The sequence below is a fragment of the Rutilus rutilus genome (genome assembly GCF_951802725.1).
Source record: "Rutilus rutilus genome assembly, chromosome: 20".
NCBI classification, from domain to species: domain Eukaryota; kingdom Metazoa; phylum Chordata; class Actinopteri; order Cypriniformes; family Leuciscidae; genus Rutilus; species Rutilus rutilus.
In genome coordinates, this window is record NC_140225.1 from 9,200,934 (window position 1) to 9,324,299 (window position 123,366).

Here is a 123,366-nt window from a genome sequence, read left to right on the forward strand (position 1 = left end):
CTCTCTCTGAGACTGCAATGATTTGAATAAAAATACAGTAAAAGGTGATAGTGAAATGTTATTACAATTTAACTGTTTTATATTTTATAATATTTTTTGAAATAAGTACTTTATTCCTTGTGGTGGCAAAGCTGAATTTTCAGCAGCCAGTCTTCAGAGTCACTTGATCCTTCAGAAATCATTCTAATATGCTGATTTGATGATCAAGAAACTTTCTTATTGTTGTTGTGCTGCTTAATAATCATTTTTGTGGAAACCGTGATACAGCATTTATTTACAATAGAGCATCTTTTGTAAAATTATAAATGTAATGATTGTCGCTTTTGATAATTTCATCGCATCCTTTATTAATAATTAATTTCTTTCAAAAACGGTAATGCATGTACTTAGAGAGTTGAGCAAAGTAATAAATTATTTCCATCACATCGTCATGATATTTTTCAGTATTCCTGAACATGTGGTACAGATGCCTACTCTAGACTGGGATCTGTCTGTCATAGAAACAAGAGCTGGATGTCAAAACGAAGTTAAATCTATCATTCAATTGACAATCTGATACAATTATAGGATGGATGGTTGGTTTTTCTTTAGTGGCTCCTGTTTAATCTGATGATTGCGATGGAACTGCTGAGGCATCAGCGGGACGCAGGAGCTTTGGAACTGGACGCAGATGCCGGACCCTAACGATGAGCAGGAAGTACCCCCGTCCCGTCCCGTCTCACTGCAGCCAGCAGCTCTTAAACTCCCCCAGGAGTCTCCGCTTCAGATCTCCAGCTCCCCTCCACCCCTCTCTCCCTCTCTATGAAGCTGTCAGTCGCTCTAAGATGGTTTAGAGGATCCCCTGCGATAATTCCACATTCACAAAAGCAGCCTGCAGACAATAGGCCTCTTTATACCAGTGTGTGTGTGGGTAGATTTTATTTAGCTCGCAGTCAAGCGTTTGATGAAGGGTCTGGATATGCGGGTGCAGCCCACGAGGAGGGGCATAACGGTGCTCTTCACGCGTTTAACACTGAAGGCTAGAACATATGCAACACAATAGAGATACTTATGAAAGCGGTGTGAAGAATGGAAGGATGGACAGAAGAGAGGGGTGAGGGAAAGGGGAAGAGGGTCGTTTGTACGGCCGGTCTGAAGTACATGGCACACGGTGACCTGTCATTCAAGACTCTGACAGAAGGGACACGCCCCTTCAGGAAGGTGATGGAGACGTCGACAAGAGCTGTCACTCCAAATGACACACATTCTCACTCGCATAAACACAAGCGAGCACACACGTATTGTGGTTCCCCTGCCGCAGACCCCCTGCAAGTGAACCCAAGTAAAAGAAGCTGTTGGCCTTAATATTCATTTAACGTCAGGATGTGTTTTCTGCTCGGTGAAAGGTGACAGGCATGGAGGCCATGGCTGTGTTAGTCTATCTCTCTCTCACGCACACGTTCTCATCACGCTGACACCTCAAAAGCTTAAAGTCACAGCTTGAGAGAGACATTGTGACCTCTAAACACATGAGAATACAAAATCATAATTCTTTAGTGCACGCTCAATATCTTGGTTTGGTTACCTCCTGCAAACTCACCTTCACACTCAAAGGGATAGTTTTCCCAAAAATGAAAATTCTGTCATCATTTATTAACATTCATGTCATTCCATACCTTTATGAGTTTCTTTCTTCTGTGAAACACAACAGGAGATGTTTAGCAGAATGTGCAAGTCTCTCTTTTCTGTTCATTTAAAGTGAAAGGACAAAAGAACTCCAATAAAGCATCAGAAAAAAGGGTTAATATGACTTACGGCTTTAGAAAACTGAATATAGCACACGTGATAGACTGAAAATGTAGTCATTATTCAATGAAAATTTTGCTTTGAGAATCTTACTTGAGAGCCATGGTCACAATTCACTATCACTGCATGTGAAAAAAATGGATCATGACACAGTTTATTATCTGTCATTTTGATATATTTCTATCATTTTGATTTTATTTAAATAATATTTTCAAAATGCATTTATTGAAACTGCTTATAATCAGTATAAATCTGTTAATTGTATAAAAACAATTCAATATAATCAGTTAAAAACTATGAACAAGTATTAATAAAATAGTTAAAATAGTTGAGATTGAAACAAATTTTATTTACTTAATAATAAATATAAATATCAATGTGACTAAATAACCCTGTATATATTATAAATAAACATGGTATTTAAAACAAATTCAGTTTATTAGTACCATTACAGAACTATCATACTGGTTTTATTTACATATGGCTGACAAATATATGCATCCTATTTTTTACTTGATGTTAAAAGTGGATGTACATTTTACACAGTTAAAATACATTAATCTTAAATTTAGGCCCAAATATGTTTTGAGTATGTAGGCCTATATAAAAAAAGAACAGAATGTACATGAGGGTGAGTAAATGATTAATTTTGGGGTAAACAAACCCTTTAATGAAAATCTGTGTGGCTTTGTGCACCTGAAGACAACCATGTCCTACAGGGCTCTTTTCAAATAAATGAGTGGCTAGACTGCACTGGGTTTAAAAAAAAAAAAATCAGACTCATGACTAATGAGAATAAATGGACATGCAGTCTGGTCTCTCTACTCCAGCATGCCCATCTGTCCCAATCAGAGAGTGATTGGACCGGGGACTAGCTAGGAGCACTGACGGCAGCTGGTAAACTACACCAGGTACACAGGGACTTTGGTGGGGCCCACAGTTTTAAAGGGCAGCTATTGATTTTTGAGCTCATCTGGTCTGCGATGGACATCTGCACATTAGAGTGGCACTCTGGGGCACCATGAACTGGTGTGAGCTGCTGCTCTCTCCTGGTCTGCACTGCCCAAAAAACAGTTACTCTGGGTGTCCACAGAACCTTAAACAGCGTTCAAATTTAATTTAAAAATAAAAATGCCATAAATAGCATAGAAAAAACGCCTTACATTTTGCTTACGGAGGCCTTGAATTTATTGATGTAAATACACCATTTTATGGCATATACCATAAAGTTCAATATTTGGGGTAAGTAAAGTCACGTGCCATCTTCACGGTCATTATCAGTTCAGCTGTATCACCTGTGTTTCGTTAATCATTGTGATCTGTGTTTGCATTTAAGTTCCGTCTGTTCAGTCAGTCTTTGTCTGATCCCTGTTGTATTTAGTGTGTGTTGCTGCTTGTTTTGCTGTCCTGTATATTACTCCCATTAAACCTTTGTGTTGGAAAAGATACCTTCATCTTCTTCTGTTTTCCTGCAACCACCCGTGACAGAAGATTGGACCAAAAGCTTAGAGAGTGGAAGAGGAGAACATGGGCGTTCTCCACTTCCTTGTAAATCCTGCAAATCGACTGGTGACCTGTTTCCAGGATGGCCACTAGATCGAAGAATGTCAAAGTTCCTGGAGATTTCTCAGAAGGAAAACTGGGCAGTCTTAAAGACTGCGTTCTGGTATGGACTGGACGATCATCTGCACCAGCAAGCTCCAACAGCTGTGATCCCAGGCACTTTCGCCCAATACCTGGATCATGTGGTGTGGTTGAGTGGCTTAACCTTCACCGTGAGTGAGGCTGATGATGACATCACCTCTCAACCACAAACACCAGCCAGCGTCGTCGCCACATTGACTGGACCCGTTCCTGTGCCTTCATCAGTTCCAGTCCGCTCTTCAGAGCCTGCTCCACTCTGTTCTTCAGAGTCCGCTCCACTATGCTCTCTGGAGTCCGCTCCAGGACTTCCCACTGAGCTCAGTTCGGAGCCCACTCGCCGCAGAGCCTAGTTCAGAGTCTGAGCATCTTCACGTCGTGCCTGCCGTGCCTGTCTTCAGACAAGATGGCCCCCGTCGTTCCAGAGCCTCGTCCTAAGATGGCCGCCGCCGTTCCAGAGCCTCTTCCCATCATGGCTATCGCCATTCTAGAGTCTCGTGCCGTCATTCCAGAGTCTCGTCCCGCCGAGACCACCCTTCCTGAGTCTCATCCTGTCATGGCCACTGCCATTCCAGAGCCTTGTCCCAAGATGGCCGCCCGAGCCCTCAGCGGAGATGGCCACTGCTACTCCTGAGTCTGTTCCTGAATTCCCACCCAACCTCCCTCTCCCACCTCCTCTCATCCAGCCGGCATCATCTCCTCTGCCTCCTTCAGCCCCGTCATGGTGGGCTCGCTGAGGGGCTTTCAATCCTCAGCGCCATCATGGACTGTGGATGCCCTGGATCCGACTCCACGTCCAGGATTCCTCATTGGCCCATCAGTCCACTGGCTCACCCTTGGCTTCTACCTCCTTCATCTCCGCCATGACCAATCAGTTCACCAGTTCCGCCAGGCTCCCTCGTCCCCCCCTCACCTCTGGACTGCACTCCTCTGGCTATGCCCCATCCCTTTGTCCCCCCGGCTCCATTGGACTCCTCACTCCCTTCTGCTCCTCCTTGGTCCTCAGTCCCTCTGTCTCCACCGCGCCCTTCTGTGTCCCCGTCTACGCCTCTGAAGCCCTTCTTCTGATGTTCTGCCTGCCTTCTCCAGCCCTTTGCCCACTCCTGTTGCCAGCCCTCCGCCTGCTCCTCTTCCTCCCAAACCCCCACCTTCATCTCTCTCATTACGGTGCAAGGACATGCCTTGCGGGGAGGGGCGTTCTGTCAAGAAAGTTTGAAATGGCATATATTTGAAATAGAAATCTTCTGTAACATTATAAATGCCTGTCACGTTTGATTATTTGAATGCATTGTTCAAAAGTTTATAAAGTTTATAAAACTTTTGAACAGTAGTACACACCCTAGTGAAAAATAAATGTACCAAGATGTATTTGAAATACACGTGTTTTATGCTAAGTATACAACAAACAGTTTATAAATACCCTGCAATTCTACTTTTGGTATACTAAATTGGTATACTTAAAGTCTGCTAAATTGGAACAACTAATTTTGTACTTAATGCACTTTAGTTATCCGGAAATGGTGCTGAGGTAGAACTAAAGATACACTTAAGTATATTTGAATGTGCTAAAGTGGAACTGTATACTTTAGGTAGGCCTACACTTTAAATATCTTGAATTTAAAAACTGATATAATATAGAGATCATACTATCATTACTAATAGTGATATTAGAACACATTTTAGGCTAAATATTAAGAAATGTATGTTTTCCAATATAGTACCAAATAAAGTTTAATTATAATATCAGTAAGTCTAAAGCGATATGTCAGTAAATGTTAATGGATTTGTAGTATACCTAGTATATTTGAAATACATTTGGGTATGTTTTTTTTTGTTTGTTTTTTACTAGGGCAGATTCTGCACTGCCTTTTACTGTAAAAACAGCTATAGACTATTTTCCCTAATGGTTTAACAAAACACCCTCTGTAAACCATGCTGAATATCATCAAAAGGCTTAAACTGAATCAGGATTTTTTTTTTTTTTACTAGTCTTAATCACTATTCATACTGAATGTCAAGTCACCTTTATTTATGTAGCACTTTATACAATGCAGAATTGTTTCAAATCAGCTTTACAGGGATAAACAGGAAAATACTCAATGATTCAAAAAGAGCTCCATTGAAATAAAGAAAAGACCTTTGGAGAAATCAGGAGACTGTATACATTGGGAGAATGTATTGGTGTAGTTTACATTTTTTATTACTTAAATGATTATATTTCGCATAAAAATGTCAAAAAATGCCTTAAATTGTATTCCCATAAAATGTACAGATGCCTGGAGTATGGGGCTGTGGTGCTGGAGGTTATGAGCCAATTAAATTCTGGTTAGATTTACCACTGTACACTGCAAAGTAAGCCACATCTGAAGCAGCATGTAAAAAAGAAAAAAGAGAAGATAGAGCTAAATTAGCTCAGATTAACACTGTTTCCATCAGTGGAACTATCCTGAATTGTATTAAACACATATCATTCTCAGATAAAAAAAATCTAAATATTATTAATTAGAAAAATGAAAGGAGGGAGGCTTGATAATCACCGCTGGCTTTTCTATGATTTATCCCTCCAACAAGGTTCTGTCTCACACAAAGAAATTGCTGCATACAAAAAAAAGCATGCAATACATCACTGTATCAAAGCTCTAAAAATATCCCGTCCCTATGCTCACGACTAAACTATAGGTACAAAGCAGCCTCCCTCTCACATAACATGCAAGACAGCACGTGTTTGAGTGTGCCTTTGAGCCGTTGACATCAGAAATGGAGATGTCTCAGCTGGGCTCTGAACTTATATTGCTTATTACAATGTGATCTCTGAAGATGGCAAAATCTTCTCACACTGATAACGTCAGTTCAGTCTATCACAGTTCCCTAAATAACGACTGTGAGAGTGAGCCGTGAGATTGTCTGCAGATCTATGCATCGTTGCCATATTATAGTTTTTAACTGTATCATTACCATTTTCACTATGTATCAGAATGTCACATCTGGTCATTAAAGTACCAAATAAGACAGATGACAATAACAGGTCAAAATCCTTTAAGTCTGCATGAAACAGTATATCGTAACATATATCAAAGTGAAACAGCTTCTCAAACAAGAAAAAATTTAGGGCGGGACTAGATTTTGTCCATCGGGAATTGATTGGATCGTTAAAACATTATTGTTTGCTATTGCTGTGATCTCATGTGAGTGACAGGTTGTCCCGCTCTCACGCCAAGAAGATATTTTAAAGGATGTTTAAACTGTTTTTGTCAATACAATGAAAGTCAATGGGGTCCAAAACAACACTGGACTCAAATGACTTTCATTGCATGGACAAAAATATGTATTTTTGTGTTCCACAGAAGAAAGGAAGTCATACAGGCCTGAGGATCAGTAAACAATGACAGCATTTTAATTGTGGGGTGAATTATCCTTTTAAACACAGAAAAATGGAGGTATGTAGAAAGGAAGGGAGCTGTTGGCCAGAAAATTTATTAGCATGGCTTTACATTCATGGCAATCAGAGACCTAGTTTTGCATGTACATGTGGCTGTGTGCGTAACACTGGATTGTCAGAGCTGTAATGAGTCCCATGGGAATGACCAGCTGTCTTCCAGCCAGGAAATCCACTTTACACCAGTTACTTTCCTCTTCCTTAACTCCTCTCTTCCCTCCTTTTAGTTTTCTCTCTCTTTTTCGCATCCCTCTGAGCTGTGCCAATGGTTCAGCCTTCTTAAAGAGCTGCTTCACTAACACCTGCTCAACAGTGCCCTAACACACACACACAAACACACTCAATCACATACACGCTGTTTATCGGCACTACACACTGAAGGACAGCACACTCACCATGAACTGACCCAGTCACTCCAGAACCGAATACAGTCTATTCACTTTTAAAATAGGCTTTGGTTTATTGGACTTTATTACTTCTGTATTTTATCAAGTATGTAGTACAATATGACCAAATGTATGTGGACACCCAAACACTGTAGCCATAAGTAACACAATTTTTACTAATGTGAATAAAAATTTCACCATGTCTATTTTCTAAATGCATGTTTTTTATTTCTTTTTTTTTTATGGAATATTGCAGTATTTGCTACATATGATTTATCTTTACACATTTTACACACACATACACACACACACACACACACACATATATATATATATATATATATATATATATATATTAATTTGCCCTCATAATCTTTAATCAATAACTTCCTCTCTCATGCAGCGACATCTCTTTTCTTCTCTGATGATGAGTTTACTGGTGCAAGGACGGGACAACCTGTCACTCACATGACAGCAGCAATAACATTAGACAACAAACCAATCAGTTCCCGATGGACAAAATCAAGTCCCGCCCAACATTTTTTCTTGTTTGAGAAAACATTTTGATTGGACATAGGCCTACTTGACAATAGGCAAGAAAAGTCTATCTCAATTTTTGTTTCATGTCAACTTCAAGCCTGTATCACATGGAAACTAGCCTGAAATAATTACTCACGACTCATTTAGTTAGCTAAAGCTGACAGTTGTTTTGTAAGGGCAGTATTTCCTCACCTTCACTTCCACAAACCCAAACCCACTGAACGCTCAAGCTGCACATTAGACCAAACAATCACAATGAAGCAGAGAAGGGATCAGGGCGAGGGAACCGAAAAGGTCAATATTTACTATTCCAGCCGAATAGCGATACAGGCCTGATGTTTTTGTACTTTAGTCAGGCCGTACAGGGCACCGTGGCAGTTTACAGTAGGCTAGAAGTGACGCTGCATGCCAGCAGTTAGAGAATTATACACGGCTGTCAACGGTTCCTCATCAACTCACACATGATACGGGATGTGTTTGCGAGCAGTATGTTTAACCCGCATGAGTTTGCATCACACACACCTGATGGATTGCATGTGTAAAGCAGATCCGGCAGAGGCCCCTGGGCTGGCATATACACAGCAGATCCCACAGACATTTCGCAGTGAGTAAGCGATCCTATTGCAGCATTTCAAACTCGCGCCAGGGCAAACCTCAGAATATCGAAACTACTGCATGTGGTCTTTTTCCTACGCAGACCATCGCTATTTGTTTTTCTTCAGTTCTTCTGGATTCTCATGACTATTGTGGAGATCATCTTGACTGGCCTATAACTGACCACAATCTTTGGCATGGTAACCACGTTTCCCGGCCTCGTGCCAGGGTTCTGGTGACTGCTGGCGCCATGGCGACGCAGGCTAACTGAGGGGAACGGGGAGTAAAGAGGTGATGTGTTTGTAGAGGAGTTTGAGGAACAATATTATTACAGGCAGACTGGGAACTCATGAAGAGAGAGGAGTTTGCTTGAGTGCAGTGTGTAGTTCACTGTGCCATCCAATAATATCCTGGCTACAGTTGAAAAACATTCATCAGACGCAACGAGGACACGAGACGAAGAGATTTAGGAGAGAGAGAACAAGAAATGATTCTATTGCAACACACTTCTGGTGACATTTACCCCATCATGGACTGGCTCACACACTGTGTGATGAGACCGTCCCCTGCCATACCAGTTTGATTTCTGCAGGTTTCACCTCACAGATTTAACTTCCGTGCTTTGCAGCAAAATGACAAATATGAACGAGACAAATATATAAAAGAACAAAAAATTTCCCAGTGGAGCAAATTATGTTCATAAAGCGCTATAAAAGGCAGTAGAGCTTGTCATACACTGCTCCCTAGTGGTCAAACACTTATAAGCATTCATTTTTAGATATAAGTTTAGCATGTGCAGGATGATGATGCATCAGCTAATGTGTTATTAAGGGAAATAAGGAACATTTGCTGATTTAGTTGTCATCATACCACACTAACGGGGCAAGAAACCCCCGGGGAAGTTTTTACAAAATGTATAAATGATGTTTGAAATCATCCTTTGATATCATTCTATTTATATCAACTACTGTATATCAACAATATATATATTTAAAATAGCATTTTGGCAATTTGGTTGAATAACTGGGCAATAATGATGACAGACAACGCAGAATCCCAGTAAAAGAGATTAATTTGAAAGCTAAATTTATTGACTTTACACTTTATTTTATGGTGTCTTTGTCACAGTATAATTATATATTTAAGTACTGAATTATATTAATTGACAACATGTACTTACTATATGGGTTAAAGTTAGGAATATGGTTTGGTTTAGTTTATAGGTTGCATGTAATTATGCATAATTTACTGTTATTACTGCAGTAATGTAACATACAGAAGGACACTGTACACTGTAAAAAATTTCTAACCCTCCCAAATCAAAATTTTCAAGTGACCGATAACATCTAAATTTTTCAATTGGCCCAAGTGAAATTCTTGTTGCAATAGTCTGTTAACATTGGCTCAATGAGAAATAATACGTCAGACTAATTGAAAAATTTAGATGTTATCGGTCACTTGAAATTTTTGACTTGGGGATGTAATTTTTTTTTTACAGTGTAAAATAAAGTGTTACCAAAAATAATTAATAGTAATAACATGCCATTCAGGGCATTTTAGTTCTGTCTGTTCACTTGAAAATAAAAACAATATTTTTTTTTTACTCCCCATATCTAAAAAAAACCCTCTTTATCCAACAGACACCAATTCTAGATCACCTAACCTCAAAACTTTTAGTTTCGACTGACTAAATCTCACAAATGTTGATATTTAGATTAACTCCAAAGAGCAAAGCCATTCATTATGATAGATCTAAAAAAAATAGACCCCATCTTACCTTACACATTGGTCTATAATACCAAAACGATATGTTTTAGTTTATCTACTCACAAAATATGGCTATTTCTAAAAGGCCATCAATGATTTTCATTTTTATTTTCCCCACAGAGTGTATAGTTAAGGTATTTATCAGCAGGTGCAAACAGGGCCATGTTAACCAGTCAAACCTGCTACACACCCACCACCCTCAAACCCAAACTGACACGAAAGCTTCTTAAGCATCTCCTCTAGCATGTCAAATTCTGTTTAAACAGAAGCGCAACACAACACGGCTCCACTCGTCATACCCAGCTGAAGTCTCATTGCCCCATAGTATAGTGTGAGCCAAGCGAGCTGGAGAGAATGAAGTGGAGTGTTCTTTCCTGACGTCAGCAACATCTCAGTGTCGTAAGTCTAGTGTAAATGTTTGCTCCCTGAGCATTCCCCAGCCTCCATGCACTCTTTCCACTGCGTTCTCGAAAAGACAGAACTTTTTCCCACCAAAACACGTCTCTCCAAAGACAAAATTTCAATGTGTATTTATTCAATGTGTAATTCCATCTCAAGTCGACACAAGTGCACACTAAACTTACACACACTGGTATTTTGCATGTCTTTTTGCACAATTCTAAAGCAGTTGACAAACATGTACAATCTATTGAATGGAAGCCATTTCTACCTCAGAGTTATAAAAAAGGTAACTGTGAATAAGTCACATTTCGAGATATAGCCACAATTACACTTTATTTTTTTTACTCTGACGTGGAAACAGGCTTCCAATAATGGAAGCATGCACATTTATGTATGTGCACAATAAAAATTCATTATCTATCAATTTATTAGCAAAAAACTTCTCATCTGTACCCCATCCCAAGAACTTTTCAACAAAATGTCATTGCACCAAAGTACATTCAACATTCATCAATCAGGAAAGTGCTATACTGCCATTCAATACAGTGCAAAATGAGTAATACAGAGTTGCTACAGTGATACAGCATGATGAGAGACCTCTGACTGATGTAAACTCTTCATACATACTCTCAAACATTCTGTGGTCTAAATATATAAGCAAAAGAAAAGCAATCAAGCAACATTTTTCTGGAGAAATTTTAGGCGACAAGTCCAATTTAAAGAAATCCCTGCATCACTATGGCATCTAACAGACCGTAACCAGGGTAGCACCATATTTCATTTTTGACAAGCTGCAAAAATGAGGAAATGAGGCTGCGCGGGATAGAAGTACAGTACAATTAATTATACTGTTGTTTAACAACATGCCAATTTGTTCAGCTGACGAAACATCTTTCCAGAAAAAAAAAAAAAGTTTTGAAAGTTATGTAATCTATGACCTTTATACAGTGCTATTGTAAAGACTGTAAGTCTATCCCTCAAAGCCTAATTTTTATACTGGTTAAATTCAATATAGTGTCTAACCTGGCAAAAGTTTATGGAATTGACAAAATTAATGACTAAACCCAAACAGGTTTTCCTAAATGCTGCCCCCTTTTCCAAGGGTCTCAAATGGTAACCCCGCCTCCTAACGGTTCTGATTGGTCTGATTTTTTTGTTTATAATACCCTATTTAAAAATGTGATTTCTGTCAGGTAGTAGACATTGTTTATTTTAGTCACTTACAGCAGCTTTAAATTAAGTGCATTACTGTCATAAATTTTTGCGAAATGTGATCAACAAAAAGCTACAAGTGCTACAATATAAGAATCTGCTTAACACAGTGATTATTATACAGAGAATAAATCATTACATAAGCTAATAGTGTGTTGTAGATGAGGGTCTTTAGAGAATTTAAGCATGTTCTCCATGTCTGCTCACATGTTTTATGTGTACAAAAATAGGGAGATAGAGTCCCTTGCCTATTGAACTTGACATAAAGCATGCACCATTTCATGTTTTTAGACTGTTCTCAGCACTTATGTCTATTAAGTGACTTAAGCAACATACAATATATACATTATATGTATTATTTCACCACGCAACACCTAAAATATAAACTTGGCAGGCCAGAGAAGAGCTGTTGAACTTAAGGTGTCATTACAACCAAGAAGCCCTCTTAGCAATGTCCTCTTACCAGCCCACATGATTTACTGTGACTCTCCCTCCAGTTATTCAGCCCACTTCAAGTCCTCACAGGTTATTATTGTAGACGGCATAATTTCACGTCATTTTTTAGTCTGGATGTCAGACTGTTTGAGTTAAAGACACTTATAATATGCTGACTGTTAGTCTCTTTTCTGCAGTGCTTGTTATATCAACCAACACTAATTGTTACACTTGTGATCGTCTCTTGTCAGTTGTCCTATGATCTACTACTCATATTAATGCACAAAATATTCTGAACTGGTGCAAGAACAAGTGTAACATCTGCATTCATTTGGGGTTGACTTTATGAATAATATGTCATACATTGCAAACAGGAACATGTTGACATGGCTGTGATTACCTTCATCCTTCATTGGCTAAGACTATAGCACCACCATGTGGTCTAGCAAATATTGCTATTCTTCAAACATAAAATGAATATGAATGGGAAAGGTCTTCACATACTTTAATAACCTCAATACTTTATCATACCCCAATATATGCATCTATAAATTTGGAATTAAAACCTTACACCAGGTTCATCTTATAAATAACAGTCCAGTTATGAAGTAAGCTCTAAAAGTACTGTTGCATTATAAGAGAAGGTCAATTAAAAATAATTATAATCATAAAAAAATCATAATTTCTATTGTAGACCAAAATGACGCTTTGATTTCAAGGCTAAATAAATCTGGATAAAGTCATGCTTTAAATTGTAATCAGGATCTAATTAAAATTTGTAAAGGGCTCCAAACTATTTTCTGCAGCCTCATATGGAAAAAGGCATCTCAATTTCTTTATCAGAAAGACAGGGAATGTGCAGAATTAATAGAATTCAATTCAATTCAATTTTAAATGTTATCTTTAAACATATCCTTTCTTATAAAAAATATATCCTGGAAAATAGCTATTAAAGCACAGGGCAGTCTAACTGGACTTCTATGCCATTTCATCTCAGATATTATTCTAGCTCAATTTATGTGTGACTCTCCTACAGTCCTGTATCGTCTGATTTTCTCATTAGCGGGAGCTTAAATTCAGACTAGATGTTTCTGACAGCTTTATATATATATACACACACATGTATACAAATACTTGAATTTACAAGTCAAATTAAATATTTTATTACTGCAGAGATGCTGCCAGTGATAACGGGTGAATAATGCAGCAGGGAAGTGAAAAGGCATCAGGCATCAAAGCATATCAAAGCAAAGCATTAAATAATAAAAAAATAAGACAAAAAATATATGAAACATGAAATGCATGAGTCAAAAATAAAAGGGGAAAATAGCATTCAATTTAGAGATCAGTTGGATTTTATTTGACTTTGGAACCACTTGTATGTAAATAGTATATTTACATCGGCAGTATGAACAATAAAATAAAATTTCTTATTTTGCGTCATACTGATTTTCAAAAACCTTTTTGCATATATCACTCATTTCCATCCATTGTTCAGTCTACAAATTAACTAGCGTAACAGTATTTAGGTTTTGAACCTTCTAACAAATACAGAATAGTCAAAAAAATAAAATAAAAAAATACTAAGACACAAAGTACAGGCCTTATAAGGGGAAAATAAATAATATATTCAAACCATTTAAATAAGCTTAAGCAGTAAATTAGTTTCCAGGGATCATATCTTTAATTCATTCAGTCTGTGGTCACTTATGTGCACATGCACCATCTTTTATAAATTAATCTGATAACTTAAATTTAAAAATCGCAAAACAAAACAATCTGTAAGGTATCTTTATACCTTTCTACAAAATTCATCATATCTACCACTTAAAAAATTCAAGTGTGCAAGTTCCTCCAAAATATCTATCAATGTGCAAACAGACATTACATGCATCTTCCTGAGTCTAGATCGACACGCCAAATAGGAAAATTAAAGCTCTGAATATAGTGCAATTACACATTAGCATAAAATACTCGCTCAATAAAAACAAAAAAACACTTTTTCTATCGTACGGTATGATAATACTAATTCATGAATATAGTTAAAGGCCTAAATGCCGTTACTATAATTAAGGGTCCCCCAGGTAAGTTAGGGATAGTTCACCCAAAAATTGTCATCATTTATTCCCTCTCATGTTGTTTTCAACATTTATGAGTTTTTTTGTAATATCTCATGTGTTCTACAGAATAAAAAACTCATAAAGGTTAGGAACGACCAAATTTTCATTTTTGGGTGAACTATCCCTTTAAGGGACACAATGTGAAATAGGCACCTAGACACTCCATCTGAGACACATCACAGGAACTATGCTTTGAGGTTAGACATGCTGGTCCCTCGCCATGACATGTTTAGGGTTAAGATGATGTATTCCCGACCTTATGTGCCCTGTGAAACTATGCTTCCAGACTCACGCCACCAGTAAGCGTGCGAGGCTCATGCTGATCGACACATTCCAGTTAGTGTAGGTGCTCTGCAATGAGAACATACTGCTGCCGCTCTCTCCATGTAAGGAATAAGCCATCATCCAGGCCACATACTGACTGGATGGCTGAGCTGTACCCTGATTCTGTCTGCACTGACCTCCATCTTTTGCCTTTCAGGTTCCAAGGTACTCTTTCACACATACATTCACAAACACTCTTCATCTATCATTAATCCAAGCCAGCTAACAGAGACGCCCAATGCACAGATATTTACTGTTAGCATACAATGCAAATACTAGCAATTTTGAACTGTTAAATGTTGTTATAGCTATATCTCAATGTATTCCCTTGATTTGATTTTGAGGGATTTTTGAATGCTAAGGCCACAATGTAAATGTGATGCTGAAATCAACCCAAGATAAAAGCTGAATAAACAACGCACATCAAAAACTATGATTCTAACTCTGCTACCGTCTTCAAGTCAATACAAAAACTTCTGCCCTGAATAAATCTCAAGTGCTGAAGATTTACATCCCAATACTATTTTAGACCTTTGGTGTGTGACATAAAGGTGCAGTGCTTGGTGGCTTGAATGTGTATGTACAAGTATTAAATGAAGCATAAAATCTGCAACAAACCTTCTTTGGTTATTGAATAAACATAAGAGAGATATCAATGTCTTCTGAGCAACATTCAACAAGCTCGTGAAAACAGATGAAAAATAGAACTGAAAAGAAATAAAAATGCAATTATATCAAACTGAATGAGCAGTGGAATGATAGTGACAGGTGATGTAATGTGCAAAAGAGAGGAAATGACCTCAGATCTCAGGAAATGACATCACTGCCAAGGTGTAAATTTACAGTACTATTAAAGTACTTTTTTTTGTTTGCATCTTATAGCTGAAGTGTGCAATTTCTGTGCCACAAAAGTAATGACTGATAATTCCTCCCCAAACTCACGCTATTGGTTGTGCTGATGGCATTATGTCCAGCCCAACAAGTCAGCTCAAACAAACAGTTTTTTTTTGTTCCAGTAGTGGCGCAGAAATGACTCACTCCACCTTTAAGAGGGGGCCTTTGGAGAACAAATGAACAAATTTCAAATTCATCTCTGAATTTACGGCGCACCGCACATGACATTTGATGGAAAAGTAAGATATCGTAGCCACCACCTATTAAATAGTTCCACTTTGTACTACTTTGTTGCCCCAATTTAACTAAAGCGAGGGAACGAATCAATAAACCATGGGAACAAATTAGTACAACATGGAAATCATTTACCCATAACAAGGGAAGAAAAGTTGGGAACTTTTTCATAATTCATATATATGAATACAGAGCGGAGGTCCGCACTGTTTTTAGCCTCACTCTGAATCTGAACATATTATTAGACCTGAAAAAGCTTCAATAGCTTCAGGATCTCTTCCATTTCCCTACACGGTAAGTCTAGTTTTGGAGTTTAGCTGCCTGCTCCTTCTCGACCTTCTCCTTGGCTTTCTCCTTCTCCACCAACTTCTCCTCCTTCTGCAGCATCACCATGATCTCTGCAACCTGGCTGGTGGAGATATCGACGTCCTCCTTATCGATCAGCTCTACCACCTAACATACACACACGCCAGATAAATGTCAGTCAAACTAAAATGCTGATTCAACCAAACAGGAAAAGAAGGAAAATCAATGAGTGACCAAAGAAGCCCCCATCTTGTTACCTTGAGGACATCGTCAATGTCTATCTTGCCATCCTTGTTTTCATCGAGTGCGTCTGCGATGCTGAGCAGCTTGTGTTCGGGAATACTCTGGATCTGCTTCATGACTGTAATTAGCTCGTTGATGCTTATTATATTCTCCCTGTAGGACAAGAACACACTGCATACAGGAAACGGTTGCTTGATAACACAGCGGGTAAGATGGTGGAGGATGAGTAAGTTCAATGATCAACCAATCGCATGCCAAGACAGCCGTGCAGGGTTCCCAGGAGAGACGATTGCGAGTGCTTTTGGAGTTGATACTAATCGTAATTAGAAATTGATTCTCGAATCTGTAAGAATTTTTCACTAAATCATTCAAGCCTTTTTTGTAGCTTCACAGAGGACTAAAATAAAGGCCTTAAAATAATTGATCCGTGTTTTACCTGCAGTACTGAGAACAATGAACAAGAGGAAGATTTCAGAGAACAATCGTAATCTCACAGCTGATTAAATCCATAATAACCAGCATTAACTAAATAAACAGGACTAGTAAAAGAAATGACAAGCAAACCGATGATGGATTAAAATATTCAATCAAATGAAATCACACTTTAGACCCCCTAAAATATTTAGTATTTGTTAAATAGGGATGCTCCGAAATTTCGGCTGCCGAAAATGATCGGCCGATAATGTTTTTTCCGGTACTATGTAGTAGCATACTTGTTTCTGTTTGGAATAGCCCTACTGTACTGTAAAGGTGATGATACACAGGGCAACTTTTTGAGCAATGTTGCTGGGCAATGTTGCCATCAACGGGCAACCAGATGAGACACAGGGCCCACGACCAATCTAAATTATCCAGATAGAAATATATTGCCCATCTTCAATGGGAAAGTGCCCAAGCAACAATCGCTCGGCAAGATTGCCCAGCAACATTGCTCAAAAAGTTGCCCTGTGTATCATCACCTTAACAGTGTAGTATAGCTGTGCTGGGCAACCCTGGTAAAATGACACTACCCTCGTTCACTGATGCGCTCCCTGCTACGCTTTGCTCACATGCTCTGATAATATATAATGGATAATATCATGGATAATTGGTCAAAAAATAAATCTGTTAAATCTGATTCTGTTGCATAGAACGGAATAAATAATAATATATTTTACTGTCAAATTTTAGTGTTACTTTAAAAAAAGTGTGGATTTTATTTGATTGGCTTGTATCTTTTAGTATCATTACAATTATTGAACTTTCAAATAATTTTCGGTTTCCGTCCAAGTGCATCCAGAATTTTCGGGTGTGGACCAGAATTTTCATTTCGGTGCATCCCTAGTGTTAATTTTTTTTTAATTCATTCTTTTGATGTGGAAACGAAACAGAAGGCGAGAGGTCACTCCTGTGCTTACCTTGGCAAGTCACTATGTTTCTCAAAGAACAATCTAAAAAACAACAAAAAATGATTTTTATTTGGACTGGGAACCCTTTTTTTGGTTCGTGTTTACAACCTTTAAGGTCATTCTTCCACCACCATTTTACTGTGTTGATTACAACTGCTCATCATGCATTACTGATGATGTAACGTGGATACTCCCATGCACTCACACACAAAAACCAAAATCGCCATTACCAAAGTCTCTTACCCAATTGGTGGTGTGGTGCTGCTGTCCATCTGTCCGTCTAACACCACCTTGTCCTTCTCCAGCTCAGTGATGATCTTATCCACTCTTCCAATCATTCGGTTGACTCGCTTTAACAGACGTTGACTTGCCTTAGACTCCTCCACCACTTTCTCCTGTCCTGTCTTGGATAGCTCTCGCTTTATCTCCTCAAGGTCCTGTAGAGAAACACAGTGGATCACACGTTTAAATGTTTACGACAGAAATGAAAATGAACCGTTTGTTAATGATAGTCTCTCTTGGATGGCACACCTCGCTGTACTCCTGCACATCATCCTTTAGTTCCTCCAGCTCCTCTTTCTCTTTGGTGAGGAGATTCTTCTGCTGCTTCAGTTTGGTGCAGGCGTCATTCAGCATGTCAATCTCCTCCTTAGTGATCTCCTCCCCCTGAAAAATGACACACGCAGTGTCCATCAATACTCACTCCTATGAACGCACACATTTACATACATGCACAGCAGTGTTGGGGAAACTTTGAATCAGTGATAGATTTTTGGTGAGAGTTAGGTACAAATGCCAGAAATTGTATAAAGTCTATAACAAATACTTTTAGGGATGAAATGTATATAAAATGGATGGAAATTCTTTGTAACTTTTTTTATTAATTAGCTAAAGCTATTTTTCCAAATAAAATAACTAAATAGTATCATTATCTATTCCAAAGCCTTGCTAAAATCACTGTGGGTTCGGCTCCCTATAGTCACCAATATTCAAGCTACACGGTAGTTTTACTACCCTTGTTTTATTAAATGATTATTTTATTAACTATTTGCCACTAAACCTATGAGGATTTTGATTAGATGGCATAGCACTAAATATATAATTTATACACAATAAATAATATAGATATATACAATTAACTGTATAAAAACGTTCTATATAACTGATTTGAATACATGATGATAAACAGCAGCATTTCATTTATGGTATGAACTGTGCACAAACTGATGCATATCTAAATGATGAATACTCTCACTATCGCATATATTCTTGCTGAGAACATTTGATTATTGCCTCAGCTTGCTTTGTCGTAAGACAACGCAATAACAAAATTGTCAATCTACACTGCTGCTTGATGGAATTTGGAGTTGGTAAGTTTTTAAGTCTTTAAAACAGTTGTCTAACATTATAAATGTATTTTCCTGTCACTGTATATGAATCCTTGCTGAATAAAAGTACATAAAAAAATCAAATCAAATAATAATAATAATTCTTACTGACCCCACACTTTTTAATGGTAGTGCAACTTGTTATTGGAAAAGCAACACTGGTTTGAAACCATTTGAACTACAGGTCACACTTTTGAAAAGTGTAGTAAAGTTACTCCCCAACACTGATGCAGAGACATAAGAGGATCAGTCAGAGGAAAGGAAGGTCTTCCATTCAGCAAAAGTGATTACAGAAAGGTCACTAAAACCAACTGAAACACATCGTAAGGCTTATGCAGTGGGCCTCTGAGCCACGTAAGACAAACAACCATTAGGATTTCTGCATCTTACATATGCACTGTCCTACAGGCTCACACATACTCATAAAGGAACAGAGAATTGGAGTGAAGTGGAAAGGAGGACGCAGGCATAACCACACAAGACTTCTGCTCTTTCAAATCACTGTATTCACGCAACAGTATGTGCATTTGATTTTTGTGCCTGTTATGCTGTAAATAACAAGCGTTACAAGAGTCTAAGCCTAACCCTAAACCAACAGTTCAGATTATGAAACTGTACATGAGGGAAAAGCACACAGTAAAGTGACTAGGAGAGCAGAGCGTCAGTGTGGTAGTCTCCAGATGGGGAGCAGTTCAGCATCTAACCTGAATGCGCAGATACCTCTGCCACTGCTCGAACTGGAGAAATAAACACGCAAAATAATACACAACACATAATAACAGAGAAAGAGCCATTCCTGTAACATGACAGCAAACAAACAACAAACACAGTCATAAGTAACACCAGAGAAGGTATGAAGGACAAATGCAGAGCTTAATATCACCGTCAGAATTATTGTCATGTAAACTGCAAGTAACGGCATTAAGTCCTGCCTTAACTTATTGCTCTGGAAAGTTGAAGTGCGTTAGCTGAAATCATTTAATATAAAAGACGTGGTTGGTCCTGCTAAACCATTTTTGGTATTGTAGTACAAAAAAAGTATATTAGCAGTTTTGGATGTTTCTGTTTTTCCCCATTCAAGCAGAATGGGGCTATATTTGGTATCTTGGTATCAAATAAGTTTATTTCCAAGATAGAAAATAGCTGACTGAAGGCATGTCCAAAAGGGCCATTGAGTGGACTGACTTGCATTAAAAGGGTTATAAAAATACTTTATAATAGCTTACATCACTCATATTAGCAAATATTATTTTATAATGGTTAACAGTGCATTAGTAAAGAACACTTTCCTTCAAATGTTTGGGGTCAGTAAGATTGTTTTAATGTTTTGGAAAGAAGTCAAAAATTGATCAAAAATACAGTCAAAAAAGTAATACTGTGAAATGTTCCAATTTAAAATGACTGTTTAAATATTTTTGTGGAAACTGATACATTTTTTCAGGATTCTTTGATGCATAAAGTTCAAAAGAACAGCATTTGTAACATTTTAAATGACTTTACCTGTCCCTTTTGAAAAATAAAATGCACCCTTTGCTGAATTTGAATATTAATTTCTTTCTTTTTTTAAATACTGACCCCCAAATTTTGAACAGTAGTGCACATTTACAAAGTTCATCATCACTGTTTTGTGTCAAGTTTTGTGTCTTAATAATGTTTCATAAAAGCTTTAACAACACATCTCCAAAGTTTAAGTAGATTTAAGAGAAGAAACTATCTTTGTGTCATTTTGTTACCTTAATACCCTCCAGCACTGGTGCAGTATCTCGTAGTGTTTCTGAATGGATGGCCACGTCCACGCTGGAAAGAGAATGTTCTGCATCCACCCGTCGTTTTGCTTCCAACTCCACCATCTCACCCTCCTGGAAACACATATGAACCTTTCATAAACATTTCAACTATACAACAGGTATCACTGCCAGACTGAGAGTGACTGTAATGACCTGTGCGGCCAGTTCCTTCACTTTCTCTGCAGCATCTGCCAGTCTCTCCAGCTCCCGCTCTCTGTTTTCCTCTCGGATGGCTGCCTCTTCCTGTAGCGTGGCCTCCAGCTTGGTCTTGTTATCCACTTTAGAAAAGTCCAGCTCTGCCACCTTCATCTGCGCTTCTTTAGCCTGTGAAAGCACACGTGACCAAACACACTCATTTTACCAGAAAAATCTGTATGTATATGACTATATTTTTCATGAACCTAACCTATATTTAAATGCAATTTTTGTATGTTCTGTATTGTCCAGCTGTACTGTGTGCATACCATAATCTCTGGCAGGTTCTGTAGTGTGGTTTTAAGTTGGTCTGCAGGGGACAATGTGTCTGGCAGGAACATGGCTCGGGACAGCAGCAGAAGAGATGTGGGGATGTGTTGATTGAGATGAAGCTCCAACCACTGTCATGATCGGAAATGTGAAATACATGATGAGAAGACGTATGACTGGGGAGTAATAATAACAGAGGGATGTGGAGCATGTGTTACCTGTTTAAGCTGCTCTCGAAGTCTCTCCTCCGTCACACCCAGAGCTCTCATCCCTCTCACACGACACGCTGACTGCAGCTCGTTCACATTCAGACTGTCCACTCCCTCATCTGCTATCAGCTGTCAATCACACATGTGCAAAGAAATCAGCTAGGAATAAACTGATATAGACATTCTAGCCAATATGATTGCTGATAATTGTTTTAATTTGCTTTGAACTCTTATACACCAAATACATAATGACACAAAAACCTAAGTACTTTAATGGTTTTAATTCCTTTTTGAAATTTCACAAATGTGGCCACTATGAGTAGTTGAATTTTTTTTTATGTATACACACTACTGTTTGAATTTTTTTTTAAAGAAATTAATACTTTTAAGCAGCAAGGATGCATTCAATTGATCAAAAGACACAGTTAAAACATTTATAATGTAACAAAAGATTTCTGTTTGAAAAAAATGCTTTACTTTTAAACTTTCTATTGATCAAACAATCATGAAAAATATTGTATCTCAGTTTCCACAAAAGCAGCACAACTGATTTCAAGGTTTATAATAATAGGAAGTGTTTCTTGAGCACCAATTCAGCATATTAGAATGATTTCTGAAGGATCATGTGACTCTGAAGACTGGAGTAATAATGCTAAAAATTCAGCTTTGCATCACATAAAATAAATCACATTTTAAAATAATATTAAAATACAAAACAGTTAAAATTGTAATAATATTTCACAATGTTACTGTTTTTACTGTATTTTTGATCAAAAAAAATGCAGCCTTGCTGACACAGGAGACGTCTTTTAAAAAAAAATTGGTAACACTTTAGTTTAGGATGCAATTCTCACTATTAACTAGTTGCTTGTTATCATGCATATTACTAGAATATTTGCTGTTTATTAGTACTTATAAAGCTCATATTAATGCCTTATTCTGCATAACCATATTCTACATCACTATTCCTATCCAATACCTAAACTTAACAACTACCTTACTATTAATGAACAGTAATTAGGAGTTTATTGAGGAAAAAGTCATAGTTACTAGTTAGTTAATAGTGAGAATTGGACATTAAACTAAAGTGAGACCAAAAAGTAAGGCTGAGTAAGGACAAGTTCTAACCTTGTCGTCTGCACGGATGGCTCTGAGTTTCATGATAAGCTGGAAGCGCAAGAAATTGTTGGTTCCAATGGACTGTAGCTCCAGCAGCTTGCACAAGGCCACCAGCTGCGGCCGTGTCAGATTATCTAAGGTCAGTTCATCCTCAAACAGCTTAGAGAAACGTATGATCTGCTCATTGCTGGGTCTCTCTCCAGAGTCTCGTATCTGGGTGGGAATAGGAAGGGGAAGAGAGAGCAAAATAAGTTCTCATTCATAGCACTTATGAGTATAGTCTCGTCTAAGAGCACTTTATGAGAATCACCACATGGTGGCAATACAGAGCTGAGTTTTGAATCACATGGAGAAGCAGCAGAGTTGTTTTTTAGGATGAGAGCTGAGCATGCGTGACCATCATCTACCTTCTGAAAGAAAGTGGAGAACTCCTCAGTTACATTGCCTTTAGCTGCTTTGTTTCTTAGTGCAATCTCCTCAATTGTATCCTGCAAGAACTTGGCCATCTCTAACTTCACTCTCAGCTCCTTTTTCAGTCTTTCCTCCTGCAAAACACACACACACACACACACACACACACACACACACACAGAGCATGAGAGCGAGATATTATATGATGATGTCACATAGGTTTGGCGTAAGAGGCATCACTAAGACAGAAATACAATTAAAGTTTTTACGGATTAAAACTCAAAAGGTCAGCATACCTTTATAGACTGTGTCTCAAAGGTGGAAGGCAACATGTTTGGGAAAAGCTTCACTGCAATAGGAAGCAGAAACTCCATAAATGGAACGATGATAAAGACCAAAAAGGGCACAAGCCGGAAGACATCTGCACACGTCCTCAGGAACTGCAATTAACATGAGACAGCAGTGATGTTAGCAAATGGCTGCTTAAGTGATGAAACGTAATTATTGATCAGAGATGATATGCCTAGCGTCTAGACCTAATAGTGAAGTAAAAACCCTAATGGTGCTTTTAAAAAATTATATAATATCAATCATTGTGTTAGAATACTAGATAAATACTAGAAAAAAAAAAAGTTTTTTAACATGACCGTGGTTATGTTTAGGTATGATTCACTCCTGCATTTAACAAAAAAGGTAAAAAATTGACAGATCTAAAACTTCATATAAAACAAAATAAAGAATCATGGACAAATCATGATGATACCACCAGAGACCAACAAAAGTCAGGCCATCATCCACTCTGTATGTCAAGAACTGACTTCATCCATCAAGCCATATCTAATAGTTGATGAAACATGATGAATTTAGAAAATGAGAGGTTAGATAACAAAGGAGCTTCAGCTTTATAAGAGGGGTCCCTGCTCTACTTATTCCACCTGTGTGTCAGCGGCCCTATAGGAAAGAATTTAAACCAGGCAGGCCTGAAAAGAGCCTTTGTGTTTGGCCCATTGACATGTATATCACCACAGACAGAGACAGAGAGCATGTGAGGGGGAAGAGAAGAGGAAAACAGGGAGGCCTGGAGTGTGAAATATTCAGGGAAAGAGTGAGTGAGGATGGAGAAAGAGAGTGAGGGCATTCCAAAGGAAGAGGCAGGGAGAGAGCAGGACAGAGGGCTTGGGAAGGGGGTTTGATGACTGACATCAAAAGCTGAAGGAACCCACGCTGTGCGAGGCCAGTTGTGAATAGGCAGGATTAAGGATGAAGCAGGTCAGAAGAATGGCGAGAGTGAGGTGAGACAGATGCTAGCTGAGGCCGAGGCATTAGCATACCTCACAATTCTAATGTTGACAGAGCACAAAATATAAAGAAAACTTCAGTAAGCTCTTGATAACAACTAACCATGACTACCTAAACACGAGTATTACACTAGCTGTGGATGTTTTAAGATCAAATGCTGTGGGAAAACTATCTACCAATGCTTTAGGAATGTGATAATATGATTTTAGCTTATTTTAAGTTTTTTTTAAGAAAACGTTAAAGGTGCTTGCCCGTGCAAAAGCTTGATGGTTTAACATTTATAGCCATAAATAATAGCATTTTAATTTTACATTTGCACTGTAAAATAATAATAATGGTTTCATAAATACACATTTTAAATTTTACATATTAAGTATAAAACAGTTTAACATTTTGATTAATAACTTAATTTAGTCGCATTAGCAGTTGTACTAGTAGTAAAAAATAATACATTAATTTTACAGTGCAATTATTATTATTATAGCCCTACAAACAAGAACAGCAAATCTGAAGCTTTAACACAACAACAAAAACACTTAATTTATACGTTACTAAGTATAAGCAATAATAGTGATACATTCGTTAAAATGGCCCCTTTTAGCTTGCAGCAAATGATTTCAAAATATTTTCCAGGGAACACTACGTTTTTGTAAGTGGTATTTCTATCTCTGTAGCTTCATATAACCATCACCAGAGCGAAACCAAACATAACTCCTTGATAATATTGCCATGGCTATGGAAAAATGATAGGGGTAATGTAATGGATTAATAATGTTGGGCATTAATATCCTAGCAACCCAAAGATAGACCGTTTGTTCGGAGAGTGAGAGACATTTCCAGTACATAGTGACTTAGAATGCAATAAAGGCTTCATACGGTTATAGATAGTCACTAGAGTGTCAATTTACAGCAGGCCGAGTCATGAGACCGTCTGAGAATTTTGAGGCTGGGAAGGTATTAGCACTGTGCTAACAGAGACGACGTGTAATAAAACATGTGATAGCTACAATCAGCTGTGTGCTTGAAAACTCAAATACAATACAGAAGAGCAGTAACATGGTCATTCAGAAATCATGATATACTGATTTAGTGCTCGAGAAACATTTCTTATTATTATCAATGTTGAAAACAGGTGTTAGGCTTAATATTTTTGTGGAAACTGTGATAATTTTTGATGAATAGAAGTTTAAAATAACAGCATTTATTTGAAATAGTAATCTTTTGTAACATTATTAACGCCTTTAGGGTCCATTCTGAATAATTGAATCGGTCCTTGCTGAAATAAAACAAATAAATGAAAATGGAACTGGCCCCAAACATTTGAATCGAATTGACCCGGCAGTACAGACTATGTTTTTTTCTTAAAATGTGAGCTTCTCTGCTTGTCGTGTAAAAACATTATCCATGTTGCCATGACTAATAGGGTGATCTGAGTAGTTTCTCACTGGCCCAAGTCAAAGTCCTTAATAGGTTTATTTTTTCACCTATTTTATTGTTCGCCAGGTTGAAATTTTAAGTTTGATAGCTCAATAAAGGTAATAGCACCTAATGAACATAAAACTAATGCACATGGGCCTCAAATAACCTCACTTTTACTTATGTCCTAGGGACAACATATCTCCGGGGGGCATCGCTTTACTGGAGTCAACCTGGGCTAGTGGCCAACTAGGTGCCAAAGTGAGCTGTATTGATCTATCAATCATTAAACTACACAGAAAGGGAGAGATAAAGAATAGGAAGGCATGATAGAAAACCACACCTATCTTATGTAACTATGTAAGTTAAAATAACAAAAGTAGAGCTCTTCTAAATCGGCACTTACAAGTAACAACTAGAGGGACCGGGACGTCTGCAGGGTTATAAAATGCTGGTTGAATTTTTTGAATGGATGGATGGTTGAAAATTTGGATGGATGGATGGTTGAATTTTTGGATAAAATAATTTTTTGGATGGATGAATGGTTGAATTTTCTGGATAGATGGATGGTTAACATTTTTGGATGGATGGTTGCATTTTTTTTAATGAATGGATAGGATTAAATATATCTATAACTAAATCTAAATATTATTTAATTTTGTTTAAAAGTGATGTTAAATTGGACCCAAAAGGATCATCTTATAGGCATAGTTCACCCAAAAATAAAAAAATCTGTCATCATTTACTCACCCATATGTTTTGATCAAATTTGCTAAAAACATTTACATTTACATACTAACATTTTCTGAAGAGACTCAATCGCTTTATATGATGAACAGATTGAAATTAGGTTTTTATTCACATACAAACATTGATCACAGAACATAAACAGAAGCTCAGCCAAACTTGCTTGAGCACGAGAACAAACCTTATTGTTTCTTGCTGAAGCTCAAACTTGCTGCATAGCATGAGAATGAACCTCAATGGTTCTGTTCTTGTACGTCAAGTGAACATGCTTGAGCTTCCGTTTACCACAACTGTTGATGTTTATATGTGAATAAAAGCCTAAATTAAATCCGTTCAGAGTATTAAACGATTATGTCTCTTCAGAAAATTTGGGCAAAACCATTCAAATCATATGAATTAGTTTTACAATCTCTTCATGAACTTTTTGAAATGTCAAAGTGGTAGTTGCGTAGCTGTCAATGGAAGGACAGAAACCAAAGTCTTACAGGTTTGGAAAGACATGAGGGTGAGTAAATGATGACAGAATATTTTTTATTTTTGGGTGAACTAACCCTTTAAAGGGTCCAGGAATCCCAGAAGTCATGTGAGCTGGTTAGAATGTATTCAGTTTCCACTTGCCTTCTGACTTACAGAGTAATCTCTAATGACTTTTCCCTGAAGACTCAGCAGGGCACTAATTTAAATCATTCAGCTATAGAAGAGATCCAGGCAGGCTTTATAGGACTGGGATTAAACTACGGAAGAATTCTAATCTTCAACTCCAAATCCTACTATATACGACTTAATTACATTACACTGGGTTAAAACCATAGGGCAATGACAGACAAACAAACCATTTAAATTACACCATGAAACTGGCAGGTCAAAGACAGTTATACAATTTGAGTTTCCTTGTATTTTCTATAAAAAAATTATAGATCCAAATTTGAAATGTGTTCAACAGAGTTCAACTTTGTCTAATGTTCCAATCTGATTGGCTAGCTGCTACGCAACTTCCAGGAGTCAGGGTACAGTTATTATCTAATACGTACTGGCACGGAGGGAGACTGATTGGGAAGGTGCATCCTATCAGCCTATCATCCTATCAGAAGAAGATCCTATCAACTCAGTCATCCAATGGCTATCTTTCAGACACTCTAGGACAGGGTTTTTCCACACTTTTTGAGGCCAAGGACACCCAAATATAAGGATTCCTTTGTGAAAGACCCCACTCCTAAAATATGAAATGTAACTATAAATACCAGAAATAGCAGATAGAAAAATAGTTAACGTGACATAAATACCAAATAAATGTTACAAAATTTTCTCTTTCTGTTTTTTCTGAATTCTTTTTTAACTTTTTTTTTTTTAATTGAAATTTTATTTCTGTGAATTGATGCTACTAAATTGCACACTAGAATCAGTGCCAACCCCTTAAAAAGCCTTATTTAATTTTGTATATACCTGTCTCCTCTCTCGGCGTGACAGAATGTGTCCGTTCAGCACCCTCCAGAGCATCCGCACAGAGATGGTCGTGTCTATCCACAACAAGCGGAACCCGTGATAATAGTGCTTCACTTCATCAATCACGCGTTGACGTATTGTCCGTCGCACAGGTCCTGCATCCACTGTCGGACTGTACACCGGTCCTCCCTCTTCAAGCTTTTTATTGCGATCTTTCAGTGTACGCAAAGAACGCTCTACCTTTGAATCATCATGGAGACGGCCTGTAGTGTGTACCCACCGGACTGGGGTATTCTGTGGCCAGGCTAGCGTCCTGGGATATGTGGAGTGGGTGTGCACAGGCAGGGCAGGGTCAGGTACGAAGATGGCGCAGTAAAGGCGAGGTGACCTGGACAAGCGCTGCTGAAGTGCTGATGAATTGTCAAGGTACAGGACAGATGAGGCATGAGGCCACATGCTGCCTCCAAGAACACCATGACTGCTGAAAACAGACATCATTCATCAGTCTACAATCTTTCAATAAAGACCCAATTTGAAAGAATCAAAATGAAAACAGTACAATATATTTAATATTGATTATATAAAAGAGTTCAATAAACAACATTTTAGGCACAACATTTTCTGTTTTGTTTATTGAATGATTCAATGACTGAATGAATCAGCCATTTGAACTAATCGTGACTCAATTACTTGACTTGCCGCCACCTCCAAACGGATTTAGTTTCTTATTTAAAGTAGGCTATCATTTAATTTTTTTTTTTAAATCATTACATAACGAAATACATTTTTTTTATTACATGTATATTTTAAATATTTCATTTTTTAAATCTTTTTTCTTAATTATGACATTATAACTTCATATGATGTTATTGACCCAATGTTCATTTCCATTTACCTGTTTGTGGCTAACCGCAGTGCAGTGCAGTTAAAGCATATGCCTTCTGACAACTTTCCTGAAAGAGAGTAAGAGACAAGAAAAAACATCAGATATCATAAATATATCACACAGTACACATATGAGACTACTATAAGGATGGACCCACAAAGTTATGTTACATAGCTCCAAGAACATCATGCCCAAACATCTAAAGGTACAAACCAGTGTCCTAAGCTTGCTCTTGTAATGCATTTGGGTGTTTATACATGGTAAGATGATATGATAACATAAGAGGGTCATAAAGAGTGCTAGAGGATACATGCCAGCACAGGATCATGGAAAAGGACAGAGTAAATACTTGGTCTCATGCCACTTCTGCAAGCAGAGCCAGGGAAAAAAAATTCACCTCTGCCAATCAAAAGGTCGGACACACAAAAGAAGGTGTGTAAGGTCCCAGGTGTGATTGTATCAGAAAAAGAGCAATGGAGGAACTTATGCAAAATACTTTACATCAACAAACCTTAATTTTTAAACCAAACTTTTTAATTCCAGGAACCAATAAACTTGAGATTTCAATTTATTTTCTTAATATTTAAGAAAATGTTATAAAGACAACAAAATTGCATTTAAGTGTTTCCAAAATGTAATAACTGGCATTGTACTAAAGCAAATTATCGTTGGAAAACATTAACTTAAGTTAAGAGTGTAGCCTATCTGTAGCCTAGCCTATCAGCCTATCTATGAAACTATATTTCCAAAACTATATGCATATTTGTTGTTTACCCTCACTGTTAAAAACCACATCTTTAGACAGATAAAAAAAAAACTGCAATTGATCAATTAATCAGTTTTTTTAAAAGCAGAATTAAATGTATTGTTAAATATCTAATAGATCTTAAATCTAATCTTAACAAACATTAGCTAGGACGGCCCTAAAATACATTTTGTAAAAAAAAGAAGAAGAAAATCTTTCACATTTTTGCCGACCCCCTGAAACCCCCTTGCTTTATTAATTCCTAAATAGCTAATATTTTTACTCTTCAATCTTTATTGATCTAATGTTGTTATGTTATGGAATGTGCAGCGACAAAATATATTACTTGGTCTTGCTGTTAAGCTATAAGAGCACCAGCCTATGCTTGAATATTACTCATTTAAAATTATTTTATCCAGCTATTGAAAACACCATCTCAATACAGGTTACATCAGGATACAGACCTCACGCAAAAACACTGCATTCACTAGAATCACTACAGTGAAGAGTTTACATAGCTCACTTTTTTTTTTTTCTTGGATGGATGCTTGTTATATAAACCACACAATCAGCTGTTCAAGAGTCGCATTTCACGGGTTATGACCTTCACAAGCAAGCTCGACATATGTGACAAAGTAGGATACCCGAGGATGACCGAGCAGATTTAAGTCTAACTCAAGATAAAGTTAGTAACAGCTCTTCAGCAGGAGAAAAGAGGGTAAAGTCTGAATATCCAATATGAGGAAACCACCGAACTTGAGGTGAAGGGAATTGCATTGTGGAAGTGGATTGCAAGAAAATAGTACCAAATCCATATGCAAAAGTGCTATATTTTTGTTTATAGTTAAATCTATAATAATCAAATATCTCATTATTCAACCCACTGTTCCTTTTTAACAAACCCATTTTCTGTTGAAAGCATGTGTTCACCTGAGAAACAAAGTAGAATATGACTCTCCTGTATCAAAACTTGGATGTGCCAAGATGAGCCATCAGATCAAGATCACATTTCAACCTAAACAACTTTTACTATACCAAGAAATCAGAATTAAATATGTCTATTCAAAGACCTAAACCAGATAAACCTCCTGATATTGTGTCATTATCATACTTCATCCTATCCCAGTTTTAAAAGCAGAGATATTGGGTTGAGTTTTTCGAACCGTGTCAGCCAGGTGTGTTGCGCTAGGTTTGATGTGAGTGATGCAAAACGGCATTAGTTCTTGCATGTCTCCAAGAGTCATGTGTAAAGTTCAAATATGTGGAAGTTCAAATGACATTTGATAGATTTAACATTCTTGGATGAACCTCTTTAAAAAGGAAAAGTGAAGGAGTGGACTATAGCTTCAGGATGTCCTTCTACTTACAGTAAATATAGCTTCAGGAAACTCCCTTATCTGGAGTAAGCCAGTAAAGCTATTCTCACCCAATCTGTCTGTATCCCACACATGCACATAAGCATACTGTTTCCCTTTCCCTGAAGTACAGCAATTTATCAAATCTGACTTCCTCTTGAACCATTTCCCTCATGCAATCTCTACTACATATACTTAACAGTCTCATGATTCTCGGACTTATCCAATCAGAGACAAAGGAGGAGGCCAGACTTCATAATTAATCCATTCTCATCCCACTTACCTTTAGTACTATGGCATAGGACCTTTGTTCCAATGCCCCGGTGAAGCCTAATCTCTGTCTTGCTTGCCACAATGTTTGTTGCACATGTAAGACCCTTGGCCAAGTTCCCCCGGTGCAACCTAATCCTATTGAAGCCAGGATGTTCACATTGAAGAATAAATGCTTTCGGTCTACTTTCTCTCTCTATATTTAGCTCTATAAGATTTCTGGCCTCACATCTCAAGGTCAGTCAACTTCTGACTGAAGGCCTGAGATCTCTATCCGCTTGTTAGTCTTCTTGTATTTGCATGTAGACAACTAAGTTCTCTGAATAGTATGCTCTTAAAGATGAAGGTTTCAAATCAGAGATTTCACAGTGAGGCCATAAAAGAACCGTTCTTAAAATAATTTTAATAATCTAAAGAACACTTTTTCCACTATAAAGAACCTTTATTTATAAGAGTGTAGAATAGAATAGAACAGAATAGAATAAAGTCAAAGAATCAAGGGACTGTACATTTAAAATCAAACACGGCCTGCATATAATGATGACGTTGAAGGAACCTGAACTTGGAGAGCTGTAAAGGATCATGGGTGTTGACTAAGTTCCTTTAAGGGTGGAGAAAAAAAAAAAACAACTTCGTGGTCACAAATCGTCCTTTCTGTTATAGGTATTAGAAACTACACAAGCACAACAGATCCAGGGTGTGTCTAGGATTGAGTTGAAGAAAGAGTCGTCATATAAGGGTAGGTCTACAAAATGATTTTATTCCGAAAACTGCTTCAAATATTCAGATATGTCTTTTAAGTAACAGATTGGCTGATCTTATGGATAGGAGTAGTTGGTTTAAATGTACAGGGTGTCGTTTTTTTATGTCAAAATGCTTTCCACTATCCTAGCTTAATGTGTAAAGTCAGCTAATAAGCAATTCATATAGACTGACTTTCCTAAAGAATGTAAACAATGTTCAAGCAATCCAACCAAGGTGTTCCATAATGCTATCCGTTAACATTCCCATTCGTTTCAACAGCAGAAAACACATCCTGCATGCTGACATATTGGCACATGGGCAATTAATTCTGGGCACAACATCTGGGGCCGTATTCACAAAGAATTTTAAGGCTAAAAGTAGCTCCTAACTGGCGAATTTAGGAGCAACTCCTAAAAATAATGGGCGTGTCTCTCGTAACTTTAGGACTCCTAATTTTTTTGACTAAGAGTAATTCACAAAGCATTTTAGCCCTAAAAGTAGCACCTAAGCCTGGGACAGCTTAAAAGAAGTCGAGAGGACTCCTAACTCACTAAGACCGATTCACAAACCGCTTTTTGTGGCATTTCACGTTGCGATGTTTTGAAATGCGTACGCGGCGGCTACAGGAGCTTCCAATCGCGAGGGAACAATTTTGCATTGTAGGCATAACTAGGGATGCAATAACGCCACCAACAACAACCAAAACTAGGCTACTCATTCATTGCATGTAAACTCATTGTAACGTTTGATTGTGAATCAAATTAAAATGTTCTTCTCTTTGCAAACATAGGCAGAGGCATATAGTGACAGATTAATTCAATAATGTTGCAAAGATATTGCATCAATCCATATGTTTCATTAGGCTACTAGGCTATTTGTTTTTCCTTACTCTTTATTCATTTAGGCTATTTATTCAGTTATTCATCATCTTCCGTCCTTCGCACTACTTGTGTAGCGCACGCATTCTCAGACCTGTCACCTGTCAATCATCATCGTAGGGGAGGGGTTTGGAATCATTCCCGCGTTACAATCATCAGCCAATCAAGGTGGTCACTTCAGTCCAGCTCGTGCATGAGTAATGACGTCATCCATAGCAACAAAGACTCACTCTTAGTTTAGGAGTTGTCATTTTTCTTTACTAAGAGTAGGTCTGAAAGGCGTTGTGAATAACTTTTAAGAGAAAACTCCTAGCTAAAATCTTTTAGTGCGATTTAGGAGTACTCCTAGTGGTAAGATAAAATGCTTTGTGAATACGGCCCCTGAGCTGTAAATGCCATGATGTGACTAATCACTCTGGGGCCACAGAAAAACTACATCTTCACATGCTCAACAAGAACACGCTATACAGCGCTAAACCCTTTACTAGTGAAAAATATTTATAAAACATAATGAATATAATTATGGGGGGGCTCAGGGGGCTGTCTATCCCGTATGAAATCATCTCACTGATAGAGTCTGACTCCGTCAGAATTCAGGGCTGTAGTTTTGTGAGAAGGTCTTATCAGAAGCAGCAGTGCCTTTGAGAGTGTGATAAAACAGCTAGAGTGGAGGGTACCGAGTCCTACAGATATACTTCATTTATGTCTGGAAACAAGTGCATAATCATAATCTCTATGCAAATGAACAAACTTACAGTGATGGTTGTTTCAGTCCATTGATTCCCTGACCCTATATGTAATAGGACAGTCAACTCATTCAACAGAAGCGCACGAACTCTATAGACTGCTGTTCGCATCAGGTGTCCTTCTCTCTTGTGTTTGTTGTGTGTGACAAGTCACAGTCTGTGCTGGTACATTTAACCAGCTTGGTAGAAGCCGCCTGTGGATTGAGCTAGTGTCCTGATAAGAAAACCCCGTCTCTGGCAAGAGACAATGTAGGTTAAGACTTCATTGCAAATGTATCTCTGAGTTAACTCTTCTTTGACTGTTAACATTGATACAAGTTGCAACTTGAACAAAATATTCAAACTTTTCTGCCAATTTAAAAATATATATTTTGTTCCTAAACAGTGTTGTCATGCTTATTGGCAGGTTGAGGTTTTTTTTTTTTTCAAACCAAAGGCTCAATGTTATGAAAGTTATTCAGCATTCGTTTACCTAACAATGCACATCCAGATGAGACCTCTACTTTATAGGCTGTCATGCAAAGCTGTAGTTAATCATTTGTCAGACCACACTGCTGCAGGCTAGCTAATACAAAAAGTCCACACATGGGAGTTACTGAGGTTTCTCAGGAAGCACTTCAAGTATATTTCGAAATCAATTACAGATTGTGGTAGCAACGCTGTGGTTGGGAAAATAAGCAAAAGAGCATTGGCTTTATTTCATTTAGACAAGGCATAACGCTGACTAAAAGTATTATTATTGGATATATTATCAGGGAAATTACAAATGATGGATTATGAAACCTGAACAACTAAACAACACTTTGCAATTTGGTTCAACCACATAAAAAAACCCAGATTGTATTCTTCTGATTCACTATTAGAGTGTTTACTCTCTGTGGAAAGAAAAACAGCATTATTTCCCTGAAACTAGTGATGGTTTCTTTGTGTGTGTGTGTGTGTGTGTGTGTGTGTGTGTGTGTGTGTGTGTGTGTGTGTCTGTTTTTAACCAAATTGTTAACATTGATTTCTTATGGACTGACTTATATTCTTCGTTCACTGACACCTCTCCATTTTGAAGTGTGTCTTTAAAACATAAGAACCTGTCACCAAGTAGATATAATGCAGGCCAGAGAGCTCCAAAAAGGGAGGAGAACTCTAAAAAGTGCAGAGGAACTACAAAAGGAGGTTGGACAGTAAGTAATAGGGGTAGGGCAACACAATCTAATGGCAGTTCATATTTATTTTAAGTATTGCCAAATTGGTGGTGAATTTGCATGATCTCATTTGTATGCTTTCATATGATCTGCTAACGGCTACGTTTAGGAGTGGACCTTTTGTTTCTAAACATTTTTAGTTTTAATTCTCAAATTAAAACTTGAGTTTCCGATGAAAAGTTTTCATTCGAAATCACATCGTACAAATTCATTTTTTTTTTATATATTTTTTTTATTGTGTGACTCTATAGCCCCTTTCACACATAGTCTTTACTGGTAAATTAGTAAATTATAATTTAGAAATCATGAGTAAACAGGACCTTTTCAAAAATGCAGGTAAACCTGTTCAATGTTACAAGAGAAGTTGTAACATTACCAGTTAATTACCCGTGTAATGCTGTGTTTGAACAAAGAATAGAATCACAGGTATGAGCATGTACTGGGTCAGAACGCGCTAACATAAGAAGTCTGCTTTGGGCCAATCATAAAGCTCTGTCTGAGCTGTTTACAGTAAGCTTCACTGCTATTAATTGTTTAATTTGTCTTGCATCCGAGACCCTGCCTTCTTTTCAATTCATCAGCACAGTTCTGCAGTTACTATTGCGTACTACAGTAACTGCAGTACTATAACTATTATGTCTCTCGTGTGTTACGAGAAAAACACATTCTGTATGATCATCCTCTTCCGCCTGTCACTAAAAAGTAAAAAGAACAATGTTGTCAAATTGAACAAATAATGAAACCAAAGCACTTCTCCTCATCCGAGTGGATGAAGAAAACAACACAGCATTTAAAGGTAATTTCAAAGATTTGACATCTAAGAGTCTACCGGTATTTTGGATCCATTTAGAATGGTATCTTACCCGTATAAGATGTTGCTTGTGAACAGCACATTTGTGTATTTATTGGTAAAAGTCAATATGGTAGTTCTATAGTAATTTACCATGTTTAATGTGTGAAAGGGGCTTATGACTCACTAATATAATATTATCACATTGTTATGCCTGGTCCACTGAATGAATCTTTCATGTGAACAGAAAGATTGAATCAAAATATTCCCACCAATTTTAGTAACCAGTGCAATCAATGTATAGGACAAAGGCAGTATTGTCAAGCTAACGGACAGATGTCATTATATGAAAGATGCTTTACTATGACAGGTCTATAATAAGGAAGCAGTCATTGCAGTCTGCGCCAAACGGAAAAGCAGTCTGTCCTCAAATAACCTCCAGGAGCACACAAGGCTACAAGCTCCTGTTCTCCTGAGCAAAATATATGGCTCTAAAATTATATACAGCCGCATTATACACATAAATGACGACGATATAAAGCACGTTTATGAGCATTAAATTATATTTCTTCTTTCTGTTGATCGCACTGACGTTCTCAGACAGGAGCGCCCGTCTGGCTACACCTGCAGACAACATACCGATGTTCATAACTATAATTCAGTGTCTGATTTAAAAAAGGCGCTCCATAATAAAAGTGTGGAAACGACTCGCGTGTAGACCATAACAATGAGCAGACAAACCAACCACCGGTCAACAACGGTTGCAGCACTGTTATTTTCCAGAAATTACTTACAGTAACAGAGCATGAACACACAAAGCGCAAGCACGTGTGACACCGACACATACGCACTATGTTACAGTGAGCCTCCATTATCTGTGCCTGTACAACCAATGTACTGGACGCATCCCATGAAAACGTTTAAGTTGGAGGGTTCTCGGTGATTATGACTGCCTCAATCTGTGAGGCTAGTTTAGCTGGTTAGCTAATCACTTAAGCCTCTCACTTCACCAGTCGTTCAATAATCGTATGTGCCAGGTTTGAAAGCTAAGTGGCTAGGTCATGAACTTTCTGACTTCAGTGTTAGGATGGAAATCTTTTCATACATGATATTTGCAGTGAACATGAAATGGCTGGAAATATACGGAATGAATGAATAACAGTAAATAAATCAGGAGAATGTTAGACACGAGGCCTATATAAATAAAACAAAACCGGTTAACGTTACTGTCTGTACGCCTGTTATCAGTTCTGCGTGACGCACATTTGACAGTTCATGAGGCTATCTGCGTTTTTCTAAATAAAAAGGCAGATAGAATTACAATTATCCGTTCAAATCGTGTTCAAAACAATACAATTAACCACATACTGATCGCTCTCCTGTATTAAAAAAAAATTGTATTACCTTTTCTGAATTCGTTCTTTAATGACCTAGATGTTTTCATCAACGGAGTCCGAGACCTGGTGAGCAAAATCGATGCCATTCTGTTCCCGTCTGTATGGATGAAAAGGCGCTGAGTGGACGTGAAGAGATAATACGATGACGGTTTATGAACTATCCACAGAAGTCATAGTCCCAAGCTCTTGGCTCATGTCCTTGTGCCCTCCTCGGTGATTCAAGCGATGAGTTTGCAAGCGCTCGGCATTTGCTTCCGTGTTCCTGTGGCTCGTGCTCGGCCAGCAGGGGGCGCGGTGCAGTTGTTGTCTATGAAGGTGGGGTGACAGGACTGACCGAGAAGAAACGATGAAAGCGAGCGGGGACATCACGGCAAATCATACGCCTGGAAGAAATAGACTCATAAAACTCAAAATGAAATGACCAACAATGCACGTTGTTTAGAGTTCAGATATCTGTAAAAAGCTACGTTTGGGGAAATGATGTAGCTTTATATTAATCCTAACTGCACTGCCAATGAGCCTGTGTAGCCTACAAGCAATGCGACTTGTTTACTATACAGATTTTTTTATTTTTTCAGAATTTTTCTTGCTAAATATGAATTAACAGAAATGGGTATACTGCTTTTTGAAGCGGCAATCATTTTAATGGTTTGTGAACCCTGGCCAATGAGGTCTATATGATACGGGCCTTGGCGCCACTGTTGCCAGATCTCACTAGAAAAATCAAATAAAAACTGGTCTGATAGAATAGGCTCCAAATACACGACTAACCTAATTAAAATGAGTATATTGAGTATATATATGTTTTTTAATTACAAAGGGAATCATTGTGTGCTTCATTATTTTATTGCAGCATAAATGTACATAAAACATTGCATTTGCTTTAATGGAAGTGTCTTGTCCATAATTCTATCTTTTAAAAAATCATTTCAGTGTTTCAAATACAACACAAGACTACAATTTTACGTGGTGTTACTTCACGTGCTACAGGGGCCAAGCACTACCAACTCCCAAACCCGCGAATGTCTCGATTTGACAAATCAACACGCAGAAAGAGTAGCTTATAATAAGCGCACATGGCAACAAAGTCTGGCGCGCTTATTTCCAGGTTGCCAGGCCCTCTTTCTAATGTGCAAAAAGACTATTCGCTCACCTCTTATTAACTGAATAAATTCAAATATATTTAATGCGGAAATTACGCAGTCCACCAATATTTTATCTAATACCAACTATCACAAATAACAAATGCAAAAATATGATCGTTATTTTTAATACAATGACGTAAAACTCAGCACTCGCCATCTTTTCTAAGTGCAACTGGCAACCAGATAAACTCCCTCCCTCTTGCATCTGACGTCACATGGTGAGAATTGCCGACCGTCCTCAATTCCTCGAGCAGTGATCTGTGTACCTTTGCCATTTTTCGAAATAAAAACAAAAACAGATGATCTCGGACTCTCATGGCTTTATCTTAAACTACGAACCTGCGATGACGTTTGGAGTACGCCAGGGATAAGTGAAGATGTTCAACGGAAAGTCAGCCGCGAAGAGAGTGATATTTGAAAAGGCCGGTTGAATTGTGCCGTCGCGTGTCAGCCAATCGGATGTGAGTATTTTGGCGCTGATTGGGATGAGAGAGTTTCCCGCAAGCTCCTCAATACATGTCGGGAGTAATGGAGATGCTGCAAACAGGTTTATTTTCCCACATAAATAAGTCATGGCACATCATAGTTTGGGGGAATGGTTGTCTATTACACGCTGCAGTGTGATATTAGAGATTTCCTCTTATAGATAAACGAGTCGTTTTGTAGTATGTCACTGACTGAGGCAGCTGCAGCTGTACCTCACTTGCTAGCTGGCTAAGCTGTAGTTCGCGAGGTTTGTCAGCTTCAGTTTGAAGAGTAAATTATTCCAGTTAGTTAATAAAACGCGCCATGTGGGTATAATGTGTAGCACAGCCCCAGACACCTCCTCAGAGATTACACATTTAATAGCGTTGCAATGTTTGGGTCAGCTCAAGTTTTTTGTGTTCTGTCGAGCCATTTCTTTGCTAACATCTTCTTAGCTCTATCCAGTTACTTTCACGAGCATTCGGCTTGATATCTTTTACTCCACTGTGTATATATAACGTACATTTCTTGGTTTCTGTCTGGAATCTGAAGCATTTCAACAGAGAGCGCAATTCCCACGAAGGTGTTTTAGTTTTATTTTGGTGTAAAAGTCTATTATCTCTATTCTCTTCGGTTATTTTCTTTCAGTTTGCTGTGGTCTATTAGGACGGTTAAACGAGTCCATCAGTGACTCATCCATAATCTCCCTTCATTGATGTTAACGAGGCATCCTGACTGTTCAGCCTGAATAACAATAGCTTGATAACTGCCTCTTGTTTAGGACCGAACGGACATTTGCATTTGAGCAGTCACTGTTTTACATAAAGATTTGGTTTTTGTTCGGTTCTAAAAATCTGATTTGTCTATTGACGTTGTGCATGTTACAAATCAAAAGCGATACGTTTGATATTTAATTGACGGAACGCTCTTAGTGCTCATTTTGTATCGAATTGTATTGTTTGTATTTTTGCATTTGGTTTCAGGATTCATTTGAGGAGGTTGCGTCAAGGTTTGTGCATTGAGCTGAATTAAAGCGGCTGGCCACCCACTCGCGCACTGGCAAACCTTTCCACGGAAGCCATTTTAATGTGGGACCAAACCATTCCAGTCCTCAAACTCCATCCTCGGCATAACCCACTAAAATTTTTCACTTAACCGGTGTCCCACACGAACTGAAACTTCTTTATTTGTGGATATTTAGAATCTGCAATATGCGTCATTCGCCACATGTGCAGTGGACACAAAACTTGTTATATTTATTATATAAACGCGAATTATTTTTTTTTTAAATCCTAGTCTTTGTCTGTTTATTTTGCGACTAATTTATATATATATACTTAATAATATTATTATTATTATTATCATTATTTGTTTTATTTTAAATCAATTTTAATTCATTAACAAAAATGGGCCTGGGGTTCAAAGGTGTGTCCTATGATGTAGTTGTGTTTGCATTAGAATTTAACACAATTTTTCTTATAATACTGATGTGCTTTATAAATTTTAAAGCATGAGTTGTAAAACTTTTCTAACCAAGGGTCACTCTAATATAAACATTAATAGCTAGAGTTGACCTAGTTTGTTCATTAACTACCTTTGCAATGCTCTGTTTGCATGCATGTACATCAGTCAATGTAGTACCTTATCTAAATTTCTCATTTGGTGTTCTTATTTTGTGTTTTGCAGGCCCCTGGTTTGTAATGACAGATAGTAAGGGGAGATCACTGCCTGCAATGCCAGAGCCCGGGAGTCCTACCACCATGAAACAGCCGTCTGATTCACCTGGTGGATGTAAGAGTCGGGGTGATGGGAGCACTGACCCTACTATGCTCATGGATAAAGCTGCTACCCAGCTGGCGGCTACACCTCAAGAAAATGTTCTGCAGATAATTGGCAGTCATGGTCACAACCACACCCACGAGCGGCTAAAGGACCTGACTTCCCGCTTGTTAAATGGCGATCAAGACAAAATTACAAAGCTCTGTGCTGCCACAGCTCCACAGCCTCTTCTCAAAGGGGTGGAGCCTCTTCCTCAACACGCCAGCCCTCCGAGGAAGTCCAGCGTTTCTCCTGAACTCACTTTCAAAATAACCAAATGTGTGGTAAATCTAGGTGGGAAGACAAGCCGATACGGATCGGATTATGAAGGGGAGAGAGAAGAGGAGACGGATGCACCTTTGAGACTATCGGAAGGTGTTCTGTCCTCTCCAACTGGCAGGAGAGAAAGACGAAAGAAAAAGAGGGGGCTTGTGAGGAAGAGAACTCCACCAAATCGGAGACGTCCGATTTTAAACCCTACTGCGAATTCTGTTCGATCCCCTCTTCTGCAAACCACCATAAATTCGAATGACCTCACCATCGAACCATGCATTCTTCCCACTAATGAGCAGACTAATGGTGAAATACCTGCTAGTGTAAATCCCATACCTATCCAGGTATAGCTTAATGCCACACATTTACCTGCATGTTTCCCTCCTTCAATTGTCTTTAATAGTAAATTAGTTTTTCTAATTTGTTGTTTGTCTTCAGGAAAATGTATTAACCCCTTGTAGACTAGATTCTAAGTTAGTTCATTCCTCTTTTGCAGCAGCCTGTTTATGCTTGTGAAGTGAGTGATGTTGCACAGGACGTGAATGATGATGTGAAAGTGAACGGTACCGAGACCCAACAGCATGTGCAGTACTCAGTGGGAGATGTGATCTGGTCCAAAGTGTCTGGATACCCGTGGTGGCCATGCATGATCACTACAGACCCACAGTTCAACAAACACTTTAAGTTGAAAGGTAAGGTGTGCTAGATCAGTTGACTTGTTGTTTTTCCGTGCTTTCTAGCACCGTTTCCTCAACCAACAACAGATTTGCCTCATAACACTTACTCAATTACTGGCAGTTTGTGGCAGTGGGTGCCAGGATGATGCTTTTGTAACATTGGTTCCACCTTTTCATAATGATCTGTATTTAGACATGTAAAAGCCTGAATCAGATAGCTCAATCAATAACATTACTAGAACAGTAATGCTAACTGATAGATATTGACTAAAACATACCAGTCAGATGTAGAAAAATAATAGTGACTAGAGACATTTTAATTTCGTTCAACTGATTGCAAAGGCTACATGAGAGTGAGTACAAGAGTTTAGGTGACATGGCACACTGCATATTTTAACACCTATGGAGGAGAATCAGAGCCCCTTTCACACAGAGATTCCGGAAAATACACTGATGTTGTGTCCCGGGATCGTTTGATTTTGGTTCATTCACACTGCCATTGATTTTCCGGAATCTGTGAGTGTTCTAACACACTCATCCCATAAAGACACGTGACGTCAGGATGTGATAACTCCTGTCAGATATCAGTTCTGCTGATAACTCCTCTTCGTCATTTCTACACAAAGACGAGTCCATCCATACTCCCCAGCAGCGCCACTGGGTTTGCCGAGTGGCTCGTTCCCCATATGCTGTAGCATAGGTTGTAGAAAGGCCCGTGCAATGGCACGTGTGTCATCACTACGACACCTCTTACGGCATTGGTCCTGGCTTTTGTTCACACAGGGCGCGTTCCGGGACTATATATATATATATATATATATATATATATATATATATATATGAAGAATTCAGATGCAAAAGCCTCCAAGTGCCATCTGAAATTTTCTTCTAGAATGATCATTTTTATAAATCTTGTATATTTAAGTTAAGTAATTTCACTTAAATTACAATTAATAGGTAATTTGCATTGCCATTTAAGTGAAATTATTGAACTTAAATATATGAGCTTGATAAAAATTATCATTCTAGAAGAAAATTTCAGATGGCACTCACTTAGAGGCTTTTGCATCTGAACTCTTCATATATATATATATATATATATACACATATATACACACACACACAGCAGATTTCACGCAAACATGCACACACACATATTTTTTATATATATATATATATATATATATATATATATATATATATAAAAAATATGTGTGTGTGTATGTTTGAAATCTGCTGTCTTGACTGAAGGAGCACCAGAGAGCACCTGTGCAAAATGTTTTTTTTGTTTTTTTTTTGCCAAAACACCACATGGAAGATGAGCGGGATCTCTAGGGTTGGTGGAAAGCGACAGAGGTGTTTTTCCTGTTACTGTCAACACTGTGCAAACTTGTTTTTGAAGTTGAAGTTCCAGAGGAATTTATGTGCCTGTTACACCTGTTCACCCAGAAGAGTTTCATAATTGGTTATTCAGTGCTTTATCTCTTTTGCTCCAGTGTGCTGACTGCTGAGGGGGCTGCTGTGTTTACATGTATTTGTTTACTGATCGTTGCATGCAATCCTAAAATTCAGCACATTGCAAAAAGGTATTTTCTGTGAGAAACGGACTTTGAGTTCGGGCTTAAAATGTAACCGTTCCGGTCGGGTTGTGTTGAGTTAAATGATCTCGGGTATGGGCCGGGTTCAGGCTTCAATTTAAAACGTGTTCAGACATCTGCAGATGCAGATTATAAATGCTGAGAAAAGAGTTGTGACCCTATCAAAAACAACACTCGCATTTGGTCCAAAAAGATGGTTTGAAAGCTCTGATAGGGGAGCGCACAGATCCTGTGGAAATTGTTTGTGAAAGTGTGACCCTGAGCTAACATAAGCAGAGAGAATGACTTGCTTCCAACTGTCAACAGGGCAGTATGAGAAATGTAGCACCTGTAGAAGTGAATTTCTTCATTTTTCATAGATATTTTTGCATTTTGGCAGTGAATAGCCGCACAGGATTGTCGTACCATGTGCAGTACTTCGGAGATGCCCCAGAGAGAGGATATGTCTTTGAGACGAGCATAGTCACCTTCTCAGGAAGACACCAGTACCAGTCACTTAGCCGCAGCAACAAACTACCCATTGATGTCAGTGGAAGGAAGGTACAGTAAATATTGTGTATATATCTTTCACTAAATTTGTTGGAATTTCATGAAACTACTTGGTCTCACACTTCTTTGATGTGCTCTCTACAGCGGGCAGTTCCTCGTAAGTACCGGGAACAGTGGGAGACAGGTGTGTCACAGGCAACCGAAGCATTGGGTCAACTAAAAGAGGAGCGACTGGACAAATTCAGCTTTGTTTATGAAAAGGATGGAAAATGGAAAGCCCAGTTCAATCCTCGCATGCAACAAGAGCTTCAAGCACAACACAGTCTGGAACCACAGCAAGACCAAGCTCAGAGGGAGTCTCAAGAGCTTGTCAGCCTCACTCCCCCCGACTCCACTCATTCCAGCCCCAACTCCACAATACCTACCACCATCCCAGGCCTCTTTTCCCACCCCACAGACAGCAGCACTTCATCAGGGAAAACCACCCTACCCAGAAAAGCACCTAAAACGTCAGTGAAGAAGAATCACTGCAGACAGCGTGGCACAACACTGAAGTATAAGACGACAAAAGCTTCCTCTGCAAAACGGATCCCTCTGATTGAATCTACTGTTCAGGTAGCAGACAGCGACGTGGTTGGCATTGTTTAGCTCTGTGTAGGATAAGAATGTTATTGTGAGGCTAGATATGTAATGTTTCTAATCTTGGCGTTGTAGGATTCCTGCATTTCATCAGAGACACCTGAGCAGCAGAGGAAAAGAAATACAAATGCTGGGAAACGGACTTACCGGAAAAAAGTGTGTTTGGTCTCATTATATCATGATCAGTGGTTCTGTGGTATTTTTGTGGTAATCACCTTTTCTTTATTTAATTTATCTTTCCATATTTGAAGGACCTGCTCTGTATTGATCTAGACCTTCAGCTAAAAGCTCCTCAGAAGAAACAGAGACAGATCAGACAGAAGTTTCCTGCAGCACCAAATTCAGTGAAGAAGAGGAAAATAAAAGCAGGTGTCAGTATCTGTGACACTTTAAGTGCAGTTTCCACTAATCCTGGACTTTCAGGTGAGACATTTATCTTAAAATGTAAAATCTGTAAAGGGCAAACAATTACCTAACCAGTGAAATTAGTTTTTTTTTCTAAATTATAAAAATATGTATTTAACCAACTATAAATATTAGCAAATACTTATGGTATAATTTTAAAACGTAGACATTTGAAATGTATGTTATAAATAGAGGTGTGTGATTATCACGATTTTAGATTGTGAATAATTAACATGTCTCCACGATCTGCCTTTGAAGAGATATCTTAGTATTGTGCTACAGCGCGCGTTCTATCAGTCCCAACGTAATGTGCAACCACGTCACATTTAGCAACACAGCGGTAGGGTTACGCTCAAGTGACATTGATGTTCTTCCCCATCACGAAAGTAATTTTTTTGCATGCGTTTTAAAGCCTTACCAGTTAAACTTCTTATTCGCACGCTGTTCTGACAAGATTTCTAAGTGCGTACCCTCAAAGTGCACGCTTATTAAAAGCCTGTCACAGCGTGCGAGTACTGAACTGTTCTCTTTCGTGTCTAATACGCACAATTTTACATAAACAGTCATTTATATCTTGAATGTAAATCGTTTGGATGCATGTCAGGATATTAGATCCGTGGTCTTAAAGTGACAGCATTTGTTATTTTTTTATATAAATATAAAATAAATCTAATCCACCCTTAGTTCGGCCTAAATGGTTTGTCTTTTTTGTTTATCTCGTAAGGCTAAACTATTAAAAAAAGGGAAATTAGTTTGGCTGTACTGCTCAGTAACTTTCAAAATGGTCTTTAAAACCAACATGAAAAAGAATTATGAAAAAATTGTGATATGATATTTTTGCCACATCACCCTCCCCTAATTATAAACAATCTCTTTATGCCTTCATGTCTCAAGGCTGCATGTATTTTTGTTCCTGTAGTAATTTTCTGTTTTTCTGTTATCAGATATAAAGGTATCAGTACTAAGCCCAAATCTTTTGGAGAAGGATGTCTCTTCTAAAGGTGTGTGGGTGGTTTCATTATTAGTTGCAACACTAGTTGTTTATAGAAAAGGTATACTGAATGGAAAAACCTAAAAAAATTGTTATAAAAGGCTTCAAACGATAAGCATGCATTCTGACTGCTTCATACAGGAAAGAAAAAAGGCTACAAACGTTTACAAGAGTCAAAGGAGGATGTGGCACTGCAGCCTAAAATGAAAATCAAGCTTGAAAAGGAGTTGAAAAAGCAGAAAGGCCAAAAGGTGATATGAGAGAAAATGCCATGCATTAGTTCGAGCTTAGATATTTTAGCATTATTTTTTTAATAATTAATGCAAAATTAAAATAAAAGAATAATTAAAAGAATTCAAATATTAACTCGACAATAAAATATTTTTTCTCTTCATTTCTGTCAGAATGCACCATCAGCTGAGGCCTCTGTCACTAAACCGAGGGGGAGAAGGCGGAAATCCGACAGGGATGAAAAAAGGAAACAAATTAAAAAAGCCCCAAGTAAATCTGCAAACTATTATGAACTACAGAAACGGCTCAGTCTAAATACTGTTCGTCTTTGTGTCCTTTTTATATTTGTTTCTAAAATTCAGTTTTTCTTTGTTCCTCAGGTGAGGAGGAGTCTCCTGCTAAAGTCAATCGTGTCAGGAAGCGGAAACAGGATTTAGGGAGACAATCGTTACCTGTCGCATCCAAAAAGCGCCGTGGATCATCTTACCCTGAGCCAGAGGTGTGTATATTTTTTTGTTTGTTTTCTAATATGTGAAATATCATACTTAGAACCTGACAATTTGTAATTCCATTTGAAAATGTGATTTGCATCATGTGTCTCTTGGTTTGAATAATCAACTTTATTTGGAACCGTAAATGAATGGTTTCTGTCACTTTTGCCTGCCAGATGTCCTTTAAGTAAATATAATTTTAATGCATATTTTAGAGTTTGCTGTGTGAGCAGAGACCCGATTCTCCCAGTGACAGTACAGACGAATCACATCCCTCAAAAAAGACGGAACGCACTGCCGGTGCCAAAAAAGAGAGCGTGTGTCTGGTGAGTGACCGGTCCGTGTAAAGAGGTGTTGAACTCTAGCATTAATGCAGGGCTGGGCAGTAAAAAGATAACGATAAAGGCATTATATAGGTAAATTTGACCTGCTGGCACTTATAGCTATAAATGCCCCATTTTTAATCTGGTTTTATCTAAACAATTTTTAACAACGGGATTGTAAATAACACAATTTTAGTGAAAGTCAATGACTGGGAGACTTGGATATTTTATTGCAAATCTGTTATGTATTAATTAATGCAGACATGTATTAAAGGGGTAATGGAATATAATTACAGTTTTTTTGTTATTAAGCTTTAGAATTTGCGTATTTGTATTTACTAAATGCATTCAGGTTACTGTTTTTCATAACAAATACCATTTAAACCATATAGTAACATTTCACCATGGTAGTGAGGGGCTATGTGTGGTTTTACCTTTGGCTATCATGATCTAAATGTATGATACTGTGAATGACCTTAAACCATAAGGTGCGTTTATTAAGGTGCTTAAACTTCCTTTGAACCTGAAAGAAATTTGGCATTTATCATGATAATTATCGGTATTGACCGATATGAAAAATTATATTGTGATAATTGTTTTGGCCATATCGCCCAGCCCTACATGAATGTGTTTGTGTTGTTGTTTTCCAGGTGTGTGAGCAGACCGGGGAAGATCTAGTGATGTGTGAGGGACAGTGCTGTGGCTCATATCACCTGCATTGTATTGGACTTGAGCAATCAGCAGAAAAGGTGCTCTGCACTGCCTGCATCTCAGGTGAGATACACTGATGTCATGTCACTGACGTTGTGTTTAGAAAAATCAGCTTTTTCACTATTGTGAGCTATAATTTTCTTTCACTTTTTCAGGTGTGCATGTGTGTTTCACCTGTAAGAAGTCTGAAGGAGAGGTGCGGCGTTGCTGTGTTCTTCACTGTGGCCGCTTCTACCATGAGGCCTGTGTACGGTTGAGCGCTCTGACTGTGTTTGAGAACCGAGGCTTCCGCTGCCCTCTGCACACATGCCTCAGCTGCCACTACAGTGGCCGTGGCACCGGCAAGGCTACCAAAGGTACAAAAAAAGACATGAATGTTCACACACTGTCGGCAAAGACGATGCAATATAAAGTGGGTCTAAATAAAAATACATTTGTTGTTTAACTACTATGTACTAACATTTAAATTTAATAATTTGATACAATGCACTTATTGTGTACAAGCATGTTATGTTGCACTTATAATTAAATACCTGCAGTAATTATTTCTGTAAGTCCGTGTATAATTAAACCGTTGACTCTTCCCCTACCCATTAACTCACCCTTAAACCTAACCATAACATGAAACCTGTCCTTACCTTTACCCGTATCACACCTCAATAGCAGCAAAAGAGTTTTGGAATGCAACATGAACACAATAAGTAGATTATAACAAACTATTGTTGTGTTTTTTTCATAAGTACAGTTTGAAAATGTCAAATATTTTGTGGGACCTTTTCTTTCATCTAATTTAATTCAAACTACAAACAAACAACTACACGCTTCAAATAGGTTAAATGATATGAAAACGCTAAATGAATCTCCAACAAAAAAGGACTTTAGTTGGTGTTGGTTTTGGTTTTATCACCGAAAGCATTTCCTGTTGTCCCCTTGCAGGAAAGATGATGCGTTGTTTGCGCTGTCCGGTGGCCTATCATGTTGGAGACCTGTGTGTTGCTGCGGGCAGTGAGATGCTGTCATCTTCAGCCATTGTGTGCACAAACCACTTCAGGGCTAAGAAAGGCTACAGTCACCACTCTCACGTCAACGTCAGCTGGTGCTTTATCTGCTCAAAGGGTGCGAATTCCACTGTCATTATAAAGCTCTGTTTTATTCCTTTTTTAGTGTATGGCATCTGAAGTTAAACATGACGGCAATATATAAATGGATGCATTTGTGTGTTGAAGGTGGCCGTCTGCTGTGCTGTGAGTCATGTCCAGCTGCATTTCACCCTGACTGTCTGAACATCGCTATGCCTGATGGCAGCTGGTTCTGTAATGATTGTCGCTCAGGGAAGAAACCCAAATACAGAGATGTTATCTGGGTCAAACTGGGGAACTACAGGTCAGTCTCTAACAGCACCACACACCTTTAGCTTAAACTTACAGATTTTTATTTGTTTTATTTAGGGGTTTGGCAGTTTCTAGGGCTAGAGAGCGCTATTGAAAATGATAAAAATAACTAAGCTACATTTTAGCGAGGAAATTGTCCTGTCCTAACCTTTGACTTCATTTAAAATTCTAGATGGTGGCCTGCAGAGATCCGTCACCCTAAGAACATCCCAACGAACATCCAGCACCTGCGTCATGAGATTGGAGAGTTCCCTGTGTTCTTCTTTGGCTCTAAAGACTATTTCTGGACACACCAGGGCAGAGTCTTTCCTTACATGGAGGGGGACAGGGGAAGCAAATACCAACATACTGGCATTGGGAAGGTCTTTAAGAATGGTAAAATATTCTTTGTTTTAATATCTTATTTGTAATCACAGTATTGTCAGTGCTGTTGTGAAATGGTTCCTCTGTATCCATTTGTGCAGCCCTGCTGGAGGCTGAAACTCGCTTTAAGGAGATCGAGATGGAGAGGGAGGCAAAAGAGGCTCAAGAGAACAACAAGAAACCTCCTCCATACAAATACATCAAGGTATTGCCATTCAATTATGACCTTTATAAGACTCCCATGGTCTTGGAAAACCTGGACATGTCAATGGACAATTTCTGTTGTCATTTTAATGTTGTGAATGTAGTGAGTCTGTTTAAAGAGATTTTAAAAGCTTCATTTTTTTATTATTAGGTGAATAAGCCTTGTGGACGAGTGCAGGTCTACACCGCAGACATTTCTGAGATCCCCAAGTGTAACTGTAAGCCGTCAGACGAGCGTCCCTGCAGCTTTGAGTCTGAGTGTCTGAACCGCATGCTGTTGTACGAGTGCCATCCTCAAGTGTGTCCCGCTGGAGAGCGCTGCCAAAACCAGGACTTCACCAAACGCCACTATCCCGAGACCAAGATCATCCGCACCGCAGGCAAAGGCTGGGGTCTGCTGTCACTGCGAGACATTAAGAAAGTAAGTCCACTAGCTTTTGAAAAGATTTAGCAAAAGAGATTTGCTGTATGTGATTGCTGATTGGCTGTTTCTGTGTCATTCAGGGGGAATTTGTGAATGAATATGTGGGTGAACTGATAGACGAGGAGGAGTGCAGAGCCAGAATCAAATACGCTCAAGAGAACGACATCACACATTTCTATATGCTCACTATTGACAAGGTAAATAAAGGCGACATGTGCTTGCTCTGCTTGTTACGGTACGGGGCTCATGTCTGATTTTGGCATGTTTGGACCCTATACAGCAGAGCCAGAGAAACAGGGTTGCATTTGGGAGTGTCACTGAACAGCTTTGTGTGGTACTACAGGTCACAGTACTGGGGTGGGCATTATGACCAAAATCTTATATCACGATATGAGTAATTTTATTTCACAAAGATTTTTTTTTTTATGGCATTATAATGATAGCAGGTAAATTTGAATGCTGTCACTTTAAGACCGACTGCATGGATCCAATATATTAGTGTGTTTTCTCTCTCAACTGTTAAAGTTACCTTAAGGCATAAATGACTGTTTGCTTGCAAATACATGATCACTTGTTTATTTATAGGTGTCTAGATCACGTGTATTTAACTGTTCAAGCCCAATCAGGCGGCAAAGTTCAGTTATCATGCGTTCTGAGCAGTGGTTTCATGTAACGTGTACCTTCATTGTGCTATACACCGTTTGTGTGCAGGATCGGATTATAGATGCGGGACCCAAAGGGAACTACTCTCGCTTCATGAACCACAGCTGCCAGCCCAACTGCGAGACTCAGAAATGGACGGTTAATGGAGACACTCGCGTGGGCCTGTTTGCCGTGTGTGACATCCCCTCTGGTGAGCTCACATTCTGAAAATAAGAGATATGATGGATTTTTGTGGAAGGCTGGGTGATAAATTGAAATTTGAACATTTCTCCCCTGGCTAAACACCGGCTAAAGAGCTGCTTGCGTGAACGTGAATTGATTTTTGTTTGATTGATTTATAAAATGGAACCTTGTTATAAGTAGTTTAAAAATATTTGTGGTTCATTATGAAACTGGCGGGACAGATTAGACTATGGCAGGCCCTCTGCATATTATTATAAAAATTATATATTCAATTGACAACATTTTCTAGCTATCGCCCGCCTATCTTTTGTTGCCAAATCTTGTTGTTTTTTTCCCCCTCAGAATTAATTGGCCATGTGTGTTAATGTTTTCAGGCACTGAGTTGACATTTAACTATAACCTGGACTGTCTTGGGAATGAAAAGACTGTGTGTCGCTGTGGAGCTCCTAACTGCAGTGGTTTTCTAGGTGACAGACCCAAGGTGAGTGACCGTTACTGCCTCGGTCATTATCGATGTCTTGCTGGTGTAGTGGTTAAAGCTCAGGCCTGGTATTTAGAAGGTTTGAGCCTTGTAAAGTATGAGCTATCACCAGGGTGCGATTTGTGAAAAAAACAGAGGGGGGGATGTTTTGAAAAAAAATTATTCATAAAAATAAATCATGAGAACATGAACTTCATCACTGCATTTTCAGAAATTGTAAAATCTTTTTTCTTATTAACTCATGAAGTAGCCTAACGCAATATTTTTACTTAATAGCTTATCTTTCCCCACACATATGAGCTGTGATCATGCACAACGAAAAAACATGTAAGAATGAACCACGGATTGATTGCAAAGTTAAACCATCACAGTAGAAACAGTTTTACTGCTGCTGTTAAAGTAATAACGTTAACTTTACATCGCGATGCTGAGCTACAGTGAAATGATAGAAAAGACAGATGCATTATCTGTGTTAGTCAGTTCGCCTCATTCGCGTGAACTGGTTGCGCCCGCGCCGCGCTAAATGCCTCATTCGCGCCGCAGGACCTCTAGACACGCCTAAACGCGTCTTTACATTGATTTAACATTGAAATCACTCGCGCCAGATGCTCAAGAGTGAGTAATCAAAAAACCTTTGCTTTAGCTTTATTTATTTTTTTATTTCGCTTTAGCCTCAATTGAGTGAAACACCGTATGTGTAACTTCGGCCATTCTCAGTGGTGTGACTGGGACACTAACTCTGCTTGTCATCATAGAAACAGATAGTCAGATTGTGATGTTTATTCCCGCTTCATTCAATATTATTCAGCATATAACTGAGATGAATATGCCTTCCTTTCGTCACACAGCTCCACTGCCCAACCGTCTCGCAAGTGTTGATAGGCTATTACTCGTGAGGTGTAACCAATCAGATAGTGCCATCGGCGGGACATTGAGCAACAGAGAGGCTGCGACAGCTATATCAAAGCCAGCCAAAGTAGCGCTTTTTAAAATAAAATTGACTTTAATCAAACCACGGATCCATAAGTTTTGTGATCCGTCTCGCCACTAGTGTAGTAGCACTGATCACTTTGAGGGGGGGGGGATAAAAATAATTAAGCAGAGGCAGGGATACATTGACCAGAAAGGGGGAAATCCCACGCATCCCCCCCGGCAAATCGCACCCTGGCTATCACCTTTGTGACCTTCAAAATATTTTGTCCCTATAATATTTGTACTACAAGTTTGGATAACAACATCTGCTGCATAACTACTTTATTACTTTCCACTCCTTGAACTGGTTGACAATGTATCTGCAAATAAAAGTCTAAATGCCTTGACACGTGCTTTTCACCCATCAACTTCAGAACGGTCATCCATCTGAGCCCAAAAACAAGCATCAGAAGAAAAAGCCCAAGCGGAAAAGGGCCCGGAACGAAGGCAAGAAGTCTGAGGACGAGTGTTTCCGCTGTGGTGACGGAGGAGAGCTGGTTCTGTGTGACAAGAAGGGCTGCACTAAAGCCTATCACCTTTCCTGCCTAGACCGCACCAAGAGACCATTTGGTAACCTTTACTCTATAATGCTGACAGTCAATTAAAAAACAAGTAATTAATCATGATTAATCGCACCTAACGTTAAGGTTTTTTACATTGAATGTCCAAATGAATGTGGAAACAACAAAGACAACAGGCTTTAATTGTCTTCTGTCCCTTTTTGAATTTTTCCATTGACAACGTTTACATTTGTGATCTGTGTTTTCTTCCAGGTCGCTGGGACTGTCCCTGGCATCACTGTGACGTGTGTGGAAAGAACTCCGATGCTTTCTGCCAGCTGTGCCCTAACTCTTTTTGCAAGGCTCACCAGGAGGGGGCGCTGCGGTCTCACCCGCTCTTGGGCCAGCTCTGCTGCCAGGAACATGAAGACTCCGACATCCGCCCTCAGGCAGAGCCCCCGCTGGAGCACAGCGCTGAAGTACCCTCATCCACCAAACCACGCAAGTACAGGCGCAGAACAGAGGCCAAAACCAGCAGCAAAGCACCTCTCAAGAAGAGGTCCAGAAAGACTGCTGACGTGTAGTGGGATATCGAACTATGGGACCTGCCTTTCCTCCCAGTAATCCCGACGACCTCCTCCTCAGCTCCTGCCCCAAATGATTCAGTGATCTTGACGTCGTGTGACTGTTCTGCCAAGCTGAAAGCACTGTATGTGTCTGATCAGGGAAGCGTGTTAACACTGTAGAGCTCCTCAGAGCTGCCGAATCAGGTCTCCCTCCACTCACACTGCCTCCTCATGTTCCACTTGTGTGTTTGTGTGTGTGTGTATGTGTATGCATGCACTGCCAAATAGACGACAGAGCCGACAGACCGAACACCTCAAATAAACAGCATTACGGACGCCAAACTTGAAACCTTTTTTACGCCGTTATGAATCTTGGCATAGTTTTTTTTTTTTTTAAACAGTAGATATGTATATGGAAATGTATATGAAAGACCAAAATTATAATTCTGGATTTATTGTTAGTAACAGATGCCAGAAGTTTTTGTTTTTAACAAGTGGTATCTTTAAATAAGACACTATGGGTAGCCCTTGAATTACATTTTTAGAGTCAGTTCATATAACTATAGAGCAGCACAATTTTTTGTTTATTATATATAGCTTGGTTAATTTTTGTAGCTCATTTTTGAGTTTGAGTAACCAGGACGTTAGGATGTTAAATCTACCTATTCAGAGTTTTAAAACGGCAAATCATGACGGGCTTCTTGTGATACGAGAAATAAAGCTATTTCAAGCAGTTGTGGTGTGATTTTTATTGTTTTAATTTACATTTATTTATTTGTTTAAAATTTGTCAATTTCAAACTTCAATTCACATTTTTGTTTGTGGTTTGTTAAAGTTGCAGCATGCTGTTGTTTTTTTGTTTGTTTTTTAAGAACAAAAACTGAGCAACAACACAAATTGCATTACCCTTCACAATGGCAAATTAGGCTATTTTATCATTTGAATTGTCAGGTCAATTTAATGTCCGTAATAAAGAAAAATATGGTTCTTTTTGGTTATGGAGTGGCAGTTTTGGCGTTAGTGATAGTCGATCTGATAAAATGATTGTCTGTTATCACTAATTACAACAACATTCATCAGTGAGTAACTTGCAGTCTCCAACCATTTGAGACAAATTTTCCCCACTGCAGCTACACTTTAACAAAAATCTGGATTTGTGAAACTATTACATTTAAAAGTGCATACAAAAGGAGAGGACGACCCCACATTAGTTCTGAGAAGTCTATCATCATCCATTTAAGTGCTGAACTGAAACTTGAACATGAAGTGCTCAACAAGCACTTTGTCTAACAAACGAGTCAAATATATATTTTTTAAATCAGCTGCAATTGTATTACATCAATCACTGGAAATAAAAGATCAGGTAGCTAGTTATTTTAGTATTACGTTTATATTAATATTTTGAATTCGATTTTTTTTCTTCTGTTTTTCAGTTTTAGTTGCAGTGCCTAAACTTGATTTCAGTTAGTTGCCAAGACAAAATCTATAACATTTTTAATTAAAAAATATTTTAATAGCTCAAGTTAACACTGCAATTAGAGCACATTGCACTATCCAGGTATTGCACGCATACAGTGCACAATGTACATAGATACTGCAAAAACAGCAACTTATATGCTATTCTGAACAGTCTATTTCCTCAGTATGTATACAGTGAAGATTGAACATTTTCTTTATGCATGGAGCATCAAAATAAACCATTACATCTGTGTAGTACAATGTTGTTCCCTAAGGCAACCTTCCATTACCACAGCATCTTAGTTTACAAATCAGTGAAGCATAATGTGGAAGTAAAAAAAGGTCACTTACAAGTATCATTCATTTTAGTAGTAATGATTTTATTCAGTTAAGAAATCAGCACATTGAACATATTTACCTCTGTACATACAATGGTCTATTGCACTTATGAAAAAAAAAAAAAAAGGAAAAACACTATCACCACAGGCCTAACATGGGTAACAGCTTATGCATTTAAGATATTTACATTTTGTTTGTCTATTTAAGTTAGAGCCTTGCTTAATAGGCCAGTTCACATTACACAGCACAATCTGAGGTTCTGATGTATTCACAGGAATATCTGAGGCATCTCCACTATATCATCCCTCAAAATGTGTTAATGAGGCATAAAATTTGGTCACTCTCAAAGGAATAATTAGGCATAGGGATGTTCACGCTTCCTCTGCTGGCTGAAAGAACACTTTACCACCCGGTCAGCGGATACCTGTATTGTTTGCTCTTAAAATGTTAAATAAAACTACTTAAAAAGTCTGATTGGCAATATTCAGCAGTATATTCACCTCAAGAGAAAGAACACAGGATGCTTCTCGCTCCTCTGAACTCATGTAAACTGATTTCAAGAGCACACTCGTATACTGTAGCTTAAGATCACTGACTGTTAGTGTCAGCAACGTGTAAGTGCGTTTAATCCGTGTTAAAAGTCCAAATGGCATTCAGCAGCAGCTATCCAATCTTTACTTGTTCTGAAAATTCAAATGTACAAAAAAAACACTTTCAGTCACCCAAGAGCTATAGCCATATGAACCAGGGCGAACATTAGCGTTCACACAGTATAGCGATGGCTGTGATGCGTTTGTGAGTGCTGTACAGTAGTTTGCAATAAATCCAGTGGTTTCAGACAAGGTAAAAAAAAGAAGAAATAAATTCACACAGATGGCTCCAGATAGCGGTAATGTATTAATACATTGAAGTGTCTGAGTTAATGCTCATCTTTGTCTCTTTGACCTTTCTTCTCCTTCTCATCCTGCAATGCCGTGCCAAGTTTCTTAATGAGAACGGACAGAACTTTATCCAGAGGGTCCATCACTCCTCTCTGCAGCCACTTGGGAATTGTAGTCCTGGCATGGTGGAATCCCAGCTTCTGCAAAATGTAGTCCACCCCCACCGGATCGATCTTACGGCCCGTCCACGAGATCAACCTGAAACATTACACACGTCAAACGACTTCATTGCAGACAATAATGCATGAAAAGTGTCACCTGTGCTAACGATGGTGAAATATGTACTTGTATGGAGTAAGCAAGTATACCACATTTAACCACCTACGTACACATTAAAACACATGTAACCACCAGCCAATGTTCCTAGCAATAACCCAGAGCTCCCTAACAACTTCCTTGCATCCACTCAGGAAAACCCTCTCACAATGATTCAGCAACAACCTAGTTAAGTGCTAGCACCTACTCAGAGCACCCTAACAACAGCCTAACAACTCCCTAGAAACAGCATAGCAACCATCTAGCAACTACTTATGGTTGGTTGGTACAAGTTCTAACACCCTAGCAGCTCCCTACCATCTATTCAGAAAATGTTAACTACCACCTAGCAACACCCGAACAACCACCCAGCAACCAGCCAGAACACCTGCGCAACTCCCTACCATCCAGTCAGAAAACCTTAACTACCACCTAGCAACACCCGAGCAACCACCCAGATACCCACAGCAACTGTCTATTGACATGAGTCTATTTGATTTGAGACATCAGAAAGGTCTGTGTGGAACCTGAGTTGAGGTCATGTGACCACAGTGTTACCGTAGTGTGGGCTCCAGATGCCACGTGTTGCAGAGGAACTCTCTCCAGTCCACTGTGGCGTAGTTCACCACCTCTTCATTTTCCTTCTTCTCTGATGACGCTTCATCCTGCTGCGCGGTGGGGCTCTTCTGACCAGGTCGAGATGCGAAGATGCGCGGGGCGAAGAGAGCTGCAACACAAGCACGTGCTCAGTGACAAAGGACATTTATGAAGAACGGAATCCGAGTCTGGATTTCGTGATCTCACCTTTCTCCTTTTCTTTCAAGTATGCTGACACCAGGTCATGCAGGAACATGATGAGCTCTGCATCCATGGTGACACAGATGTGATCGGTGAACTCGGTGACCACACTGCACTCCACTTTAGGCTTACTGCCTGCATCTGCAACACAGCTCAGAGTCAGCGAGGTTTCATACTATACAAGCTTCACAAGCGTCTAGCAACCTTAGGAATAAACAATAGCAATGTAGCTGCCAGTGGCAACCAGAATATAAAAATCTGGCAGGTTATTAGTGTGTACCACTGAGAGAAGGTTCCTCTGGGTCTTGTACATGAATGGATTTGAACTCGAGTTGCATTTTGGGAAGGGCGAAGATGGTCTCGGTTTCGTGGTTGTAGCTGGAGGAGCCCCTGAAGCCGCTCAGAAGGCTGGAGCTCTTTGCTGCTGCGCCGCTTTCTGAGTTGTTTGCATCCACGTTACGCAACAAGTTCAGCTCTGACACAAGAAAAGAGAGAATTATTTCAAGGAAAATAAAAATATTCCATTTCAAGAACAGCAAATATGATAATCATAAACATGTGTCTGCTGCTCAGCAAACAATATGGCTTTACACTAGCTCTGTTCTACAAGCTTAGTTAGCTGCCTATACAGACAGCGTTTTTTCTCTTTTCACACCATTGATGGAATTTTCCGTGATTTATGACAACGCTTCCCCAACATTTATGTAATTGATGTGTTTTCACTGTTACATGGTAGGGGGCGCTATTACCCAACTTCTGAAAGAATACTGAATCTCCTGATCAAACCATGCAAAAAAAACCAGTAGCACCTCACTGGATCTAGGGGGCGGAGTTGGATCCAGATCTAAGGGGTGGAGATTGGTAGGTTTAGGGGTGGGTTTAGGGATCGGGGGTGGAGATGGGTAGGTTTAGGTATATGTAAGGTGGGAGGAGTTGGATCTGATCCAACTCCTCCCCCTGGATTTCGTGTTCTGCAGTGAGGACCATCTAAAAAAAACACACCTTGTAGGGAGGTGAGAGAGACTGTAATCAGTGTAGAGAGAGTTGGTTGCCAGATTGCAAAGATTAAGTTAAACTTCGGGTAGAAAATGTATTCTTTTAACAGAAAAGCTCAGATTAGGGGATTCAAACTATCAACAACTGCAAACATGAAAGCTTGTAGTAGACACCATAGGTGAACATAAAGTACGTACTGTTGATCTCCACTTCCTGCAAACTGGGGTGTATTAACTTATTTAATTAATTATTTGTTTTTTAATAAATGTTTTTTTTTTTTTTTTGGAAGCAGGAATAGTGTCTATTTCGTCGATATGATCCTGTGTGGCAGTAGTAGCTACACACTGCATCACAGTCTTGTTTTTTATTTTTTATTTTGAAGTGTCAACCAGAATATTTACGATATTACAATATAGGCAAAAGACAGCAAGGCAGCTCACTAGGTTTGGAACAGAGCCATTGAGTGTGCAACATTTACCTTCGTTCCTCATGGCAGTGACATAGTTAAACCACTCTTTGACTGTAGCCACCCCATGCGGTGGGTTTTCATGACGACGGCGGGTAACCTTAGTGATGGTTGCCATTGGGCTCTCCAGAGCACCACAAGGCTTGGTTACCATGGTATTATGCCCAAGGTGAAAGTCAAGAGTTTGAACTATATATGTAGAATCATCACTGGAGCCTAGACAAAAAACACAACCTGTTAGTTGCAATTTATGAAAAGGCAAATGATGGATGAATGGATGGACGATGGAAAACTAGCACTGTGTCTGTACCATCCTCCCAGATCTTTTGTGCCTCAGTCCAGAAAGCGATGTTGGGCTCTTCCAGGTGGAACAGCACCCAGGACTTGGAACGGAAGTTGGGCCCATGGAAACAAGCCAGAGTCATGTGGTTGCCATGGAGACTCATCGAGCCGCCCAGCTGCACAGCATCCTCTGGGAGAGGCATCTGGAAGAGGGAAATGTGACATCCAGCCACCATCTTCAACACACTGGGCCAATGTCTGTGATGAGCTGCATCCATATCTGAGAGAAAAAGACATTTATGTTGGTCTTTAAAGTCATTTCATTAACAACAAAATTGTATTTCAAAAGTAAAATGGTCACAAGCGCACTAACAGATTTCAGCTGTTCCTTTGTCCATGTTGATGACCGGGGTTTTGGGAGGATTGTAGGGCACCGGGCCCCAGGTGGACAGGGCTCGCTTGCTGGTGTCAAACTGCTGTGTGAAGAACTCCTGCAACTTCATGCCGATCTTTATCAGGTCAGGTGTGGTGGAGCGGGAGATGATCACCTGGAATATGTCCCACTGCAGGTCTCCATGTACAAAGATCTCACTGGAGGAGATGCACATCAGAGAATGTTTGGTATGGTTGAGGTATTAGTTGATAAGCTAGTATGATTGGCAGTTCTTATACCTTTTCTCAGATAGACTGGCCTGAGTCGTGCAGAGGTTCACCTTCCACTCATCCTGTAGTTGCAGGTCAGCGTTACTGAAGATGCCCATTAATATGCTGGAGCCCATATAGTCCAGCCGGGCCTCTGTGGAGCCCATGGTGATCTGAATCTTATGACTGGGCTGCTGATTTGGATGTTCTGAAATATGGGCTAGAAGAACAATCGGTTATCAGTTACTGAAGAGGATGACCAGACAGCAGAGTTCAGTGCCATACAGAAATGAATTTAAAAAGCCTTTTCGTTTGCAAATCCCCTCATGAAGTAGAATTAAAATGAAATTAAATTCATACATGCTCAAAGTGTAAAGTTGTGATAAGACAAAGTAGCAACAGATTTTTTTTCTTTTGTATGAACTACATCCGAGTGCAAAGGATCATTAAAAAAAAACAGGGTTCAGGGGCGGTTCTAAAAATCAGAAAGGGAAATTTGTATTTAATTAATAAATAATGTATTGATACTAATACATATATATTATATTAAATTATACTAAAAATATTATAATATTATATTATTTAACTTGACATTAAATTAACTCATTTTAGAGACCATGGTAGAAAGGAACACCGTTTACCAGAACCTACTAATTTTGATATATTGCGTTTTGATAGCTGTTGTATGTGGTTATTATAACACTATTAGAAATATGTCTGATAATTAGAGAAAATAAGTATTCAGGAAAAACTGACATAACCAGTTTTTAAAGCGAGTACATAATCTCGAAATAAATAAATTATTAAAAGTATACTTACAGACCATCTCCAGTGTGTTAACGTCAATGTTGCCACCCACCACTCCTCCTTTGGAATCCAGTTTGGAGCGACCCAGTCCGATAGACATGCTGATCTCACGATCTCTGTTACTGCCCACTGACAGACGGCCCTGACTCTTCAACCCACTTGTTGTCCAACTGTTTAAACACACACACATACATAAATAGACATCAAACAGAGAGATATTAAGCATGTTAACAGCTGTACTAATCAAATAGTTTCTGCGGGTCTCTCGTACGTATTGTTGCCCATGACATTGCTCATGTTCATCTGGACATTAAGCTGTTTAAGGTTGATGGCGAACACCACCAGAGTCTCCCATGGCGAACCCTGCTGTGCTGCTGCTGCTTTTCCGTTCCGAAACGACGGGATGGCGGTCTTTGTGACAGAGTCTGTAGAGACCCACACACAGACAATGGGTTAAATGGATAAGGATGGTAGAGCCACAAAGCTGCACATCATCAACAGACCTCTAGCAGCATGTGTGTGTACCTCTGCGCGGTGCTGAAGAGTCAGACACGCTGCGGGAACGTCCGGTGGCGGGTGATTTGAGGTGCGCGTGGTTTGCTGTGGCGTCAGTAAAGACGGAGGGGTGTTGAGTGGATTGGCCGTCCCACGTCCTCCAGTACGCTTTCCGGCTGGACTCAGGAGACAGGTGCTGTGCGATGCTCTCCACAGAATCTGGAGTGGCAGGACCTGAGGCTACAGCACATTTTACAGCAGTTATCATCAATGCTTTCCAGCATTCACCTGAAGATGCAAGATGACTGGGACAGGCGAGGAGATATACATTACTGTTCAAAAGTTTGGACTCTAAGATATTCAGGTGAAGTTTAATCACATCTGAAGTAATTCTTAAAGAGATAGTTCGTCCAAAAAATTCTGTCATCATTTACTGACCCGTATGTTGTTGCAAACCCATTAGACTTTAAAAATATCTTTGTGTTTTGAAGATTAACCAAAGGTTTTTGAGAAGTTTTTGTCCCTCCATTAAAAGTCCAAGTAACCAAAACTTGGAAGATCCAAAAAGGTCATAAATGCGTCAAAACGAAATTCATATGAATGGAGTGGTTTAATCAAAGTCTTGTGAAGAGATATGATTGCTTTATATGCTGAACAGATATAATTTAGGCTTATCACACTCACATTAAAACACACCACATATAGTAAGCACGAAAGCTTGTGTGTGCGAGAAGCCCGAGAACAAACATCATTGTTCTTTCTGGGTGAAGTATCCCTTTAAATAGCTCAATACCTCTAACTTAGGTTCATCCAATCCTTTTGCCTTTTCCACTCTTTTTCTCTTATTTTCGAGTTTCAGATTTAGTTTTGTCTATTAAATTCTGCCTAAAAGGCATCTCAAGGCAGATTGTGCACTGCTGTTTGACAGGTACGGTTCAATGAAGCTGCCAGCTGAGCACCAGTGAGGGGTCACTTTCTTAAACTGCTTGTTGTTGTCCAGCAGGCATCTGTCATTGTTAAATCCTGTTTGCTTGCTTCTTTCTAGACAGCAGTGCATGAAATAGCCTTCATCTCTCAAAAGAACAACAGACTGATAAAATGCATTTCAGAAATGGAAGTGTACTTAATACTCCAGCAACTGAAAAACATTTTATTGTGATTGCCACACTTCAGTAGCACAACGTTTTCAATTGATATGAATATATAAAAAAAACATATAAAAAGGATTTAACACACTATTCAACGTCTCTATTCAACTATTCACTATTCAACTATTATATACTTTATTCAATAATTTACGATGTCGCTGTTTTTGGTACTGAAATGTTGGTGACAGAAGCATCAATTTCTTCCAAAAACTTAATGGTGATTCCAAACTTTTGAACAGTTGTGCAATGTTGAGAGTACAGTATGTATAACCTGGTAAGTTAATGGTCTGGTCTCCTAGAAATAATCTCCTGGCAATGCTTCTGCGGTACCAAGCTCGTGGGAATGCAAGAATCTCACTCAAACGCCTCATGTCGTACTTGAAGGATGCAGAACCGATATCACACACCGCTAGAAGAAAGACACAAACACACAGTGTCACAAATTAATTACTGAAGGAATCCCTTTTATTGCATTTTATTGTTCAACACACTACATGTCAAAAGTTTGGGGTTGGTAAGACTCTTTCATGTTTGTTTTTTTTGTGAAAGAAATATGCACAAAAATACAGTAAAAACAGTAATATTGTCAGTGGTTATAAATCGTAATATTTATTTTCTATTTTAAAACGTAATTTATTCCAGTAATACAAAGCTGAACTTTCAGCATCATTACCCCTGTCTTCAGTGTCACATAATCTTTTAGAAATTATTCTAATATGCTGATTTGGGAATAAATAATAATGTATAATGTATAATAATGCAAGAAACACTTCCTATTATTAATCGATTTTGAACAGTTGTGCTGCTTAATATTTCTGTTTTCGGGATTCAAAAGAACAGCATTTATTTGAAACGGAAATCTTTTTAACATTATAAATGTATTTAATGTCACTTCTGATCAATTTAATGCCTTCTTGCTGAATAAAAATATTCATTTCTTTAAAAAAGACAAATTACTGACCCCAAACTTTTGAACAGTCATTAAACAGTAGCGTCATACAGCCGGAAAAGGCTTTAGTATGGTGATACAATCAGACATCCTGAAGGATATCCCAGTAAGTCATTTTGAATTACTCACCTGAGATGTTGATAAGAGTGGTGTCCATCTTCCCACCCTTGCTAGCAACGGAAGTATCAATAAATGCTGGGCATCCTGTACGTCTCATCCTGGAAAGACTGACTTTCACAAACTCCAAGTTGATGGAGAGAGAATCTTTCCTGCCCGTCACTGAAGAGGCCTCTTCGTCCACTGCTCCTGAAAGAACCAAAGTCATCTCCAGAATCTTATCATTATCTTTAGTATATACTTTTATTTTACTTATAAACCATCGCAATATTTCTGAGTTAAGTCTTTGCAATGGGCTCTCACCCAGTGGTCCTGGTCCAGGCGGAAGTCCAGTAACTGCAGACTTCTGTTTGCCGGCTCCATAAGGATGAAACACATACAGTGAGAAATCTGACATACAGGCAGTGAAACTCAGACCCGATGAGTTAATCGGTTGGCCTGTTAGATCTGATTGGCTGCTGTGGTGGCGACTCCGCCCCAGAGGACTGCCTAACCCTGTAGATGGACCTGAGGGATGGAAGAAGTTACAATGATTACCATTAGTCAACACACCCTTTAAAGGGGCTACATGTAAGAATTTTCATATTGCTTTTTTTATTGCCGATGTGTGAACAGCTTGTACAACGTTCCTAGGTTGTCTATGAAAGCCTATAGACTTATTAAAATATGAAGGACTCGGGATGTTTTTGCCGGGAAAATCAAAAGGATGTGTTTACGTGAGCTCCAGGGAGCCTCTCAGTGTTGGGTGTAATGCATTACTAAGCAATTAATTTAAATAATACATTTAACGTCTAATGTTTATTTATTTGAAGGAATTAAGAGAGCAGTTTCATATCTCTCCTTGTACTGTTCAACTGGTCGAGGTTGATTTGGGATTTAGAAAGTTATTCGATTACTGTACTAATAACTCTCCCTAAAAGTATTGCATTACGTGTTACGCTGTTGAAGATGTAATTCGTAGTAATTACTTTTTTAGAGTAACTTACCTAACACAGGTTTTATGACAAATGAAACGAATGCTTATACAAACCATGATAATGCCGAACGAACTAATCTGTACTACAGTCATGCAAAGAAAATTAATAACTTCTAGGTAGGGTTAGGTTTAGGGGTAGGGCTACATTTTTAGACAGGAATGTTGTTCCAGGATCAACAAAATATGTTGATCCAGGAACATGTCTTACTTGGCAAGATAAGGGTGACCGTACATTCATACCTTTGCTTCCAGGCACTCTGTTGGCATTGTGTACCGATGGAGGTGTGGAGGAAGGTGTGTGTTGGCCCTCTGACGGATGGGTGGCGCTGGTGGGTTCAAGTTCACCCCTATTGGATGAGAAAACCAGGTCCAGAGAGGGAAGTTTCAGCATGCACTCCACTCGAGACATGGGGAGACAACTGAACCGGATCTGAGATGGCTGAGGAACAAACACAATGAAATTAACAGACCGCTTTGAGATGGTCACCAATGAGTACAAATGGAGGAACGCTGATATACCTGCACCCGGACGTAAACTACCACATCCACAGGGAAGGAGGAGTATGAATTTCCAGCAGAAGACACAAGAGACACCTGAGACTCCTCCAAAGGATCCACAGAATCAAAGTGACCAACATCCTCCTCAGGAACATTGAGGGCTACACGAACACACACACACACACACACACACACACACATATATTAATATCAGCATAAAGTATACACACAAAAACCTCACAGAATTGTGATTTTATCATATGTTATTCAAGTGACAAATGATAAATCTGAAACCACACTTACTGTAGTTCCTGTCGACTGGTGTGATGGGAATTGTCTCCAGCGCTTTCTCCAGGAAGTCCAGCAGACATGGGCTGATGACCATTTCCTCTGGCAATGTCTGTAGGGCTACCCATGCATACAGCTTAGCCATCTTCACCCCTACACTCGGCTTCCCTTTAGCTGCGCACACACACACACACACACACAAAGTTGAGAAAAATCCTTCTTTGCTGACAATTTATCATGCAATGAAAGCAAAATATGCAACCATTTGGCACCTAATTCACCTCCAGCATGCAATATGCATGAAGCACAACAGAGCAGCCAAAAAACCCAAGAATTGTTTAACACAAGCATAAAATGCAATTACGGTAATAGAAAATGATTTAAAATCAAAGGCAATCAATAGTTAGCAATCAATGGATAGTAGTGTCTAGATATCATCACCTGCTTTCATTATATGGAAAAGAGAAGCTTGAACATCAACCTAAACTCCATTTTGTGTTGAGCTCGGAGCAACATGAGGCTGAGTAAATGGCAAGATATTTGTAATTTTTCTGTGAACGTGTGATAGTGAGTGATGCTTGTTTCCTTAATATTTATGTACATTTATTCATTTAGAAGATGCTCTTATCCAAAGTGACTACTGAGGTTATACTGCTATGCACTATACATATCATATACTATGATTTATTGAGTAAAATTGTTGCCAATAATATTATATTAACAACTAATAATGTAAGCTTGTCTCAAACCAAGCAATGTCACATCAGCATTAAAAACAACACAGAACCACAGCCGAAAAAAGATCCTGCCGAGTGGCAACTGTGAACACTGTTCCTAGATAGTCATGCGCTACAGCTGAGCTCAGAGCTGTGGGCTCCAGTGCAGAGATGAGGCTAAGCGCATGCAGGAAGCCATCGGCAGAGGACGACAGATGAACAGAGTGTGTACCTGAAGGGAGAGGAGGGGGTGGGGGAGGGGGAGGGAGGAGTGTGTGAGTCTTTCCAGGGCCTGAGGCTGGTGGTGCGGGTGAGTCTCTCATACCATACAGTTTGGACTCTTTGGAAAGGGTTCTGGGAAGGGAAGATCCACGCGAGGCAATGGGCGACTCCGTCTTCAGCATTTTAGAGTTGTAATGTAGCTGTAAACAGACAGAGAGGGGAAAATGAGTGCTACAGTTAACCAATCATAAAAAGTGTACATTACTGCATCCATTTAGGTTTACTGCTGTTTTACATTTGTAAGATGTTTTATTACAGCGGTTGAGCATTGTAACCCATCAGACACTTTGGTTTCATAAATCCAAGTGCAAATCAGATGCATTGAAATAGATCTATAGGGCTATGAGTGTATTTGAGCGGGTTTTATGTGGTGGCACACCCAAAACTTAAGTCTCAGGTTGAAAAATTGTAGCTGAAATCCTTCTGTGTGCAATCGGCTTTACTTAAACCATATCATTAGATCCACTGCAGACCTTAACATCCACTCCAGGGATGTAGAAGACAGTGGTCTCAATGTCACTGGTCTTGCTCTGCAGAGAGGTAGGTACTCGCTTAGCATTCAGCAGATGAGAACTGGAGCCTAAACTGTGCTGCAGCTTTCGCTTCTTAGGAGGAGAGTCCTGATCCAGACTCCTCGAGCTCCGCTCACAACTCCTAAACAACAGAGAGACATTTCAGACACACAGAAACGCTTTACAGCTCTGATCGAGATTAAATCCAGAAGAATAGAGCTCTGAATGGATGATGTTTTCTTGTAGGCCAAAACCTGGAAACGTGTTAGCATTTAAGCACTTACAGTTCCTAAAGTCAATGGGTTTTTTGGTTAAATGCGTGATATAAGGTCTGTGGTTAACACAAGCTCAAGATATTATCAAGTTTTATTCTACAACATTAAAATTCACAAGGGGGTATTACTGGTGTATTTTAAGCTTTTACTCATCTTGAAAAAGGCAAATGCTGACAAGTGGCTAAATGAGGTTGTTAGGAACATAAAATCATCATGATTATCGTGATTATCGCATTTTCGTGGTTTGAAAAGTCATCATGCCGAACAGGTAAACTCATCTACACACCAGTCCGCTTTCACATCCTCGTTGCTTTTACAACCACGCTATAGCTAACTATTCTAACTCAAAATCAATCTGAAAACGGCTTTTAAATAAACTCTGAGAAGTTTGTCCAAGCTTCAAAATTCATAAATGTAGTGTTTACTTGTAAAGATTATCATGATGAACAAAACATTTCAATCTTTTGTTGGTCAAAAGGTTATCTGCAATAATACAAAAGCCATTGAAAAAAGTCGTATTGGGTTTTTGTTGAGGGAACCAGGATGACACTAACTTCCATGTTGTCCTACAAGAATGTCATTACTGCACCGCTGCACTTCAAAATGTGTGATGTATGGGCATTTTGGGTTGTTTCTTTACCTCCTCACTGCGAGATCTTCATGCTCAGGTGGCTGGGTGCTGGGGTGCAGCACACACTTTCCGCTGTCAATCTCGACACGCACGTCCAGCTCAAAGTCAATGTTCCGTTCAGTGGGCGGAGCTAATCCTCCACGCTGAGGGGGTGTGTTGGGCCAGCGCTCGCTGAATAATGCAGAAAGTGCAGATGATTTCCTCTGAGAGCCCCTGAGAAACACAAATATATAGACCATCAGTTTAGGGAGCGCGTAATTGTGTTTGTCGAGTGTTTGCATGCGCTGTGTTTAACGCACCCTGGTCTGCGATAATAGCTGTGCGGCCTTTCCCTATCAAACTCGTCATCTTTGTCCGAGTCCTCTGATGAAGTCGAGGAGAGGTCGTCCCGCCGACTGTCATCAGGCTGGAAGGTAATGGTTCGTGAAAAGACTGCTGGTGTGCCAGGGGCACTGAACACTGAGCATGATGGGTAATGGGCAGGATCATCAGTGGTGACAGACAACAGGTCCACCTCTGTCTCCTCCGGGAACTTCAACAATCAGTGAAAGCCAACAGTCAGGAGATCTGTCTATGCATCTATCCATCTAATCATTCGTTTCTCTTCTAAAGGATTTACGTCTCTTCAACTAAGCAAGTGTTGACATATCCAGGTCACATTTCACCCAAAAATAAATGGAGAAATAATAAGAAAAGTTTTATGCTTTAAATTTGTTTAATTTAAATGATTAAATTAGGCTAAAGTTCTTTCCATGAGTATGGAAAGAAAATACTATTGAAGTAAAAGAGTCTCATCAACTGTTTGTTTACTGACATTCTTTAAAATGTCTGAAGATATTTGAATATTCATACAGGTTTGGGAAAACCTGAGGGTGAGTAAATGATGACAGAATTTTCAATTTTCTTTAGGTAAGTAAAGTGTTACCTTTTGTACACAAAATAGTATAGAATTTAAATTATCAGCCAATTTTCGGTCATCAAAATAATTACTGGATATTGGTATCGGACAGAATTTTAAGATCTGGCCATCTCGACATTTTACTTTTGAATTTGTAATTATCATTATACTCAATGGCAATTCTAATTGCTGCAATACAGAAATATGACTTATTACATACTATAACACAATAACACTTAACTGACTGTTGTGGAAATACCATACAGATGCAAAAATCGGTCCTAAAACTAGGCTTCATGTTACAATTTCTATTACTTTTTATGTGACTTTGTGGTGAAATATAACCCTGACATGTCTAAAAGCTCAATGGGCACTAAGCTATTCTATCGGGTCAATATATTAGATTAATGCTAATTTAAGTTTGCAACTTGATCTACCATACAAAATAGAAATCCCTTTATCCAACTGCCTAACATTTACAAATCATCTCAATTAATCTATCTATCTATCTATCTATCTATCTATCTATCTATCTATCTATCTATCTATCTATCTATCTATCTATCTATCTATCTATCTATCTATCTATCTATCTATCTATCTATCTATCTATCCATCCATCCATCTATCCATCCATTCATTATTCTGTCCCTGTATCTGTTAATGTGCTCAAAACCTAAACTGGTCTGATTCTGACTCATATTCAAACTGAATCTGTTGGCTGATAGCTCATAACCAGTGAGCACTTTGGAGAAAGCTTTTCCTTTTCCCAATTCATGCTTTCCACTAAGACCCAGCGGAGGAGAGAGGGATGAGACATAAGAAGATGAAAAGATGGACAGATGACAAGACATCATGAGCAATGCAATGAACTAAGATCAAGTTCTAGACATGCTGAGGAAACAAGAGCTGATTAGTTAATACAAACACAGCACAAGAGCAGCTTCAACATGTGGAGCGAGGGAGTGTGTGAATCAATGTGTGAGTAGAGAGATCAAGAGAAAATAAGAACACTTTCCAAACTAAGATCCAAAAAGGCTAACACCATTTGATTGAGAAAGATGATTTTTGATCGAGTTTTGAAAAGCAGTTTTGATTTAGCACAAGAAGATTTTCATGCAGAGATTCAGAGGTGATTTTAAGAATTTGATTTGATTTGATTTGATCGGTTTTCTCTGGTACCTTAAATACAGAGCCATCTGGACTGGGGATTAGGTTTGGGGTTTCCATCTTAAACACAAAAACCCATCCATAAATAAAACCGGTATACTGAGCTATTCAGTGCATGATCATACGTGTTCAGCATATTATGTGTATACTATACATGTGGCTTTTATAAAGTCAAGAGTGAAGTACTTGCAGGTGAAACTATAAAACCACTGAGTGTGAAGTGTGTCTTTCCAAGTTCACAACCGTAATTTATTTGTATTTTTTTATGTTTATGCTCACCAAATTGGTGATCAAAAAAATGTATCATCAAAAATTCTGTAATATTTTAAAAAGTGAAAACTGTTTTGTATGCAGATTTGGTCCTCAAGAAACATTTCTTATTATTATCAAAAGATGAAAACAGTTGAGCTTAATATTTTTGTGGAAACCATAATAAATGTTTTCAGGACTTGATGAATAAAAAGTAAAAAAAAAAAAAAAACAGCATTTATTTGAAATAGAACTGTTTTCTAACATTAGAAATGTTTTTTTTACTTCAATTTAATGCATCCTTGCTGAATAAAAGTATAATTTTTGAATGGTAGTGTATATCAAAAGCAAAGCTTTATTCAACTTTACAGCTCCGTTGACATGTAAACAATGAACAGGAAGATGGAACATTAAGGTGCGTTCACGCCATGTCGTAATTACCACAACGATTCTGAACTCTAAAAAGCCTTCATGTGCTTGTAGAATTAGCAATTTTCTGAGAGCTACGACTTGTACCATGGGGCCGCTGTACCACCTGACCACTGCAGATTAAAGGTGTGTTTGGTTTAAAGCGCCGCTGTTCAGATCGATCGCTATACGACATCAAAGAACCGCGAGAGCAATTCAAAAACAAACAAGCACTTTTTTTAATGGTGATTACGACATGGTGTGAATGCAGCATTAGAATGACGACAAAAAGATGAATAAAGCATTTCAAATAAACAAAGTCAGACATTTCAGAGTCAGACACACACAGATGTATGCATGCACACTACCGTGTCGATGTTGAAGGTAACCCTTGGTGCTGGAGATGATGCATCCACTTTGATATCGGGCAGGTCATCCCTTTAGAGAGACAAAATGAAAGAAAGTAAGGATTTGTAACTGAAAGATATTAACCCATCTGCAAATAACTGTGAGTGTTTGCATGTGTGAGTGTGAGTGAGTGTGTACCTGGGTCTATCCGACCTCTTCATTGCTGGTCTGCCTGTTGTTGAGATGCTCTTTGACCTGCTGTTGCTGTAGCTGGGCTTGTACCCTAAACCCCATTTATCTTTCAAAGATGCAGCCTAAACAAAGCATAACCATTTCATCTCTACCAGATTTACAGTGTATAATCAATAAGCAGTAATAAAGCTGAATCAAAGCGATTCTTACCCGCATGCTGGAGCGCCGCAGCTTCTTGCGCACATCTCGGCGGATATCATTGACAGCGACAGATTCCAACTGTTGGTAGCGCTGGATTTCCTGGTTAATAGTGCTTTCACTTGCACCCAGTTTCCTTAGAGAAAAGAAAAAAACAATAGAATAATAGGGATTTATTTTAGGCAGAAGCCAATTAATTGAGGTATTTTGGTTCTTAATGTTAGGCTGACATTACTTGAGATCGTCAATGACTTTGGCCTGCTCATTGAGTTCTCTAATGTCCACCAGGCGCTTGGAGAACTTTCGTCCACGAGCGTCGATTATCTGATTGCTCATAACTGCCTGCCTCCGCAGGTCAACAGACTCCTGTAAGAGGGAAACTACTGTCAATACAACACATTTAGATGCAAGACATACTTAGGGGTGGGCGGTATGACAAAATCACGGTATGAGCGATTCAGAAATGTTATACACCACTTCATATATTTTTTGACAAATATTTAAAGCATACATTAACACTTCTGTTCAAATGTTTGTTGTCTGTACGATTTTTAAATGTTTTTGAAAAAAGTCTCTTATTCGCACTAAGGCTGCATTTATTTGATCAAAACAATGCAGTAAATACAGTAATATTGTGATATATTACTACAGTTAGACAATATTAGATTTCTATTTTGAATAAATGCTGGTTTTAACTTTTTATTAATCAAAGAATCCTGGAAAAAGTATCACAGGTTCCAAAAAAAAAACATTAAAAAATAAATAAATTAAGCAGCAGTTTCCAGCATTGATAATAAATCAGCATATTAGAATGATTTCTGAAGGATCATGTGACACTGAAGATTGGAGTAATGGCTGATGAAAAATCATCTTTGCATCACAGAAATAAATTATATTTTAAAGTATATTAAAATAGAATTTTAAATTGTACTAATATTTTTACAATATTACAGTTTTTCTGTATTTTTGATCAAATAAATGCAGGCTTGATGAGCATAAGAAACTTCTTTAAAAAAATAAAAAATAAAAAATAGTAATGTTTCCAAAATTTTGATCGGTTCTGAATGGTATATCATGACCTTCTGGCATATTTCAACAGTCGCACAGTTTTTTACCATCATTCTGCCCAGCCCTAGGCACAGTCATGCATAAGAATCTATTCCAAAATCACACAGAATATTAAACACCGTCAAAACAAGTGTGGATCATTGCAGACAAACAAAATCAAAACACCACCCCAAAAAAAAACTGATTACTGAAGCAAAGACAATTCATGAGAAATGCATCCTTTGGAAATGCGAAATGAGAAGATGTGACTGGCCACTCATTTCTCATGGAAAGGAATCAGGTGAGACTAAAAAGCAGCAGGAAACCGTATACTCCAGACTCGCTCAACATATTTCAGTTGCTCAAAACCAAGAGTTCTAGGCACAATTCAGCAAGGTTTTGAGCAATTTGACTAATCTTAAAAGAAACTTTCACCCTGAGAGTAGGAACAATATGGAGAGAAAGGATGTGACAGAGAAACAGAGAGGATTGAAAAGCAAACTGGAGCTCTAATGTACATACACAGCCCCAGGACAGGGGTCTGGGATTTCTAGTTCGTTCTGCATTGGCTGAGGATGGCAGGCGAACACTTCTCGACTTTAGCCGAGTGATTGTGGATGATGGAGAAATATTACGACACTCAGAAGGTGAGAGGGGAGGGGGGCTGGGGCTAATGCCCAGAATGCTGTTCACCAGCCGCTTCCTGAACGAAAGTCTGGGGCTGAGATCACCTTCAGGACACTGCAAACATGGGCCGGTTTAAAACAAACACAGACACACACTACTACATAGACATTGAGAACAAATACTAAGAAGAACCTTCACATAGCTTGTTTTGAACACAAAAATGACATTAATATCCAAACAATAAAATAAAAGAAACAGACAATGTCAATTAAAAATAGAAAAATAGCCCCAAACACTTTACAATGACAATAAAGGTGAGCCAACAAATGTTAGTGACATAAAAAATGTGAGCTCTGACCATGTGTATGGGGGGAGACATGCCATCACTCTCGTCCTCGTCTGACAGGTCAGCCATGTTGACCGAGTTGAGGTCTGTGATGTCATCGGTGTCCTCTTCACCGGTCAGAGATGTGAGTGTGTTACCCAGAGCATTCAGACGCTTGCCGATGTTGGGATCCATGTGCACATCGATACCACACATCTTCCACAAGACATTAAGGGTCCACGTCCCTGCGCTGCTGCTCTCTGGAGAATTGAATGGTTTTGTTATTGGATACAGACAAAAAGTCAAATATGAAGTCAGCATTAAATCAACACTGACAACGTTTACTTTGATAAAATGGCCACATGAAGACCATGCATTAAGAATGTACACTCCCTTTCAAGAGATTGGGGTCAGTCAGTTTTTTAAAGTATGTACGTAATTTTCCATCAGGTCTAAAATATAAACGCTTATAATAGGCGTTTAAAAACCCGCTTTGGAAGAAATTAGGATGTAGTGACTCAATTAAATTGATCAATAAAAGTGACAGAATTTGCTTTGTAACATTATTAATGCTTATTAAACATTAGATTTTTTGCAATTTCTATTCAACAAAGAATTCTGAAAATGTTTTTCACAAAAATATAAGGCAGCATTGTTTAACTGTTTTCAACATTGAAAAAAATATTAAGAAAAGTTTCTTGAGCACCAAATCAACATATTACAAGGATCATGTGACACTGAAGACTGGGGTAATTCTGCTGAAAATTCAGCTTTCCATCTCAAGAATATATATATATTTTAAATATATTAAACCGTTATTTTAAATTGTAATAATATTTCATAATATTACTGTTTTACTGTATTTTTAGCAAATAAAAATAGCATTGGAGAGCATATGAGAGTTCTTTCAAAAACATTAAACAATTTTACCAACCCCAAACTTTTGAACAGCAGTGTATGCAAAAGTGTCCTTTTATCATTTTTATTGTTGATTTTTTTTGTTTGTTGAATAGACCAAGTAAAATTAATTCAGAAGATCATTTCACACATACCTGCAGAGGCCTGGCCTGTTGTTCTGGAACAAACTTCATAAGTACCATCAGGGACAACACCTGAAAAGCCACATTGAGTCTTTGAAGAATCAGGGGAGCGTAATAGGGCCAAAAATAGATACAACACATTTACATTGAGTGTTACTCACAGGCATTCATGACCAGTTCTCCTCTGATCTCAGGTTTCCAGTCATCCCAAGTTGTCTCAAAACCCTCAGCAAATCGAATGCAAAAGTTTTTAAAATGTCCTTTGCTGACCAGAGACTCGGAGGAACAGGCTGTTATTAGCGTACTCTCGATGGTTAACACCAGTGCTGAGCCAGTGTCGAAATCAATACTGTGATTGGCCTAATGTACAACAGGAAACAGTAACAAACATTTAACATCAATCATTCAAACAATTCATGTGCAAGAGTGAAATACAAGACAGGCAGTACTTTATACAGTTTAAGGCCAATCGCAATTGGTTCACACCAATCTGGGCTGCGTATCTCAAAAGCATCGTAAGCTAAGTTGGTCGTAGAGACCACTGGTGGCAATGGTTCTACGATCTACTTAGGCCTACAATGCTTTTGAGAAACACAGCCCTGAGTTTAAACATAAAAAGAATGATAAATAGATGCATCAGTGAGGATCCACCTGTGTAGAGTTGGTGATAGGTAGGCAGATGCCCAGGTCATTGACAGTGAGCTGTAGAAAGAGAGTGCTGAAGGCCTGGGCGCTGGTCTGCTGTATTGCTGGCAGTTTGTCTACCACTTCTTTTGTGGCCATATGAATGTCCGAGTTGAGAGCCAAGCGTTGTTCCTTCCAGTTATCATAGGCAGCCTTATAGTTCAGCCAGAACAGCACAGCTAAAAAAAAAAAAAAAAGACATACAAATACGCAATTACAAACCCCAAAAAATTCCCCAATGGACACATGAAAAAAAAAAACAAGGTAAGTGTGGACTGACCTCTGTCAAATGCCACTGGTTGAGCAAAAACAATAGGACGGTTGAGGGTGATCAGGACGGCCTCTTTGTTAGAGCTGCCACTGATCTCCTCCTGCAGAGCATTGCGCAAACCGATTCGAGTGCGGAAGTACGCCACCTGGTGGAAATCTGACCCCGCCTCCTCATACACCTGCAAGAGAACGTGTTATAACACTCTCATGCATCCACAAGAAAACTTTATATGACAATAATGAATAACAGAGCATGAAGAAACGCTAATTTCTGTAACAGTGGCTACCTGATGTTTGACGATTTGCCCCAAAGCCAAGTTGAGATCCACTTGACATTTCCCAAAAAGCTTCAGGTAGTTACTTCCTGTGGGAGTAGTCTTGCACTGAACCCGATTGGACAGTTCAAGTTCAATCCAGCCCGTTTCAAAGCGCACCGCCCTCATTGAAGGAGTGGTGGCCGTCATTTGAATCCCCTACAAAAGAGAAACATTCAAAACGTCTGCAGAATTCACCATATAAATACATCATTTAAAGAAGTCCAAACCTTAAACGTCAGATTTAGAGAGTAAAGCAGGATTTTAGGTTTGTCGCCATCTGTTGACACATCGTGTTCATTCCACAGTGGTATTGGTTGTTCCCCTCCTACAGAAACACACGCATTTCATACAGCTGGTCAAGTAAAAGAATCAACAACAACAAAAATTGCATAACAAAAACTAAAATAAATTCAAATTAAATAGATGGAAAAAGTTCTCCATTTATGCTACTTGTTCTTCAACACACATACCTGACACTTTCTGGATGACCTCATTGACCTCCTTCATGAAGACCTTTTGTAAGAAGACTAGGTGGTTGAGCAAATCTGTGGTCAAGTTGTGTTCGAAAGATCCAATCTAAAAATGAAGAAAAAAAATTCAAAAATGCTCTATTTCAACCATATGCATCCATCTGTAATGCTGGAACAAACTGATAATCAAGCACAGCATTTAGAACAATTTCTCATTGAAAGGTCAACGACACACCTCAGCTACACAGCGCAAGTAATTTCCCTGCAGATAGTTGCTGTATTCTGGGGCCCAGGCTGTGTCGCTGTGGCCCTCGTGCTCCTGTATAATGTACTGTCCTGACATGGTGACGGGAGGCAGATTTAGGCTGGCAGTGGGGGGCATGGCCGACACGTCCACAGGGGAAACCTTTGACTGGAAACACAGCTTATGATTGGGCAGTTCGAAAGTAAAACGCGTCTGAGCACCTGTGAGAGGGAGACAGCAAAACGTTAATCATTTTTAATTGTTGCATCGGTGTTTTCCAGTGCATTATGGAATAAATTAGCAATTCGCTTGTGGAATTGTGGGTACCAGTCATGCCATGGCTTTTCATGCGACCCATCTTGTATTCTGCTTTAAGAGAGGGCAATAGGGCGGCGCCAATAGTGATCCCATCAAGCATAGCGCTGAATTTCAACACGATTGGCTTCTTCTCCAGTCCCTCGGGCAGCTGAGGAAACTCACTGGCCTCCACTGGAGTTTGATTGACACTCACTTCAGAGGGCTGCGGAGTTGGCGTCTCTTCTCGGTTGGGAGGAGGGCTGATGAAAACAGGAAACCGATTTAAATTTAATATCGGCGACAAACAAAAGCCACATTTAATATCGGCGACAACAGGAGTTGTGAAAAGAAAGTGCCAGAGGTGTGCCTCACATGTTGGAGGGCTGACGGATGAGGTCTGAAATCTGTTTTGAGAGCTGATGGGAGCTGCGGACCATCATGCTGTGCAGCGTTGCAGGATGTTGCGGGATGTTGATGAAGATAGCACCCACTTTAAATACTGCAGCATTATTGGTCTTCAGCCCACGCTGCGCACTATATAAAGCCTGGGACTTTGCGATGTTACACTTCACCACAGTCCTAATATACAAATACACACAAACAAAAGGAAACTTACTCCAAATGCTCACTTTGAAATCACAGCCTGCATGTTACACCGAGCAGTCACATAAAACAATGTCTGTGAAATGTATAGACAGACTTTGGCAAAATGTACAAGTGAAATGTTCATGTGGCTGGAAACGAGGCCTTGTGGATATGGGAACTGCAACGAGAGAAAGATCTAGATGGATTAATAGAAAAGAGGAACGGGAGAGTTTCAGCTCCTGATAGCTTGACCATGGACTGTCCACCTTATTCATACTGCACAGAAAAATCACAAAATTGGCAAACACTTGTCAAAATGACAAGCTCCAATCAGATTGCCTGACACATATGCAATTACATCCACCGGGCTGCTGCAATGAGCGCATTTGAGGAGGAACTAATCACTGGATTTGACAGCTTTTCCCAGGTTTGAAGCATCAAGTATTAAAAGATATTAAAAGACTTTTGTATGAGGCACGTAGCAGCACATGAACTCAATATCCACGAGCAAAACTTTATAATCGGTTTTCTGTTCTGAGTTCTGAGTTTGTGAAATACTCTGTATTATTACATTTGGAAGAACAGGGTAAAAAATTTCCAGTCAAGTGAAGTTCTATTATGGGATTATGAGCGCATTAAGTGGGCAGATCTTGGTCAGAATAACCTGTGAAGTGGTCCAGACTTCATGCCGATAGTAAAAAGCCTTTCTCAGTGACACTAGGTAGTAGAAAACCATTCATATAACCCACTGACAGCATTAATAAATATGATTTGAAAAATAGTGTTATGAGGATGTTAAGATTTCACTGACCACTGTCTGAAGAAGCCTTTATAGTTAGAAAGGGTATGAAATGTTATGATAGTAAGAGTGAACACCATGTGTCATATGATTGACATATGGAAGGACTGTGATATCCAAATATTATGGAGATGTTATGAATGGTAATGGAGAAAAGGACAAGGTTACTGAGGAAACTTAGACATACAGGAACTCCTGCTTGGTTGTGCTGGTAGGTGAGGTTGGAAAATCCTCTAGTCTGCCAGCGAGAGAGGCAGAAAAAAAAAAAAAAAAGACAGATAGAGAGAACAGAGGAGAGTAGAGAGGAGGAAGATAGAAGAGGGGAAGTTATCCACAGAAAACATTTCAAAACTGTCACATATGCTGTGATAAATCTGTACTCTTAGAAATACATTTGAAAGAGAGACCATCAGAACAAAAACAGATCCAAGAATGACTTCAAACTATTTTAAAATATGACAATAGGAGAGAATATGCTAGGAGTAAATTGCATTTAAAATCCAGATTCAGACGTTGCAGTACAAAAGCTGCATGGCTGAAACTGGAAATGTTTTTTCCATTTCCTGAAGCTAAGGTGTTGTGGGTCGTTCCCAGGGTGCAGTTTTGAAATTCTTTAGTTTTTGATTGTTTTTAGTTTGCTGTCATGTGGTTGCTAAAAACATGGTCAACTCTCTATGACAATCTAGTCTCTAAATACACTATTATTCAAGGTTTGGAACTAATAAAATACATTAATAGTTTACAGTATATAGCAAGCATCCATTTCTATTTCAAATTAATGCTTGATGCATGACAATAAATGAATCAAAACAAACAAAAAATTCAGCTTTGCCATCATAGGGATAAATCACATTTTCAAATGCTAAATGCAGCCTTGGTGAGCATTAGAGATTTTTCATTCATAAAATATATCCATATCTTACCGACCTCAAACTTTTTAACCGTAGTAACTTTGTTCCCTCATTCAGCGAAAGTATATGAGGTCCTGAATTATGTACAATTTAGTATTTAGTCCGTAAGTTGATTTGTCAGACCGATCAAATAAACAGAACAAATATTAAGGCTCCACAGAGATACGTTTACATTCTTTAGGAAAGTCAACCTGCCAACAGCTTAAAGTGTATTGCATGTGAAACTGGAATTAGAAATAAAGTTTAACTAATTTTTCTTTTTACAATTATTTCGATGGTCCAATTTTCACCTTCTACTAAATATGAGTAACTCTGCAACTACATATCAACTAACTCTCATTAGGGTATTAGTAGACTGTTATCAAAATAAAGTGTTAGCAGATATTAAGCAGACAGTCAAACAATATTTTAATGACTGGTAATTGAAATGTAGTTGTAAAGTTACTTGTAGTTAGAAAAATGTCTAAAGTGGACCATCAAAATAAAGTGTAACCGAAAAATTACACTTCAAGGTGGACAATGATAATTGATAGAGCATTCAATAGGTCTTAAAGCCTGGTGTTAAGGGAACTACTGACTGTATATCTGGTGAGATTCCTTCCAGAAGCACAATGTTCACACATCCGATATGGGCCGAGGCACAGGTCTCAGTCATCTTCTGATGGAGAATGTCTACAGCAAGAGAACAGGAATTACAGGATATTTCATCTGCAAGGTTTTAGTTGGTGAATAAGATATTTTAATATTTTAAAGTGTGTGAATGCTGTTTGCATTACCCTTCATTTTCTCCTTTAAAGTAAAACTGCCATGTATTTTCTTAAGCTCTGCCTCCATGGTTAGTCCTCCAATGTCTGCTTCCAGATGTGTGCGGTTCACCATGCCAACGCCAAACACGATCAGCGTCACATGCTGGGGCTCGGAGCTTACCAAACTCCGCCGACGACCCATCCGACTGGGCGGCGTCTCGCCCTCCGATTCAAACACCAATCGACATGGAGGATCCGCAGGGCTCCTCCCACCCTCTGAATAGCAAAAATAAACAGTTGAAAAGGCAAATTTGGGCAAAAGCAAAGATTATTATGCTGGCAGATATGTTTGTACCAGTCAGATGCAACGTAAGATGCTAACATGACATTATTTTTACGGCAATGTATGAGACAGTGTTTCCTCTCTCTAAATATCATTACCACAAAATCTTTTTACCATAATGTATAATCAAATAATGACATATTTAAACTGTAAAGTATTTATACATCATGGTGCAATAATCTGCTGTAGTGTCTTTTAATATACATTTATTGTATTCACCAAGGATGATACTCATTACTGTATCACAGAACAGAAAATTTTATAAGAATCATATTTGAGAATATAGTAAAATTAAAATCATAATTTAATGAATTAATATTTACTCATATTAAATAATACATCACAGATTTTCTTGAAAATAATAGCCAAAAATATATTATTTCATGTTTTTTCTTTAAGAAAATAAAAGCAATTGAAATCAACAGAGCAGGAAGTCCTACCTGAGAGGGCATTGTCTTGGTTCTTCTCCAGGATGCCTGTGGGGTCTGATATGAGCGAGTAGAAATTAAGAAGTTTGTACATGTTCTGCCAGCATTCGGCCGACGGCTCGCTCTGTTCTGACACTGTGATGGAGTCCGAATCATCCATCTGAATGGTCATGTGATCCGCCACATCACGTGAACCTTTCCGCGATACTTTTGACGTTCTTCGCTCTGAACGTCCCAGCGTCCCCCTTCCACGAGGCTCACGATTCCTGGTCAGTGTGTCCAGGCCTGGCCCGACCACGGTGCGTTTGTTCTTCTGAGTGCCCAGTCGAGCAGCTCCGTTCAGGCTCCCACGAGAACTACGGCTGAAATCAGATGAGCGGAATTCTCGATAAGGCCGTGCCTTGGTGGGCGTGGGGGAAGAGGAGCCTGCGGTGTAGCGGTTGAGTTTGATGTCAGTCTGTGTGGCTTTTATGTCATCAATCATTGTGCTGAACTGGTGAATGAGGCGGACCAGGGCCATATCCACATGCTGGCGAATCGCCTGACAAGCGAGGGTAAAATGGCAGTGCACGCTAGCCTGGGGTCTCCGGCTCAGCTCGTGGAAAGACAGCGCACTGGCAGAGGGAGGGGTTGACATGCACTTCTCTAGCACGACTGCATTCAAACTGAAAGTCTCAATCATCAGGGCAGGCTTGAAATCAAGAGGGGGGAGATTTACCATGCCCTGCCTGAAACACAAAAACATACCATACTAAAATGAGAGATATGCAACATTATGACTGCTTGAGTACTCAGTAGTTAAAGTAGACAATTGTTAATTGTGGGACGGCAAGGGAAAAAGAGACCAACTTCCACTTCACCATGGTAAAATTAATGAATAATGATAAATATAGGATCAATTAGGATAAAATAAATGGCCGCCAATACGTTTAAGAGAAAAACAATGTCTAATCAATATAAATATTTATGTAATAATTTTAAAATAATTATTTCACATAGCTATTCATAACCACATATTTTACAGAAATAGTGTTTAGACAATGACATTTTAGTGCAAAAATATTGGTAATTATTGCTCTGCGCTCATAGTTTCAATTAGAACACATCACATCCGGTCAGGCGGTCGCATTCATTCTACCCGCAAAAGATCAAATATTCCAACACGCCGAAAGTTCAAATCAGATCCAAAACTTTGCATATGGTCAGAACTCCACAAAGCTCCCTCACTACTCTACATGTGAAATAAATGGCTTCAGATCATTTGTTTGTAGTAAACAAGTTAGTCATAGTTACTGTCATGGTCAACTCAAAATGAACTTTTTTGTTTTGTGCGCTTATTAACTGGTTATTCATTTTGACAATGTGTTGATAAAGATATACATTTTCAGTTTTTGTAATATTTGAATATTAATTTAATTATTTGTATTAATTTAATAAATAAAAAAAACGATAAAGTTACCCAAATGAAACTCTGAAAGGGGGGGATTACTCTTTCTAGGATATCTCTAGAAAGATAAAAGCTGGCATGGGACATCCGTGTTACCTGTGTGCTCGTTTGTTCTTCCTTTCTTTGCTGGTGTCAGAGTCGACAATGTCAGCTCTCAAACACTCAAGAGTGCCGCTGAAGGATAGGTGCTCCCCAAAATACATCTTGTAACTGAGTGGAGGAGCATCCTGGGGTTGGATACCAATGTGACTCAACAAAGGCTTGAAAACAACCTATATGGATAATCCCAAGAGAGACACACACACACACAAACAGAATGAGAGAGGCAATAACATGTGCATGGTCATAAATAAACAATAACAAATTAATAAGTATTCCTGGTGCACACACCTGTGCATCAGCTAGCTGTACAGCTGCAGGGCACAGATTCGTCTCATCTTGTTCAAGCAGGTCCTCCTGACTTGTGCTGTGCTGGGAGTGTGTGTGCTGAGAGTGTGTGTCCAGTGTATTCTGATCGCTGGACAGTACAGTGTTAAAATCTGATGCAGAAGGAATGGTGGGGAGCACTCCTGTATGTAAAGAGTTAAAGACATTCAGTGCAAAATGAACATACTCCAATAAGTCACTGAGTCACTAATCACAGCATCATGGACAGATATAGATGCATGGTCACACATACAGTCAACAGACTTCATCCTCGTATACTTCTTTCAGTACACTAATCGCTCACCTCCGGTCTGCAGGCTGTTGTGTTGAGAGCGGTTGAGGGGAGAGTCCTGGACATTGCCGCCTGTTCGGTTGCCAACAGCGTTTGACATCCAGTTGTAGAAGCTGACGGAAAACGGCTCCGAAAGAAGAGGGTGTTCCGTTAACACGTCTGCACCCACAAAGTTGCCTACCCAAAAACAAGAGACATTTAGCGTTAACTAGATTTTGAATAGTAGGTGGTTTCCACGGCACAGTGACGTGTTTAATAAGGTGTTCTGAGGGGTTGTTAGCACACTGCTCAAGTCTTTGTCATATACAAGTCAGTAGAAGTAATTTTTTAGGGATGCACATTCCCTAAAACTCATACAGAATATATGCATATATATTCTATATATACACACGATTCAATGTGTGTATATGTGCATCCCTAAAAAAACGACAAAAAAAAAAAAAGAAAGAAAATGTTTTGATTTAAAAAAAAAAAAAAAAAAAAAAAAAATGCACAAAAAGTTATTAAAAAAATTTAATAAAAAATACAAAAATAACAGTTAATTCAAAAGAGTACCTATTACTGAGTGACAGATTTTCTCTATCATTAACTGGTATCAGATACTGGAAATTTAATTCTGCGTGCTTATTTTCCCTATTTTAACATCTGGATTACCGTCATCTAACACTCAAAAGTTATTCTTTAATAACACTAATAATTTATTTTTAATAATTTTAATTTATTACAATAACACTGTTAATTGTAATCTTTAGAAAATCTCAAAATTAATACCCATTTTTCATAATGTACATTAAATAGTGTTAAGCCTAAATTCTCTTTTAACAATTAAACCGGTTGAATTTTTGTTTGTATTTTATTTTTATTTTAGTCTTCAACCCAGTTTGGTTTCTCTGTACTTTTATGGTATTTGACATGCAGACACTCTCTGGGTAGAAAAATAATACTAAAAAAGAAGAAGAAAAAAAAAATCAAACACAATTAGGTTATAGAAATACGCTCTCACAGGAAACACCATATATCAAGAAAATGCATTCGTCTTCCTAGTTCACATTTTAACCCGTCTAATATTAGATTGCAAAAAGCAATAAACTCTGAATGAAGAAAATCATGTACTTGTACGTGTCAGGGAGCTGCTCTTGGCTGCGGTTTGTTCGTTTGCTCGAAGGGGCGTTGCTTCTAGCAGGTTGTGCAGACTGTGGATGCTTCCTGTCAAGTAGCTTAGCAACGATTCTTTCCTAGGGCTGTGATTGGACTGCAGCCCTGCCCGACTGACATGAGCGGGAGAATCAGCTGCTGTATCTCCACTCGTGTAGCTCAGCGACTGGTAAGGGTGGGAACCCTAAAAAAGAAAAAAAAAAAGAAAAAAAAAGGCATTTCGTTTCCAGATCTATCATAAACTTATACACAGTGTCAACAAAACAGATCCACACAAACCTTGATCCTGAGTGCAGACTCATTGTGTGCGTGAGATTTGGACAGTTTTCTCATGATCTCGACTCCAGTCACAGGGGCAGAGTTACCGGTAGGAGCAGGACGACTACATACTCCCTCTAACAGCATTGTATGTTCACTTACAGTGCCTAAAATGCACATAAATAACACAAAATATAGATAAAGCATAATGTTCAAAAAAAGCTCTATAAGATTTCAGATTTAATATAATTACCCGCATCAAACTCAAACTCGGCTCCATCAGCGCTGGTGTCACTCTGTAGGGCAGCACCACTATCCGGCGCCTGTATCTGATCAGGCTCGATGGGGTCTGGCTCTTTGGGCTTAGGAAGCTGATTGGGACGTGGCAAACCAACCGCCTTAAAGCCCTGAGTGACAACTATGAATTTCATCCACTGACGCGCAAGTGCCACCATACCTTTCCTCAGGGTGACCAGAGCAGGCAGTCCATCATTCTAAAAAGATAAAGATGCATACGTAATAAACGATTAGCAAGGAATAATTAACAACAGACAGTTCAAAATAATATCAGTAAAATAAATTATTATTCTGCTTAAGCTGCAGTTACCACTTTAATTTATTGCAATGCATTTTTCATGTTATCTAGCTCAAAAACAAGCCAGGACACCACTGCTAATACAATCTGGAAGAACATGGGGTGAAGTAATTTCAGACTTTACAGCAGTCAATGAACCTGGAAGCCTTGGAATGAGCATCAACCAATCAGAATCAAGAATTCAACAATGCGGTAGTTTAAGAACATTTAATTAATATGCAAATAGGTGCTCTGCAAGCATAAAGACTTACCATGGTGGCCTCTTCTATAATGCTGTAATCGGCCTGCTGCAGGTAGCGATGTAGAATATTGCACAGTAAGCAGGACGGGTTCTCGTGAAGATATCGGGCTCGCTTTGTAACACGGTTATACTTGCTGCGAAATGGAATGTGAATACTCTTTTTCTGTTGGATTGAAGCACACATAAACATGCACGTAAAATTAGGTCGGTTAAGTCCAAACCCTAAAGTCCATGGGTTTCTAACAGTGTAAGTATTAACAAGTCTGACCTCCAGGGCCTCAGTCATAATGCAGCCCATGACCGCGCACACACGTAGTGTGGCTTCCATGTCCAGTTTCTGCAGTGAGGATTTCAGCTGGTCAATGGGAACCAACCACGCACCGACCGCAGGGGTCGCAGTACTCAAGAGATTCAGCTGCCTGCAGACACATTCAACAACACAGAGCTCATTAGCCATACAAATATCCATGATTTCCTTTGAACCAAATCAAAGACTCTGCAGCCAAATATACACTTAGGGCTGAAAATGGGGGGGGGGAGTCCAGGGAGTGAATTTTAAGGGAGGACGGAGTTCCAGTTCAAAATGGAGAGAATTTCCATCTTTTATCGGCATAATAGCCCCCAAGCCCTATGCAAATTACATACATAAATTAAATATAGTGGGATTTTCTGCATCTATATAAAATATGTCCCCAACTAGGGCCCCCAGTAAATCTTAGCCATTTCCCTCACTGTATACATGTATATTCAATATGCATTCTCTCTCAAAACAACTACTAATATGTCAATATAATCCACCCTTTTGAGATTAAATTGGCAAATACCCCTGCACAATTGTTCGTTTTACAAAAAGAGTCAGCCTCGTTAATGAATTGTGCATGTTTTCTTTTTTCCAATATTCTGCGTGTGTATGTTTGATCATTGTAAAGTAAACAAGTGTAAAAACAATTAAAATTGTGTGTACATCTTATTTAAGATTATTACATTTCATTACTTATATATCTGAAATCAGTGGCTTCTGGATAATTTTTTTTTTTTCTATTTTAATATATTTTATAATATTTAATTAATTGTTATTATTAATATTATTATATATTTTTGGCACGTTCTGATATCCAGAAAGCATATGCCATCGGTCACTCTGCTTTCTGGATATCAGAACAATCTGGATATCAGAACTAATTATATAATATATATATATAGTATATTATATAATTAGATTTTTTTTTTTTATATATAAAAATATTCTTTATTTTTACGTGTGTACCTGGACATGGCTGGAGCCTGAGATCGAATGTTGGTTGGCGCAGCAAAGCTGAACCAGATCTCCTTTATAGTCAGCTTCATACTGCTGGAGTCAGGAGGCGGAGGCAAGAGGGGCAGGTCCTTTTTCAGATCATCTGACTCCACTCCCTCATCCTGCACAGACAAACATGAGCGAGAAATAATGTGAGAAACAAAGACCCAAGGAAAGATCTCAAATGGCCATTAACTATAAGTGAACAACATATGAAAACCTGTTCATCAGAGTCTGAATTGTTGTTGGGTTCAGAGGCAGGGCTCTGTCCATCATTGGGCAGGTTATCATCAGATACATCAGTGCTGTAGCCACTTCCTGTCTGAGAACCACTAGAACCGTTTGACTTCGAGACTCCAATCCTGACCCCGTTGTCGGCCTCACCCATCACCCCAAAAGCACTGTAGAGCACGGCCCCGGACTGCCGCCCACCTGAGGAAGATCCAGACATGCATTTCTTACTCCTGAAATACATTGTTGTATTGCTATCTGAAATTCACATCTGTATAATACCTTTGACAGTGAGGTTCTCAATCCCACACTCAAACATAATCCAACCCCATTTCTCAGGACTGGCTCCAGAGCGAGCATGATCAGGGGTGTGTTCTGGGACGTGCTCAGTAGAGATGGAGGGCTCAGTCTCATCCACTAAAACAAAGTCATCAGTTTCTTCCAAACTGAAGAGAACCTTGGACTTTTTGAAAGGAATGGCAGTGATGGCACAAGCCCCAAGGTCTGTTAAAAACATAAATATGGAACAAACTTAATTACAATTCCAAAAGGCATTCAATAAATAAAAACGCACACAAAAACAAAACAAAAATGTATTTCTGTCATACATTATTATTGATAATATTGACTAATCTGTTAAATTATTTATTACCAATTAGAATAACTTCTAATAAAAAGGAAAATCCATGCGATAGGAGAGACAATGTCATTTAAAATGTTATCATGCAAAATTATTTGACTGCAGAACGCAGCAACTGACAGAGTATTCTCAAGAGACGTGTAATAAATAATATAGTATACATATGGATATAAATTTGAGTGTGTGTGTGTGTACCTGATGAGTCCAGGCCGCGGAGTTGGCTGTGTATGCGATGTATGTTGAGTCTGGCGGCGATCTCCTTGCCTTTCTCGATCCCAGCATTAGAGCGGAGAGAACCGCTGGACTGAGGTGCCATCTTAGATGCAGACGAGTACTTCTCCATCATAGCAGAGGGCTTTTCTGTGTCCTCCACTATACCCCTACACATCACACATTAACAGTCAGAGCAGTACAAATTCATACATACATGCATGCATACATACATACGTGTATGTATATACATACATACATACATACATACACACACATACGTGTATATAATATTATATATACATTTGCAGTTACCTATTCATGCGCAGCTGAGTAGCAATCCGGTCAAAACACAAGGCCACGAGAGAGACATGTGTGACACTCTTATTGGAGGGTGAACCTTCTTCTACGGATGCCTGGAGTACACAAAGATTCACCTGCAAAAAAGCATGCACACATATTTACCTATAGTCTGCACACAGTCTACCATTTTTACGACAAGCTTTCTCCATTTCATACACACACACAAACAGGTACCTTTGGGACAGTGACATTAGCCTGCAAACCCTTTATCTTCACATTGTCAGGCTTGATTGACAGATCGGTTTGTCCATGCGGTGTGCTCAGAGACCCAGGGGTGGTTCCCTCTGTCTTAGATATTTTGTGCTCTGCTTTCGCTGTGCTCTGGAAAACGCAACATTCATCATGATCACGTTAAAGATTGAGTGTGCTGTCACGTCTCTATGTTGGTATTGATCACTTACAGACTCAGAGACAGTGGATTTACTGATCTGATACACTTCATTAAGCACTTTCCCATGCAGGTCATCCAGGATTGATGCAGGGTGGCGAATACTGGCAAAGTGAACCATGGACTCAATGTACCTGGACAGAACAACAAAGATGATTTCACAAACACTGTGGCATTTAGTAAAGACCCCATTAAATCACTTGACGAGAACATTTTTCTTTCCTGTGAGTTATTTCCTATGTTAGCAAAACATACTGAAGGGCTTTAGGCATATCACAGCCATGATTTGGATGCAAGTCAGATGCAGTTGGTATTGGGAAAAGGGACATTCTCATTCCAGAGAGCATTTGTTTGGACAAAAACTGTGTAGTGCATGATTAGTCATCCATTTTCAACCAAAGGCATTCAAGAAACAAACCAAAAAACAACACAAAAATGTATTTCAGCCACATTATTCATGATAATACTGACTTTTTTTTTTTTTTTCATAAAAATGCAGTCTATCTCTTTGGTTATTTAATATTATCATAATATCAGACAGAACTAAAAAACATAATTTTGGTGTCATGTTTTTAAGCACAAGGTGGGCAATGTGAGAGCTGCTGTGATGTCTGACCTGTCTAATGCTTCAGCTACTAAAGGAGTCAGGACCACATTGACCGCCCCTTTGACCTCTACGATGGCTGTGGTTCTCGTCTGGGCAAGAGGCTGATCAAGGGTCCAGTCCTCTGTCACTGTGTCCTCATCAGTGTTGTCCATCGCCTGCTTGTCAAGGGGTGTGTAAGGTGTGCTGCAGATATATGCACACAAATTGCATGCTTGTAATTATACTGCATGATACTGAAACAACCACTGTTGATTTGATATGTCTAGTATTACCTATTTATATCGCCCATGAGCTGAACTCCTCTGTCCAATAGAGAACTGGCAGACAAACCGGCCTTCACCATCTATAAAAAGGACACAAATTAAATTATTGACAACATATAATGAACGAACAAACAACATGCTTACACATGGGTGACTTTTACAAAGAACTTAAACAGGTAATTTTACCCCAAAGTTACTCTTTGCATGAAGAAAATGAAATGTATTATGTAATTATCATATTACATACTGTTAATTTAGAATATGAACATTCTGTAATGTCTTTATTTAAATATTTATAAATATTAATTACTAATTAATTTTAAAATGAATTCAGGTTAAATTAATAAATTATTATTGTTTCATATTATTAATAATTATTATTCATGACAATAACATTATTTCACATTAATATATAAAAAGTACTTTACAATTTATATAATAAAATTAATAATGTTATATAATTTACAATTGATATACACAGGACAATAAATAAATGTATACATCATGTATATATTAATTTAAGGACAGGGCTTCTTTTTAAAAACATTTATATTTATAAAGTGTTATTAAACCGAAAGTGGTATAAAGTATAGTTAAATATATTCATAAATTACTATTCATTTGGGAAGGGTTGCTAATTTTTTCAGGAAATACAAATATTATTAATTTTATTTATGCAAATAATATTTGTTCCCGATATTGGTGGTGAAATATGACCTGGACATTTCTTCATAAAATTCACCACTGCATAAATAATATTTTACAATGAAGGAAAAATTTGGAAAAAATATTTACCTTAAAAGACGGGATGGACAACTGGTCAAAGGAGGCGGAGCTCTCCTCACTTGTAGGCGTGTCGAGGTCAAGTGGGCGATGCAGTGATGACTTAGATGTTCTCTTATTGGTTGGCTGCTTAACAGTCCAGTTTGACACATGATAATGTGCAAGGTAAGTTTGGTAACAAGCCATTAAATGTGGCTGTGTTGTCAGAAGGCCAGTCTCCGCCTTCTCGGTTTCAACAGATCCCTCCTCCTCCAATCCAAGTGCAGAGACAAATGAGGCTTGGGAGGTATGGCTAGGTATCGGAGGTGGGCGGCTCTCAGCGATTGACAGAGGTCCTTCCACACTGTGGTATATGGAGGTGCGGCTGTGTTCTGTGTGGGGCTGACCCTGTTGTCTTCTTCTGCGTTTCCTCCCTGGATAGGTACCAGGACCTTCATCGCTACTGATTGGCTCAAACTCCTCATTGGCGCTAAAGTACGCTTCACTGTCAGCCACAGACATGGAGGAGTCAACAGAGCGGTACTGATGGAATGTGCTAGAATCAGCTGACGGAGTGAAAGGAAATGCTCCGTAGCTTCTTCTCTGCCTTGGCGAGTCTAGAACGTTCTCGTCGCTACGGGAAACCTCGCTACTAAACTGCACACCGGTAGGAGGCGTGGCTTTCTCTGCGAAGACAGCAGCCGATAGGCTCTTGGTGCTCCCAAGGCGAGCTGATTGGACAGAGGACTGGCGCTTTAAAGGAGAGCGGAGCGGAGAGCGTAAGGGTGGAACCTCAGGGATTGGACCATCAGTGGTTACATTCATTAACCTGAAAACATACACACTGTAAAATACACATACAAGCAAAAATGTAGTGGGAATCGAGAACCTGTTTTTATTTAGAACCTGTTTTATTTGTGCAAAATAGTTTTTTGGAGCTTACGCTTTAAGATTGAGTTTTGCGCTAGCTGTCTGATTTGCAGGAGTTGTGAAAGGAAATAACAAATAAACTATTTTTATGAATTGGTTATTTTTAGTGAGTCAGTCTACAAGACTTATTAATCAGAAATGAACTAATTAATCATCGGTTATTACCGCCAAGGCATCAGCTGTTAGCATAATTTGTGAGACTTAAATCAGTGTATACTTCTATTCAAAAGGAGAGTAAGTTGAATAATTTGGTTCTGCAAAGCAACATTAAATTGATCAAAAGAAAATACAATGTTTCCATTGCAAGATTAACTCACAATTGAGAAATTATGACGTTATGGAACTGGAATTGTTTTATAGGGTACAGAAGCACGAGTCTGACTCACTCAATAGAAGGGGAGGGACTCTCTCGTTCTCCAGCTAACAGAGGCAGGGCAGCACTGGAGGAAGAGTTTTCCTCAGAGGAAGAGGCAGAGCTGTGAGAGCGCAGAGGTACGTGAAGACTAAGGTGCTGGCCACGTTTCTCCAAGTCCACCATCGGAGCAGGAGAACACACATCTCTTCGCATAGCGACACCTTTGGCTGTAAGTAAACCAATAAAGTAAGCATAATTTACATGAAACCCAATCGGCATCATCAAAGCCACACAAAAAAGAATATACCATCAGGAAGTTTAGGAGTTTCCTTAGTGACGATCCATTCTCCTGGATGTAATAATGACTGTCCATAGGACAAGTCACTCTCTGCACTGACGCTGGAGAAAGCGGAGCTTGATGAGGGTGTGATTTCCTCCAAACGGAAGAAGTCCAGGCCACCAACCGAGCCGCCGAAAAAACGGCATCCACCAAGACAACCACAGCGATTCCGGCTTCGCTTATATTTCTCCTCCGGCCAAAGGAACCAAAGTCTAAAACACACATAACAATATGGTAAATATGTTTGGCTGCACATTAAGCAATAGACAAAATACAATAAAAGATATGCTTGAACCTTTTAGTTTTCATGTCATGAAGCTCCAGGAACTGCCTCTGGACCTCATATTTGGCTGGATGGTCAGCGGCTAAAGCCACATCAGCCGTCATGAGGTTAAAGTTCACCGAACCGGCTTCAAGCCAGTGAGAGCGCCGAAGGAGGGGCGGAGGGAGGCCAAGCCGTGCAACTTCCTGTTGCTCGATGAACTGAGCGATCACTACGTCTTGCAGAACGGCACTGATGCCTTCGCCGACAGCAGCTGTGTGCAGATTGCACGTGGCCAACCGCAAGGCTCCGGTCTGATGGGCATACAGACAAAACAGTTCTTTTAAATCGCAATGTTAATTTACAACAATATTTTACAATATTTACATTCTAAGTTTGCACTGTATTTTTGATTAAATAAATGCAGCCTTGTTAAGCATAAGAGGATTCTTTCAAAAACATACGAAAAAAACTTAATTACTTCAAACTTTTGACTGGTATTGTACATAATCATCTCTGATAGTCACGAACCTTAATATTGGCTGCACATCCGTGTTCAACAATGAAAACCTGGGCTCCATCAACTGTCAGTCGAGTCATGGTGTACTTCAGATCCTCTGATGTGCGACAGGGACCAGGCAAGGCTGCATTCTACACATACAGACAAAGACTCAGTAGTGTAGTCATTTTGAAAATGATGTGAATATGACAACTCGGGGATGTGTGTGAGCGTTTCTGTAATACCTTGGCATCACACACTCTACGATCAACTCCATGTTGGCAGGTGACAGATGGTTTTGGCTGTTCAAGCTGGAACTCTCGGGACAGTACATGAAACACAAAGCTCTCGCCCCACTCCAGAAGTGACGCACACTGAAACAAACAAAACCAGTGATTAACACTAAACTGTGATTAATGCGGTCACTAGACTAAAATAATAATTCTTGAATAATCTCTCTTTTAGTGACACACTTAGTAGCTTTTTAAGGGGGAAAAAATGTGAAGGGTCACAATATGTTTTGATTACCTTTATATATAAATAGATAATATTAATGACAATGAAACATTTATTTGTATTGTTATATCAGCCTCAAATGCCAGATGCATTTTGTACGATAAAACTTTGTACTTTTTACAACATTATAATAACTATTAAAGATCTTTTGGTTTGATATTTCATACAAATGTTAAACTGATGTAAAAGGAACATTTCAGATTTAATTTAGTGCACAAGTAACATTTCTTATTACAGTATTATCAATAATTATCATGATTAATATTTTTGTGGAAACTGTGATACTACAGGTAAGAACAGGATTTATTTGAAATGCAGAACATTATAAATGTCTTTACTGTCACTTTTGATCAATATAATGTGTCCTTTCTGATTAAAAGCATTAATTTCTTTAAAAAAATAAAAAAATATTACTTTTGATTGGTAGAGTATAAGGTATGAATAAGATGAAATTAATAATAAGCACAAAAAATTAAAATAAAATGTCTTTGTGTGGCATTCTGTTGATTACCTATGACAATTTTGACGTGTCCCTCAGTGCGTACAAACGAACAGGAAGTAAGCAGCAATACAATTAAATGTTTGAACATTCTTTTCTGTGGATTTTCACATACTGTAGGTGCTTTAACAAAACTCCAACCTTCACATTCTTGCTTTTAAATTCTCTGGCCCACATGCCTGTTTTCTTTCTATTATAAGTGTAACTTCTGTAAACATTTTCATTCAATCAAACACAAAGAGGGACGTGTCGAAATAATCTTTGTATGAGGTCATTATGCCACAGATATTGCTAGAAATATTCCTTTACAAATGTCAAGCAACCCTTTTGTAGTGTCAAAATGAATGACTGAGTCACCTGTGGCACACTAACTCTTCCTGTAAGAGCTCCAGCCTGAACGTCGATGAGCCAAGCATATTCGAGTGTGTCACTGCCCGCCGGTAAGCCCTCCACTGAGAACATGGCGTGGGCTCTCATCTGCAACCCTGAGAGGCTCAGATGACCATCTCGCAGCACAGCATCAACCGTAGGCCGCTAAACACACAGAAGGGAATAAATTACCCAATACAGAAACATGACAACTTCAAATATCAGCACCTGAGAGAATATGAATTCCATTCACTTCCTCCCACTCCCACCTGATAGTTATCGCTGACAAACACATGTAGAGGCGAGAGAACGAGCTGTAGCATGGTCTCCTTATAACCCTTCTTCATCTCAAAGCAAAGACGCTCCAGGAAGCCTGTAGGACCCTCTGGGCCATCACTGCTACAGTGCTGCAGACAAGAGCACAAACAAGACTTACAACCACACTTGCGATTCCTAAAGGAAATATCAGTGCCTGCAAGGCATCAAAACAATAGTCACACTATCACAAATATGCTAATTTAACAATGATGTCATCACTGATGTCTAGGACACTGGCTTCTATGAATGAAATCGCTGGTCTCCTCTGAAGCGGCACTGACCGTTGGAAGGCGTCCATGGACCTTGTGCAGATTGACGAGTACGGTGATGTCCCAGGGCCGTAAGGAGAGAGGATGCGGTGCGTCTTTAGAGCGGTTCTCCTCCAGGCCAACTCTGGTCCAACCAGATGACGAAGAGCAGGAGCTCAGCACAGGGCTGGACAGAGACTCCTCAAAGTCTGTGTACATGTCATCCTCTCCGAAATAGTTTTCCTGCACATTACATTCAACAACAATCATTGGGATATTGCAGCCAAAAAAAGTCATTATTTACTCGCCCTCATTTCTCTGTTATTTGTATCTGTCATTATGAACTGTCACTATATGGAAAAAGAGGAAGAGAATTACCATTTTGTGTTTCACAGAGGGAAATAACAGGGGTTTTGTAGAACACGAGTTTGAAAAAATACAAGTCACATCTGCACAGTTTAAAGTCACAATGAAATAAAAATGTACAATTCTCATTTTTAATGGAATATTATAAATAATTTATCTATGCACATCATTATTGAAAAAAAAAAACATCATGTGCCCTCATAATCTTTAATCAAAATAACTTCCCCTCTCTCTTGCAGTGACATCTCTTCTTTTCTCTAATGACGTCCTAATGGCGAGAGGCCGGGACAAACTGTCTCTCACATGGCATCACAGCAAAAGCAAACCACAACCATCCAATCAATTCCAGATGGACAAAATCAAGTCCCAACCAACATTCTTTCTTGTTCATGAAGCTGATTCACTGGGATTAAGGTCACAATACGGAAGAAAAGTCTCTCGCAATTTCTGTTTCATGGCGACTTCAAGTTGAGTGCATATGTATACATGTGTACCTTGATGGACACCAGCGCTCTGAGGAGAGGACCATAAAGGGTGATGTGGGAGTCTGGGCTCAGCTCCATCTCCACATGTAACCGGTCAGGTGGCAGCAAGCTGGGGTCAGAGGAGATTCGAGGTGGAGGAGGAACAGGTGGAGCGAGCTCTGGCGGGCGCAGTGCTGACAGCATGGACTCCTCTATTTCTGACACTGCAAAAAACACGTAATGTAAGGTGAAGTGTAAACAGGTCAGATTCAGGTCAGACATTATATATACAATATTGATAAACCATTCATTAAAAAAATGCCACATTTATTTGTGCTTTTATATGCTGTATAACTGTATATAAATAAGTAATAGTTACAAGTTAAAACATTTGGTGTCAATATTCTACGTAAGAATCTTATGTTTTATGTAAGGATCTTCTATTTACTTCCGCACTTACACATGCGTGTCTCAGTTACTGAGATAATCATGTGTAATATTTATATTCTTCTGAAGATGATAGGATCAAATACAATTAGCCAGACGGAGCTTGGGCAACATGCGGGTCTCACATATTGGCCAATGGGCCTCAAATTAAATGTCCAGCATAAATACAGTTTAAAAAGCATCCCACTATGCATCCCACTGAAGTTTTTATTTGTTTTACCATGTTTTGGTCACTAGATACTTATCTATACAGTAAGTTTTTGCATGATTTATTGGTATTATTCAAACACCTACATGATTGTTTGAGCTGCTGGTCAGATTTCTGAGGGTAGATGGGATGCCAAGTATAGTCTATAATCAGCAGGAAGTTCGGCACACTCCAGCAGTCCACCCAACCAGCCCTGGAAACAAACACACACACACACACGCATACACACAACAGAAGAGTCAAAGGGCAGCGCAAGCAAGAAGCAGAAAAGAAGAGGGAAAGAAATAGAGCACTGGTGCTCTTTTACTCACGCTTGAGTCATGTTCCTCCAGCGAGGTTTGCTGTTTTTGGGAGGTGCTCCTTGCCCCTCTGTTGGCATATTGTTTTCTGGAGGGGTCTTGTAATGCTGGTAATCCTTAGTGAGGGTGAGTAGCGGGTACCGGCTGGGGTTACAGTCAGGCAGACACAAGCGCATGTCTGTGTCCTCAGCCTGTATGGGAGTTCAGTGTCATTAGGAGTGGATTTAGGTGAACTCTGATGTTTTAATGTCAGGCTGTAATGCTTGATCACACATCATTCAGCACAGCAGACAAGTGCGTGTAAATGTTTGCGAGGGTGTACACTCACTCTCAAACAGAAACGTGTGTTACAGGTGGCCGGGACAAACTCGTGAAAGGGCAAAGTGAAGTCAATATTCAGCGTTTCCCCACAGGCAGCGATATAAACTACAGACAAAGAGCATGAGCAGGTTGTGAGTTTTTCAGAAATCAAGGAAAGTTCTAAATAAAACCAAACTCTAGAGTTTAAACTAATGTTCAGCAGTGAGCTTGATGGCATTTTAAAATTCCTTTTGTTCAGCACTACTACAGAAAAGCATGGAAATTACTATCCTTACTACTAATCTGTTTAGATCTCAAATAGTCTGAAAAAAAAGAAAAAAGAAAAAAGAAAAAGAAATATTTAGAAAAAAAAAAAAAATACTAAAACATTTTTACTTTGGCTTTTAACTAAATGACTTTTCAGAAGAATTCTATGCATTATGCTTAACAATCAGCAAGTAATCAATAAATAAATACAACAAAAGTCCTTCTTTTGGACGAAGAAACGATAGAACGGTAGATCTTTAAAAAAAAGATGATAGAAAAAAATAAATGTTAATATAATCCAACAAATACAATTCAAACCAACATCATACACAATTAGAAATGGGTTGACTAATTTTACAACAACCAGCTAGTTGATTAGTGACTAGTTTATAGAATTATATAGTTTCAGAATTGCGTGCCATGCGTTTTCAAAGACGTATTAATTTGTTAGATTTCCTTATAGTGTTTTCATTTCTCAAACTCTAAATTATTTTTCAGTCTTGCATCCATTATGAAAGTCTTGCTTACCATTCTCCTGCTGTTTGGTGGAGCAGTCGATCCAGTTGTGCTGATTGGCGGCCCAAATCATCTCAAACTGGTGAAAAAGTATCTTAAACTTCCATGAATATGGAACGAATGAGTAGATGTCCGGTTCACTGTCGCTGGCCCAGTCCTGGATCAGATCTACGGATCACAACAGGAGGAGGTCAGCCGGAGGACAGATATCAGCTCATGGTAACTTACAGGTAAGAGAGAAACATTACCTGTGAAGAAGTTTTTCTGTGCATAGATGAAGTGGTACGTGGCTTTGTAAACCTCGATTTCACACTGCCAGGACTGGGGCATATTCCACACACGCGGATAACTGGCTATGACATGAAACTGAGGAGTTCAAAGACAGTTGTTAATATGCAGGATAGTTCACTAGTTGTTTTATTTAGCTTTTTAAATTTAGTTTATTTTAGCTTTAGGATTTTAAGTGTTATTTGGGGAATATGATGCAAAAAATGGCCCATGCCTTTTTAAGCTGAACATTTAAGACATGTACAAGGACATTAAGAGAATGTGTAGATTTAATTGTTTTTATCATAGGTACTTTAACAGTTATCACTAATAAAACTCAGAGTTTCTAATCATCACTTGTTTCAAAAGCCCAAAACACATCTATGCCCTCCCCAAAGATTTTACAAAAACAAGTGCTGAGTGGGCAAATGTCAGCAAATTGGAAATTGGCCTCATAATATGCAATATCTGAAATATTACAAAGATTACTTCTCTAAATTCAAGTTTTGTAACAAATTTCCCATCTTCGACAATAAATATCAAGACAATTACTGTCAGATCTCAAATCGCCTGCAGCAAGCAATGTTCCCTTTACCTGTTTTAGTGAATAATAGCATAGTTTTCTGCATTAAAAGTTTAGTTACTCAGCTTATTTGAAGGGCTATGCTTGGAGTCTGTATGAATAGGTCAGACCAGACTAGTCAATTTTGAAAATGTGTAGTTTTGCATATCTCTTACAAACACACAAAATCATGAGCCGTACTCACAGCAAGCATCTCAGCCTCTAGCAGTGTCCTGTACTGCATACTGCTGGTTGTATCAACATGTAATAACTGGCCTTTAACAGTGGGAGAATAACCTAAACAGAGGTTAAAGACAAAAACAGTATTAGCAAGATATGAAACAGGAGGGGAAAATTGCCATTCATAATATAATGTGTCAAGTGAAATTTACATTAAATGTACATTACGTAACTTTTTTTGTTAAAAATTAACAAAATTTAAATAATGAGTCAATACATCATCAATCCTTCTTCCACAAGGTGTTTTTCTCTAACCCTGATTCACTACAGTAAGTCTATTATAAGTCTTTATATGTTATACTTGACAGGATGGTTTTCGCGGGAAATTGTGTACATACATCGCTACTTTTGTTTATTTGCTCCGGCTACTTTGACGCGTATATATGGTAGTGTATGGTAGTGGCATAGGTTACTTTTCACGATGAGGTTGACATGGAGCATACTAAATTTCGAACCTCTGGTGAACAGAGTAGAGTCTGCCGGCAAAAAGTGAACGCGACAGAGCTCCTAATAAAACAAGAATCAACATTGGCTTTGCTTTTCGTAGATGGCGAGAACTGAGGGATTTTAAATGTTGTAAAAGTGATGCGGAGATGGCGTTTACAACTCAACAGGTGAGTAAGGTATTTTATTGAACAGATAAATTGCCATATGTAGCTCTCTAACAGAGTTCATTGTAAAGCATTATCAATTGTGAAGGGTCGTATTCATTCGCAGTCACGCAGAGCCGAAGCACAACCAAAACAACGTTCTTCCGTGAAATGCATGCAGTTTTGTTTTTTAACCCAAAGGTATATAGTGTACATTTAAACAAACAAACCGGTCAAATGTCACCCTCAAAAACTACTTGAGTCATTTTTCCGTAAGCTTTGACAGTTACCATTCTCCCCAACAGTCATGGGTATGTTGACCTCGAGGTAAGAACCTGCTCCTACATTCACATGGACCGCATTAGTCTCCTGTGAAGCCAAATGGATTATGGGTTAGTGAATGAACAAAGACAGAGGTCCACATTCTTGCTCAGGATTTTATATTCTTATGATTGCAAGCCTACATTGCCCTAGAAAACGTTTACACATAGGAGTGTGAGACTCAGAAATGAATCATTAGTAGTGTGTGCGTGTAAATACCCTATTTTTGGTGAATAGCAAGTCTATTGTTGCATCAGCTATGATGTTCATACGCAGCTCAAAGGCGAGGATTTGTCGGGGTTTGCCTGGTGTGGCAACATCGCTCACTTTCATTGGCTGATAGTCTGCAGGCAGGAAGAACTTCCACAGGCTGTCTCTGTAGGGGTCAAATTACAAATGTAAAGAATGGACTATAAAAGTACAGTATCATTCAAATGTTTCGGGTAAGTAAGAAATTAAATTTATCAAAAGTGATAGCAAAGCTTTATAATGATCTCTATTGCAATCTATAATGGTTTCCACAAAAATATTAAGCAGCACAACTGGTTTCAACATTGATAATAATAAAAAACGTTTCTTGAGAAGCATATTATGATCATATTAGAATGATTTCTGAAGGATCATGTGACCCTGAGACTGGAGTGTTGGCTGCTGAAAATTCAGCCTTGCCATCACAGGAATAAATTACATTTGAAAATATATTAAAATAGTTATACTACATTGTGAATTTAGCCTTGGTGATCTTAAGAAACTAATTTAAAAAACAGCTACAAAATATTACAGACATCAAACTTTGAACAGTGGTGTACCAGTACTTCAGTACCAAGTCAATGGTAAATTATGAAAATGTGTTTCGAAATATCAGATCTGTGCCTGCTGCTGTCTTTTGCATTAGTATTAATAATCAAACAGCAATATTGACAAGAAAAACAGAACTCCACATGAATTTAGTAGCTTTAATAAGCCTTGTATAACCTGAATAACAAAAACACGGCCAATTACAACCATATTAGTGTGATTGTGTGCAGGTACCTCTGTCTGTCAGCCCATGGGCCATAGTTAAAGTCTGTTCCTTTGCCACATACAATGTCCAAACCCCAGCATGGAGGCAAGTCCTGTAGTTTGGCATCTTCAGAGCAGGCTTCTGTATCTCCATTCTCCACTTCCTCTGGGACCAAACCTAAAAAATCATTCATACACAGGAAACATTTATGTGAAGACACTTAATCTACACCAAAATACCCACTGTTTAAGTGATTATATCCAACAACCCAGCCTTATACTTTCAAAATTAATGAAAGACAAAGCATATGTTCACCTGGTTCATCCTGGTAGTAATAGATGTCCACATCATTGGACTGCATGACCACAAAGCCCTCCCCCATGAGCCTGGGAGGTCTAGAGACAAGAAATCACTTTTCAGACAACTGCTACATCACTCTAACAGATCACTAATCATTACTGATCAAGCGGTTGACAACCAACACTAATCTTCTAGCACAGCAGTTCATTCATCAATGAAAATTAACCTGCATTTACTTTCAGCTAATCCATAATTGGCATTGGGAAAAACCTGATCTATATGAGAAGCAATTAATGTTCAGGTCATTATGTTAATATTACTTTCAATCTAAATTAAATTACACAGATCAGTGCATATAATTGTAACTAATGAAAAATGAACAGCTCTGATTAATTAAATTAGCCTTGTGTTTAAAACAGCACATTAATAACCCTTGATAATAATATTTAAATAACAATAGTGCAGTGAAAGACTATGGTACTCTCACTCTGGCTGCTTCACCTAAAGAAGTGTCCAACTTCACATCTGTAGCTGAACAATCTGTACTGTATTTCTGCCAATTTGCACTATTTTAACAATACTTGACCTCATTATCTGAAGCATTATTTTCACCCCGTGTCACTCAGTGCTCTATTCTAACCATGTGCTTTGCACTGCAATAGTCACTTGTCATTACCAGGTATAACTGTGTAAAAAAAGCTGTACAAAAGTGTTGCTTGTGTAACTAAGAAATGTCCCTCCTCTTCTTAACTTATCTCTATTTGTATATCATATCATTTGAACTGCAGTGGTCATTTGTTATACCCTGTTATTCTGCATCAATCCAGTCATATTGCCATATTCTTCCATATTCTATTTATACACAATGCCATGTGCATCGGTATGGTCACTGGCCTCATATACCTCATTATCAGTTGTACATAGCATCTTCTCTTCTCTTTATACTACACATCATTTGCACTGAAGTGGTCATTTTTATTTTAGCTGTGTTTTTTAAATTCATTTTAAAATGATATATATATATATATATATATATGCCACCCTGTTCTCTAAGATATCGGCAATCAAAAAAACATTATCGGTCGACCGCTAGCCATACTTCATACCATCTGCATTTGCAACATAACGTTATTTAAATACCCCATGAAATCCGCTTTGCAGCCTTTAGTCTATGTGTTATATATGCAAGATTCCTCTTAATGTTAAAATGAGTCGAAGAACAGAAAATGACCAAAGATATTGATGACAAATCTTGCACTCAAAAACATAAATACAATTCTGTCAAATAATATGCCTAGAATGATAATGCCCATCCTTTTACTACAATTTCCCATTAGCAAACAAATCATGGTTCATCACTGAGGATATATACTAGATATAGAACAATTTTAAAAATATTTCACAATATTACAGTTTTACTGTATTTTAGATTAAATAAATGCATCCTTGGTAAGCCACACACATACTCCATACTTTTGAGAGGAAGTGTAAACTTAAAGCTATTTACAAAGGACTCATCAAAGGACTGATTCAATAATTAACACGTCACAGAACCAAAATCTGTGCTTAAATGATTTAATGCAGTCTTAAAATAATATATCAGGTTAGATAGATAGCAATTTCATTGGCTCTCTACTTGCACAATGACAATAAAGTAGAATCTAAACTAATCTAATCTAATCTAATCTGATAGACTAGAGATTATTAGACTCACTCATCATTCTGAAGGCCCAGGTATCGAGGGCTGGGCACCAGCATGACGCGGACGTTCTCCAGAGAACCCTTTACAATGTGCATGAACTGATCCAAGTGGCTGCTGGGTGGTTTGGTGGCATATGTCAGGAAGGCGTCATCAAAATTCATACAGAGGGTTTGAGGAAGATGGTGATTTCCAAATGCTACGCGACCCTGAGGGCAAGACCAGCAAGAGTTATGCAAGTTGAAGAATGGCCAATATCAAGAGTGTTTATTTCAGTCCCTTGTGATGTTTCAGAAGATTGTACGGCTCTAAATATAGGCTATGAATGACGCAGGTAGCAGCATGCTGATGTCAGACAGGTGAATGGGAGAAACTGTGACTGCAATACTCACTGTACTGATGTTGACTTTGATGACAGGGATGAGAGACCTCCAGGAAGACGACGGTTCCTGTGTCTCAGCTTTGATATGAACACTTCAAAAATAACAAAAACACATCTTCATTCACGAGCACCGATAAAGCGAATGCTTCCAAGCAAATATTTAGACAGAAAATTCAATGAACAATCAATCAATGGATATGTGGCCATCACAAACACAGTCTGCACTTCATGTTGGCAAATTAAACAAACCCATTTGATTTTGCTACATTAAAGGTGAAAGGAGTACGTAACATCTGCACCATTAACGTCAACAAACAAAAGAATAATTGACTTTTTCAAACAGGTGTCACAAACACTTTCCATCATCCATTGTTCAGCAGACAGATTTTTTTATGTTGGGCTGGTCTGTCTACAAACTGAAGACATCAGTCTATAAATAGCTTATTTATTGTTATTTCTGCATAATAAAAGCTGAGCCAGGAAAAAAAGTATTTGAACATTTCAAAAATTACCTCGCCTTTGATCTTATGTACCAGAATCTAAGTAGTTTTTGCTCTATTAGTGCAGTGTTTACCTCTCTAAGGATTTATCCCTTTGCTCTCGCCCTTTCTCCTCATCCCGATGGGGTGGGATAAGGGTGGGCTCTAGGCCAAATGTTTCCTGGAGCCGAGCATACAGATCCGTGCGATTATACACATGGAACTCAAAGCCGTTAACAGTGACATAGAGCCGTGTCTCAGCCTTCGGGTCTGGAAACACAGTAGAACCATTAAAATATCATTATACATGCATTTTTCCCACAATTTGTGGAGAATTGTCATTAAATCAACATATAAGTACAGATCAATCCAATCAAAGAGCAACAATTACAAAAAAAAACATTTACAAGAATGTTGGGATTAATGTTATGATTTATCAGTTGAACAAATGCAACAAAATAAAGTTGTCACAATTATGTGTTTGCACTGACCATGTTGTTTCTGTTTGGGGTTGTACATCTGCCACCAACGAAATATGAGTAACCCATCTTGAATTCTGAAACATAAGTTTACAATAGAGTAAAAAAAGATGGGATATAACAATGTGATAATGGTCAACAAACAGACAACAGTAATAAGAGGAGTGTCAACAGCATAAATAGGAATAAAATAGAATAAGAATTAAATAAAGGACAAAGAGTTGTAATGTGTCGGTGTACCTGATAGACATATCTTCATTGATGAAATAGACATCTCGGAACATAACCTTGCCGGACAGCACAGAGAATGAAAAGGAGCCTGTAAAATAAATAAATAAATAAATAAATAAATGGAAGGAAAAGAAAAAATCAATCCTGAAAAATGAGCAAATAAAACCAGAATTGAGACTAACTCACCGATGTGTATGTATCCATTCTTATAGAGTCGGTTAATGATGAGGGTGAGGACCAGTCCGATATTGCGGGAATTGTAGTATGTCAGGTATATGATCCATCCGCATGACATAATAGTGGCTGTGGAAAACATGTTTAAACCCCTGCCCTCAATAACTGAATATTGCCCTTACAGAACAAATAACACGGTCTAAACTAATCTGGCAAGAGACATACACTACCGTTTAAAAGTTTGGGGTTGGTACTATTTTTTTTTTTTTTTAAGAAGTCTCTTATGCTCACTAAGACTGCATTTATTTGATTAAAACAACAACAACAGTAATATTGTAAAATTTAAAATAACATTGAATTATATTTTAAAATGTAATTTACTCCTATGATAATAGAGCTGAATTTTCAGCATCATTACTCCAGTCTTCAGTGTCACATGATCCTTCAGAAATTATTCTAATATGCTGATTTTTGTTGGAATTTTCTTTTCAAAAGAACAGCATTTATTTGAAACAGAAATCTTTAGTAGAATTTTAAATGTATTTACTGACACTATTGATCAATTTAATGTGTTCTTCCTGACAAAAAGTATTAATTTCGTATTAATAAAAAAAAGTAATTGTTGACTCCAAACTTTTGAACGGCAGTGTATATAATACTTGTGTCTGCACCGAACATTGTGTCATGTCAACTTGAGTCTGTCTACATTGGGAATGCTGAAACCGTGCATAATCGTAGAATATCCACTATACATATCAACGAATCAATCAACTGCATGCTTAACAATAAATTGAGCGAATAACTCTAACTGGGCACCAGTGTAGACAGCTTGGCTGATTATGATGTGTAGACCACAAAAAATTTATAAATCACATCAGATGCCCACTTACCAACGAGAAGCCACACAAAGTTAGAGTTGCGACTGGTAAGGTAGTCATCTAATTCACCAAAACTGGGGAAACTGTTGTTTTTGATATCCATGGTTACACCCCACTGCAGATAAAAAGAACAGCCATCACTATCAAATTACACATAAACCTCTGAGTTATCAAGTACACCGCCAATGCACAATCAGCAGACTATTCAAAAACCCAGTGTGCAAAAAAGGAGGTTCTTAGATTAAAGACAGAATTAGTTCATTAACTGTCCCAAAGTTATCCACCATCAATTTATGAAGACATTCACATAATTAGCACTCCGTGTTATGTACAGCACATTTTAATGTTTTGGTAATGTAATACGTGCATGTTTCCAGTCATGTGAGCTTATTTGAGCCTCATGAAGTACAGCGCTTTTGCTGAAGAGGAAGTCTATATACACTGAACAAAATTATAAACGCACTTTTGTTTTTGCCCCCATTTTTCATGAGCTGAACTCAAAGACCTAAGACTTTTTCTATGTACACAAAAGGCATATTTCTCTCAAATATTGTTCACAAATCTGTCTAAATCTGTATTAGTGAGCACTTCTCCTATGGCGAGATAATCCATTCACCTCACAGGTGTGGCATATCAAGATGCTGATTAGACAGCATGATTATTGCACAGGTGTGCCTTAGGCTGGCCACAATAAAAGGCCACTCTAAAATGTGCAGTTTTATCACACAGCACAATGCCACAGATGTCGCAAGTTTTGAGGGAGCGTGCAATTGGCATGCTGACTGCAGGACTGTCCACCAGAGCTGTTGCCCATGAATTGAATGTTCATTTCTCTACCATAAGCCGTCTCAGAGAATTTGGCAGTACATCCAACCGGCCTCACAACCGCAGACCACGTGTAACCAGACCAGCCCGGGACCTCCACATCCAGCATCTTCACCTCCAAGATCATCTGAGACCAGCCACCCGGACAGCTGCTGCAACAATCGGTTTGCATATCCAAAGAATTTCTGCACAAACTGTCAGAAACCATCTCAGGGAAGATCATCTGCATGCTCATCGTCCTCATCGGGGTCTCAACCTGACCGCCGTTTGTCGTCGTAACCGTCTTGAGTGGGCAAATGCTCACATTCGATGGCGTCTGGCACTTTGGAGAGGTGTTCTCTTCACGGATGAATCTCGGTTTTCACTGTACAGGGCAGATGGCAGACAGCGTGTATGGCGCCGTGTGGGTGAGCAGTTTGCTGATGTCAACGTTGTGGATCGAGTGGCCCATGGTGGCGGTGGGGTTATGGTATGGGCAGGCGTATGTTATGGACAACGAACACAGGTGCCTTTTATTGATGGCATTTTGAATGCACAGAGATACCGTGACGAGATCCTGAGGCCCATTGTTGTGCCATTCATCCACGACCATCACCTCATGTTGCAGCATGATAATGCACAGCCCCATGTTGCAAGGATCTGTACACAATTCCTGGAAGCTGAAAACATCCCAGTTCTTGCATGGCCAGCATACTCACCGGACATGTCACCCATTGAGCATGTTTGGGATGCTCTGGATCAGCGTATATGGCAACATGTTCCAGGTCCTGCCAATATCCAGCAACTTCACACAGCCATTGAAGAGGAGTCGACCAACATTCCACAGGCCACAATCAACAACCTGATCAACTCTATGCAAAGGAGATGTGTTGCACTGCGTGAGGCAAATGATGGTCACACCAGATACTAACTGGTTTTTGATTTTTTTGGTTTTGCATAAGGTTTTTCATGTTTAAAAAAAGGAGAAGCAAATCCACTTTTAATCCACCTTAAATCCAAAATAACCCAAATGCACCATAAATCTGTAATTGGAAGATATCCGAAAAAAGAACTACTTAAACAGTACAAGCTGTTTCCATTCAGTTGCAAACACTCATTCACACACTCCTACTTTTGCACATACGTACAGACTTATCCACCACACTGTTTAGATAATTTATCATGTAAAACTTTTTTTTTTTTTTAAATAATAATAATTCCAACACATTAAATATTGCACAAAATCAGTCTGACAAAATGCATGAATGTAAAACAGCTCACTCAGACAAGTAAAGAAGCAGTTGCAGGCACAATGCTCATCTTAATTGTACACTATTATTTGCATGCAACACTCCAGGCATGAACACATTTGTGTGACCGTGAAACCAGAGGCTGCGCTATTTGTAAAGAATATATTGCTTTTGATAATGCTCTTTGATTCTAGCATGACAGACAGATGTCAGTATGAGAGATCATTTTTAGATGAAAAGATTCGAGACAGGAGCAAATGATGTCAGTTCATCATGTGACAGAAGCAGGTGTGTTAAGATAATGAGATTCTATAGTGATTATATCTGTGATTCTATGGTAAAAATCTCTAGCTGAGTATCACAGGGTCTGTTGTATATCAATGATGTGAAGCATCTTCAAGTCAAGACACATCCTTCTTCTCAGCCTTCTCTCAGGCTTACACAAGAGCAGAACCATCTGTTTGAATTAGTGCTGAGGTTGACTCTAGTCTAACCTCTGGTAAAGTCAAAAAGTTTTAAAGATAGAAGAAGTCTGCTATTGAACAAGAGGAGCAGTCTTCAATTGTTAAGAGTACAAATCTAAAACAGAAATGGCCGCTTCCCTTTCCTCAAATCTTCAGGAAAAGTTGTGCAAGTACTTGCGCAACAATTGAAGTAACTTCAACATTAAAGGTGCCATTTGAGACATCTTGATTATTAAAAGTTTCTTTCTGATGTCCATATATGAAGCTTTTGACCTATATGGTCACCAACTCGCCATTTAGTTTTATATGACATTTTCCATCCTTTATTAAGCAGCTGTTTCTTCTTGTTTCTCTGCATGCACTGTGAAAAATACAACTTCCATTTTGTAAGACATGCTATTTTTAAGACTGACTGATCTACTGACTACCAAAATATTACATTTTAACATTTTAAATAGAAGTTCCTTGAACTACTCAACTATCAATTGCTAAGCAGCTTTGAGTTCACTGGACTTCAGTGTAACACAGTTGTGGCAACACATAGTTCACTGACAAGCTGAGCCATATCGCATTAATTATCACGGACGTATCGCCTGCGATAATTAATGCGATATGGCTCAGCTTGTCAGTGAACTACGGCTCTGTGTTGTAAATGCCGCTCCATCTGAAAGCAGGTGATGGCGATTTACTACTAATCAAGGAACCGGCTTTACTGACGAGATGCGCATAACAATGTCATGCGATATATTGGCCAGCCCTAGTTAGACTAGGTTCAATCAAACTCCTGTTTAACTTTCAACAAACTTTTAATAGACTTCATTCAGATGTACTTGCTGGGGAAGCTTAATTTTACCTTAAAATGGTAATTGTAGTTAACAACTAGTCTAATTTTCTAAAAACTGATTGGAAAATCTAAACATTCGGAAGTTGAGAAAAGCTGGTTGCCTTTTTTTTTTTTTTTTTTTATAAGTTGAGTTAACTGTTTTATAGTGTGTAAAATGAGCCACAGTACTTTGCTATAAGCTGCAGCTTTGCTTTTGAGCCCATCCTTTATTAAAAAAGCCTTTTTACCAAGAAATTATTACATTGTGACAGAATAATCAAACCTTATAAACTTCCTTCTGAAGGATATGCAGAACTGTGGGTGCTACACACAGCCAGTAAAAGGTCTGGTGGACATTTTTACTCTCATTTTCACCAGCAGCTTAGTCATGACTAATGGCAATTATTGTCTCCATCAAACTAATGTTTTATCTAAATAGCATTAGCTCAAGCTTGCATTGGTTTAGTTTGATGCAAATTCCTGATACAGACAAATAGTGCAAATGTTCAGTAGAATTCCTCAGATCTGTTATGACATGTTCTGCTCTGAACTAATAACAAGCAGAGCACTTCAGAAGAAGTTACAGAACCAAAGCGTTCAAATCAAACATCAACTATTTTGGTCCCACTTTATATTAAGTGGCTGTAAGTACTTATATCGAAAAATAAGTACAATGTACTTATTGTGTTCATGTTGTATTGTAAAAGCACTTTTTGTGCTATAGAGGTGTGATGCGGGTAAGGTCAGGGAAGGTGTGGTGGTATGGGTAGGTTTAAGAGTGGGTTTAGGTGTAAGGGAAGGGTCAACAACAGTGTAATTACATAAATTAATTACAGCTGTAATTACATGCAGGTATTTTCAAAACATAAGTACAATGTAAAAACATGTACACAATAAGTCCGTTGTATCAAATTATTAATTTCGATGTTAGTACATAGTAGTTAAAGCCACTTAATATATAGTGGGACCAGTATTTCTTTTTTATCTGATCCATTTATGATTCTTATCGTTGTTTGTTTTGTTTTTGTTTTTTATTATTATTATAATAGAAAAGGCAGAACAGATAGAACCTCTACAGGAATGAAATTACATAAAATCTTTATGTAAAGTTTCACAAACAAAATAAGAGAAAGAAAGAAAAAAAGAAATAACATTATAAACACATACTGAGAAAACCATTATGGACCAGCGGTAGGCTATTATAAAAAAAAATCATCATAATATTTCAAGATTCTGTCACTTCTCTTGTTTTTAATCAACCTAAAAGATTTAAGAAATGCTTCAGTTTCAAATGAGAAATGTGAAAAAGTAGGCTGCGAGTTAGAGAATTAATGCTTATGAATAAAATATATTAAAAATAATAATAATAATAATAATTTAACAATGTAATTCATTGAAGTAATAGTTTATAGTATACCTTTATAGTAACATATCTCTGAAAGGATTTGGAAGAATCAAGGTGCTTACCTATATGAAGATATAAAGTATTGCGAAATCATACGTCAAGTATTGCATTGTAATATTTCCCTTGATAATACACCGTCAATCACAGCATAGCTACTCGTGTTTGTCTGTCCCCATGTTTCAATATTAAGTAACATTATGTTTCAAAATTAAATGTACAACAATATTAAATGTACAACAGTTAGCTGGTCATTATTGCAAAATAAACTAATCAGAACCCTGCTAACTTAAGTTACTCAACAAACAAACTGACTGTACATAATCCTTAAAATGTGCTTTATGGGAAAATTAAGCCTGAGCAAAGACTGTACCCCGTATTTATTTACACGAAAGATCGTGTGTATCGTATACCAAGTCGACAATTTAAAATAATTGCCAGACAATTAACTATTAATGTGACAGCCAAAATGAAAATGAAACAGAGATGTCAACACCTGTGCAACTCTAGAATGTAGTGTCAAGTGAGTCTAATTACCCGGTTAGCTCACTGTGACATCTGACAGTTATCGCTACTCTTTCAAACAGATTTAAAGGCGGAACTGTTGTGCTTTAATACAGCCGGGGGGGATTTCTAAACAAGGACATCTAATGTTACATCTCTCATACAAAACATTCGGTACCATGAACTGCTTCGGCAAAAGGTGAGGCATATTACACAATAATGGAGCTCATTATTTCTGTGTGACAACTGGACCATTGTATGTCTACGTCCAACGGAAACTGTACAATAATGCAACTCGATGAGGATAAACCACACAGATTATAGCAGCAGATCAGAACAGGATAAACCTTATAAAATATCCGACACGATGATTATGATGGATAGTATTAATTACGCGTTCGCTCCTGGCATGTCAAGCACAACCTTATGATGATTCTGAAGAGCAAGACCAGATATCAGTCAACTTTATTAGTCGGGTTATGATCATATTTAATGCAACGAACAGATGGCTGTGTGTATGACAGCAGCGCTTGAGCTCAGCAGGTGATCTAGGATCAAATCCAGACAATCTCTACTGTATCGTAGGCCGCAGCCCGTGATCACATACACACACACGCGCGACCTGTTTGGGAACACGCAGCGTACCTACCTCGCCTTGTAGAGTGTGGAATTACATTTCACGTTGCCATGATCTTTAGAGCTGTTCTCTTGTACTGCTCTCAGCCGACAGCACCCATTTCTCAAACTAATGATTTCTTTTCCGGAGTATTTACATGGACAACGCTTGTGTTTCCTGTTTTGTGGTCATGTGCCAGGTTTAACCAATCACATATCTGTTGTGGACGACAGGGCCAATCAGAGGGCGAGGTCATAGATCCTAAGCGTGAGTGACATGGAGTGTAGCCAATAAAAATCAAGATAATTGTGTCAGGTTGAATGCAAGACTGAAGTCAGTAGATCAATGAACTGTCAACGAGGGGGGGAAGAAAACACGAAAAGCGAGCCCTTAATTTACGATTTTAACAAATTAATGAATAAAACAAATTATTTAAAGTGGTCTTCATTGAAAATAATGTTAAAACCGTTTTTTTTCAGCCAATAATTGTCTGTAGAACGTAGCATTATGTGCAAATAATATGGGATTATTAAACATATGCTTAATATAACACTGAGCACTGCTTTATGTCAGTGCTGTAAAATATTTTGCAAAATATTAAATGTGTGAATATATATGTATATATATATATATTTTTTTTTTTTTGTAAAATATTTTCCAAATATGACAAATATTACAAGTATCAGATTAGAGTTCTACAATAGCTTGTCCCCCAGGGTTTTTTTTTTTACCCCCTCATGAGTTTGGCTATTTGCTGTTCCTGTTCCAACCCTCCATGACTACAGTAATGAAGTGTGCTGTAATCTCATCAAATATAAGCCAACATTTTTTTAAAATGTTCTTTTCGAAAAATAAAAAGTTCAGGAAAGGATGTTAACGGGTATAATAAAATAAGTCATGTTTCACAAACAAAAGGCACAATTTATTAAGTCAACACATTTACAACTTGAAATGTATCAATGTAGATGTCTACCATTAATGCAGTGTCTGTTTGATAACATACATAGCAGTGAAGTAATGTAATATTTTGTGGAAGAACACTTCAAAATAAAAATGTCTATGGGGTCCTTCCTGTTTTTTGCTGACTTCCTTGCACATTGTACACCAGAGATTTGACTGTATTTAGATATAGTGAGTCAAGTTGCACTTTGCTTTTCCCACCAGGTTTCCTATATTAATGCCCCAAACCAAATGCAAAAGTTTGAGCCATTTAATTAACCATAAGTTTCGTTTAAAAAAAAATTCAAGTTAAGGAACAAAGAAAAGTCTCCCAGCCACAAATGCGGTTCTGCGAAATAACAGATCTGTCATCTGAATTCTGTAGTCTACAGACAATCCTAGATAAAAGGCCAGGGAATGTTATTACAGAGCAAAGGTTACTTTAATTAAAGCTTTAATTTAAACAAGATGAGAGTCATTCAATTACTTCAACTTTGTTCCTTGCCATGTAACACCTCACCAATTTATGTGTTATGTTAGCATTTGTACGTCACAGAAGTGTCTCATAGGACCATCAAGAAGTTTTTTGACACAAAAAATGAATTTACCAGCATCACTAAGCAGATTATCATTACTTCAAAGCAAAATTGCACCAACTGACATTTAAGCAGCAGATATTGTTCAGAATGCTGTCAACAAAAAGCACATATAAACATATTTTAAATAAGCCTAAAGATGCAAGAGAGCCCAAATTGTCCTGTGGTGTGATGAGCACAGGGTTCAGAGGTCAGAAGCTCATGAGGAGGTCACGCTCCTGCATGCTGGTAAGGAAAGACTTCCCAAAAACGAAGGAGTGAAGGCCTGCCCGCAGCTTCTCCGCCATCGCCATGATGATATTCAAGTCCCCTTCCACCGTTAAGTCTAAATCAGTCTTCAGATTGCGCAGAGATCTGAAAGGTTTCTTCCCCTTCTGCCTGTAATCATCAATAATAATCAATATTACCTGGATATACAGTAAACAACATAATCATGACCCCGCTCCCCTTAGTTACTGTTTGTAACGATGCTAAATTATTTTTTACCAGTGCATACTCTGCTGCTGACAAACATGGACATGCAATCGTGCTTTGTGAATGACCTCAGGAATTATTATACACTTCTGAATCAAACTTGAATTTAAAATACAGACAGCAGAAAGGTTTCAGGTATGCCAGTGAAGGGGTGTTGTAATGTATGGAAGCTTGCATAATGAATTTTATCATGTTTAACTAAAAAAAAGTGCATTTTTTTCGTTTGAATTGAAATAAGCAACACAGATCAGAAAAATGAGCTAAATATTATATTAAATCATTTGTTACTTATTGATAAAATTCCATCACAATATTCATTATTGCGACTGCTTAAATAAAACTGACCAAAAATGTTAAATTATGCTATAAATCTTTGCTTACACTACCAATCAAAAATTTGTGGACAGTATGATTTTTTTTAAGGAATGAAACTTTTATCCAGCAAGGAGCATTACAGTGATTAAATGTTTCTTTAGCAGCAAATATAAAATTATTCAAATAGAAAGACAATATTACAATTTTAATTATTTTAAACTGTAATAATATTTCACAATATTACTGTTTTTACTGTATTTTTGATCAAATATATGCAGCCAACCCAAAACTTTTAAATGGTAGTGTATATCACCCACCTTTGCATGATACTACAAAGATTGTGTTTAATTAATTAATGGCAGAAGGTCTGGACTCCAAGAGGACATCTGACTGAGATGTAAAGCAACCAATCACAGCTTGTTTTGTTCAGCATCATGTTTAGGGGAACGGAAATTTAAAGTCGATGACCCTATAATAACAGACCAGCGTGCAATTCACTCGAGAACACTGTACAAGTTTACTGCAACAATGGAGCAATAATGTTGCTGTGAACTTCAAAAACCTTTGAAAATTCAGCGTTTAGTTGATCATAATAAGCATTTATTGTTACAGTTGTAAACACGACGGCTTTCTTTTTTTACATAATGGGGTTCCCGACAGCTTTGTTTCCAGATGGACCGTTAAATAATAATAATAATAATACAATTAATTCATTACATTTATATAGCGCTTTTCTCAGAACTGAAAGCGCTTTACATAGAAGGGGGGAATCTCCTCAACCACCACCAATGTGCAGCATCCATCTGGATGATTAGACAGCAGACATACTGCACCAGCTTATTGGTGGAGAGGAGACGAAGTGATGAAGCCAATGAGTATATATGGGATGGATGATTAGGAGGCCATGATGGACAGAGGCCACTGGACAAATTTGGGATTTTTAATGACCACAGAGAGTCAGGACCTCGGCTTAACATCTCATCCGAAGGACGGTGCTTTTTGACAGTAGAGCGTCCCCGTCTCTGTACTGGGGCGTTAGGACCCACACAGACCAGGCTCAACCCTGCTTAGCTTCAGTGGGCTACCAGTCTTGAGTTACAGGGTGATATGGCTGCTGGCCATATTAATGGCCATGTTAAAGAACGCAACATGCAAGTCTCCCAGAAATTCTGGAGAACTCAACCAATCAGAAGACAACTTCGAACCTCCCGAAGCGTTTCCCATATTTTGCGCCATATGCATCAGACGTTCAGCCAACTGTCCGTGGGCAAAACATTTAAGGCTGAGACTAAAGTGGTTGGTGAGGTTTTGAGCTCAAAGCTGCTGTACTTACGTCTCATCCTCAATATATCGGAGCAGTGTCAGGGCCTTCCTGTGCAGCAGGAGAAGGAAGTGGGACAAATACACACTCCGCAGAGACAGACCTGGTTTCAACAGAAACACCTAGAAACCAACAAAGATGCATTCACACACACGTTATCAAGGCCAAAGTTGAGGAAGAAAGGGAGTCAAAAAGGAGTCACAGCAGGCTTACCTCATCTATGAAGGACTTCACAAGCATGTCTTTGTGCATCACGTCCTGAAATATATTCCTAAGAAAAACCATAAAGATTAGTTAGCGATTCAGAGGGTTCAAGAAGCCTCTTATATCCTCTTAAGAAACTTTAAGAGCTACTTTTAATTCTATAAAATAAGGTTCAGTAGCTGACTACTTGACATGTGATTATATCGTATCGAGCGAATGATATGGTGAGCGCCCTCAAATATTATTAAAATTTATGCTGATTTGAGGCTCAAGATATTATTATTATTATCAATGTTGAAAATAGTTGTGCTGCATAATATTTTGGTGGAAATCTTTCTGGATTATTTGCTGAATAGAAAGTTCCAAATAAATATAAATATTGTATAATCAATTTAATACATTGCTACATCGCTGAATAAAATAATTAATTTATTAAAATTTTGCTGAGCTCAAACTTTTAAACTGTACTATATACAGTATTAAGTATGAACATGAATTAACAATGAACAATAGTACATTTAGAAATAAATTAAGATTTAACCTAGATTAATAAATGCTGTAAAAATGCTGTTTGTTCGTTGTTAGTTCATGATACCTAATGCATTAGCTAATTTGTAAACCTTATTGTAAAGCGTTACCAAATATTTTAACAGGTCCTCTGTGATTTAATGACATTTATTATGGTGGATCTCTGAATCATTCATCATGATTTACTTTGCAATAATAACCAACTGACTGATTATCCCTTACATATATATATTTTTAAATTCTGTGTATTTGAATAGAAGACCACGAGAGCTTGTTATCCTGACAGTAAGAAACAGCCAATCATAATACAGCTTCCAGACTAAGAAGGTATGTAGGGCTCATACAAATCTGGGGTGTAGGAGTCCTGGGCATTGATGAGGTTGTCTGAACTGATGTCATCCTCGCTGGCGGCCCTCCAAAGGGCACTGAGCTCAGAGCGCATGTAGCGCCGCTGATGATACGTGTGCTCGTGGCAGGGTGGCATCTGCTTCACCGTGTTAATGTCCACGTCGATGTGGGTGGTGGGGTACGGGGAGTACAGAACCTGCCGGTAGGGTAACACAAAGCTCCCAGTGGAGTCCTGGGAAAGAGAAGAGTCCTTAATGATTATGGGTAGTAATGGGCAGCAGTTATAAGTTTCTCATGGAGGGATGCTGTGGATACCTTAAGAAGGCCCTGAACAAAGAGACCGGTGTCATATTTAAACGAGCCATCGGGGTGACAGAGTCGAGAGCACTTTCTCTCCGCAGGAGTGAGGAAGAGACACAGCGTGAGCACTATCTACAAAAGGAAACATCATTATTTGGCTTACATACTAAGGTGTGAATGTAGAGAAATATCTATGCAGGAATGTGTACCTTATTGACTTTCTCAGGATTGCTGCCAACCACCATGGAGCAGCCACAGGTCTGAAGATGAGAGCTGATAGCCCTATGATAGAGAAAGATGGCAAACCTTACTAGACTCAATTCAGATCATTGACTTCTACTAAAGATGTAATATGTCTTACTTGTGCAAAAAGTCTTCGTGACAGCTGTCTCCAATATCATCATCGTTGAGCACAGTGTCCTTTAGCTGTAACAAGGAAAATTATTTCTTTTTATGGTTCAGTGAGAGTGAGAGAGAAAAACATTCAATTTTTCAAAACTGTCACAAAAAGATCAAATGTATTTGCTACTGAGTGAGGATGGTTATGCATCTTTGCAGCAAGATCCACCCTTAGAAACCAATCAGTGTTTTTGTTTGCTCGTACGATGGCATTTTTAAATGATAAATAATACAGTATATATTTAATGAACAAAATATATTTATAAGTATTTACAATGTTCATTAACTGGTTAATGACATGACACTAATTCTTTTGTTCAGGATTTATATCAGTATTCAAAATACAATGATGAGCATGTTTTTATTTTTTCTGAATTAAAGGAGATGTATGTAAGAAATGTATTTCAATTAATCATAAAATGGCCCTGATATGTCACTAGACATTAAGAAATCATGTTCATTTCAAATACTTATATCACTGACAACAGTAGTCCGGCCAGGATATTGTCATTTAAAAAGTGAAGTTGCAGCCCTCAACTGATGTTGATGTTGTCATGTTGTGTTTTGGCCTGAAGCGCCACCCTTCACCTATCTACCAATCACGAAGTCAGTAGTGTTTCGGCATCGGGGTTGCCAGCTCTGCTCTAGTTACCACAGCTACGTAGCAGCCTATGTTCCTGCTGGATTCTGCAGCCTATCTGGCAACCTCGAGTCAGGGGGGAGGGGAAGGGGATACACCGCTCTACAGTAATTTGAAAGTGATTGCAGTACCAGTTTTGGCCACAATCTTACATACAGCTCCTTTAAAAATCACTGTCATATTTGGGGGGGGGCACAAAGTAAAAAGTATCAGGGTAATACAACTGTCTTGATATTTTAATGAAGAAAAAAGCCTCATTAATACTAATAATACTCAATTATTTTATTGCACTAGTAATTAATTTGTATTAACATTTTATTTTATTTGCATTATTCTATTTTTTTAAATATGGGAGAAGCAATCTGAGTTTGGCTCACATCCCAATCTCCTTCAGTTCTCATCACTTTCTGTCTAAACTAAATTCTCACTGTGAACAAAAAAACTTACAAAAGCCTCTAAAAAATGTCTAAATACTCACATCCACCTCCTCTGGTACGCTGTGTTTCTTCATGGAAGTGAGAAGCTCCATTATGGGAACAATCTCAGATGACAACATAGAGATTATGTTGTAACCCTACAAGATAAAACACACACACACAAATAAGCATTACAAAAACAAACACTCAACAGCTGGATTCAAGTACAATTTAAGTACACAACTCGAAGCAAAAACCTTCTGCATGCAGATGCGTCCCTTGCGGATAATGTGTTTGAGTCTCTCCACACACACGCTGTGCAGTGGCAGGTAGAAACTGAGCTCTGACTGCGGCAAGATGATTGACAGGGCGCAAGTGTTCTTATCACCCTTGAGTTCTCCGTCAAAAATCAGTGAGACGATGATGACTCCCTTTTCCGCCAAGACGAAGAATTTCACATCCACTGCGCCGCTCTCCGCATTTCGCAAAATCTCGCCGTTCAGCGTGTGATTGGCCAGAAACGTGACCTCTCCATCACTGAGCAGCGACAACCCCTGACCTTTGGGGGCCCAGATGTGGCGTACACGAGGTCCCAGGATGTTGTCCCAGTAAGCGAAGGTCGCAGCCAACATGGGACACCAGTCCTCAACCAACACTTCAGTCTTAGCCACAGCTGGAGACTGCGGGGGACAGGCTGCGGACATGATGGCCACTCAAGCTGACCTTTACACTCAAACTACTGTCAGTCTCACAATGCAGAAGTCAGTGGTGACAAACAGACTGTAACATCCCTCTGCTGTTGCATTGCCCTCATGCAATCTGTTTGAGAGGAAGAGAAAATACAGTGGACTAGAAAGTGAAAACAGTGGCATGACAAGTAAACCAGGCCAGTATAACATTATAACATTGCATTGTTGACTTCTAACCTAGACACATTTTGGCTGAAAAATATCATTTTCTTTTAAAGAAAAAAAAGCACACACACAAGCTTTTTGACCTCAGAGTATGTCAAAATATCAAAATAATTTAGAGCTGCCATAGAGCTTAATGTACTGTATGTCAACACCGCAGTCTGTTGTCAACACATATCAAGCTAATGTTAATCACTACACCGCGACTTACATCTATCAAATTCATCTGTGTTAGCTTGAATTATCGTAATGAATCTCTATATATATATATATTGTCGCCAATATGTTACACATACAGAATCTTACCCGTTTTAGCTCGAAACAACAACAACACATTCGTCCTCCCTTTCCCGGTTCTCTGCTGTCATTGGCAGAAGGCTGCGAAGAAGCGCGTTGCTGAAGCGCTGGGCACAACAGCGCCCTCTGGCGGGTCAACGAGTAATTTGATTACCCGAGACCGGGGGGAAATTGAATTACCTTGTGAGTTGTTTTGTCAAACCATCACTTTAGGCTGTGATCTGTATTGAGGAAGATACCGCTGTTGTATTATAGTATCGAACTGCGTTGTACATTATATTGCTATTATATTAAATTATTGGGGTTTTTTGTCTACCATGCCCTGACACCACAGCTAAATAGCTGTTGTATTGCTTTACACTTCAGTGTTATTTAATATACTATTGTAGGGGCGTCGCTGGAAAAGAGCCATTTTTTTTGCTGTGTCCCATTTAATTGTTACTGATAAATCCTTATCTGACGTGAAATATTAACGTATAGGATAATTTGACACCATGTGTCCGTGCTTTCTGTCGGCTGTCAGAACCAACCAACCCAATTTGCAAATGAATCTTTCGGTTCTATTGTGTGTGTTAGTAAATCGGTTCGCCATTTAGTCTGAATCAATCTTCACCAACGGACTGAATCATTTGGATCACTTTCTCATTACCCCTGACAAAGTAACGTTACGATATATTATTATAACAAACACGGAGAACAAATAACGTTAGAGCGCCATATTAAGTAGATTTTCACCTAGCCACAGTCCACTGAAACAAACCTGAAAATGCTATCGTTTGCCAGCGAAGATCGTTTTTATCACTGCAGGTAAATACATGATTTTCCCAACCAAAAGGGTATTAAAACACTATCCCCCCTGGTTTCACAGACAAATTAGGCTTAAGTCTAGTTAGAAGAAAAGCATGTTTGAGTTTTAACTGAAAGCAACTTGCATTGACATATTTAAAATATAGGCTAATGTTTTTTTTCTAAGGCACATTTATAAAACTACTTAAATGTCCTAATTAAACTAAGGCCTAGTCCTGGCTTAATCTAAGCCCTAGCAGTCTGTGAAATCGGGCATATGTTTGAGTGTAAGAAAACTAATATACATAAGCATTTTTTAAAGATATATCAAGGCACATTAATGTAACTATCAAAGTTATATGATATAATTTACACTGGTAGGCTACTAGCACAGCAGGCTACGTTTTTAAAGGCATAATCTGAGGCAAAATATTGCTAAAAACAAATATAGATAGATAGTATCCATTTATTTTTCATGGCTCAAATAGAAGTTGATGTGAATGTTAGGTTGTAAAACATTTATGCAGATTAAAAATTTAATGGGAAAAAAATCATCTGTAGCCTAGCCCATATTTCAATTCTCAAAATTAGAGATGAAACGTCCCTTGTGGTCACTCTACACTGAATCGCCCAAATCGCATAGGCTACAGTCTGAGTAGGTAGTATCTACTAGGTACAACTTTTGAATTTGAACTTCCGACCATTAAAAAAAAGTATGTTCTATAAATTATGAATGAAATTCAATGGGTGCTTCTCAATACTCAAATTGATGTTTCCTCACTTCTCCAGCATGTGATCCAGAGGCCGATCAAATTCACCCATCTGAAGGACATCTCAAATATCTAATTGCACCACGAGGAGTTAGGAAGCTTCCTGAGGAGTCATGAGCGAGGATACATAATTGTATCCTTCCCTCGCATCTTAAGGGGTGGAGCTAAAACGTGAGGAAAATAAACTAGGATGCACAAATAAAAAAATTGAGAAGCACCCAATTCTGTGTCACATTTGTCAGTCGCATACGTCATCAAGGATGTCTTATTTCAGAAAAGTAACCATTATAAAATTGACCCGTAATTAGCTGTAAAGCGTAACTTGTAATTTCCTTATGTCTTTGGAATGATGGAATAATGGTTACTTTACTGAAATGAGGCAGCATCTATTATGTATGCAGCCGACAAATGCGACCTCCGGGTGACGCAGCCTTCGAAATGATACACATCTTCAGACTGTATCCGCCATGTACTGTCACCTGACCTACCAGCTTCACTGCCATTCATAAATCCTCTCCAGTGGCCTCATAGGATAGTAAAGTGTCCTGCAAATGCGCACTTTAGAATCTCGTCGGAAGTATTAGGTCATCCGGAGACTCTTCGCCTACTGTTTTTCGAATACTATGCATTCGGACGCACTACTCTGTTGGCGTACTGTTTTTTGCATGCTATATAGTAGGGAAGTATTCGATTTAGGACATCGCTTTAGTCATCTGCAGTATTGTCCTCACTCTTAACCTTCTGATTGGCACCTCATCCTTCTACCTCTTGGTGTGTAATACACATTGACCACATCCAACCTTGCTGAACTGTTCCACTGATCTCAATTTGGTGGTTAAATACACCACTTGACCCTCGTCACCTCAAACCACTGTTGTTGGGTGATATATATTGTGCTCTCAGTTTTCCATTACAATGCCACAAACCTCGTTGACTTATTGTGATGGCAGAGAGAGAGAGAGAGAGAGAGAGAGACAGAGGCATTTCAGGTTGCCATGGCAACAATAGTGCGAAGCAGCGTTAGCAACACTTTTAGGCGGCGCCTAGCAACCGTATCCATGCATCCAAAGGCCAGGTTACAAGACGGCATGAGAAGGAAATTATGTGTGCAGGCTTTTGTTAGAGCTGTTGCCTTCTGCTTGATTTGCTTGAATACAGAATGTGCTAGAAATATAACAACAGATTATTTGCAGTTCAGTACGGATGCGTGTGCGGCTTTGGTATTAGCATGATGAGAAACTGATTATGAGTGATTCTTGATGAGTCTGTGTGTGTGTGTGTGTGTGTGTGTATCTGTTTCTATATGAAACCTTAATGCTCACACGCACTTCACTGATTAGGGCTCACTGTGCTGATTAGCAGTTGTCATGTCTGCTCTTTACAGAGTCATTACATCTGCCAGAGTGATTTCCTTCCACCCCGTTCCTCATCCCATCATTCTGTGGTGTGGAAGAGTGGAGATGCATGGCTCCTGCTCGCCCCAGCCCCTTGCGGATGGTAATGGGTTATTTTTTTTCTAGAACGGTCTTTCTAATGCCATGGGTAATAAAAAAATCTCAAATGCAACATATCATGTCAGCATGCCAATGCTCAAATCGAGCATGTCTTCAGTGGCAAAAAAAAAAGTGAAGAACAAACCTGGCAAACACACACAGGGATGGTTGTGTTTTGTGATGGTGCAACTGAAGGCACTTTAAAATGAGCGAAGCTCAAAGATTTATGACTTGGGTTCAGCCGGTGACGTTGTTCCCCTTTATTTCTTATTTTGCTTATTTGGCAGGCAGATAGGCAGCACTGGCAAACCTTTAGTCTAAACTCATCCTCTTTCACCATCAGTCAGAGTGAAATATGTGGGGGAGATGAACCCCATCTTGGTAATCATTAGCCAACATCAATTTTCCACTGACGCTAATCCACAGGGTAAAGACTTTAAAGTGTTTTGGGTGGAGCTTTTCCCCCTCAAAATCAGGACCTTGTGGAAATATTGATTACCTGTCATTTAGCAGATGCTTTTTATCTGAAGTGATTTACTGTACACTAACTGCAGTGTACAGCCTCCCTGGAGCTTTGTCTAGGAACAGAGTGGGTAAAATACAATCTTGTTGAAATAACAGCTGATCTGGGACTGTTCACACCGCGGCAGGGGTTCCCAAACCTTTTCGAGCTAAGACCCACCTAGAGAGTTATAATTAATCTCAAAAACCACCAAAAATGTTTTAGAATGAAATATGAGAGGGAAAATGTCATAGGGCTAATGGTAAACTATAAAAATGGGGATCCACAAAGACATGATTATGAGCTATACAGATAAAGAATATATTTTTTGCTTTTTTTGTGGCACATTATGCAAAAGCAGCAAAAAACGGCTTTAGTGAAGTGATTCATTGAAACTCGTTGAGTAGGTGAGTCAATTGTTCATTTAATAGCTGCTCTGATGGATTTGTTCATTCAATGAAGGATTTGTCAGACTAATTCAAACTTTTAACTCATGAGATTGTGAGTCATATGGAACGATTCATTAAAATAAGAGTCATGCTTTTGTGAATTGGACCGTGTGGCATTGTGGCTGATTCCGAAATCGCCCCTATACCCTCAAATAGGGCACTATTTGAGGGGACAGCCATTTGTAGTGGTTTCCGAAATTGAGTGTACTGTACTCATTCTATCCCACATTGCACCGCAATAACGAGTGTACAACCGATCTTAACCGCTGTCCGAATTCGCTCACTCGTTTACATTCACATCATTCATGTGAACTGTATTAGTGGACTAAAGTAGGGAATTAGTGATGGAGGGTTTAGGGGGTGATTTTGGATTCAGACTGTGTTTTTGTTATCCACTTGTTAAGAGGTGGCCACATACACTTTTCATTCCACTGTTTGACTTCCATTCATTTGCATGCTAATGCGGGAGACAGGAAATGCAAGCTCATCCAAATTTTGCTGCTTTCCAAAGTTCAATTTTGGTGAACTCTGCCCAGCAAATTTGTGACCAACAGAGGAATGACACATCACGTTGTGACCTCTTAGTTAAAATTAAAAGAACACAAACTTTAGATCTGAAGGATTGCAAGTGTTGCAGTAAACTGGAGTAGATTAAATATTTGTACATTTTGGATTAATTAAATGTTGAATTAGATTTTTTTTAAAAGACGTTGCAGTGTCCGTAGAAATTTGCATGCTCAAATTGCTTAAATTGCGACACGTGTCACAATTTCCAGGTCCCAACGCTCTGTTAGATCTCAAAAGTAGTACTACTTAATTCAAGAATAATTTGTGTTGGTAGTAATATTTGATTTCATTGGGAATTCTCTTCTTTACTGATGTCCTGAAGTCCTTCTAATATGTTTGTCTCTTGGGTCGCAGACAGTTCCCCTGGTCCATCTTAAAGCAAGACTTTATGCATCAATTCCTGATCCTTTAATGTGTCCCTGAGGAAGACCCATTCACATTGAAAAGTGGTATTTTCACCTCAAACACGTCCTGACAGAACACTGCAAGGTCAAGCACGTCACACAGAACACTAGTCATTTGATGATGAGGCACACGCTGACACACTCGTTTTGTTTCAATGAGTGAGTCATAGACGTGGACATGATTAGTTCAGGTATATTTAGATGCTTTTGATTGTGCAACAAAACAAGCTCACCTCGTAAGGACAAGCACACCTTCAGGGTACTTTAAGGTACTGGTAGTGTAGAGGTTATTGGTTCACCCTGCAGTTTCTTTAATACAGCTGGACCATTTTTGGCACCAAATACAAAAAGTAGTAACCTGAGGCACATTGCCTTGATGAAAAACTCTGTGCACTGTGTAACACAATCAATCTAAAGCAGTTTAAGTGGAGGTAAGACTTTAAAATAGTAATCTGTTTGAATAGGCTAAATTTAATTCAGTGCAGAGCTTATATCAAATACAATTTTAAACCATCCGCCTTTCCTTTTTAAAATCGAGTTAAGATAGAGTCAGGAAGGAATATAGTTTAAATATAGCTTCAAGTTGCAATATACAAGGTCCAACGTGAACAGCAAGAAGTAGGTAATTAAATGCTTAGACGTAACAGAGCTGACATCAAGATTTGGAGTGAGGATTTTAAAGATGACACTACTAAAAACATTGTAGACCGTGACACTGTAGAGAAAATCGAACAAATACAGCCTGGGACTTTACGAATTAAACAAAAAAAAAACAACACATGAAAACCCTTAGCAAGAAAAGAGAAAAAATTAGTCCTCAGTATTCCGTATAACAAAAGAAAAATAATATGAAGGCACTACAGATCATTACAGGCAGATGAGTGTCAGTTTCAACAACATTCCAATCAACCAATCATATTTAAGGGACAAGTTTACAGTTTATGTCAAGTTTAGGCTTACAACCAGGGTTAGGACCTTCTACATCAGTGTTATTCATCTATCATTTCCCTCAGATTTGAGTGATAACTTATGGGTAGGGTTAGGTTTAGGGGTAGAGATATGGTTAGGATAAAAGTTTTGGACAGAAATGTTGTTCCAGGATGAACAAAATAGGTTGACCCAGGAACGCGTCTAACTCAGCAAAATCAGGACGTGCGAAAATTCGAAATACTCCTGCCTGACCAATTTAGATTAACTGTATTAAGTAAAAATCAATAGAGCTTCAGCAGGCTTTGCTGCTTGTATCAAAGAGGTCAATAACACCATTCAACAGAATTCCCATTCATTTCAAAAGCAGTTGTTTGCCTGGAAGTATGCAATTCGAAGTCTGCCATCCTTATTCATGGGAACTTAGTTTTTTACTGTGGAGCAGTAGGAAAATGACATCACAACA

The 123,366-nt window shown here is 38.7% G+C and overlaps 4 protein-coding genes across 16 annotated transcripts; 1 reads left to right on the forward strand and 3 right to left on the reverse strand.

Moving 5' to 3' along the window:
* Window positions 1-13,530: 13,530 nt before the first annotated feature.
* Window positions 13,531-37,282, reverse strand: letm1 (leucine zipper-EF-hand containing transmembrane protein 1). Of its 6 annotated transcripts, none has more exons than XM_084391609.1 (15): window positions 37,006-37,282; window positions 28,887-28,944; window positions 27,992-28,469; window positions 23,383-23,526; window positions 23,083-23,220; window positions 22,685-22,888; window positions 21,566-21,685; window positions 21,347-21,478; window positions 21,036-21,206; window positions 20,829-20,954; window positions 18,239-18,373; window positions 17,951-18,144; window positions 17,717-17,749; window positions 16,334-16,472; window positions 13,531-16,223 (listed from the first exon to the last, which is right to left on the reverse strand). In XM_084391609.1, the coding sequence occupies exons 1-15, from the start codon at window positions 37,082-37,084 to the stop codon at window positions 16,071-16,073; spliced, it is 2,304 nt and encodes a 767-aa protein (XP_084247735.1). In that variant the 5' UTR covers window positions 37,085-37,282; the 3' UTR covers window positions 13,531-16,070. The 6 variants fall into 6 exon arrangements, with proteins under 6 accessions (XP_084247735.1, XP_084247733.1, XP_084247734.1 ...); XM_084391607.1 differs by having other exon boundaries at window positions 16,334-16,490; XM_084391608.1 differs by having other exon boundaries at window positions 27,992-28,472.
* Window positions 37,283-38,353: 1,071 nt separating this feature from the next.
* On the forward strand, window positions 38,354-53,736 carry nsd2 (nuclear receptor binding SET domain protein 2). 3 transcript variants are annotated; one of them, XM_084392381.1, is made up of 24 exons: window positions 38,354-38,604; window positions 40,295-41,043; window positions 41,196-41,391; window positions 43,354-43,514; window positions 43,608-44,078; window positions 44,178-44,258; window positions 44,354-44,525; window positions 45,452-45,508; window positions 45,640-45,749; window positions 45,903-45,999; window positions 46,110-46,228; window positions 46,436-46,546; window positions 47,194-47,317; window positions 47,410-47,610; window positions 48,191-48,370; window positions 48,481-48,637; window positions 48,818-49,020; window positions 49,110-49,213; window positions 49,364-49,633; window positions 49,717-49,833; window positions 50,348-50,489; window positions 50,857-50,963; window positions 52,310-52,505; window positions 52,709-53,736. In XM_084392381.1, the coding sequence occupies exons 2-24, from the start codon at window positions 40,309-40,311 to the stop codon at window positions 53,017-53,019; spliced, it is 4,422 nt and encodes a 1,473-aa protein (XP_084248507.1). In that variant the 5' UTR covers window positions 38,354-38,604; window positions 40,295-40,308; the 3' UTR covers window positions 53,020-53,736. The 3 variants fall into 3 exon arrangements, with proteins under 3 accessions (XP_084248507.1, XP_084248506.1, XP_084248508.1); XM_084392380.1 differs by having other exon boundaries at window positions 38,590-38,690; XM_084392382.1 differs by lacking the exon at window positions 38,354-38,604 and adding an exon at window positions 38,680-38,876.
* Window positions 53,737-54,818: 1,082 nt separating this feature from the next.
* kiaa1109 (KIAA1109) lies at window positions 54,819-109,508 on the reverse strand. 6 transcript variants are annotated; one of them, XM_084391209.1, is made up of 86 exons: window positions 109,348-109,508; window positions 103,464-103,566; window positions 102,586-102,702; window positions 102,409-102,487; window positions 102,181-102,245; window positions 101,785-101,959; window positions 101,221-101,302; window positions 100,844-101,037; window positions 99,145-99,224; window positions 98,859-99,006; window positions 98,046-98,202; window positions 97,796-97,874; window positions 96,881-96,972; window positions 96,095-96,212; window positions 95,859-96,014; window positions 95,092-95,189; window positions 94,776-94,954; window positions 94,551-94,657; window positions 93,840-94,033; window positions 93,013-93,222; window positions 92,683-92,820; window positions 92,402-92,578; window positions 91,275-91,403; window positions 91,062-91,181; window positions 90,564-90,844; window positions 90,236-90,480; window positions 89,960-90,155; window positions 88,677-89,472; window positions 87,891-87,961; window positions 87,628-87,801; window positions 87,025-87,145; window positions 86,798-86,944; window positions 86,576-86,697; window positions 86,246-86,430; window positions 85,693-85,914; window positions 85,400-85,611; window positions 85,150-85,301; window positions 84,151-84,301; window positions 83,893-84,045; window positions 83,300-83,540; window positions 83,068-83,213; window positions 82,747-82,972; window positions 81,646-81,810; window positions 81,306-81,484; window positions 81,012-81,187; window positions 79,481-80,196; window positions 78,728-78,973; window positions 78,530-78,623; window positions 76,029-76,235; window positions 75,687-75,916; window positions 75,351-75,580; window positions 75,116-75,221; window positions 74,873-74,970; window positions 74,616-74,801; window positions 74,339-74,507; window positions 74,026-74,237; window positions 73,536-73,734; window positions 73,387-73,446; window positions 72,368-72,594; window positions 71,905-72,123; window positions 70,571-70,701; window positions 70,348-70,471; window positions 70,144-70,259; window positions 69,966-70,035; window positions 68,953-69,000; window positions 67,172-67,404; window positions 66,882-67,085; window positions 65,928-66,108; window positions 65,405-65,594; window positions 64,472-64,630; window positions 64,190-64,329; window positions 63,911-64,109; window positions 62,998-63,201; window positions 62,707-62,883; window positions 61,900-62,037; window positions 60,511-60,720; window positions 60,257-60,410; window positions 59,998-60,155; window positions 59,209-59,398; window positions 58,910-59,127; window positions 58,565-58,816; window positions 58,267-58,470; window positions 57,073-57,267; window positions 56,799-56,933; window positions 56,553-56,721; window positions 55,476-55,937 (listed from the first exon to the last, which is right to left on the reverse strand). In XM_084391209.1, exons 2-86 carry the CDS (start codon window positions 103,552-103,554, stop codon window positions 55,718-55,720), a joined length of 14,964 nt encoding a protein of 4,987 aa, XP_084247335.1. In that variant the 5' UTR covers window positions 103,555-103,566; window positions 109,348-109,508; the 3' UTR covers window positions 55,476-55,717. The 6 variants fall into 6 exon arrangements, with proteins under 6 accessions (XP_084247334.1, XP_084247333.1, XP_084247332.1 ...); XM_084391208.1 differs by lacking the exon at window positions 71,905-72,123 and having other exon boundaries at window positions 54,819-55,937; window positions 65,498-65,594; window positions 88,677-89,487; XM_084391207.1 differs by lacking the exon at window positions 71,905-72,123 and having other exon boundaries at window positions 54,819-55,937; window positions 88,677-89,487.
* Window positions 109,509-110,214: 706 nt separating this feature from the next.
* On the reverse strand, window positions 110,215-117,113 carry c9orf72 (C9orf72-SMCR8 complex subunit). The gene is made up of 10 exons (XM_084391537.1): window positions 117,012-117,113; window positions 116,052-116,613; window positions 115,857-115,952; window positions 114,701-114,765; window positions 114,549-114,621; window positions 114,355-114,471; window positions 114,036-114,271; window positions 113,173-113,230; window positions 112,972-113,081; window positions 110,215-111,227 (listed from the first exon to the last, which is right to left on the reverse strand). The coding sequence occupies exons 2-10, from the start codon at window positions 116,496-116,498 to the stop codon at window positions 111,041-111,043; spliced, it is 1,389 nt and encodes a 462-aa protein (XP_084247663.1). The 5' UTR covers window positions 116,499-116,613; window positions 117,012-117,113; the 3' UTR covers window positions 110,215-111,040.
* Window positions 117,114-123,366: the final 6,253 nt, after the last annotated feature.

Coding starts and splice junctions, on each gene's coding strand:
- letm1 (XM_084391606.1), bottom strand. CDS start 37,084: ATGGCATCGATTTTGCTCACCAGGTCTCGGACTCCGTTGATGAAAACA. Junction 21,686..22,684: donor CCATCCGTGCAGACGACAAG/GTTAGAACTTGT, acceptor TGTGATTGACAG/CTGATAGCAGATGAGGGAGT. Junction 21,207..21,346: donor AGAACCTGCCAGAGATTATG/GTATGCACACAG, acceptor GTGCTTTCACAG/GCTAAAGAAGCGCAGATGAA.
- nsd2 (XM_084392380.1), top strand. CDS start 38,660: ATGTCGGGAGTAATGGAGATGCTGCAAACAG. Junction 47,318..47,409: donor CTGCACTGCCTGCATCTCAG/GTGAGATACACT, acceptor TCACTTTTTCAG/GTGTGCATGTGTGTTTCACC. Junction 48,638..48,817: donor GTCAAACTGGGGAACTACAG/GTCAGTCTCTAA, acceptor TTAAAATTCTAG/ATGGTGGCCTGCAGAGATCC.
- kiaa1109 (XM_084391209.1), bottom strand. CDS start 103,554: ATGGATATCAAAAACAACAGTTTCCCCAGTTTTGGTGAATTAGATGAC. Junction 102,488..102,585: donor GAATGGATACATACACATCG/GTGAGTTAGTCT, acceptor TTTATTTTACAG/GCTCCTTTTCATTCTCTGTG. Junction 75,222..75,350: donor ACTTGCGCTGTGTAGCTGAG/GTGTGTCGTTGA, acceptor CTTCATTTTTAG/ATTGGATCTTTCGAACACAA.
- c9orf72 (XM_084391537.1), bottom strand. CDS start 116,498: ATGTCCGCAGCCTGTCCCCCGCAGTCTCCAGCTGTGGCTAAGACTGAA. Junction 115,953..116,051: donor GACGCATCTGCATGCAGAAG/GTTTTTGCTTCG, acceptor TTTATCTTGTAG/GGTTACAACATAATCTCTAT. Junction 113,082..113,172: donor TGAAGTCCTTCATAGATGAG/GTAAGCCTGCTG, acceptor GTTGGTTTCTAG/GTGTTTCTGTTGAAACCAGG.